Below are 118,645 nucleotides of genomic sequence, written 5' to 3' on the forward strand. Positions count from 1 at the left end.
TGTTGATACCTTATACTCGTATATATCAAATATGTTTCAATTTTTTAAATAATGAGTATATAATAAGAGACATAAAATATAATGCAAGTAAGACTTGGTGTTCTAAATTTTAGAATACAAAATGTCATATAGAAAATGTCTATGATTACATACAAGTGCATAAAATACCCCAAATACAGGATTAGATGTTAAAATAAAATTTAAAGTAAAATAGTCAAGACTCTCATAAAGCATGACAGATTTTACTGAAGAGTTACCTAGGGAGATAACACATTTTGGCGACATATGTTAGGTTGTGTACAAAGGACCAACATTTACAATAAAATACAACTCTCTTAAAAATAAGCTATGCCAGATTCTCCCATGAGACTTCTAAAGATTCTGTTACTGATTTTTCATACTGGTTGACAAAATTTTTAAATTAAAAAATAAAGACTTTTAAAATGTGATTTTCAATTGGGTCATTACAAATTTGCATGACAGCAAAGACAGGATTTACAGTTTCAATGATTTTCACATACTGATTAAAGTCATAGTAATGTCAGATAGTGGAACATGTTGACTACAAAATAATTAATTCCTACAATGTGATTTTTTCTTGAAAATAAATGTAGAATAATTTAGATGCAGCTAGTTTGCTGCTTCAAAATCTGGGTCTGTAACTTCTTGTGAGTTTTTCTCTATGTTCACCAATTTCTTTTAATCTAACTTCTGGGACACTTCCCGAAGTGATCTAGTCTAAGAATATAATTAGAATGGGCTGGTAAATCTGAAAAAAAAATGAAGATCATATATCAGACTTCAGTAGAGGAACGCTATATAAAATATTCCCAACAGTAATTCAGATTTGACCATTTTCATAGAATTTGGTGAACTTAGCCTGCATTTGGCCTGAATTTGATCTATTGACCAAGAAGTAAACTGAATCAGAATGGGCGATATGTATTTGAAGGTACAAGGAAAGAATATAGCTCCAATTTCTTATTAAGTTAAACTTGAAACTAAAGATCACTGATTCGTAGACAATGCTCAATTTCCCTTATGCCATGAGGCCTGAGTTAGAACATAATATCTGGCATCTTGAATGGATTTAACAAAGGCAATCGTAACCCAAATTCAATTGCAAACCAAGGCTTATTCAAATCAATTTCACCATGATAATCATTCAGAGAAAGATTGAGATCTTTAAATGACCATAATATACGGAAGATTGAGTGATTATTCATTAATAGTGAGGTCATAATGGTATTTCAAAAGAATGGTGAAACATAACTTGAAGAGTTCACCATTCTTTGGAAACCCTCAAGGAGCTGGAATCTCTAAATGACATTAATAAGTAGACAGAGAAGCAAGGTATTTCTAGGTGAGTGTGGAATCATGGCAGCCAAAAGAAGAAAATATTTTGAGAAGATAGGTTAAGTTGAGGACTGATAATTGTTCTTTGGTTTAAAGGATATGGATATTGTTGACCTCAGTAAGAATGGTTTTGCGAAGTGATCAGGGTGTGTGAAAGCCAGGTTAGAAAATGATGATATAAAGGTGGAGAAATGGAAATGGCTTTGAACTCTGTCTCTACCACTGATATTTAGACATTTGATCACTTAGCTGCCATTTTCTTATCTCTCCCATGAGGATAGGAATTCATATTCACTACACCTATAGGGAATATTAAAGAGCACACTTAGCACGTTGATTTGACATGCTTAGAAATCAACTTTCAGATTTAGAAACATACACTTCACCCAAGATGTACCTGCTTTATTTAACAAGTGTGATTTTACCAGGTTTGTCCTGCATTGTCAAGGATGGGGATTAACATGCATTCCTACCTCACCAGTCACCCAGTAAATCTTATTCTTGAAGGTATTGTGAGGATACTTATAAAATGACATAATGAATTCTTGATACAGTGTCTATAGCATCCCTGAATCTAAGGATCTCTCAGAAAGAAGAGAGTGGTAGGTTTTTTGGGTTTTTGTTTTTGTCTTGTTTTATTTTTACAATAATACATCTTTAAAAAAATATTTAAATGTCATGGTGAGACACTTGAGATTGACATGAGTTGCTGATGCAATCAATATGGTACATAGAAAATAAATATTTCCTCTGAATTCAAAATTAGTGAAGCAGCAGATTCCTGGACAAGCCGTAATTTCCCCCTTTAAAGCTTAGGAAAGCTGCCATATGAAATATTACTTTTAAGTTTGGTCCAGGATACACTACAGGCTAAATCAGTGTCTTAAAAGCAGTGAGGTTTTGAGCAAGTCTCAAGATAGGCCTGAGGACAGGTAACGTAAGGTGCACGATACAAAGGTGTTTTACAATATGATAGATAAGGACCTTAAAGGGGGAAAAGGTGCAGATCAAGCAAGTCCTGAAGTTGTACACCTTACACTACCACGGAGTTGCAATATCATCAAAATCAGGAGGTGGTTATGGTGTTCTGAGGACATCTGTTAACACCTGCAAGGCGAGGCCAGGGCCAATCCGGTACAGTTCTCAGCAAGCTGCTACTGTGAAATAAATGCATAGTGGTAATATCTGTACACAAATGGGGAAAAGCCATTTGTTAGAAAGAACAGGTTTTTTATAGGTATGTTGTTTAATTTGTTTTTTTTGTATGTGTGCGTGTTTATCCTTAGACATACCAAAATCCATTATAATAAAAGTGATTATTTTATTTGAAAAAACAAAGACAAAAAAAGCAAATATACAAATCAATTGGATGGACAGCTAATAAAAGTAAAACAAATAGCCTTTAGTGACTTTTTTGACCATATAGAATATATTGTTATTGTAGAACATAGGAATGTTGCTGGCAAAGAAGAGTTATAAAAGATTTGATTGACATCTTCAAAGTTACAAAGAGGGTAATAAAATCTTGTCAGGCTCTCCTTTTAGTTTTGTGCAGTAACATGAAAATCAAAGTGTCATTTGAAATTAATGGCTGACAAATTTGGATATAATAAAAAAAATTACTATCGCTGTGGTCAATGTGAAGCAGGCTGCAGGACTGATGAAGGTCACAGAGGCCAATTCTATAGTCAGTTCCGAGAAAGGCTTGGTAATTTTATGGCCACTAATAATGTTTGTGGATTTCACGCAAGCTAAGCTGATGAAGAGGGTAGTCAAAGCCACGCTGCAGTGTTTAAAATAGCTGCCCCCCATATGTTATAGGAATCATTTCATTTTCACCTTGCACCATTAACTCAGATAAAAAGATTACTTTCTCTATCTGGGAGATTCTAACCTAGGTACTATGGTGCCTACAGTCACCATATGACTTCATTAATGGCATTAATAGAGATCCTTCACATTTGTATAGTGATTAACAGTTTTCAAAATACTTTATATCCAATTATCCACTTACTTTTCATGATATTTCAAAATAATGATAATCCCATGGGATATTATTTTTCTTACTTTTTTGTTTATTTTTTAACATGAGTATAATCCATGCCAGACATTTCCTAAAACTCAACTAAAGTCCTTCACTATTGATAGCTGTAAAACCAGAGCACAGGGTTAAGGAGGCCAAGTAATCTCCCTGATCTTGACCTCAGTGATCTCAGTTTTCTCATCGTAAAATGGAGACGATGAACCGTAAGGTACATCCAGCTTTAATATTACAGAAAGCTATGAGTCTAGGTTACCTTTAAGGCCTTCTTTATTTTAATATTAAATCCTTCCAGCCCAAAAGCTTAGTAACCTTCTGCCATCCTTGTAATGCTGAGGAAAACGTGCATGCACTGTTAGAAGTTGATGTGCCCATTTTCCCACTAATGTGTTTTACCCATTAGGAGGCAGATTGTCAATCTGATGAAGATTCAAATCTGTTTTCTTTTTCTTTTTTTCTTCTTTTTTTTACTGGATGCTATTCTCTGTTAAAATAAAATCTCATATGGTAAGCTGATATATTAATGTCATGTTTAAATTTCACAGTAACATGAACTTAAGTGTGTAAGTGTGCAACTTAAATATTTTCAAAAATTAAAATGGATTTCTACTGGAGCCTCCATTTTGTTTGAGGCAGAAATAGTTATCAATTTACTTTCAGACAAACTCAGTCACTTTTATTATTTTTCTCAGTCATCTTAATTTAAATGTGATCAAATTCATGATAACCCTGTTGCCCCTTCTCCCTGTGGTATATTCTAAGTTTACAAGTTAGCTCATACAAATGCCGCATCAACCTTACTCTTGATCTTGATTTGTCTTGTTTTTCTGAAATGCAACTACTTATAATACTGGGTTACATTTCCTGGCTTGCTAGCATCATTTTGATGTAATGGTGTCCTTATCTGACTCCCTACTGGATTATTCACTCTTGGTCTCTGCTGTAACATTCTCTCATACCATCCAAAGAGCCCCTGTATGTCAGCTGGCTTTCTCTCTTCCTCAGCTAATTACTGCACTGGACTCCCAGGGACCATGGGAAATTTGCATATTTAGCCACTCCAGAGCTTCGAAATCCAAGGAACTCTCTCTGGTACTCCAATTGTTCAACATGTCATACTATCAATTCTTATAACATGATGTCTTCAAAGGAGTAATTTTCCATGAGCCTTGCATGAGCCTTTCATGAGCCTCTGTTTCACCAGAGATAGAGGTTCAAATATTTTCTCATGGGGAAATCCAAACTTAAAGGATTCCCTACGTCACCAGATCTTAGACAGGGTTCCCATGTTATTTCCAACTTTATATTCTCTCCAAATTCTTATTGCCTTTTCTATAGCCCAGAGAGTTCTTTTTTCCTCCTTCTAGGACAGGAGAGATGGCTAGCCAAGTGCTTTTGCAAATACAAGGTTTATGCTAGGACCTAGGACCTTGGAAATTCAATGTCAGGTATTATTTTTTTTTCTTTGCATTTCAGCTGTGGCCTCACTTTTCTGGACAATGGAGGCCAAATTGAGTTTAAACAGGGATGAGGGTGAGGCAGCTCTCAGAGAGAAACAGGAAGGGAGCCAAGTTAAAACAAATAAAGAGAGAAAAGTACAGAAAGATAAAGTAAGATATATTCAGATCCACCGACTGTCTCTTGTTCCCTTTTTCTCGCAGCAACCACTAAAATTTCCCAGAAACCCTAGGAATCCTTGGAGCACAGTTTGAAAACTACCAAGATGTATTCAGAAGTTGGGTTTAGTACTGGCTCTACCGTTAACTAGCTGCATGACTTTGAAAAGGACAATTAATCTCCCCTGTGCTCTGCTTACCACATTTTTTAAATATCAAGGAAACGTTTTTAAAAAAAGGTGTAATTAGACCTCCTATGCCTAATTCACAGGCTAGTGCAAGAGAAACAGCAGTAGTAGATGTAAGGTGCTACTATAGTCAAACACTGTAGTCAAGAGAAATATATACGTATGCATATACACATGCACACAATAAACATATACTCACAAAAAAAGAGAGGAGTAATCTCTCTCTCCATCTGTCTCTCATAGAGAGAGAGAGAGAGAGAGAGAGAGAGAGAGAGAGAGACAGAGATGTATATATATATACATAAAGCATCAGAGACAGGGAAAGAGACAGAGAGAGTAGGTTTTGTTTGTTTGTTTCACTCTGACTGGTACTTTCAAGACCTGAGCACTTTGCTAATGAATATTTTCCCTCTAAAGAGCTGTCTTAGAATGAAATTTTGATGTGCTTTTGGAAAGCTTAAAGCATTCATTGCCACAGCTTGCTCTGTATGGTCTTCTCAATCATACCTCATGTGTCCAACCCCAATAAAACCTCAAATTCAAAACCTTTTCCTCTTCCCCTTCTCCAGCAAAAGTCACCATTCAATCAGGATCTTAACCTCTGCTGCTCCATTCCTAATAATGTCTGTTATCTTAGTAAGGATCATCTAGAGGCGATGATCCAACTTAGATTAGTAACTATACTCATGTAAATTGAACTCTAATTGTGGGTATTAATTATTGTGTAAAGGTATTTGAAAAAGTTAATGATGGCAGTAGGGGTAGGAGAAGCAGGGTAGATAGGCAGGGAAAATGTCATAAATCACACCAAATTTTTAGTATGTCACAAATCACAGTAAATTTTATTAAATTGAACTTAGCCTTTAAATACTAAAAAATATTTTGAGCTAGAAAGCAAATACTATTAGTTATCTTGAATATTCATTAAGGGTTAATATATGGTTCATAAATCAGTGTGTGTGTATGTGTGTGTGTAAGAGAAAAAAATTGCTCACACATTGGCATGGGGGAAGATAAATATGATGTTTTTTTCCCCATCAAAATTTGATTTTCTCAATTCAGACAGATTTTACAAACGTTTACTAGAACAAGGGAAATGAGTGATAGAACATGCAAGACATGAAGTGAAGGAGAGTATTTTGAGCAACAAAGTGCAAAGCATTCTGAAACATGCCATTGTTTTGCTATTTGAATTATTTCTTGCTTCTGTTGTTTCAAGTCCCATGCACAGATTAGGAATGTCCCCAGCCTACAACTTCCTATTGCTTTATGTTTAGACAGGTTGAAGCATTATTGAACAGAGATATAGGCCTTTGAACATATTTCTTGGCTGGCTCCATATTCAGTTAGCTTTGCTATGCCTTTCAAAAACAGGATTAGAGTTAAGACTCATATAAAATGTCTTTTGTGATAGAAGGTTAAAAAAAATCTAGTCAAAATCTTGCCACGTTCTTCCCCACCAAAGAAATCTCATCCCTCATACAAAAATCTGCATATCAGGATTCCGGGTGGGTGGGGAATAAGTAAAAATAATGGCAATTGGGGAAAAAAAAAAACCTTCTCATCTGCAGCAGCAGCTGGGGATGGGTATTAGTACTAAGTACCATTTAGATGCTTTAAAGCTGATGAAAATGAATGAAACTAAACAGCTTACTGGGATGAGGAGATTGGTTGAGCTCTTCGTTCAAAAGAAACATTTCAATAAATTGCTGAATATATTTCAAGGTTGCTGTCACCATTTTGTGTTCTCCAAATGTCAGTTATTTGAAGTAGATATCAGAAGTGGTAGCTTCCAAAACCTTTTTTTTTTTTTTTCCAGAAAAGACTTCAGTTACCAGTAATGAAGACCTGAGTTCCACTGCATGGAACTTGTCAATAGAATTCAGAATAAGGATCACATTCTCTGAAGTGGTAGCTATGAATACTTAAGTTCACAACTATTGAGTTTATTTGGTGAAGCAAAAGTCTGTTAAATTGCTGACATCATTGTTCTACACTGACTGATAATGTCATTAAAAAAAAAAAAATGAAGCACAAATAATTGTGATCTCCCTCCTCCCTCCATGGGGATGTACATTACAGGAAAATGGAGAGAGAATATTGCCCTTATCTAATAAAATGTTCATATACCCAATATTTGGCATACTGCTTTCATATACAAAGGAATGATAGGACTTAATTTAACTAAAGCAATATGATTCAATATGATTCATCAAGAACATGTCCAAATTCTGTTTCTGTAGCATAATGTGAAGTAACTGAAGAGTAAAAGTATCTGACCCTTGATTAAATAGTCATATAAGACTTCAGCCACATTCCTTCTAGCTTAACTCTGTGTGAACAGATTCTCAGCATGCTTAAATTTAGCATGAAACAAGTCACTGGGACAGCTGAGTGGGAATTACTAAATGGAGATAACAGTCTTTTGCTTTTTCAAGGTCACTAAATCAAATCTCAGCCAGGGAAGCAGGGACTGTGGGTCATTACCATTTTGGGGCTACTTAGGAGCCAAAGTGAAATGAGTCAGTGGTCTGTCTTCTACTCCTAGTGAACTTCGTCTAATCTCCCCAGATCACCAACATAATTAGCATTAATTCGAGGTCTGGCTGCCGGTCTGAGGAAAGTGGTCAATGCCATTTTTACAGGAGAGGCCAATCCATTAAAAGTCAAATTCTACTTCTTAATTGCAGAAATGACTTCATCAGGACCAAGTTGTGACACTTTTGCCTTAATAAGCAAAGGTCCTCAATCCTCAGTACCTTCAAATACCTATCAAAAACAAAAATTGATTTTTACATTTCATCTTTTAAAATATGTTTACTACAAAGATTTCTCTTTCTAGTTTCTTTCTTTAAAATTCTAATTAAATACCCCACTAATATATGAAGATTCAAAGCAATCCAGCCTGTCAAAGAGTTAAGTTATGGCATGCTATCCAAATTAGCAATTAACATTATTTTAGTTTTGTAAGCCTTACATTTTAGCTTTAATTATAATAACTTCTGTAGAAACTGTCATAATTTAAAGAAAATCAAACATTACTTGACTACAACTTGAATATAAAAATTCTTCTGTGAGATATCTTCATAAAAACTTTTAAGGTGCTACACTACACCAAAAGAGCTAGTTGAAATGTTAAAGAATGGACTAAGGCAGTCAGCTGTAATTTGGATTAACAATGCAAACAGCTAGTTTGACATTTTCATAACACTTATGAATTTTCGTATAGCGTCAGGGATTAGAAACAGGCAAACTAGTCAGCAAAAGTAGTATGTGCACATGCATGTGTCTTTTCACATGTATGCATATGTGTATATGACAGAAGAGAGAGAAAGAGAGCAGGTGCAGGAGTAGAGGGAGTTGAACAATGTAGTATTTTTTAAATAAATGTTTTAGTGTTTTAGTTTGGAAATTTTTAGATGTATAGAAAAATTGCGAAGAATTTTATAGATTCTGTATCTTTACTCTATGTCCCCATTTTAGAAAATGCTACATACACAATTTGTCAAAAGTAAGAAATTAACATTGGTCCATTACAATTACCCAAAATCCATGCTTTATTCAGTTTCCTTTGTTACTACCTAATGTATTTCTTATTCCAAAATATTACTCAGGATACCACATTTTACTGGGTCATTATGTCTCCTTAATCTCCTTTGATCTGTGACAGTTTCTTCAGTCTTTCCTTATTTATCATGACCCTGATGGTTTTGAGGAGTACTAATATTTTGTAGAATATCCCTTAATTTGGATTTGTCTGATTTATTTTTTAAGATTAGGCTGGTGTTAATGGGTTTTGAGGAAGAGTACCCTGGAGGTGAAATGTCCTCATCCTGTCATATTTAGGAGTAACCAGACAAATTATCCATGTGAATTATCATTGGTGATGTTAACTTTGAGCACTTGGTTACATCATATTTCTCCACTGTAGTTACTAATTTTGCCTTTTCCATATTCTACTCTGGAAATGAGTCACTAATTTCAGTCCACCTCAGTGATGATGGTGGCTGGGGAGAAGGTTTAAGCTCCACCTTCTTGATGAATGGAGTATCTAGATTCCAAATCTATATTATTTGGAATTCTCCTGTAGGGAAGATTTGTCTCTTCTTCCCTATTTATTTATTCAATAATTCATTTATATCAGTTCAGACTCCTCTATATTTATTTATGCGTTGGTTTATAATCCAATACTACTTTATTTTGTTGCTCAAATTGTTCCAGTTTTAACCAATGGGAGCTATTTCAGGTTGGTTCCTGTGTCCTTTTGACATGCTCCCATGCTTTTGGATTTTGAAGACTTCCTTATTTTTGAGCGCTGTAAGATTCTTCAGGTTCATCAATATATTCCTTCATCCAGCTCTAGAATCAGCCGTTTATTCAAGGATCCCTGGTTCCATTTTTTAGAGCATGTTATTTAGAAGAACTGGGCACTTGGGTTCACTGCTGTTAGCAACATATTGTTTTAAAAATTTTATATTTGACGACTACTGTATGTGGTATGAGCCCTTTGAATCCCATACTCCCCACCCTTCTTTGCTGGATTTTTACCAGACAACTTCATGCATTTTTTGAAAATTAGGCTTTCATTCCTACAAAGAGATTTTAGTGATACATAAAATCTATGAGGGCATATATGCAGTCCCCTTTTATTACTTCATTTATTATCTGAGAGGTATATCTATTATTATCTATATTATCTATGAGAAAAATAAAACCCATTATGTTATTAGCACATTCATTAACAGACGCAAGTGAAAATGAATTGTGATACATTCATTTATATATTACCTATAATGTACTTTAAACATGTTAGTGTTAAACAGTGTTTTATATATATAGTGTGTGTGCGATTTAGCTTATATTTACATTTTTGTTGGGTGTTTTCAATATACCAAATCAATTACAGAAGAATCATTAATTAGGATAAAGGATATTAGGAATAATTGTGTTTTCTTCCAAAGTTTATTGAGATATAATTGAAAAATAAAGTTGTATATATTTAAGGTGTATAATATAATTTTTAGTATACATATACATTGTGAAAAGATTACCACATCAAGCTAATCAACATATCCATTGTTTCACATTGTTATCATTTTATTTTTGTGGTGAGTACACTTGAATCTAATTTCTTAACAAATTTCAAGTATACATTATTATTAATTATAATCACCATTATGTACGTTAAGTCTCCAGAACTTATTCATCTTATGATTGAAAGTTTGTACCCCTTGACAGCATCTCGTAATTTCCCCCACCCCTGAGCATCTGGGAGCCACCATTCTACTCTCTGTTACTATGATTTTAACTTTTATAGATTTCATAGATAAGTAAGATCATGCAGTACTTGTCTTTCTGTGTCTGGCTTATTTCACTTAGGAGAATGTCCTCCAGGTTTATCCATTATGTCACAAATGGCAGGATTTCCTATTTTCTTTTTTATAAGACTGAGAGTATTTCGTTACATATATATATACATATATATCATACTCCCTAATCCACTCATCTGTCGACAGCACTTAGGTTGTTTCCATAATATGACTACTGTAAGTAATAAAGCAAAAAAAAAAGGGGGTTTGAATTTTTAAATTTCAAGTTCCAATTATTCATTGCTTGAATATAGGAAAATAAATTGACTTGTATTTTGCCCTTGCATCCTACAACCTTGATATACCTCTTTTTAGTTCCTGAAGTTTCTTTTTACATAGATAGACAAGTTAAACGTGTCACTTGTAAATAGTTTTATCTCCTCCTTTCCAATCTATACATATTATTATCTTATTGTGCTACCTAAGACTTCCAGTAAAATGTTGAATTAGAAAATAGTGAGAGAAGACATCCTTCCCTTTCCCAGTCTCAGGGGCAATCCAGTCCGTCACCATTAAATATGATATGAGCTGTTGGTTCTTTAGAGTTGTCCTTTATCAAACTGAAGAAGTTTCTTCTTATGTCCTGTTTGCTGAAAGTTTTTACCCTGAATAGGTGTTGGATTTTGTCAAACGCTTTCTCTGCATCTGTTGATAGGACCACATGGCTTTTCTTCTTCAGTCAATTGATTATCGAATGTTGAACCAGTCTAGCATATCTGGGATAAATCCCACTTGGTCTTTTTATGCATTGCTTGATTCAATTTGTTAATGATTTGTTGAGGATTTTTGCCTCTATGTTTATGAGTGATACTGGTCTGTAATTTTCCTTGCTTGTAATGTTTTTTTCTGGTTTTGGTAATGCTGAATAGTGTAATGCTGGCCTCAAGGTATGACTTAGGATGTACACACTCTGGTTCTATCTCTGGAAGTAATTGTAGAGAATTGGAATTGCTTCTTCCTTAAATGTTTAGTAATTTCAAGAGCGAGATAATCTGACCCTAGCATTTTCTTTTTTTGAAATGTTATTAGTCATTGATTAAATTCCTTTAACAGATACAGAACCATGCAGGATATATATTTCTTCTGGAGATTTGGGTAGTTTGTGTCTTCAAAGGAATTGGTCTATTTCATGGAAGGAATCAAATTTGTGAACATGGGGTTGTTCATAGTATTTCTTTATTACACTCTTTATGTTCTTGGGGTGAGTAGTTATGTCTTCTCTTTCATACCTTATATTGATTATTTTTATTATCTCTGTTTTTCTCAGCATGATTAGAGGATTATTAATTACATTGCTCTTACCAAAGAACAAACTTTTGGTTTCACCGATTTTCTATATTTTTCCTGCTTTCAGTTTTACTGATTTAAGTACAAATTTATGTTATTTCTTTTCTTCTCATTGTCCAGGTTCAAATTATTTTTTTCACTAATTTCTTAATGTTGAAGGATATATTACTGATTTTATATTTCTCTTATTTTCTACTATGTGCATATAATACTACACATTTCTATGAAAACATTGTTTTCCTGCATCTCACAAATTTTGATATATATTTTAGTTTCATTCTCATTTACTTCAAAATATTTTTAAATTTCTCTTTCTCTGACCCATGGGCTACTTAGGAGTGTGCTGTCTAATTTTCAAACATTTAGGGACTTTATGCTATCTTTATGCTATTAATTTCTAGTTTATATTGTGGTCTTAAAAATACTCTTTGTGATATACACTTTAAAAAATTTGTTACAGTGTGTCTTATGAACCAGAATGGAGTCTATTCTGGTGAATGTTCCATGAGTGGTCAAGAAGAATGTGTATTCTGCTGTTGTTGGGTAGAGTATAATACAAATATCAAGTAGATCAAGTTGATTAATAGTGTTGTTAAGGTCATCAAACGTATCACAGATTTTCTGCTGGCCTGCTCTATCAATTACTTAAAGAGAGCTATCAAAGTCACCAAGTGTAATAGTGGATTTGTCTTTATCTTCTTTCTGATTTATCATTTTTGCCTCATGTATTTTGATATTCTGTTGTTTGGTGCATACATGTTCAGAATTGTATGGAAAATTGACCCCTTATCCTTCTTCATCACTGATAATATTCCTTGTTGGAAAATCTAGACGTTTTCTGAAATTAATATAGCTACTCCAGTTTTTTTAAAATAGTGTTAACATGACATTATATTCTCCATCACTATACTTCTAGGTTATCTATGATTTTACACTTAATGAGACTTTTCAGTAAAAGACGTATAATTGGATTTGTTTTTGTATACACACTGACACTCTGCTTCACTTCATATATTTAGATTATTCACATTCAAAATGACTATAGATATGGTTGGATTAATATATACCATGTTGGTAACTGTTTCCTATGCATTATATTTGTTCTTTGTTTCTTTTTCCGCCTACTTTGATTGTAACTGAGCATTTAATATTATTTCATCTCCTCTCTTCATGTTTCAATTATGCTTCTTTTTAAAGTTTTTGTATTGATTGTTCTAGAGTTTACAATAAACATATTAATAGATTTTATTTTATAGCAGTTTTAGGTTCACAAGAAAATTTAGCAGAAGATACAAAGATGTCCATATGCTTCCTGTCCCCCACATATGCATAGCCTCCCCCATTATCAACATTCTTTACCAAGTGGTACATTTGTTACAGTTGATGAACCTGCATTGACAAAACATTTTCACCCACGTGCTTAGTTTACATTAGTGCTCATTTCTGATGTTGCACATTCTATGGGTTTTGACAAATGTATAATGACATATCCACTGTTATAGTATCATGTATCATTCAGAGTAGTTTCACTACCCTGAAAGTTCTGTTCTCCACCTACTCATCCCTCGCTTCCCCTAACCCCTGTCAACCACTGATGTCCTTACTGTCTCCATAGTTTTGCCTTTGTAAAAATGTCATATAGTTAGAATCATACAGTATGTAGCCTTTCAGACCGAATTCTTTCACCTAGTAACATGCACATAAGTTTCTGCTGTGTATGTGTGTGTTTTTAATGACTTGATAGTTCATTTCTGTTTGGTACTGAATAAAATTCCATTGTGTATATGTACTACAGTTTATTTAGCCATTCACCTACTGAGAAACATCTTGGTTGTTTCTAAGACTTTGACAATTATAAATAAAGCTGCTATACGCATCCATGTGCAGTTTATTAGGTGGAAATAAGTTTTGAACTCCTTTGGGCAAATACCAAGGAGTGTTATTGCTGAATCATATGTGTCAATCTGTTGGGATGCTATAACAGAGTACCATAGATGGAGTGGCTTATAAACAACAGAAATTTATTTCTTACAATTCTATTATGACAAACATTTATGTCTTCTTTACCACTTTATCATTTTATAAGACTCCACTTTATGACCCTGGTAACTTCTTTCTCTGAAGTTTCTGCTCTATTTGAAATTATTACACCTACTCCCACATTCTTTTGATCAGTGTTACCATGATACATTTTCACTATCTATTTATTTTTAATCTATATGTGCTTTATTTCTTTTAAACAAGAGGTATTGCATCTTGCTTTATGATCCACTCTGGTAATCTCTTTTAATTGGTATATTTAGATCATTGTTGTTTAAAGTAAATACTGATGTAGTTAGACTTCTATCTACCATATTTGTTACTCTTTTCTATTTGTTGCATTTTTTCTTTGTTCTAATTTTGCTTTTCTTTTTCTGCCTCTTGTATTTGTAATTAGGCACATCATTTCATATTCTCTCCTTTCTTAGCATATCAGTTTTAGTTTTTTGTTTTCTTTTTACCTCTCTTATTGGTTGCCCTAGAGTTTGCAATGTATATTTACAACTAAGCCAAATACAATTTGAAATAGCACTATACTGCTTCACAGGTAGTACAGGTAACTTACAATAACAAAAATAAATGCTGACTACTCTCTCCCTTCCCTTGTACCATTGTCATCATTCATCTCATTTATATATAAACATCTATAAGTATATATATATTAAAAATGCTTTGCTGATATTACTAAATTAATTGAAAAAGTTGTTATCAACTAGGTCAATTAAGAACAAAAAAATAAAACTTTTTATTTTACCCTCACATATTCCTTCTATGATGATATTGCTTTTTTTCTGTAGATTCAAGTTTCTTTTTTTCTTTATTGAAGTATAAACTTACAATATTATATTAGTTTCAGATGTACCACATAGTGATTCGGTATTTTTAAACATTACAAAATGATCTCCGTGATAAGTCTAGTTACCATCTGCCACCATACAAAGTTATTATAATTATTATATATTTCTTATGTTGTACATTACATCATTGTGACTTATTTATTTTATAACTGGATGTTTGTACCTCTTAATACACTTCACCTATTTCACCCAAACCCCCACTACCCTTTCCTCTGTCAACAACCACTATGTCCTCTGTACCTATGAGGTAGTTTCTGTTTTGTTGTTTCTTCATTTGCTTGCTATTTAGATTGCACATATAAATGAAATCATACGTCATTTGTCTTTCTCTGTCTGATTTATTTCACTTACAATAATACCCTCAAGGTCCATTCATGTTTTCACAAATGGCAAGATATCATTATGTTTTACTGCTGAGATGTGGCATATATATATATATATATATATATATATATATATCCATTCATCTATCGACAGACACTTAGGATACTTCCACATCTTGGCTATTATAAGTAATGCTTCAACGAACAATGGGACACATATCTCTTTTTCAATTTAGTGTTTTCATTTTCTTTGCAAAAATACTCAGAAGTGGAATTGCTGGGTCATGTTAGTTCTACTTTTAATTTTCTGATTCTCCCATACTGGCTGTATCAATTTACATTCTCACCAATAAAGCATCAAGGTTCTCTTTTCTACACATACTCATCAGCACTTATTAAGTCTTGTCATTTTTATAATAGCCATTCTGGTAAGTGTGAGATCATAACTCATTATGATTTTGATTTGCATTTTCCTAATGATTAGTGGTGTTGAGCATCTTTTTATATGCCTGTGGGCCATCTGTATGTCATCCTTGAAAAATGTCTATTCAGGTCTTCTGTCCATTTTTTATTTGTGTTGCTTGGGTTTTTCTTTATGTTGAGTTGTGTGAGCTATTTATATATTTGGATATTAGCTCCTTATTGGTCATGTTATTTTCATATGTTTTCTCCCATTCAGTAGGTTCTTTTTCATTTTCTTGATGGTTTCCTTTGATGTGATAAAGCTTTTAAGTTTAACTAGGTCCCATTTATTTTTTTTCTTTTGTTTCCTTTGCCTTAGGAGGCAGATCCAAAAAAAAATTGCTACAATTTATATCAAAGAGAGTTATGCCTATGTTTTCATCAACAATTTTATGGTTTCTGGTCTTACATTTAGGTCTTTAAACCATTTTGAAGTTATTTTTATATGGTATGAGAAAATGTTCCAATTTACTGTTTTATGTGTAACTGTCAAGTTTTCCCAGCACCATTTATTGAAGTGTATTTTCCCCATTGTGTATACTTGCCTTCTGTGTCATGGATTAATTGAACATAAATGCATTGATTTATGTGTCTATTTTGTACAACCACCATACTGTTTTGATTACTGTAGCTTTGGAGTATAGTCTGAAGTCAGGGATTGTGATGCCTCCAGCTCTGTTCTCCTTCCTCAAGATTGTTCAGATTATTCAGGCTTTTTTGTGTTTCCATACAAATTTTATAATTATTTGTTCGACTTATGTAAAAAATATCATTGGTATGTTGATAGGGATTGTTTGAATTTGAATTGCCTTGGGTAGTATGGTCATTTTAACAATATTACTGCTTCCAATCCATTAACATATTATATCTTTCCACTTGTTTGTATTGTCTTCAATTTCAGTCATCAGTGTCTTATAGTTTTCTGAGTACAGATCTTTCACTTCCTTAGATAGATTTATTCCTTGATATATTATTCTTTTTGATGTGATTATAAATGGACTTGTTTCCTTAATTCCTCTTTATGATAGTTCATTGTTAGTGTACAGAAGTGAAATTGATTTTTGTATATTAATGTTGTATCCTGAAACATTAATGAATTCATTGATGAGCTCTAGTAGTTTTTGGTTGGCATATTTAGACTTTTCTATGTATATTTAGATGACTGTTATTTCTTTTTCCTCTCCAATTACTGTGGCTAGGTCTCCCAATAGTACATTGAATAAAAATGGTGAAAGTGGGCATCCTTGTCTTGTTCCTGATCTTAGAGGAAATATTTTTACCTTTTCACCATTGAGTATGATGTTAGCTATGGGCTTATATATGGTCTTTATTTTGATGATGTATGTTCCCTCAATACCTGCTTTTTGGAGAGTTTTTATGATAAATGGATATTGAATATGTCAAAAGATTTTGCTACATTTACTGAGATGATCATATGATTTTTATTCTTTAATTTGTTAATGTGATGTATCACATTGATTGATTTGTGGATATTGAACCATTCCTACACCCTTCAGTTAAATCCCACTTGATCATGGCTTATGATTATTTTATTGTATTTTTAGATTTGGTTTGCTAAAATTTTGTTGAGGATTTTTGCATCTATGTTCATCAGTGATATTGGCTTGCAATTTTTTAGCGTGATATTTTTGTCTGTTTTTAGTATCAGGATGATGCTAGTCTTGTAGAATGAGTTTGAAAGTGTTCCTTCCTATGCAATTTTTTGTAATAATTTGAGAAGGAAAGTTGTTAACTCTCCTCTAAATATTTGGTAGAATTTGCCTGTGAAGTCATCTGGTCCTGGACTTTGGTTTCTTGGAAGTATATTTTTTTAATGATTCAAATTTATTACCAGCAATTGATCTGTTCACATTTTCTATTTCTTACTGAGTCAGTCTTGGAAGATTGTACATTTCTAGGAATTTGTCCATTTCTTCTTGGTTGTCCGTTTCTTTCCCATACAGTTGTTTGTAGTAATATCTTATGATTATTTGTATTCTATGTTGTCAGTTGTAACTTCTCCTTTTCCATTTCTGATTTTATTGATGTGGACTCTCTCTTTTTTTCTTGATGAGTCTGGCTAATTGTTTATCATTTTTGTTTATCTTTTCAAAACACAAGCTCTTAGTTTCATTGAGCCTTTATATTGTATTCTTAGTCTCTATTTCATTTATTTCTGCTCTGACTTTTGTTTTCCTTCTACTGACTTTGGGTTTTGTTTGTTCTTCTATTGCTGCTTCATTAAGCTATAAGGTTAAGTTGTTTATTTGATATCTTTCTTAGTTCCAGAGGTAGGATCATATTATTATAAACTTTGCTCTTAGAACTATTTTGCTGCATCCCATAAATTTTGGATCACTGTGTTTTCATTTTAATTTGTCTCCAGATTTTTTTATTTCCTCTTTGATTTTTCCATTGATTCATTGATTGTTTAGTAACATGTTATTTAGCATCCACATTTGTGGGGTTTTTTTACAGTTTTTTTTCTTTTAGTTGATTTCTAGTCTCATAGTGTTTTCAGAAATTATTTGGAATTCGCAGATACTAACTACTATATATAAAATAGATAAACAACAAGGTCTTACTGTATAGCACAAGGAACTACATTCAATATACCAAAATAGCCTATAATGAAAACTAATATGAAAAGAATATATATGTATACATATATATATAGGTATCACTATGTCTCATATATATGTATGCATAGAATCACTATGCTGTACACTAGAAATTAACATTGTAAACTGACTATACTTCAATTAAAAAGAAAAGAAATGATGCTTGATATGATTTCAGTTTTCTTAAATTTACTGATTCTTGTGTTGGGCCTAGCATGTAATCTATTCTGGAGAATATTCCATGTGTACTTAAAAACAATGTGCATTCTACTGCTTTTGGATGGAATTATATATATATAAAAGTCCATCTGATCTAATGTGTCATATAAGGGTAGTGTTTCTTTATTGACGTCCTGTCTCAATGATGTGTTCCTTGATGTAAGTGGGGTGGGAAAGTCCCCTATTATTATTGTGTTACTGTCAATTTCTACCTTTATGTCTTTTAATACTTGCTTTATATATTTAAGTACTCCTATGTTGGTTGCATATATATTTACAATTGTTCTTCTAGACTTGATCCCTTGGTCACTATGTAATATAATATCCTTCTCTGCCTCTTGTTACAATCTTTGTTTTAAAGTGTATTTCATCTGATGTAAGTATTGCTACCCTGGCTTTCTTTTCATTTCCATTAGCTTGGAATACCTCTTCCATCTCCTCACTTTCAGTCTGTATGTGTCTTTAGATGTGAAGTCTCTTATAGGCAGTGTATATATGGATCATGTTTTGTATCCATTCAGCCACTTTGTCCTTTAAATGGACCATTTAGTCCATTTATACTTAAAGTAATTATTGATAGGTATGTGCTTATTACAATCTTTTATTGTTCTCCAGTTGTTTTTGCAGTTATTTTGTTTCTTCTTCTTTTGTTCTCTTCCCTTCTGATTTGATCTTTAGCATTATGTTCAGATTCCTTTCTTTTTTGTGTGTCTGTATCTATTATAGATTTTTGGTTTGTGGTCTTCATGAGGTTTATATACAGCAATCTATATATAGCAATCTCTCTCTCTATATATATACATGATTAAAGTTAAGTTACTGATCTCTTAACTTCAAATGCATTTTAACAACCTTGGATTTTTACTCTGCTCCCCTTGTTGTTGTTTTGTACTGTTTTGTTTCAAAAATCACATTAATTTTATTTTCTTGTTGTAAAAGTAAAAAATGCACATCTTATAAAATATGAAAATTTGTGAAAATGTCAAGAACTGTATACCCATAATCTCTCTACCCAAGTATAAGTATTAGCGGCTAATGCTTTTTTTTTTTTGACCTCTTTATTGTTGTAGGGTATGGCAATTAATCTTTTTATTGAGATTCCAATTAGCTTTCTGCTCTTACAATGTTTTACCTAAATCTTCCTTTATTTTATTTATTTTAAACATTTTTTATTGAGTTATAGTCATTGTACAATGTTGTGTCAAATTCCAGTGTAGAGCATAATTTTTCAGTTATACATTAACATACACATATTCATTGTCACATTTTTTTTTTTGCTGTGAGCTACCACAAGATCTTGTATATATTTCCATGTGCTATACAGTATAATCTTGTTTACCTATTCTACATATGCATGTCAGTATCTACAAATTTTGAACTCTTAGTCTGTCCCTTACCATCCCCCTCCCCCTTGGCAACCACAAGTTTGTATTCTATGTCTATGAGTCTATTTCTGTTTTGTATTTATGTTCTTATTTTATTTTTATTTTTTTAGATTCCACATATGAGCAATCTCATATGGTATTTTTCTTTCTCTTTCTGGCTTACTTCACTTAGAATGACATTCTCCAGGAGCATCCATGTTGCTGCAAATGGTGTTATGTTGTCAGTTTTTATGGCTAGATAGTATTCCATTGTATAAATATACCACCTCTTCTTTATCCAGTCATCTGTTGATGGACATTTAGGCTGTTTCCATGTCTTGGCTATTGTAAATAGTGCTGCTATGAACAATGGGGTGCAGGTGTCATTTTGAAGTAGGGTTCCTTCTGGATATATGCCCAGGAGCAGGATTCCTGGGTCATATGATAAGTCTATTCCTAGTCTTCTGAGGAATCTCCATAGTGTTTTCCACAGTGGCTGCACCAAACTGCATTCCCACCAGCAGTGTAGGAGGGTTCCCCTTTCTCCACAGCTTCTCCAGCAGTTGTCATTTGTGGACTTTTGAATGATGGCCATTCTGACTCATGTGAGGTGATACCTCATTGTAGTTTTGATTTGCATTTCTCTGATAATTAGTGATATAGAGCATTTTTTCATGTGCCTATTGATCATTTATATTTCTTCCTTGGAGAATTGCTTGTTTAGGTCTTCTGCCCATTTTTGGATTGGGTTGTTTGTTTTTTTCTTATTAAGTCATATGAGTCACTTCTATATTCTGGAGATCAAACCTTTGTCAGTTTCATTTGCAAAGATTTTCTCCTGTTCTGTAGGTTGTCATTTTATTTATGGTTTCCTTTGTTGTGCAGAAGCTTCTAAGTTTCATTAGGTCACATTTGTTTATTCTTGCTTTTATTTCTATTGCTTGGGTAGACCATGATTACTGTTTTTGATGTCATATTTTACATACATTTGTTTTTTGCATTTCTTAACTGATTATCATGCATATAGGTGATTTTACTATATTTGTCTTTTAACCTTCCTACTAGCTTTGTACATTGGTTGATTTACTACATTAACTGTACATTTGCCTTTACTAATGAGCTTTTTCCTTTTGTAATTTTCATGTTTCTTATTGTGACCTTTTATTTTCTGCTTAGAAAAATTCCTTTATCATTCTTGTAAAACTGGTATGTTGCTGGTGAACTCTTTCAGCTTCTGCTAGTCTGTAAAACTTTCGATCTCTCCATCAAATCTGAATGAGAGCCTTGAGGTTAGAATATTTTCATTGTAAGTCATTCCCTTTCATCACTTTAAATATATCTTGCTATTTCTTCCTGACCTACATAGTTTCTGTTTAAAAATTAGCTGATATTTTCCCTGTATATAACTTGTTGTTTTTAGTATTCTTTCTTTATCTTGAATTTTTGCCATTTTAATTACAATGTGTATTGGTATGGTCCTCTTTGGTTTGATCTCGTTTGGAACTCTCTGTTCTTCCTGGACCTTAATGGCTGTTTCTATTCCAAAGTTAGGGAATTTTTCATATATTATTTCTTCAAATACATACTCTGCCACTTTCTTTTTCTATTCTTCTTCTGTGACCCCTATAATGGGAATGCTATTACTCTTAATGTTGTCCTAGAGGTCTCTTAAACTGTTCTCATTTCTTTTTATTCTATAGTCTTTTTTTGTTGTTATTCACCTTCAGTGATTTCCATTTCTGCCTTCCTCCTTATTTATCCATTCCTCTGTATGTTTAATCTATGTTGATTCTTTTTTGTGTATTTTTCATTTCAGTTATTGTATTTTCATCTCTGTTTGGTTATTCTCTGTCTTTTTAACTCTTTCTTAAAAACTCCAAACTTCTCACTATGTTCATCTATTCTTCTCCTGAGTTCTTTGTTCATTATTATGCACCCTTTATCAGTAGATTGCCTATCTCCACTTCATTTAGTTCTTCTGGTGTTTTATCTTGTTCCTTTGTCTGGTACATGTTCCTATATTGCCTCATTTGGTCCAATTTGCTGTTTTTATTTCTATGTACCTAGTAGGTTGGTTACCTTTCTGGACTTTGGAAATGTGGCTTTTTGTAGGAGATGTTCTATGTGTCCCAACAGCACACTCCCCTTTGTTTATCAGAATTTTATGCTCTAGGTGTACTACCCAAGTGGGCTGTGTGGGTCCTTCTGTTGCAGATGGTTGACTACTATTGGTGCTCTGGTAGGAGTGGCTGGCCTCTAATCCGTTTGTTTCCAGGACCTACTTTGTGTGAAGGCTGATGGCCACTGGTTGGTGGGACCAGTCATGAGGTGACTGGCTGTGGAATCTTGGCAGGTTCTGGGCTAGTGTTGACTCATTGGTGGGCAGAACCTGATTCTGTTGAGTGTGTGGTTTTAGGGCTGGGGTTCCCAGATATAGTGGGCAGGATTAGTGTCCAGGAGATCCTGGGGATGGAGCCCACACACTGGTAGGTGAAGCAAGCTCCTGGGCCTAGTGCCAGACCACTGGAAGCAGAACCTTATCCAGAGGCCTCTAAGTGCAGGAGCCAGCAGTCCCTGGGCTGGTGTTGAACTGCTGGTGGGTGGGTCTGGTTCTTGATGCAGCTGGCTCTAGAGTCTAGAGGGTCCTCAAACTTATGTCAGCCTGCTAGTGAGTGGGGCAAGATCCTGGGGTAGCTAGCTGAGGGGCTCAAGATGTCTCAGAGTTGGTGCTGTCCTGCTAATGAGTGGGATGGGTCTTGCTGCTGTGAGGCTGCTGCTTTCTTGAGGCTGGTGTCCACCTAAAGTGGGCATGACCATGGTCCATGGTATTCTGGGGCTGATGCCTGCCCACTGGTGGGAGAAGTTGTGCCCCAGGGTTTCTGACTGCAGAGTCCTAAGGGTCCTAGGGCTAATGACTGCTCCCTGGTTTGTGGGGCTTTGTCCTGGGCTGTTTGGCGAACACAGCCTTATTCAGGGTGGCTGTGGTCTCAGGGGTCTTAAGGCAGCCTGTCTGCTGGTAGAGGGGCTGTGTCCCTGCCCTACTAGTTGCTTGGCCTGAGGCTTCCCAGTTCTGGTGCCTACAGGCTCGTGGGTGAGGGCAGGACTGGGTCCTGAGGCTAACAAGCTAGAGGTAGGATTCAAAAATGTCTTTTGTGAGCACTTGTGTCCATATGGTAGAATGAACTTCCAAAAATGACCGCTGGCGGTGTCTGTGTCCCCAGGGTGAACTCCAGTTGCCTCCTACCTCACCAGGAGACTCCAAGATCAGTAGATGGTTAGACTCAGGATCCCTTCAAATTACTGCTTCTGCCCTGGGTCCCTGAGCATGTAAGATTTTGTATGTACCCTTTAAGGGTGGTAATTTTGGGTGTGCCCATGAGAGGAGGTGAGCCCAGGGTCTTCCTACTCCATCGTCTTTGTCTAATCACTCTCTTCTGCATTATTAATTCAAATATTTCTTTTGCTAAATCTTCCCTTGTTTCTTGTATCCCAGTTATATATACTTAATACTCTAATTATAGCTTTTACAATTGTCTCAAAACCCTTGGATTCCTGTTCTGCTTTTTTCACACTTTTTTTCTTTGCATTTCAGTTTAGGATGTATTTTCAAACTCATCAATACTTTCTTCAACTGTGTTGATTCTTCTAATAAGCCATATAAAGCATTTTTCATTTCTGTTACTTTTTTTAAAAATTATTATTTCTATCATTTACTTTTGATTATTTCTAGAGTTTACCAACCTCTGCCTGCATTACCTATCCATTTCAGCTTCTTGTTGACTTTTTCCATTTGAGCCTTTAACATATTAATCACAGTTATTTTAAATCTCCTCTCTGATAATTCCATCATCTATGCCATACTTGCGTGTTATCCTAATGATTATTTTCTTCACAATATATTTTTCTTACCTTTTGTCATGCCTTGCAATTTTTTATTGAAAGCTGGACATGATATCACAGATACCAAGTTGAATAGGTTTTTAGTATAAAAGGATATGTTAATCCACTAGGAAGTGGACTGTGTTTAATGTTTGTTGTAGCCATAATGTGCTGGAGACTTCAAATTCTTCAAATGTCCTTGGCTTTTGTCTCTTTTTCCCTTTGGGATTCCCTCAGTATTTCTTCTCAAACAAACACTCTGTTTTACAGCTCTTTCAGTTTAATCCCTTGCAATTATATTGGAGTACTGTTAATGTGATGATAAGATGTAGGGTAGAGAAGCATTCTATAACCTTGTGATTAAATCTCAGCTTTTAAAGAACCTGTGTATTGGGACTGTAAATTTCACAAGTCTTTCTCTAGTGAGTATTGCTTTTTTCCCTTGGCCTGTATATTTGTCCATTGAAATAACATTTCTTTTTTTTTTTTTGAAGTATAGTTGATTTACTGTATTATAATAGTTTCAGGTGTACAGAATAGTGATTGAGTATTTTTGCAGGTCATACCCCATTATAAGTTATTACAAGATAATAGCTATAATTCCCTATGCTATACAGTATAGCCTTGTTGCTTATCTGTTTTGTACACAGTAGTTTGTATCTGCTAATCCCATACCCTTAATTTGTCCCTCTGTCCTTCCGTCTCCCCTGTGGTAACCACAAGTTTATTTTCTACATCTATGAGTCTATTTCTGTTTTGCATATGCATTCATTTGTATTACTTTTTACATTCCACATGTAAGTGATATCATACAATATTTGTCTTTCTCTATCTGACTTATTTCAGTAAGCATAATATTCTCTAGGTCCATCCATGTTGCTAGAAATCGCAGAATTTTATTCATTTTTATGCCTGGGTAATATTGCATTATATATGTATATATAAATATATATCACATCTTTATCCATTTGTTTGATTCATCTGTTGATGGGCACTTAGGATGCATCCATGTCTTCTTGACTATTATAAATAATGCTGCTATGAATATTGGGGGCATGTTTCTTTTTAAATAAGTTCTATGTTTTTTTCCATGTATATACCCAATAGTGGAATTTCTGGATCATATGGTATTTCTAGTTTTAGTTTTTTGAGGAACCCTCCATACTGCTTTCCATAGTAGCTGCTCTAATTTTCATTCCCACCAACAGTGTGTAAGGGTTCCCTTTTCTCCACATCCTTTACAACATTTTTTATTTGTAGGCTGCTTGATGATAGGTATTCTGACAGGTATGAGGTGATATCCTATTGTAGTTTTGACTTGCATTCCTCTAATAATTAGCCATGTTGAGCGTCTTTTCAGGTGCCTATTAACCATCCATATGTCTTCTTTGGAGAAATGTCTATACAGTTTTTCTGCCCATTTTCTGATTGGGTTGTTTGTATTTTAGTTATTGAGTGGTATGAGTTATTTATATATTTTGGATATTAACCCTTTGTTGGTCACATAATTTACAAATGTTTTCTCTTTTTCTGTAGGTTGTCTTTTCATTTTGTTGATGGTTTCTTTTGCTGTGTGAAAGCTTTTAAGTTTAATAGGTATAATCTGTTTAATTTTGCTTTTATGTATTTTGCCTTAAGAAACAGATACAAAACAATATTGCTACCATTTATGTTGAAGAGTGCTCTGTCTATGCTTTTCTAGGAGTTTTGTGGTTTCAGGTCTGCATTTAGGTCTTTAAACCACTTTGAATTTATTTTTATATATGGTGTGAGGGAATGTTCTCATCTCATTTTTTTACATGTACCTATCCAGTTTTCCCAGCACCACTTGCTGTAGACTATCTTTTCTCCATTGTATATTCTTGCCTTCTTTGCTGTAGATTAATTGACCAAGGTACATGGGTATATTTCTGGGCTCAATATTTGGCTCCAATGATCTATGTATCTATTTTTTTTTTTGACCAGGGCCATGCTGTTTTGATTATTGTAGTTTTGTAGTATAGTCTGAAGCCTCAGCAGATTATACCTCCAGTTTTGTGTTTTTTTTCCCTCAAGATTCTTCAACAATTCCAGGTCTTTTGTTGTTCCATATGAATTTTAGGATTACGTGTTCTAGTCCTCTGAAAAATAACATGGCTATTTTAATAGGGATTGCTTTGAGTATTTGGTCATTTTAACAATATTAATTCTTCCAATCCAAAAGCACAGGATATCTTTCCATTTATTTGTATCATCTTCAACTTCCTTCATCAGTGTTTTATAGTTTTTAGAGTATAGTTTTTCCACCTCCTTGTTTAAGTTTATTCCTAATTATTTCATTCTTTTTGTTGCAATTTTAAACAAGATTGCTTTTTTCACTTTCTCTTTCTGATATTTCAGTGTTAGTGTGTAGAAACAGAACAGATGTCTGTATATTAATCTTTTATCTTGCAACCTTGCCAAATTCATTTATTAGTTATAATAGTTTTGGGGTGGAGACTTTAGGGTTTCCTATATAAAATATCATCTTCAAATAGTGACAATTTTATGATTATCTTTCCAATTCAGTTATTTTTTTATTTTTCCTCTCTGATTACTGTGACTAGAACCTCCAATCCTATGTTAAATTGAAGTGGCAGGAGTGGGCATACTTGCCTTGTTCCTGAATTTAGTGAGATGGCTTTCAGCTTTTCACCATTGTGTAGGATGCTGGCTATGGATTTGTCATAAATGACCTTTATTATGCTGAGATATCCTTCATCTGTAACCACTTTGATTAGAGTTTCTATCATGAATAGATGTTGAATTTTGTCAAATGCTTTTTCTGCATCCATTGAGATTATTATATGATTTATATTCTTTTTTAATGTGGTGAATCACATTGATTTCTGAATGTTGAACCATTTTTGTGATGCTGGAATAAATCTAACTTGATCATGGTATATTATCCTTTTTATATATTGTTAGATTCAGTTTGCTAATGAGTATTTTTGCATCTATATTCATCAAATGATATTGGTCTGTAGTTTCTTCTATTGTAGTGTTTTTGTCTGGTTTTGGCATAAGGGTAATGGTGGCCTAGTAGAATGGTTTTGGGAGTGTTCCCTCTTCTTCAATTTTCTGGAATAGTTTGAGATGGATGAATATTAGTTCTTCTTTATATGTTTGGTGGAATTCCTCTGTGAAGTTGTTCAGTCCTGGACTTTTGTTTGCTGGGAATTATGTTGTTGTTGCTACAATTTCAATTTTACTTTAGTGATTGTTTGTTTCTTCTTGACTCAGTCTTGCATGATTGTATGTTTCTAGAATTTGTCTATTTATTCTAGGTTGGCATATAACTTTTCATAGTATTCATTTATGATTTTTGTATTTCTGTGGTATCAGTTGTTATTTCTCATCTTTCATTTCTTTGTTTTTTGGCGGGAGGAGTTGTTTATTTATTTGGGTCCTTTCTCTTTTCTTCTTTGTGAGCCTGGTTAAAGATGCATCAATTTTGTTTCTCTTTATTAAAAAAAAAGCTCTTGATTTCATTGATGTTTGCTATTTTTTAATCTTTGTTTCCTTTCTGATCTTTATCACATCCTTCCTTCTGCTGACTTTGGGCATTGTTCTTTTTCTAATTCTTTTAAGTGGTAGATTAGGTTGTTTGAGATTTTTCTTGTTTCTTGAGGCAAGCCTGTGTTATTATAAACTTTGCTCTTAGAATGCATTGGCTGCATCCTATAGACTTTGGAATGTTGTGTTTCCATTTTCATTTGTTTCAAGTTATTTCTGACCTCCTCTTTGACTTCATCATTGACCCATTGTTTTTTTAGTAGTATATTGTTTAGTCTCCACATGTTTGTTCCTTTCCCTATTTTTTTCCTGTAGTTGATTTCTAGTTTCATACATTTGTGCTTGATAAAAATGCTTGGTATAACGTCTATCCTCTTAAATTTCTTGGGGCTTGTTTTGTGGTCTAGTGTATGATCTATCCCAGAGAACTTTCCATGTGCTCTTAAAGAGAATGTGTATTCTGCTGTTTTGGATTAATAGCCTTTAGATATATATAATCCAACTGGTCTATTGTGTCATTTAAAACCACTGTTGTTTTATTGATTTCCTGTCTTGATAATCTATCCATTGATGTCATTACAGTGTTAAAGTCCTCTACTATTATTGTATTATTGTCAATTTCTCCTTGTCTGTCTGTTACTAATTGCTTTATGTATTTTGGTGCTCCTGTATTAGGTGCATATGTGTTAATGAGTGTAATATTTTCTTTTTGTATTGATCTTTTTATTGTTATATAATGCCCTTCTTTGTCTTTTGTTTAAAAGTCTGTCTTGTCTGATATATGTATTGTTACTCCCACTTTCTTATCTTTTCCATTTGCATGAAACATCTTTTTCTATGCCCTTACTTTCAGTCTGTGTGTGTCTTTAACCTTGAAGTGAGTTTCTTATAGGCAGCACATTGAAGAGTCTTGATTTCTTATTCAAACAGCCATCCTATGTATTTTTATCAGAGTGTTTATTACCTTGATATTTAAAGTAATTGTTGATAAGTATGTACTTATTGCCCTTTCTACCTTGTTTTCCAGCTGTTTTTGTAGTTCTTTTCTGTTTATTTCTATTTTTTTGTTTTTCCTGTCATTTTCGTTAGTAGTATGCTAGGGTTCCTTTCTTCTGTTTTTTTGTATATCTGTTGTAAGTTTTTTATTTGTGGTTACCCTGGGATTCATATATGTTGACCCATAATTACATCTACTTGTTAAACTGGTAGTCACTTAAATTCAAGCACATTTTAAAAGATCTATATTTTTTACTCCTCTACCCAACATTTTGTGTTTTTGATGTCATATTTTACATTTCTGTGCTTATCCCTTAACTGTTTTTTGTACTTACAATTGCTTTTATAATTTTTGGTCTTTTAATCTACATACTGGTTTATTTAAGTAATCTTCAATCCTTACTATATATCTGCCTTTTCTAGTGGAATTTTCCCTTTCTTATAGATCCTTACTTCTTTAACATTTAGAGAAAACCCTTCAACATTTCTTTTAGGATACTTTCAGTATTTATGAATTCTTTCAGTTTTTGCTTGTCTAAGAAGTTCTCTCTCCTTCTATTCTAAATTGTAATCTTTTTGTTTAGATTATTTTAGATTGCAATTTTTTTTCCTTTAAGCACTTTGAATATATCATGCCACTCCCTTCTGGCCTGAAAATCTTCTGTAGAGAAATCAGCTGATAGTCTTACAGGGATTCACTTTCATATGACTTTTTTTTTTCTCTTGATGCTTTTGTAGTCCTTTATTTGCCTTTAAATTTTTCCATTTTAATTATGATGTGTCTTGGTTTTGTTCAGTTTGGGTTCATCTTGTTTGGCATCTTCTGTGCTTCCTGCACCAGGATATCTGTTTCTTTCTTCAGGTATGAGACAATTTCAGCCATAATTTCTTCAAATACATTTTTGATCCCCTTCTCTCTCTCTTCTCCTTCTAGAACCCTTATAATGCAAATGTTTATGCTTAATGTTATCCCAAAGATCTCATTGATTGTTTCCATTTTCTCATTTGTCTTTATTTCTGCTGTTCTGATTGGGCAATTTCATTATTCTAGCTTCCTGATAACTTCCAGATAACATCCTTCTGTATCGCTGGATCTGATATTCGTTTCTTCTAGAGTATTTTTTATTTCAGATATTGAATTACTATTTTTGATTGAGTCTTTCTATACTTTCTAGTTCCTTGTTAAAATTATTGGTATTTACAACCATTATTTCCCCTAATTCATTTGGCACTTTTATTACCAATTTTTAAAGTTTTTATCTAGTAAACCATTTATTTATGTTTATTTTTTCAGGGTTTTATTCTTAGTCTTTCAATAGAAGGTAGTTCCTCTGCCTATTAATTTTGCTTAACTTTCTCTGACTCTATCAATTTAGGTAAAATAGTTACGTATTTTGATCTTGAAGGGGTATTCTCATGTAGGAGCATCCCTACACAGACTATGTGTACCCAATGTTATTGGCGGGAAGGCAGGATTTGATATAGTCACTAGTCACATCTTTCCTCAAAATATGTTGGCTGCTATCACCTTGGTGGGGGATGGAGCTGCATATAGAGGAGCTAGAGTCTGCATGGTATGTGAGGCAGGAGTTCCTCTCTGCTCAAAGGCTATCACCACCTGTCAGGGATGAAATCTAATCCTAAATTGCTGTATCATAAGCCCTGATGTTTGGGCTCAAGCTGTCTCTGTTCTTTGTGTGTGTGTGTGTGTGTGTGTGTGTATGTTTTCTTCTCCCTGCACCAGGACCTTTCCCCAAAAGAGGTGAGTGCTCAGTCAAGTGGGGCCCATGCATTTACAGAGGTCCAGTGCTCGGCCTGTGTAGGCATTTGCAGCTCTACTGGGATGCACCTCTTCCCTGTTTATGGCTGCCTCAAATCCAGGGCTGCACTGTGGCATGGAGTGAATGGGGCCGAAGAATTTGCTTGGATTGGACTGGAGCACACAGCAAGGTGGTCATGAGAAACCTAGAAGTCATGCTGCTGTCTGATGTCTGTGCTGCTTCTGTGGTGCTATTTAAGTAAGTGCCAACAACGGGCACTGCTGCCCCACCCGGGCTCAGCCCTGGGCCCGGGTCACCTTTCCATCCCAAGGTCAAGTATTTTCTCAGTGACTGGCCACTCTAGATCCAGTGCTGCACTGTGGTGTGGACTGAGTTGGGTGGAGAATTCACTCAGCTTGGGCTGAGGAATGCAGTAAAGTGGTTATTTAGCCCATTTTAAAAGTGTCTTTATTTTGACCATTTTATTTTATATATATATATATATATATATATATATATATATATATATATATATATAAATATGTATTACTAAAGTATAATCAGTTTATAATGTTGTGTCAATTTCTGGAACTTATTCATTTTTATTATTTTTCTAACTAAATATTTTTCAAGGAGGGAGGCAATTAGGTTTACTTATTTATTTACTTTCTAAGTGGAGGCACTGGGGATTGAACCCAGGACCTTGTGCATGTTAGGCTTGCACTCCACAACTGAGCTATACCTTCCCCTTGACCATTTTATTTTTAATTTCAAATAAATTTTTCTTTTTCCCTCATCTCTCCTTTTTTGGAGTATCAGTCTTTGTTTTTTATCCTCTTGAATCTCCTAGATTTCAGTATACACACTTACTTGCTTTTTGCCTTTTTATTTCTAAAATCAATGTGCACCTCTTTATGGACTGGATTTTGTCCGCAGAAAATCCATAGCTGAAGTCTTAATTCTCAGTGTTACTGTATTTTGAGATAAGGACTACAGAAGGTAATTCATGTTAAATAAGGTCGTAAGTGTGGGGCCCTGATACAATAGAATTAATGTCCTAATGAGAAGAGATACCAGAGAACTCACCCTTCTTCTCTTTCCTTCACATGAGGACACAGCAAGAAAGTGGCTGTCTGCAAGACAGGAAGACAATCCTCACCAAAACTCAACCATGCTGGAGCCTTGGTCTCAGACTTCCAAACTCCAGAACAATGAGAAAACAAATTTTTGTTGTTTAAACCACCCAGTTTATGGTAATTTGATATAGCAGCCTGAGCTGACTAATACATACTTTTAACCAATTTGTACATATTTTTCTTTAAAAACTGATTTGGGGATACATCTTAAATTCTTTTCAGAATCAAGAAAATATGTTATTTATACATTTGAAGTTATTTTTTGTTCCTTGATTCTTTTTCTCTTTATTTTTCCAGGAGCAATTTTTCTGCTTGTAATATTGAACCTCCCATTCAATGCTATTGGTTTTAATCAAAACCCTGGTGACTTTTTTTTCACATGTATAAATGAAGGTCTATATTATTCAATATAAGTTGCTATGGTCAGTAGTTACGGTCAACTTCTTAATAGACCTTCATAAAAAGGCTTTGCAGTAACAAATCTATGAAGGACAGAAATTGCTGAAAATTTCATTTCTCTTTAGACTGTGTAAGCAGAGGAGAGCCAGAACAGTTGAGGATACTTAGTGGAAAGAAGGCATTCATCCTTTTTGCTATGCAGAAACCTTTAAATTATTGTAGTCACCTCACTCTTCCTCTACCACTTGTTAAATTCTTGCTGTTGCTGAAACATCTCTTGAATCTATCATTAATGTCTGCTCCTTCTGCTACTATGTGCATTCTACTTCATCTTTCCCCTTGAATACTACAATTTGAGTCATATCACTCACTCATTTGAATCCTTTCAATGGCTTCCTGTTGCTCTTAAGAAAAAAAAACCTTAACAACATACAAAGTCCTGTGCGATCTAACTCCAACTAGGCTTAATTTCTCTACATTCTCTTTTGCTCTCCTTGCTGCAGCCAAACTACCTTACTTTCTATCTTTTGTACTAGCCAAGCTTTCTCCCATCACTTGACTTTTCAACATGCTGCCTACTTTACCATCCACATTCTTTCATCTTTATCTTTACTTATCTTTATGACCTCAGCTCAAATATCACTTCCTCATAAAAGACTTTTCCTAACTTCCTAAGGAAGTAAAATTTTTTCCTAGCTCTCTCTTAAACCAACCACCTTTGAGTCATAGACATATATATGATTTTTTTAATCAATATCTGTATCCCCCAACAAACAGAACATTTCATAAGGACAGATAATGTGTCTTGTTTCAATCAGCATATTACTCCTGGCATCTAGCAAAAAGTCTGCTCATAGTAGGAATTCAATATTTTATAATGTATTTTATAAAATAATATACAAATGGAGAAATGAATTGAATACTGTATCATATTTTGTACCTATAATAATTGCCATTTTTGTTTGGGTTTTTCTTGTTTGTTTGTTTCTACTTATCCATTAGTGATGCCCAAAGTACCTTGGATTTTGCTCTGCTTCTTTCTCTGGTCTGATCTTTGCAGGTTCACTTATTTTCTCTGATCTGGAAGATTGAGTTTTACTTTTTCAGCAGCCCACTTTAAAAACCTCTTTGGATTGCAGATTTTTTTTCATCACCATACCTAAACACGGTTTTGAGTTAGCAAATATCCTCTATTTATAGAATGACTAGGGACAACAATTGAGTCATAATAACTGGCTAGTGTACAGACAAGAACCAAACTGAAGGATAAGAATATTGAATGGCAGATATAAAAAGACTGGATATACAATTCTTTAGCATGAATCATGCTAATTATATGTACTCATGAATGGGACAGGATTGTTGGGGAATTAGCAAAAGCAAAGGCAGCATGAGGGCACTGGAAAACATAGAAATAAAGAAAAGAGAGGGGCTCCAGAATGCATAAAAAATACACAAGGGTGCCAAGGCAAAAATCTGTCAATTGCACAATTTACCCAAGGGCTAGATCAGGAATAGAGATATTATATTAACTCATTCTTGAAGTGCAGTGCCTCAAAAATATAATCTTATCATTCCTAAGTTTAACACTTAATATTAAAGAATTAAAAACCATCATGTTTCTATTAATAATAGTAGGCTTGACCCAATTGTGTAATCAAGAACTTTACTAGGTTACTAAAAGTACAACATGTATGAGTATGATACTAAGATCCAAGGAATTAGTCACAAGCCAAGTGACTCAAATCTCTCTATATAGTCTCAGTTAGGAAAATACTATTTAACGTTACCTGCCATACCTGACATGTACATTTTATTTTGAATTTTATATTCTGTAGTAATAGGTACTTTTGACACTCTTGCTGCCCAAATTATTTTTAACAGCTCAACTGCTGAAGTTATGTTATAGCCTAGAGGTCCTTAATTTCAACATGATCATTCTCCCCTTAAGTCTTCCTTTTTTTTTTTTACAAGTTTAATGAAACACATTTTTAATTAGCAACACACTAATGAATAAATATAAACAGATATATGCTCCAATGTACAACCTTAGTGAAGGAACCTATAAGCTTAAATATAAAAATTTAAACCTTCATATGAAAGTCAAATATTATGAATAAATAGATATCAAACACTCACTGTAAACAACATTATCAAAATTAAAGCCAAACAGAGTTATTTCTTAAAAAGTGATTTCAGAGGCTCACAATTTAGGAGCTCATTTTCTAATCAACTTTAATTATTCCTTTAGATAGAAGAAAGTGATTTTCTTAAACTTGTGAGCATAGTAGCAAAAAAAAGTACTGTGTAAAGTGACATTAGCCAAGAACTACCATCCCTCAATACATGAAGTATATTTCAGCAATAACACAGGGTAAACTCATATCACGTTTGGTTAATAAAAAGTGCACAAAATTTCAAGTTAGAATAAATTGTGTTAAATTTGTGATTCCATGACTAATTAGCTGTGTGATTTGGAGATATGAACTTTCTCTTAACCTTACTTTTCCTCTCTTTAAGATGAAGAAAATGAAACTTTTCTCTATAGGTTTTTGAGCGGGATAATTGAATTCAAGAATAAATGATTACTGTTTGAAACTATAAAGTATTATACTGATAAGCTGTTGTTTTATTTTATTTTCTGTTTTTTGGTAGATTTTTCCATTCTTATTCCCCCAAATATTTACACTTATAACATAGATTTCAAGTATGGAAATTGGTCCCAAGAGTCTAAGACATTATATATTCTTGCGGTTGCTCTTCAAAATAGTGGGCTCTAACCATTTTTTCTTTTATTATTTTTAGCTTTTTATATTGAAATAATTTTAGACTTATAAAGAAGTACCAAAGATAATACAAAGAGCTTTTGTATACCCTTCATCCAAATTCCCCTCACATTAGCATCTTACATATCTATAGTACAATTATCAAAACTAAGAAATGTGAACAATACTATTAAATAAATGACAGATTTTATTTAGATTTCACTATTTTTTCCACTAATTTTTTTTCTGTTACAAAATGCAATCTAGGATCTCACACTGCATTTCATGGTCATGTCCCCTTAATTTCCTCCAATCTATGATAGTTTTCCAATTTTCTGTTTTCTTTCATGATCTTGACATTTTGAAGAGTCTTGGTCAGTGCCACTCAATAATTTTTATTGTAAGGTTTCAAAACATCAGAATTCATTGGTTCCCAATTTCAGTCAGGTGTGCCTAAGCTTTTCTCTATGTTGACATGTCTCTTCCTGTTTCTAAGGTACCAACTATGAATAAGCCTCAAATATTTGTTCTTTCTGGATGTCACCACTTATCTAGCCAGCAGCAATATAAAAAACAAAACAATAATCTCTTCCTTCCCATATGTGTCCTTTTTTCCAAATCTATGTATTTTTCAACATTTAAAAAAAAAACCCAAACCAGTATTTATATTGTGTATGCTAAAAAATACTATATTTTCAATTTTATCTAAATATGATCTTTTTTGAAAAAGGAATACAAATACAAATAAGGTTATAGAGGTCTAGAATTCTAGCTTACTATTGGCTATTTGTAATGCCACAATAGTTTAGTGCTATCTAAAAAACAAACAAAAACCCATTTTCATCTCCTCACATTGCTTACAAGAGTGTGCTCCCTGGATTCTGGATTTTGGTAGTAAGTCTGAAAAAAAGGAGGGATGCTTTAAAATCAGATAATTACAAGTTGTGCAGTCTTGGGCAACTAATTTATTCTTAGCCTCAGTTATCATAATACTTACAGTACTTCCAAATTAACATGGGATGTAGCAACAAGTAAAATACTATGCTTAAAATAAAATGGAATCAAGCTTTTCTCTGCTTAGAAAGGAGCATTAAGTGAATTCCTGAGTTACACAGATAAGTTCTCAACTCAAGGTGTGGTGTTCTGAAACTGAGTCATACAGGTTTATGAGCTATGATTGTTAAATTTTTAGGAATTTGCAAGCTGGTTTTTCAATCATTAATAGCTTGAACATGTCTCCACAGTGGAAGCACTTACACTAGAAAATACTACAAATTAGAGCTCTTTTCTCCCCAAATAGAGGGCCAGTTTACCAGCACGCCACTGTATAAGCCTGGGTAACTCAATCATATGGAACCCATAAAGCCTGGTATGGATTAAGCTTTTGAGCTGTCCATCTAACAGTTTAATAGTAATCAGAAAAAAAATGGAACAGTTGGGTGACAAGTAAAAACAATGATGGTTCATAAGTCCACCTCATTCACACGGTAACAGCAATATGTGCAGATATATGGCAAGATTATGCAGTCTGACTTTTCAACTCTCTGATGTTAACTAAGCAATTTCAGGAAAACCTGCATTTATAACTAATAAAAGAAGCACTAAAAATGTATGAAGCTATCTTCTTTATGTAAATCCATGAAAAACATAAAATGTACAGAATAAGGTATGATTAGAAGTGTAGAAAAGTGCAAAATGTTAGTTGCCCTAATTTTTCTGTAAGATAAATTTTAATTTTGTCAACTTTGATTTTAATAGATTTTAAAATTGAATTTCACCAAAATGATACTGAAATTATATTTTTAAATAAAATCTTGTTTGTTCCTACAATATAAATTTAGTACCACGCTCATTATGGAAAATTCAGAATATACAGAAAAGTAGAAAGAAAATAAATCACCCAAACTTCACCCATAAAGATAACCACTGTTAGTGTTTCAGTTTGTTTCCTTCAAAAGTTTGCTTTATTTTTTCTTTCATTTTGAACTTATATTTCTCTTTCTGCTATTTGCATTAAATATGCTTATGATTATATGATACATAGCATATACACATATGCATTCATGTACAGATTATTTTGAAATGCACTCATATTACAAAAGCAGTAGATTCTTAATGTTGAAAACACAAAAAAGAAAAGTACATTTAAAAAGAAGTATATTAAAGAAAATGCATTTTAAAATGACAAATACAACCTAAATTATGTTAATTACATTAAAATAATTTTAGGAAAATGCACCAAAGTGTTAACAGTGTTTGTTTCTGGGTAGTGGTTATTTTTAGTCTTTTAAAAATGCATAGCATAAAATTCATTAACATAATTGAGACTAAATTGTATATACAGATATTTAAGCATAGTAAACATGAATATTCACAGGTATTTGCAGAAGAATGGTAAGAGGAGGCATGTTACAGATAACACTGACCAATTGCAAATTATTCTTATTGCCAAATTTTAAAGTCATTTAATATGAATTTCTACAATGCAGAGAGTCACTTCTTAAGTATTTTGACACTGAAAATGTTTACTATATTACTATGCAATTTTACTTTTGTGGAGTATTTAAAAACAAATTTCTTGTTTAAAAATTTTCGTAACAGAATGCAAGTGTAGTGATCACTGTTAATAAATATTAGAGTATAATACTATGTACTTGCTGTTTTCAGTGGTCAAACAGATTCTAAGTGCTTTGTGGGTGAATATTTTAGTTTAAGCAACTCACTTTCCAAGAAGATGCAAAAATCAATTCAGGTCACAAATGAATCCTGAAAATCCCAAATGCCATGCTTGGTTTAAGGCAAAGGCTACTCAACTCTCTTGGCAGGGTTGTGGCCAACTAAACACATCATGCTGCATATCCTATGTTCCTTGGTCACCTTCTGTAGTGGGCAGAATTCTATGATGGCCCCCAAAGATCCCTGTCACCAGGTATACACACACCTTCTCAGTGAAACACCAATCTATGTACTGTTGTAAAGGGATTTTGCATACATAATTAAGATCCACATCAATTGACTTTAAGATAGGGAAATTATCCAGGTGGGTCTAAACCTAATTGCATTAAACCCATTAAAAACAAAGAATATTCTCCAGCTGATGACAGAAGAGGGTGCACTCTGGTTTGTTGGGAATAAAGCAAACATCAACGTGGTCATCTGCCTATGGGGGCCACATGACAAGGTACTCTGGGAGTCTTCTAGGAACTTAGAGTTGTTCCTGCTGACAGCTAGAAGAAAAACAGTAGCCTCAGTTCTACAATCACAAGGCACTGAATTCTGCCAACCAATGACCTTGGGATAGAGCTCTGAGCCAAGATGAGATCTGCAGCCCCAGATGATACCTTGATTTCATGCTGGTGAGACCCTAAACAGACTATTCACCCATGTCTTGCCCAGACTTCTTACCTGTAGAAACTGTGAGATAAAAAATAACTCATATGGTTCTAAGCTGATAAATTTGTGGTATTTTGTTACATAGCAATGGGAAACATACTAATTTAAGATGTAAGGCATTCCAGTTACTTATCTTCTCCCATATCATTTTCTCTAAAATGCTCTGATTCCATTTTTTGATCAAAATTTACAATCCTCTCTTCTCTTTCTGACATTTACACCATGTTCTCTGGAGACCAGATCTATGGTTGACATACATCTTTATGTTTTAAATATCTTCACTGAAATGTTTTTGCTGTCTTTGCCTTAACTTAAACAGGCTCTTATCCATAGGCACATTTTCCCTATAACTTTATCAAGAGGAGGGTACTTATTCCTCCATACACTGTGAACCTTAAGGTTAAGAGTTGAGAATAATAGCAATGATAGAGAATTTTACTGAATGTTTATTATGTGCCAATTACTGTTCTAAGGACTTTGTGCTAGCAAATGTTATCTACTTAATACCAAATATCAGTTCTTTCAGTGTTCCAAACTAATAGAACCTCAGTATTGTTAGGAAAACAAAGTTCTTAACTGAAAACTGTATTTCCCAGCCTCCCTTGCAGATAGGTGGCCATGTGACAAAATTCTGGTCAATGAGATATAAGAGAAAATTGGGTTGGACCTCCTTGGAAAACTCTTTAGAAACTAAGAGGATCCCTCTCAATTTTTTGTTTTCTGCATGCCTTTCTCCTTTCTTCCTGGCTGAAACTTAGTTGCATTGCCTTTTTGACAGAAGTTTTGGAGGAAAGGAACCATCTTCAAACCACAGAGACTAGCTTCACTTCCAAAGATGAGTAGACCCCAAAAGCAGGTGGAGATGGAAAACACTGATGGCAGCCTGGAATTACCACACCAGCCATGAATTGCATACCAACAGGTATCTATTCATGTCAGAAAAGGAAACAGATGGAAAAAATACTGTTTGGCTATTTCTTTAAATCAGGTTTTCTGTTACTTCTAGCTGGATTTTTTCCTAACTAATACAGCATACTTTACGTTAAGTAATTAAATAAACAAACACAACAATACTGTAAGTTGAGTAAAATTACTATTCCCATTTTAGAAACAGACACACAGAGTATATGTAAATTCTCCAGTGTTACACAGCCATGGAAGGAGCCATCATTTGAACCTAGGCAATTTGGTTTCAGATTCCACACTCTTAACACCAATATCATACTGTCTTCCACAGTAACACTTCCAAATCAGTATCTTTCCACCATCATGGAAATGCATGCTCTATTGAGGCTTATGCAGTTAAGTTATATTGACCTACAAATAACCACATTACTGACATATTCAGCTCCTAAGAACTTACCCAAATTTATTGAAGCCTTTGACATATGTTTTAAAATCTTTGTCTCCAACCCAGGTCTTACCATATACTGCATGACTTCTTTGAAATCTTTATCTTCAAAGTACTTCACTACCCTATTTTAGCCAAACATTCACCAAATCTAGTGGGTATATTGTGCACCTAGTAGCTTTTACAATGGCATTGCCTCTGAAATCCTAAACTCAGATATTCCATTGTATGACTACAGTGCTTTCATGTATTCTCTCATTCAGTCACTCCCAATATATCTGTTCCTCTAACTCAGGTCACTCAAATCTACAATACTCCCATCTGTCAACCCATCCATTCTCTTCTAATTTATTTTCATATTCCATCTAGATTTTTCTACTTACCTTTAAATCACTCCTGTGCCAATATATTCAACTCCATTGCTTATATCCCTTTGTCCTGGTATAATTCATCTCCTTCAATCTTCTCACTGTCTACTATATATAGGCTGCTGATCAGGAACAGAGAAAAGTACAAACTGTTAAGGAGAACCAGTATAAATCCATAGTGTACGTTTATCTTAGAATTTTCCTTCTCCATAATGTATCTTTCAAACTCTTTTCATTTTTCTCAAAATTCCAACTTTTTCATTACCTTATCACTTTTACCAGATGCATTTCTTTCTATATCATAGAGAAAATTGAATACACCAAACAAGAATTTCCTAAATTTTCTTCTACAAGAGCTATTTATGTATGCCATTCTGAAATAGTTTATGTACAATTTCAGCCATTTGCCAAGCTAAAGGATTTTAATTGGACCCTTAGAAATCTTCTCCACTTACTTTCCCTTAAATATTCCTGTTCTCTAAGGTAGTGAAATTTTAGTTCAGTTCCCAGTGTCTTTTTTTGAAATTTACTAAAATTTTGTTATATTAAGGAAATACACTTCTTTGTTTATAGTATATGTTTGAGCTTGTTGCCTTACTTTAGTATAAATTATTTTTTCTTGTTTATTGTTGGTTTCCTTTGTTTATTTCTGTGGAATTTATAATTTAGAGGTGGAGAGCATGCTTCTACATTATCTTTACTATCTTTAAATTTCTCAGGTCTTTTAATTTTTTTAATCAGGAGGGATTTCTTTCATTATTACAGTTGTGATCAAACATTTTCATTTTCCTTGTAATAGATCTCATAATTTTCCTTTCATATTTACATACCACTAGCATCACATTTATATCTTTGTTATTAAGGATTACATTCTCAATATCATTAATTTAATTTCCACATACTTAATTATAACTTTCATAGCCTCCAGCACGGCTCTCATTGCTCATTTATTTTCCGTAGTTTTTCTGTCGTCCATCCTCTTCTCATCTTAATCAGTTGTCTATTCATTTCAGACTGTTCTCTTTTTTTTAACTTTTTACTCCATCTCAGAGGCCCTGAATGTGTTTTATTTTGACAGAGATAGTAACAATGTTCTACATTTTCTAGTTGTTTTAAGAACTTATTTACCATACTCATTTTTCAGCCTCCAAATCTTTGGGATAGTGAAGAATTTCTTCACAGTCTCCAGGTTGTTTTTGTCATTGTTGTTATGCTGCTTTCTTTTCTACTATTTCTCAAACAAAGCTACTATTATATAGTCCCAGTGCCAGGCATCACATGGCTGTACTTTCATTCCACTTAACACTGAGAAAATTCCTCTCTTAAACCTACATTTGGAAATAAATTATGTTTAGCTCCTGGTACAATTTCAGTCTTTCACTTAAGATTCATATAATGTACTAGGGGAAAAAAAAGATATTTTTTCCTATCCCTATAGACTGAGTCTCTGGTAATCTAAAATAAAATGGCTATAGTGCAAAGCACAATCACTAATTCACAGCTTTCATCAGGCTTTTCTTGTTGTTGTGTCCTTCCTACTCCTACCTCCAACACTATTTTTTTGGGAAGAAACATCTGAGATTCTAAGATTCAAGGTTTCAGAATTTACTCTTCTACTAACTGCTCAGTTTTGTTTTGTTTTTTAAGTTTCAGTTTGTGAATACAGGTACACAGAAAACATAACAGCAAACAAAAATGTAGCTTCCTCAAAGACAGTGTGTATTAAAGCAGTGGTATGCAATAGATACAGACTTTATGTAGCTAACAGAATGATCTTTCTGAAAATTGTTTTCATCATGTTGTGCCCTATTCAAATACTTACACAAGATAAAATCTAATTCCCTTAGCTTGACATACAAAGGTCACCTGAATAAGAATAGTCTATTTCCATCTCAGCACCTTTATTCATACTGCTCTTCTCTTTCTTTCCTCTCTCTCTAACTCTTAATTTTTAAGTCAAATTACAAACCTATCATTGTTGGCAGGACTCTATCTTTTTAAAAATTAGTAACACTTAGTTTCCACATTCTATGATTGTAGAAAGTAAGCTCCATGAAAGCAGGGACAGTGCTTAACTTTTTTTTCCTTTTTATTCCATCTTATTTTACAGAGCCTACAAAAAGCTGTGTCTTATGCTCTTTTTTTAATCTCAAAAGCATGATATGAGCCATATACAGTTATCAACAAATGATTGTTTAATATATAGATATTTATTGACTAAATGAATGCCTCTGTTATCATCTCTGAAACTTTTCATATTACATTCTTACATTCTTATGAAAATGAACTTATAGCCTCTATTCATTTTTTTTTTTACTTTCTATAAAGATAGATCATCATCACATTTCAAGTGGCAATTTCTTTCTATAATTAACAAAGTGTTACAAGAAAGATACATTTATAATTCTATGTGCCTGTTGGAATTCATAAGTAATTCTCTTGTATTGAAAAGTGGACAGGAAAGTAAATGTTTTAATTTTTATAAGGAAAAGATGTAAGGTGTATTATGCACTTTAGAATATCTGAAAATTGCTCAGGTATGAGGTTTTGATTTTGTAATGTTTATACTTTTGATTTTAAATAGTTTAGGGAACACTGTAACATATTCTATAAACTGGAGAGCTCCCCAAACATGGATTTTAATCTGATCTCTGTTACTAACAGAATATGTGACCACAGGCAAGTCAGGGAACTTCCACAAGCTCAGATTCATCATTTATAAAGTGCATGTTCCCACCAATCTCGGAGGGTTTACGAGGATCAAATGAAATAATAAATGTCAAATAACTTTGTAAAACTATTAAACATTATTTAAATATAAGAGATCATTATCATTACAAATAAATGGTTAAAAGAAAAAATCTCAGTAAAATAAAATGAGAATCTCTGCAAAGATGTGATACCAGCTGTCGTGTAATACCTTTTAGAAACCCTTAGTGGCAAGAAATGGCAAGCTAATTAATATGCCAGATAAAATATAGGGTGTCCAGCTAAATTTGAATTTTGGATTACAAAAAAACGTATTTTTTGTTTAAGTGAATTATATACATGGACTCTTGCTCCCAAAACATATTAAAGAATATGCTAAATATTTGTCATTTAGCAATGTGATTACTGAGAAATAATAACAAACGTTATTTTTTTCAAACACTTATTACTGACATTTAAGAAGGAGAATGTAGGGAAGTTTAACATAGAGTAAAATTGGGGGAAAATGATACATTCTATAGTACAGCAGATGTTAGCATTCCATTATTTTGTTTTAATTCGTGTGGATTCATAGAATATCAAACATATCTATCTTCAAGTAAAATAACATAGTCACCTCCTAAAGTTTAATATAAGTGATTTCTGGCTCATGCAGTATTTTACATTATTCAATAGGGCAAATAATGTGAGTAGAATGTGAAGATCTGTGGTGGTTTTACATTTTGGAACTAATAATGGTGCTGAGAGTAAATGGGTTATTCCAAAGGAACTAATATAATCCAAGTAATCTTATTGAAGGAAACAGAGGAAATGATTGACAAACGACTAAAACAGACTAAAGTCAAACATAAAGGCACAGCAATGGGTTTAATTAATCAACTATAAACATTGTTTTAGGGGAAAAAATGACATGAAAAACTGTTGGACAATACTGGTAAAATTATTTGTGTATATGAAGGCATTAAGTGATTTTTTTCACCTTTTATCAGCACTATCTCCTTAACTCATAAATTTCATTTTTAAATCCCTTTTGTCAAGTTAGCCTGTGTCCTGTCAAACATGATATGCTTTTTTTTTTCATATGCACACTACCTTGACAAGATTTCAATTTCCATTTCAAGGCACAGATTTAGGGAAAAAAAATCTTGGTCTTTGATACAATTTACAAACTTGACTCTGAACTTAAAATTTACTTCACTCTTCAAAAGTCAAAACTTGAATGAAGAAATAAATGAAAATAGTCACCTAACATTCAAAGGTCTTAAATCTTCTGTCTAGAATTTGTGAATCATAAAGGCTAATATTTCCATGTTTTTACAGATTGTGTCATTTATTTTCTACATTGTTTCAAAAAGTCTTGGCAGGCTCTCCACTATGTCTCATATATACATATAATCCAGGAAGACAGTGCAACTCCGATTTAACTATGTCAAGTTTATATACCGCTGCTTCTATGTCCTGCAGGAGAGGATTTCTAAACATCCCTATATAGATACTATTTCTGGAAATGATGGTTTCTTCTGCCAGTTTTTGGTTCTACTCTTACTACCTATCTGTCCTTTGCTAAATTACTTAATATCTCTGAGCCTTCATTTCCTCATAAGTAAAATAGGTCCCTGTGGAGAATCAGTGTCTCCATGTCTCAATATTCCCTCAGGAGAAAGATGATTGGCTCTGGACTAAGCAATGTAGTACTAGTTTCTTCAGCATAGTTCCAGGTCAGTATGTCTAGAAAGCTATCAATCATCTGGAATATTTGACTCAAATACCTCAGTCTTACTGACTTCTTAAATCCATGCCCAGTGCTCACAGCTTCCTTAGATCATCTTTGGTCTTACTGGTAGAAGTTTTCTACTAAATAAATTAAAATAGGACACCGTTTTAATGTTTGAAGCATCAAACTAAAATCAACATATTAATATTTCATCGAACCCACTATCACATATACAATATATGTGAAATTGCATATGTATATGTATATCGCATATACATTTATACTATATATATATAAAATGTCCATACAATTGCAATAATTTCTTTTACTTAAAGAACTGAAAATTTGATAGTATATTGAGAAAGATGATGATAGTTTCCCTAAGAAATATTGATTGCATTAAGAATCTAATATATATATATATATTATACATATATATATATATATTAGATACATATATGTATATATCAGATTCTTAATAATATATATAAGCTATTATGGATGCATTCACTTATACATGAATGAGAGCTGAATTTCTTCCTACAGAGGCCACTTGCATTTTTTTCAGGTTTTAGTACTGAAAAACAAATTCAAAATCTCAAGCCAAGATCTCTTTCCAAAAACCAAATGTTCCATATTTTGAATTGCCTTTTATATTTTTGTTAAATCGGTGATTTGAGATGAAGATAAACCTCAAACTAAGTTTATTACTTAGCTCATTACATTCTAGCCTATTAAAATTAAATCTACAAGTGCACACAGTAAGGCACATACTTTCTTTGTGCAGGTGACAGATGACCTACATTGCAATTAAAAACTGTTAACATGTCACCTACCCAGCCCTGTGCCACTCATGTGTGTCACTGACAGATGAGGAGGGTGAGCAGCCCCCCTCTGGCCTTACATTACTCACACATGGCATCAACAGACACAGAGCGCAAGGCAAGCAGCCCTGTGCCTCAAGCCCCATGTCAGTTGCATGACACCAACAGATATGGAGAGCGAGCAGTTTCACTGCCCTGAACTGCTCACATGACCCCACCAGAGACAATGGGTGCATACAGCACACAAGAGGGAGTCCCCTTGAGTGCCGGGCTCAGGGCAACAGGGAAGAATGTGTTTCTGGAACCCATGGGACTGAAATAAGGGGAGAGAGATTTGAGAGGCAACTGAAAACTAAGGCAAAGTTAAATAATAAGCTTTATCTCCCATACAGGGCCACTCCTTTAAGACACAGAGAGATAGCTGTTTTGCATAATACACAGAAACAAACACAGAGAGTTAAGCAAAATGAGGAACAAAGGAACATTTTCCAAATGAAAGAACTATATAAAGAGGGGAAAAGCTCTAATTAAATGGAGATAAGTAATGTACATGATAAAGAGATCAAAGTAATGGTCATAAAGAGGCTCATTGATCTTGGAAGAACAATGTATGAACACAGTGAAAATTTCAACAATGAAATGGAAAATATAAGAAAGTTCCAAACAGAACACAAAGAGATGTAGAATATAATAACTGAATTGAAAAATACATTAGAAGGAATCAACAGCAGACTAAATGTTACAGAAAAACAGGTAAGTGATCTGAAAGATAGGATATTGTAAATCACTCAAACAACAGCAAAAAGAAAAAGCGAATTTTAAAAAATGAGGATAGTTTAATGGACCTGAGGACAACATCAAGCATACTAACATTTGCATTATTAGACTCCCAGAAGGAGAAGAGAGAAAGGGGCAGAAAACTTACTTGAAAAGCTAATGGCTAAAAGCCTCCCAAACCTGGGGAAAGAAACAGATGTCTAGGTTCAGGAAACAAAGAGAGTCCCAAACAAGATGAACCTAAAGAAACACAGCAAGACACATTTTAATTAAGATATCAAAACTTAAAAATAAAAGGAGATTCTTAAAAGCAGCAAGAGAAAACCAACTAATTACCTAGTTACCTACAAGGGAACCCCCATAATTATATCAGCTGTTTTTTCAGCAGAATCTTTGCAGGCCAGAAAGGAGTGGAATGATATATTCAAAGTGCTGAAAGGGAAAAAAAAAAAAAAAAACCCAGCTAAGAATACTCTACTTGGCAAGGTTATAATTCAGAATTGAATGAGACATCAACAGCTAAAGGAGTCTTTACAATAAATGTTAAAGAATTTGTAGGCTGAAAAGAAAAGGTTAAAACTAGAAATAAGAACATATATGAAAGAAAAACAATCACAATAATAGCACATATATAGTAAAGGCAGTAGATCAACCACTTATAAATCTAGTATGAAGGTTAACAGACAAAAGTAGTAAAATTAACTATAACTACAATTAGTTAAGAGATACATAAAATAATAAACATATAAAATATAATGTCAAAAATATAAAAGGTGGAGGAAGGGAGTGAAAAATGTAGAGTTTTTAGAATGCATTTAAGTTCATACAAACTTAAAATGGACTGCTATAAATATAGACTATTATATGTGAACCCCATGATAACACATGGTAAAAACCTACAGTAGCTACATGAAAGATAAAGAGAAAGAATCTAAATATAACACTAAAAAAAATCAAACATCAAGGGAAAAGAGCAAGAGAAGATAAAAGGAACAGAGCAGAGCTACAAAAACATCCAGAAAACAATGAACAAAATGGCAATAAGTACAAACCTATCAATAATTACTTTAAATGTAAATAGACTAAATTCTCCAATCAAAAGACATAGAGTGGCTGAATTAATTTACAAAACAAGATACATTAATATGCTGCCTACATGAGACTCACTTCAGATCTAAACACGTACATAGGCCAGAGGTAAAGAGATGGAAAAAAGATATTACATGCAAATGGAAACAAAAAGAAAGCTGAGGTGGCAATACTCATATCAGACAAAACAGATTTTAAAACAAAAATTGTAAAAAAGATAAAGAAGAGCATTGCATAATGATAAAAGGGTCAATTCAACAAGAGGATATAACATTGGTAAATATTTATCCATCCAACATAACAGTACCTGAATATACAAAGCAAACACTAACAGACATACAGAGACATACTCAGTAATAAAAACTAGTAGGGAACTCAATATTCCACTTATATCAATGGATAGATCATCCAAATAGAAAATCAATAAGGATACAGTGGCCTTAAATGACACATTAGATCAGATGATCTATAATATAGAACAATCCATACAAAACTAGAAGAATACATATTCTTTTCAAATGCACATGGAATATTCTACAGAATAGACTGCATGTTAGGACACATAAAAAATTCTCAGTAAACTTAAAAAGATTAAATTCATATTAAACATCTTTTCCATGACAGTGATATGACTATCATTTTCATTTTGCAAGGTTTCCGGTGCCATCAAAGTAGTCATACTTTTCTGCAAATATTATAATTATCATTTACTCCATAATGATTGGCACTGTATTAGTTAATTTTCTAACAGTTCACCCTCCACATGTATCTTATTCCAATTAACAATAAGTGAAAACTTAAGTAGATATGATGCTCCTGCATATGAGAGGATGCTGTCTCATTTACCACCACCAATGGGAATTTTACTTTATTCAGAAGAGTGGAAAAAAGAAATCCAAAACCTTATCCTAAAGGTCTGTCTTTAGAAAACACATCCCCACTGTATTACTTAATCATCCTCAAGGACTCTGGAGCTCATCATGGGAGGGAGGAAGGAGAGGAAAGATTTTGTCTGTCTCCTTTCCTTTTCCTGTTTCCCATTGGCTAAAATTTATCCCACATGGAGTTAGTTTACCTGTAGTTCCAAATGGCATCATACACCACCACCAGTGCTTACTCAGGAGGCCAAATCTCAGTAAAATCAGGATGTGTAGTGATCAGCCTGACCATATAACAGCAGTTGAAAGAAAGTCCTTCTGGTAAATGACTTAACAGCCCCAGGTTGCCAAATCATGTAGGTCTAAATAAAATTGACTAGCCACTGTACCACTGCATCAGCTGGCTGAGGTTGCAGGAGATTAATACAATGAAGGTGATGAATTTCATTCAACTCAATGTAATCCAACACATATTCAGCAAATAAGCAAACAAACAAAAAATGTATATAAGTAGAAGTTAGAAAGAAAATCCTGAGAAAATAAGTTAAAAATATATAAATTATTGCACAATTTATTGAAATCCCTGAGATGAGGGATTACAGAGAAGAGTTCAACAGTGCCACAACAGTAAAAACAAATAATTTTGTTGCAATAAAAGGTATGCCTTTGTTCTTGCTTTTTCTGCAATCCAAGACAAATATATCTCTTGGGGAGGAATGGAATTCTTTTAGGCAAAGAAAACAAACACTACACACCCATAAATAGTACTGTTTATAACTATTCAAATCTCTCTATCTAAAAAAAAGCATAATTTCATACAAGAATGCAATTTTCAGATGCAATTTGATAAGTATGCAAAGCACATGATTTCTGATAAGATTTATACATGAGGAAATACAAACAAATCATAGTAAGGGAAATGAACAGCTGTCTTGCCAGTCCTACTGATGCAAATTAAAATAAAGGTACCATAACAAATTTGTTCTAAAAAAGGTTAATCAACATATATAAATAAAAATGGATAGTGTTAAGGCTATAGGAAAATAAATAGTGTTATATTGAGGTTTACACTACAAATTAGATTAACTTTCTAGATAGAAATATATTAAATTGTTCCAGAAACCATCAAACCATTTCTATAGTATGATGGAGCCATTAAAATAAGCCAAAATGATACAATAGCTCAAACATAATAAAAATAAAATGGTTAGCAGCCCTCCTGAAAATTGTCATTCTGGATGCAGACTCTTTCAGTCTTTATCCTCCACCATCTTCAATCCATGGCTTCTAAGTCACCATGCTCATTTGCATTCAAGCAACAGAAGGGGAAAGAGCACTAGGGATCATATGTAGGAGGTTTTAAATGACCTAGAAGTGAAATTCTGGTATCTGCAATTCTTAATCCTGTTATCTGCAATTCAACCACATGACCACACTTGACTGGGAAGGATGCTGAGGAATATACTCTAGCTTGTGTACTTAGAAAGACAAAATTAAAAGTGGATTTGGTGAACAACTAGCCAGTCTCTGCCACACACTGATTTTTTATATTTTCCCACCACAATCTATGCCAAGAAAATAATCCAGAAAGGTATAAAAAGTATTGTTACAAATGTGTACATGGCAATGCTATTTAATAATAGAAAGTGCCAGAGTTTACTCTTCCCTCACTATCATATAAATTCCATGACAGCAGGATTTTCGTAGGCCTGGTTTACTGTAATACTCTGCATCTGTACCAATGCCTAGAATCTAGTATGTTTTCAATGGAAATTTTCATCATAGTATGTAGCTCATTAGTTCTTAAAACTAAGGTTTGAATACGGAAAGAACTAGTAAATTGATAATAGACATCACATAGTAAAAAACCAAAACAAAACAAAAATTAAAACTAAACAAAACAAAAGCCAAGTTGGATTAATTCAATCTTATACTTTTAAACTAAATCCCATTGAACCTACACTAGTGTGTGAATGGCACACAGAGCTTGGTAGGGGAGATTGTAGTTGCATTCAAATTAAACATTGAGACCAAGCAAGTACAGGATAATCTTCAAAATAAATTGATTGATTATAAGCAAATATTTATAGACTTCTAATGGTGTTATAGAATATATTAAAGAAACAGCTCTTGCCAAGAAGGAGTCTGTCATGCAAATGATTCAAAGAAACTTAACATCTGGGTAACAAAATCTACTTGATATATATTTTAGCCAACCTGTTAGATCTGGAAATTATTGCTGCAATATATGGGATTATTAATGAGACCCTCCCTTTTACAGTTGCTAGGTATCACAAGAAATTAAGGAGAAAGAAATGTCATTCCTTGGGCTATTCAAATGTACGAGTAGGGCTGATTCATCTTAATATACGTCATTTTGTAGAATAGTGTAAAGTTCACACATGGCCCTATAACCTAGGCTGTCTCTTCAAAGTAGCTAGAATGTGATTGGATTATAAAAGTATCTTTTCTTCATCATTGGTTTTGATAAGGCTAAATCTATTGCCGTCATATTCTTTCCCGGAGGCCTAATTTGAAATCCTGTACTTTGTTAACCAAGTTACTTTACTTTTTACATACAAGGAGATTTTAAGTGCAATTTGTTTATTTATAATATTGTAAAAGAGATATTCAATATTAATACCTACATATTTAACCTAGAATAGATAGATAAAAATAGAAAGATACATAAATGTACAAGTTGAGAGAGAAAGAGAGTGAGAACGAGAGAGATCATATTATTCAACAAAATTGAAAGTAGGAATTGGTGATTAATATTAAAGTTTCTTAAAATGTGAAAATGAACACACAGAAACTAATACATCTATACCTTAAACATATTAATGTACATCCCTTCACCAATCTTTTATTTAGAGACAAGGCTGGGAGGCTTTTTTTTTTCCTAATGGAATAAAAAATAAATATGATTTTGAATCAATATGAGTGTAGAATTTTTTATTGTTTTTTGAAACTTTTTTAAACCAAGTTTTGGTGATCCTTATCTTTGATCATTCTAAAAGATGCAAATCTTTTCATAGTTACAACTCATAGTTCATACTCCTATTTTATTGGTCTCTATAATATTAATTTAAAGCAGGTAATTAAAATAAATAGAAATAGTTAAGTAATTTTGCGGAAAATGCCACCTCACTCTTGTAAAACATGCAATGTTGGGAACATGCATAAATAGGGGATTTATTGTCCTCTGTGAACAAATGAATATGCCTTACAGAATGGATTGCAAGTGCTGACTAATCTAACAAAGAGGTTAAGGGTAGTTAGCTGAAATGGTCTTTCATATATGATTCCTATAGAAAATGAAGATAGAAGAAAATGTTAAAACCAGCCATAATTTTAACTGTTTACATTTTACTGAATTTCATTGTAGTCCTTTTTCTGCACTTATATAGTTTTATTTATTTTGGTTTACAAATTTGGACTATGACTGGTAACTACTCAAATTTATTAAACAAAATTTTCTAGGTAAATACAAAATATTTCATGTATTTTTAAAAATTCTAGCAACAACATTGTGTTAGTAATATTGCTATCCTCATTTTAAAGTTGAAGAAACTAATGCATGGACAGGTTAAATTACTTAGCTAGGGTCACAGTCTGTAAAGGAGTGAACACCAGAATTGCTCCCAGAAAGTGCTAAATTTTAGCTTTCTTGTTTTCACAGAAAAATATATTATGAACATTCTCTTTTTGCTAAATATATTTCTACTCTGTATTCATCATATAGAATTTAATTTAGATCCCATTTCCCATTGGTAGATAATTAAATTATTTGTAATTTTCACTAATATAAAAATATCACAGGGCTTTATGGCAAAGTTGATAAAGTGCAAAGATGAAATTACATATGAAAAAAGAAAATCAAAAATTCATGATTAGGCTTGGAAACAAAAAAATTATTTTTCTGGGCCAGTAACAAAACAAAAATATTGAGTGTTAAGTGGGGCTGAAGCCGAAGACTTGATTAGCTCCAAGTCTGCATGTTCCAATGGCAGCTGAGTGTTCAGTTCCTGTAAGTTATGAAGGCTAAAAGTGCTCCATTCAAGACTTAGTAAGTATCTACGCCAAGTTCATGCCTTGAAGTGACGGGTTATAATGGATCTCTCTTGCTTTTACAAGTAAGTTGAAAAATGTTGGCAACTGCTACCTGAAAAGTATACATAATAAATGTATACATCGACTAAGTATGTTTTTTCCCATGATGCTGGGAAAGTGCGACAATGCTGAATGTAATAATGTAGTAAACAACATTAGCAAATGAAATGAGAAAATTATATATTTATATCAAGAAATTTTTAAAAAGCATTTTATAAAATTCAACACACCTTCCTGCTGAAAACTTTTATTAAGCCATAACAAGAAAGGAACTTAACCTGGTAAATGGGATATGGTAATGTTCGTCATGAATAATATCTATAATATACAAGGAAACATGTTGTTATGCTGAATTATGTCCCTTCAAAAGTCACATGTTGAAATCCCAACCTCCAATATCTCAGAATGTGACCTGATTTGGAAATAAGATCATTGCAAGTTTAATTAGGTAAGATGAGGTCATTAGGGTGGGCCTGAATCGAATATGTCTGGTGTCCTTATAAAAAGAGGAAATTTAGAGATTTCCAGTCAAGATGACAGAATGGCAGGACCACGAACTTGCCTCTCCTCAAGACTACAGTGAAACCACAACTGACTGCTAAACAACCATCAGGAAAAAGACTGGAACCTAGCAAAAAAGATCTTCTTCAACTGGAAACATAAAGAGGGAACCACAGCAGGATGGTAGGAGGGGCTGTGACTGTGATATAATCAGACCCCATACTCCTCGGTTGGGCGACCCACAAGCTGCAGAATAGTTAAGTCATAGAGGCCCTCCCACAGGAGTGAGAGCTCTAAGCCCCACGTCAGGCTCCCCAGCCTGGGGTTCCAGCATTGGGAGGAGGAGGAGACCCCAGGACATCTGGTTTTGAAGACCAGTGGGTCTTAGCTCCAGGAGCCCCACGTGACTGGGAGAAACAGAGACTTCATTCACTTGGGAAGTATACACAGAGTCTTGTATGTGCCAGGTCCAAGAGCAAAGGCAGTGATTTCATAGGAACCTGGATCAGACCTACCTGCTGGTTTGGAAAGTCTCCTGGGGACATAAGGGGACAGCTGTGGCTCACCCAGGGGACATAAAAGCTGGTGGCAGACATTCTAGGAGTGTTAATGTGCATGAGCTTTCCTGGAGGCTGAACCCTTGATTGGATCATTAGCACCAAGACCTAGCCCCACCCAACAGCCTAAAAGGAAGCCTCAGGCCAAACAATATACTGGGTGGGAACACAGCCCCACCCATCAGCAGACTTCCTAAGCCACAAATGTCTCTTGACAGGGTCTTACCCCCCACAGGTCCAGGACCAAGCTTCACCCAACTGTGAGCAGGCACTGGCTCCTCCTGCCAGAAACCCTGCATAAGCCTCTAGTTCAGCCTCATCCAACAGGAGCAGATACCAGAAATAAGAAAACAACAATCCCAAAGCCTGTGGAAGGAATCCACAAACATAGGCCAGATTCTACACTGGGACTGGCTGGACTCTGGCACTTGGGTGACTGCTGGGACACATAGGACATCTCCCAGAGAGGGCCACCTCTCCAAGGTCAAGAAACATAACTAACCTACCTAAAAATACAAATAGAAAGATAGACAATATGAGGCAGCAGAGGAATATCTCCCAGGCCAAGGCACAAGATAAAACCCCAGAAGAAGAAATAAGTGATGAAGAGATAGGCAATTTATCTGAGAAAGAGTTTAAAGTAATGATGGCCAAGATGTTCAGAAAACTCAAGAGGAGTATAGATGCACAGAGAGAAGTTTTTAGCAAAGAGTTGGAAAATATAAAGAATATCCAGAGTTGAAGAATAAAATCACTGAAATGAATAATACACTAGAAGGAACCAAGAATAGACTAAATGAGACAGAAGAACAGATCAATGAGCTAGATGACAGAGTAGTGGAAATCACTACTTCAGAACAGAAAAAAAGAAAAAGAACAAAAAGAAATGAGGATAGCTTAAGAGAACTCTGGGACAATATGAAGCACACTAATATTCGCATTATAGGGGTCCAGAAAGAGAAGAGAGAGAGAAAGGACCTGAGAAAATTTTTGGAGAGATAATCACTGAAAACTTCCCCAATTTGGGAAAGGAAACAGTCATCCAAGTCCAGGAAGCACAGAGTTCCACACAGGATCAACCCAAAGAGGAACACACCAAGGCACATAGAAACCAAACTGACAAAAATTAAGGATATTAATTATTTTATTTAATTTAAATATGTAATTAATTAAATATTATGAAAATTAGCAAGAGAAAAGTAACAAGTAACATACAAAGGAACTCCCATAAGTTTATCAGCTGATTTTTCAGCAGAAACTCTACAGGCCAGAAGGGAGTGGCATGATATATTTAAAGTAATGAAAAGGGAAAAACTTAAAACCAAGGATACTTTATCCAGCAAGGCTGTCATTCAGATTTGATGGGGAAATCAAAAGCTTCACAGATAAACAAAAGCTAAAAGTATTCAGCACCACCAAACCAGCATTACAACAAATGTTAAAGGAACTTCTCTAGTAATCAAACCATAAGAAAAGAGAACGAAAAGAAGAGGGAAAAAAAAAAATACCTACAAAAGATTGCTTTGGCAGTTCGGGGTCTTTTATGGTTCCATATAAATTTTGAAATTGTTTGTTCTAGTTCTATAAAGAATGTTGCGAGTATGTTGACAAGGGTTGCATTGGATCAGATTGCTTTGGGTAGTATAGCCATTTTGATAATGTTGATTCTTCCAATCCAGGAGCCCAAGATATATTTCTATTTCCTTGTATCATCTTCAATTTCCTCTATCAATGTTTTACAGTTTTCAGAGTATAGGTAACCTCCTTGGTTAAATTTATTTGTAGGTATTTTGTTGTTTTTGATGCAGCGTAAATGTTTATGCCAGTTATAAAATTATGGTTTTTGAAGTGTAAAAGAAAAAGTGAATGAAGGGCCACAGATGGCAAAATATCCTCCTTTCTTATGGGTGGGTTGTATTCCATTGCATATATATGCTGCATCTTCTTTATCCATTCATCTATTGATGTGCACTTAGGATGCTTCCATATCTTGGCAATTATAAATAATGTTGCTATTAATAGTGGGGTGTATGTATCTTTTTGAATAAATTCTTATTTTGTGGTTGGCTTTTTAAAAAATAAAAGGGGAAATTTGGACACAATGACACGCAAAGAGGGAAGATGACACAAACAGAAACAGGGAGAAGATGACCATCTACAAGCCAAGGCAAGAGGCCCAGAACAGATCCTTCCCTCATAGCCCTTGGAAGGAATTAAACTTGCCAATGCCTCAGTCTCCAAAAGTATGAGACAATACGTTTCTGTTGTTTAGCCATCCAGTTAGTGTTATTTTGTTGCAGGCATCCCTAGAAAACTAATACACATGCATAAAAATATTTATTGCATTGCTGTTTATAAGAGCAAAAATTTAGCATCTATAAAGTCTATTAAAATAATTTAAAATTAATTGTAGTATATTCATACTTTGGAATACTACACAGCAGGTAAAGTAAATGACCTAGAGCTGCATATTTGAAAATGGATATATTTTTAAAACACAGTACTGAGTAAAAAGTAAAGAACACATTAATTATTAGATCGACATCATTTATATAAAGCAAGGAAACATGCAAAACATAACACAAACAAATGAAAACAAATAGGAATGATAAACAACAAATTCCAGATAGTGGCTTTTCTCTAAAGAGAGAAGAAGGGGAATCATATCATAAAGGACAAATACAGAATGAAAATTACCTTAATTTTTATTATATTAAAATGTGGAATTGCTAATACTTATTAAACTAATTATTTATTTTACATCTGCTCATTTATTTTTTCTCTGTACTTTAAACCATGAACAGTATATCATATAAAATTTTTCTCATATTAATCCTTAGAATTCATTTCTAGAAATAAAATAGCTGTGTTGAAGCTTATTTAAGATTATTTTTAGGGCTTTGGTATACATTTTCATATTGCTCTCCTTAAATCTATACCAATTTATGCTTCCAATAGCAGTATATAGGAATGAAGGTTTCATATACTTTTAACCATAATAGTATTATCATTATTTTTAGATTTCATAATTTGATGAAAATGGGAAAATTTTTTTTAATTTATATTTTACATTACTTTGATTACTAATAAGATTCAATATGTGCTTTAAGAGAGGCCACGTATATTTTTTGTGAGTTGCCAGTATATATCATTTGCTCATCACTTAATCAACTTTATTGACATTTGATTTAAGTTTAAGAAATTGTCACATTTCAGCTTACAGTTCAATGAGTTTTGACAAATGTATTCACCCATGTAACCATCACCAAAGTCAAAATATAGAACGTGTCTATTGTCCAGTAAGTTCCTTCATTCTGCTTTGCATTTATTTCCCCACCCTCACTCCAGGCAATTATTGATCTTATTTCTATTGCAATTGTTTAATTTTTCCTCTACTTGAACTTTCTGTAATGGAAACATACCATACATGCTCTCTTGCATCTGGCTTTTTTTTCTCTCAGTCTAATGTACCAATTTTTAAAATGTATGTGTTTATTTTTGTATTGATTTGTAAATGTTCTTCACAGTCTAAAGTAGTAAGCTTTTGCATATTTTATATGTTACAAAATTTCTACAAATTTTCTCTTGCCTTTTTACATTTATTCAAGATTATTTTAAGTATGTAGATCTCTGTACTATACATCTAATAGACTTAATATTTTCTTTTAAAGATTCTTTTTGTAGGATGTGCATATATATCCTTCAAACCCAGAATTTAGGCAATATTGATATAATATTTTTCTAGTAAAGTGACCCTAAATAATGAACATATGTAATGACTTCATTTATTGAACAATCCATCCTTTACTAAGGTATGTGTGTGTGTGTGTGGGAGGGGGGGATTGCTTGCAAGTGTGTGGGCACCTGGATGTACAAATGGAACTACAGTACTCTGCCCTCATCTGTGAGGAATACATCCCAAGACTCCTAGTGGATGCTTGAAACTGTAGATAGTACCAAGCCCTATATATACCCTGTTTTTTCGATGATAAGGTTTAATATATAAATTGGGCACAGTAAGAGAATGTCTGAATTGCCAGCATCACTACTCTTGCACTTTGGGATCATTATTAATTAAAATAAAGGCTACTTGAACACAAGCACTATGACACCATGGCAGTTGATCTGATAACGAAGAAGGCTACTAAATGTAGAAGGGGCAGTTAGCATCTATAGGGTGGGTACACTGGACAAAGGGATGATTCACATTTCAGGTGGGACAAAGTGGCAAGTAGGGAGATTTCATCATGCTATTCAGAACACCCATGCAATTTAAAATTTATAAATTGTTTATTTCTGGAATTCCCATTTGATATTTTTGGACCACAGTTGACCGTGGGTAACTGAAACTGCAGACAACAAAACCTCAGATAAGGGAGGACAACCATACTCCTCTTTTCCAAAGTGAGATTTTAGATCATTTATGCAGGATTTGCAATGGAGGTGTCTGAAAACCAACTGCGTTGCCTTCAGCTTTTCACCTAATTGTATAAAGGGTTATGTCATTGTTTAAAGTATTAAGTCAGTAAAGCTAGAAAAGCTGGAAATCAGAGGACTTCAGAATTCCGTCAGTGTACAAAGGAGTTGGTAGGAAGAATGACTCTGGTGCACAGTGTCCTACTGTATATGAATGATGCTTCCTGTAGTTTTTTGAAGAGTTGGCCCTGGGTAAGGGATACTTTTTTCTCACTTTAAGGTAAGTGAGACAGTTTTTAACTATACCACTCAGAACGTTTTATAAGCATCCTCCATCTCTTAGGGAAGCACAGGGGACTGATGCCTGATTCATACCGGCGAAATCTGAGGAGTGAAAAATTGGCTGAAAAGCCTGTGGCACCAGAATAGAGGTTTGTAAATTGAGAAGTAATAATACTCCCACAAATGACAAATCAAAAGTTAGTGAACAAGACAGGAAATATATATGAAAAGACCCCACTAACAAGGTGCCCAGATGCCATTTCAATATAGTACCAATCATAAAGACATATCCTGCACCTTCATCTCTGCTGCTTGAAGACTTATTTAAACATTAGAGATGTCGGAAATCACAGTTAGTAAACTGTGAGAGAAGCATTAGGAACTCAAAACATGGGAATAAGGAAGAACCAATTGTGTCTCTATATTAGTAAGATTAAGCCAAATTGTATTTAAAAATCCCCAAATCTCAGTGGATTGACACAAAGTTCATTTCTCACTCACACAGTCTGATGCAGATGTTGCTAATTTGGATGTTCTGGTCAGCTCTCCTCCAGGCAAGGATCATAGGAATCTGGAGACCTTCTACCTTTTCACTCTGCCATCTCAAAGTCCTTTGCTTCCAGGCTTAGAAATGGAATATATCGCTTTTACCCACATTTCATTGGCCAGCACTCAGATGATTCTACCTGGACGAAAGGGGGCATGGGATTGAGAAATGCAACTTACTGAGTGCAAAGGAGTAAGTTGAAATGGTGTGTGAGCATATGGCATCATCACTACAGGAACCCCATTTCCTGCTGCAGCTACTAGATGAGTGAGGGGAGAAATTTCAGCTTCAAATGAAGTTTGGAATTTAGGTAATTATCCTGGATTGGACATACAAATTAACTGAGAATTTTGATGACAGCAACTAAGATAAGAAGGCTTATCCTTGGAGAATGATGGCAAAAAGTTTGTCCTAGCCTGAGATTTCAAGTAGAGGACAGAGAAGACTCAGCTCCATAAAATATATATGAAGGAACAGTGGTGATGAAATAACAACCTTGATTTCTTTTATAACCATTGAATCCTGCTCTTTCAAATACTATGTGTGTGTATATGTGTGCATGCACGTGTATGAGTGTGTGTGTAGTACTCACCCTATAGCAGTATCACACTGTTTTAATTACTATAACTTGTTACTACATTTTAATAGGGAACAGTGAACATTCTCCATCATAAATATATTTTTATAAAATGTTCATAACTACTCCCATCTAGTTATTCTTCTAACAGAAATTTAGAATCATTTTTTTCAATTTGAAAATAAATCCTATTGAGTGTTTCATTAAAATCATACTTATTGTATTAATTTAGAAATAACTGGCATTTTTATAATTCTACCTTATAATATATATGTATTTTTATTTATTCAAGCCCTTTTGTTGTTCAGTTACTATTTTATTCATTTAATACTGAACATTTTCAATTAAATAAATTCTTAGTTATTTTGTAATTTTTGTTGTTACAAAGGAAGATGGTTTCAGTTGTTCTCTGAAATACAGGAACACTATCTTTGTGTATTCATTGTGCAAATCACAATTTAATTGTGCTCTCATTAGTTTTCAAGTTTTTATTTGATTCCCTGGATGTTTTAATCATATTCTAAATAATCAATGTTTTGTTAATTTTTATTTTTATCATAGTTCTTTAGAAGAGTGCTATTTCACCTTCAGTTTTGGAATTTATTTGTTTGTTTACTTAAATTTACATTATTAAATTCTGGTCTTATTGCACTGTGGTCAAAGAATGTGGCCTCAAAAATATCTGCTTCCAAAATTGATGTATTCCTAACATGCAACTTAAACATAATCAATGTTTGTAATATTTCATTAAAAACTTTAAAAAAGTAACTATCAAAGATGGTGATTGGAATAGAAACATAGATTTTTAGACCTTCCTAAATTCCAACATAAAAACAAACAGAAACAAATATCAATGCCAAATATCCATGGGCAATATTACAACTAAACTATACAACGTGTTCCTCTCCAGCCCTGAAGTAGAGGTGAGTGAGAAGAAACCTACCAATAATCATGACATCTGAATATTATCAGCATCTGTGTGGGAAGAAGCAGAAGGAAATAAAAAGGCTTCCAACAAACTTGAGGATAAGAGGATTCAAACACAGCCTATAGGTATTCACTGAAAAGTGCAGTGGGCCATTTTGAAAATAGAAATTTAAATTGCCAGGTGTTTGCTCACTCCAATAAGGATTAAGTGCAAGTATCCCAGTGTAAATTCTGAGAGGCTACAGTAATCTAATCCCATGTGTTCTCAAAAAGATATGATACTGCTCTGCCACATCTCCCTTCCATGGCAGGGCTATCAAGTAGGGGAGAATTGCTGGAAAAAAATGAAAATTCTGCCAGAAAATGATAACTGGTATGATGTTTTCTTTATCTTTATCCATATATTATTATTTTATTGGAAATTTAAAGTCCATCTTTCAAGGACTGCTATCCATTGTTATTAAAACATTTTAACTTAATCATTTGAATCACAGTGGAAATAGAATTTAAGGTCATGAGGTGCTAAAAAGTAGAAGTCCTTGGACAACTGTTTTAATTAATAAATAATCAACACTTTCATAAATGGCCAGTTGTTCCTTGAATGATGATTATGGCTTATTTTTAATGGATTAAATATTATATACATTCATACATCATCTGAAAATGTTTTTTATTATAAATTTGAAAACAAATAGTTATTTCTAGATCTATGAAAAGTTGAAATTCCAAACTAGCTCAGTACAAATTGTCACAATTAGAGGGATTTGAGTAAATGTGTTTATTCTGAAATATCAGCCCTTGAAAGAAAACAAATTTAGAACATTTGCTTATAAATTACAAAGAATTAATGTTATATAAGTGAGTTAGGTTAAATAAACCATATGAAATTGGTGATTTGACAACAAAAATTTTATCTTGTTGAACCCAAATAAAATAGAATAAAATGTGAATTATGTTGAAGAAGAAAGGCGAATATTCCTAACTTATTCAGAAATTACGAATGGTAGATAGGAAGTTTGCAGAATTACCATATTACACGTAGCATATTATCACATACACCCTTTTAAAACAAATTAACATTTTAAAGCATAAGTAAAGAGTCTTCTTGGGGAAATTAGGAGAATAGAGAAACCTTCTTTCTCGAGTTAATAACTGATAGAATTAGTTGTATATGGGATTTTCATTTTGTGTAATCTGTATCTTAAATAAAAGAGATATTTAGAAGTTAACTTGAATTCTAAAAAAATTGATGGGTTAAACTACCTAAAATTTCAAAACAATAAATTTGACAAATCTCTAAAATTGGACACCCAGACAACTGTACATTAATACTGCTCTATCCCACTTTTCTGGGTAATTATATATAGATGTTAAGAGAAACCATTCATGTCCAATTCCAACTGAATATTTTCAGAAAATAAAATATGAAATATATTTTAGTTTATATAATTTTGAAATCATTTTCTTTAAGGCACATTTTTATCTCTGAAAATTCCTTGCAGTCTGGCCAAAGAGTTGACAACATGAAGGAAGAGAACACTGGACTGTCATCATTAAAAAAAAAAAAAGTCTATCTTTTTTTAAAACAGTGAAATCACTCCAAAGTTACACCAAGCTGTGGACTTAATGGTAGAAAACTGTCTTACTCTTATTCCGGGGAATGTTACCATGCAATTTGAAAAGATTTTGAAGTCTATAATTTGCTATTGCCATTAATGATTCTAAGTCTAGAAGATGATTTCAGAAAGGAAACAAGGCTCTGAAATTCTTAAACCACTCAACTGATACACACCTTCAAATGTATATCCTCTCAGCAATACTGAAAACTTGTCTTCAGCTCCCAAGAAAGAGCCAGGTAATTGGTAGGTGTAGTACTTAACTATCACTCCAGCTGCCTAAAACTGGGCTATCTTAAAAGAAAAATAAAGCACTTATATATAAATGTCAAATTGTTTTCCCCTCCTATCTTATTAAAGACAATCAGCCCAGACATCAGACTAATAGCTCAGCTTGGCAGAATCTAAAGATTAAGAAAGTCAGGGTTTTGTTTTGTTTTGTTTTGAAAATTCTCAAAGAGAGGGAAATTCTCAATGACAGTCAAGGACAATGAGGAAAACTTTTTTGCCACTGAAATGCAAAATTCTAAAGAAGGAACTTTTCCTTTCCATAGTCATTTCTCAAGGACAAAAAAAAAAAGCACTAATGAACATCAGCAGAATTTTTTTTCACATGTAGCAATTTCACATAAATTGAATTATATAATTATCCATTAAAAACAAGTCAGAGGTAACTAGCTGAATTCTAATAAAATTTTCATAAACTTACAGTTATTATTTATAATTAGTGTTCATAACTGCATCTATACTCATATATTGAATAAATGGAACCCCAAACATTTTCAAGAGTCTAACTTTTGAGAATTGTCATAGGAAAGTTAAAACTCAACATTTATTTCCACAAAATAAAAATATAGATTGAATCAACTTGGCCAACAAAGCAAATAACAACTGTTCTTTCTACCTCCACAAGGAAGTCATTGAAATGACAACTGTGCCAATGATGAGGTCACAGTGACAGTTACAAAACTCAGAGTAAGACCCCATATAAATAGAACCATCAAGTAAGACATTTGACATTAGATAAGAACTTGATATAACACAAAGCATTCTTAAATAGAATATAAACTGAGTATGTTTTAAACGATTAAACACAAAAATGTTTAGAAATCACAAGTAAAGAAAGAGTAAGAAGAAAAAAGCAGAAAAGCAAAAAAATCACAAAAGCAAAAAAGATTTTTTTTTCAAATAGCCAAATCATAAAAGTGTGAGGAATCCAGAGAGGGGCCCAATAGTAAATTTATTCAAATTATTTATCTTTGCCATTCAAAATGACTATCGCTCTTGTTTTCTAATGACGATAGCTCATAGCAATTTATAGTAAAAAGCTTCAAATGTTAGTGTCCATAAGAATTATCTGAGGTAGTAAGGCCTTACCCTCAGAGAGTCTGATCAGTAGGTCTGGTTTGAGGCTGTAAAATATATATTTTTAGCCAGTATCACAAATATTCTGGTGGGGCAGTCTATAGTCCTTGACACTGTCACAAATGAGACAGATTAGAGAGGTCTGAGAGGAGCAGAAAATTGTGCCTTCCTTGTAATTCCTAGAATCCACAGTAATTAGCTGTGAAATTGCTCTCAGGAAACATAAAAGGAAGACTTACTTAAAGGTATTAATAACAGATAGCTGAAATGCCAGCTATAGAAAACCTTTCAAATTCAAAATCGTATTGGCAATTCTTAAATAGATTAAAAAAAATTGTAAGTAGTTTCTTAGAAAAACTTAGATTGGGGATGATAAAACAGAAAACGTGAAGAGTGGTAAAGAGAAAGGAGGTTTATGAAGCCAGGAACAGTTCTACCAATAGAATAGATGCCAATCTGAATTTAAAAAAAAAAATTCTAATAATTAAGGAACAGAGCCACTGTAATATTTCTTCAAGAAAAAAAATGTAAAAATTTTATGGTGTTAGTAGGCTGCATTTATATCTAGGCCCCAAATAAAAATCTAGTTGCAGAATTCTCTAGATCCAATAGATATCTCTTCAGAGAGTTCCAAAGTGAGAAATTCCTTCTCAAAAGTATCTGGTTACCAATTGAGTAGTAAGTGGTATGTTGGGAAATTTTAACCACTTGCCAGACATTCAAAGTGGTCAGTTATCAATGACAATCCTTAGAATGAGCAGTGGTATTAACTTAAAGTAATATTATTGAGAGAGTGAATCTTTTAAACAATAGTAGGTACTAATTACTCTTATTTTTCTTTGTCCTCAAATGTGAAAATATAAAAATATTTTAAATTAAATATGATAAACTAATTGCATTTTGTGAGATGTGAGAGATTAAATAGGGTAGTATTACTAGGCTATATGACACAGACGAGAAAAAAGTTGTTTGATAAACAGCATACAGTACCTTCACTTTGGACCAAGATGAAATAATAGGAAGCAGACTTCAGCCTGAAACAACTAAAAAATGGACAAAATATAAAATGATGTTTTTCAAGACACTGGATATCAGTTATCAAAGGGCAGCGATTTATGAGAAATAAAGTGAGCCTTATAGTCACCCCAGCTTACAGCTAGATTCTAGGCCATGGCTCAAAAAAGGGGGTATCCAGGCAGAACCCAGTGGACTCCCTAAGTTATGGAGACAGAACTAATTTTCTAGGGAGACCAAGGCATCTAGAGCTTTTGAAGCCAAGTACCAGAGAGGACACAGGCACAGAGAGAGAACCCCAAAGGACTACAGAGAATTCCCTCTCAAGACTTCATCTGATTATTTACCAAAGCATGTATGGAAACTATTCAAGGCTGGGAGTGGGAACTGAGAAGTAATAACTGTCTGATGCTCACACAAGGGCAAGAATAGTGCCTGCTCCCACCACAGTCTGGAAAACCTCATGATTCATATAACATTGGATGGAGTATCAGAAGCATCTTGCAACTTTACTGCATTTTAGAACAATGCTGAAAGATATTTATAGACATATAAACATATTTACCATCTAACAAAGTAAGAACTCACAATGTCTGGAATCCACTAAAAATTACCAGACTTGCATGACATAGAAGGTATACAAATGTCCTATAAATACATGAAAAGATACTCAACATTTTCTGCCATTAGAGAAATGCAAATAAAAGTCACAATGAGAGCCTACTTTTCACATATCAGAATGGCTAAGAGTAAAGAGCTTGACCATACTAAATATTAGTGAGGATATAAAAAATCTGGAAATCCTGTTCATTGTTTGTGGGAATTAAAATGGCACAGAAATTTTGAAAAACACTTTGGAAGTTTCTTTAAAAGTTAAACATGAACCTACCATAAAATTCATCCATTACACACCTATGTATTTAGCCAAGCAAAATGAAAGCATATGTCCATATGAAGACTTGGACACAAATGTTCCAGCAGCTTTATTTATAATAGTCCAAAACTGTAACCCACGCCAATATCCATCAACAGGTGAATCGTTAAGCAAATTGTGATACAATGGAACATGAAAAAAAGTTAAACAAAAACATAACGTTACCATATAACCCAACGATTCCACTACAAACTATATACCCAACAGAGTTGAAAACAGGTTTACTAACAAATAGTTGTACAGGAATATTCATAGTAGCACTTTGCATAAAAGCATAATAGTGGAAATAATCTATCCATCAATGAATGAATGGGCAATTATAGTATATACATGCAATGGAATAATATTTAGTCATAAAGAGCGATGAATTACTGACACGTTACAATGTGGATGAACTTTAAAAACATGCTAATTGAAAGAAGCCAGACACAACAGAATACACATTGTATGATTCCATTTATATGGAAATATCCAGATTAGATAAATCTATAAAGACAAGACAGATAGGTAGTTGCCAGAGGCTGGGGGAGTTGAGAATAGGGAGTAACTGCTTAATGGGTTATGGGGTTTTCTTTTGGGGTGATGAAAGTGATTTGGAATTAAAGTGCTTGCATAACATTATGAGTGTGCTAAACGCCACTAAATTGTTCACTTTAAAATGGTTTATTTTATGTTATATGAACTTTGCCTCAATAAAAAATAAGAGAGACAGTTATCCATATCTAGTCATTTATGATGGAATATCTCTGGGATAATATATAAAGGACTAGAATCAGCATGTGCCTCTCAGTATCAAATGGCTGAGGGTCAGAGGAGGAAAGGGGTTACATGCTTGAATTCTTCACCATATGCATCTGTTATCTTTATTAAAAACATTAAAGTAATTTTTTTTAACATTTTTATTGATTTTAATCATTTTACAATGTTGTGTCAAATTCCAGTGTAGAGCACAATTTTTCAGTTATACATGAACATACACATATTCATTGTCACATTTTTTCCTCTGTGAGCTACCACAAGATCTTGTGTATATTTCCCTGTGCTATACAGTATAATCTTGTTTATCTATTCTACAATTTTGAAATCCCATCTATCCCTTCCCACCCTCCGCCCCTTGGCAACCACAAGTTTGTATTCTATGTCTATAAGTCTGTTTCTGTTTTGTATTTATGCTTTGTTTTTTTCAAAAACATTAAAGTAATTTTTTAATAAGTAAAGATTTGAGTACTCTAAAAGTCATAGCAGCAACATTTGCTGATAAACTTCGCCTTGGGATCAAGGAAAGGAGAGTAAGAGAAAGCAAAAGACCATTTCTAGCAATAGTGAGAAGGTGGAGGGAAGGATATGGTTAAACAGACAAAGGAAGTTTAGGGAATGAGAATAGAACGGAAATATGTTTGTTGGCTACCATGAAGTGTAGGAATGGGAGGAAAGTTAAGATCACTTCACCCTACATCTTTTGCTGCAGCAGGGCCACGACCCAATTACGCAAAACAAAATACAAACAAAAACAATAACAGTACCTCCCTCACAGAGCAAATGGAGTATAAAAGATTAATTTTAGCAAATATTTTTGTGCAACTACTAGAAACAAGGCAATATGGACCATTAAATAAAACGATCAGCAGTATCATGCTGAAGTAATAATTTATATCGGAGGTGTTCGCTGGAATCAGGAGATAGCAGTTGTATTTCCAAAGTCAACGCTCTTTAAATTCATCTTATAGGCTAATCTTGCAGTTTCACAGGGGTGCAGTGACATCTAGCATTGCAAAGTGATCTGGTGCCAAAAAGAGTGTGTATGCTAAAATTTGCCATCCAAATAGTATTGATAGTGCACCATGGAAATGCATTTCTTAAGGGAACATCAGTGGGACTGGCTCTTTTTGTAAGGCAAACATTCTTTTATAATGGGTCCCCTGCCTCATGTACCTAATTAGAGTGTAGCGCTTCTGTTCAAAGGGAGTTCACTAATTCTCCATGATTAAAAACTTTTTTTAACTATGTGCATATTTCTACTGTGCAGTATCAGCAGAAGCTTACCCTGTTTCCAAAAATAACCATCCTACACCTATAAACTTGAAAAACTGCAGCACACACCCAGAGTAATGATAAATTGTTCAACCACACTGTTTGGTAAGAAAAGGCTGTGTTGGACTTGAGCAAATTAAACCACCTTAAATTAAATGGAGGAAAACCTACCAATGACCGAGATTGTGAAAGGGCAAGAGATTTCAGAACTAGATGAAGAAAAAACAAAAACCAATTGGATTTTTTTCAAAAACATTCATTTTCAGCTTGGATAACATCCATTTAAAGATTTTTTCCCTACAAATTAATAGTATAAAAATCCTAGGCTGTGATAACTCTTAATTCAGAGTTATTTTGTGTTTGCTAAATGGAATGTGACAGGGATCTGAAACAGTGCTATATTATAGAAAATAATTAGTTGAGAACTAACTTGATAATTTTACCACTGAGAAGAGTGAACTGAAATCAACCTTCACTTTAATTATGTGTAAGAAAGAAGTATAATTACCTGCATTGATAGTAATCAGGAAAAATGAACATACATTTCTCTGTTATCTGGTAGATAGCAAGCTAGCTTGTTTAATCTGTTCACTTCTCATATAGTAAAGATAACAAATTACTGTAATGCCATCAAAATCTCACCCTACAGTTAAATGTTAGGAAAGATAATAAACATTTTTTCTAATGTAATAGTATATTTTTTCTCTGTTAGTATTCAGTCTAACCAGGCAAATTTGCAGATTTTCCTTTTGAGAATTCTTCCCAGGATATTAAGATAACAGCATCACGGCAAAGTAACAAATTCCTGGAGACTTCAATCTAGGAACAAAAGCATTAGAGCTCTTATAGTAATACTATGTTTTTTCCAACATGATTTAAATGCATTCACTTTTTAATGCTGAAGGAATAGGACTTCTCTGGATTTTAGATATCCATATCATAAACATTCGGATTGTACCTAAACATTCAATGTCAATATTGCATTCACAGAAATTTGGGTCGGCCCAGTCAGCTGCAGCCTGCATACACAGCGGCAGAGTTGGCAGGCCCCCAGGGCTCTCAGCTGCTCCTATCACAGGCTGGTCTGTTGAGCCGGTCTGTTGAGCTGCAAGTTAAAGCCAAGTTGCTGAGCCCCTGATACTTCAAGCTGAAAAAATCCTACACTGCTTTGTGAAACAACTGGAAATTTGGATATTCAAATGAGGTAGGGAAAATGTATGCAAGTGAAACTGCAGGAGACCTTTCTGAGAGTTGAATATTTCCATCGTCAAGCCACTGGTGCAAATTTCATCGCGTTTATCTAAAGTGCTGGGGCGGGTTGCCATATTCAATAAGTTCACATTTCATCTGCAAGCTTGTTCTTTAACTCAGGGCAGCCAAGAGCATGATGTCTAGTTGGGCAGTAAAGATGCCAAGGAACAGGCTTCTTTGCTTCCTACCACAGCAACATTTTTTGGATGTACTAAAATCATACTGTTTTCATTTAATATTTTTCATCCATGTCCCTAAATCCCCCTAGATTATGAGAGGTGACAAATCCATAGTTTCAGAAGAGCTAGTCTGAGGTGATGTGCTGCCTTGTATTATGTCATTCTTCATAATTCGTCCTAATTTGCCTTGTATAACAAGTACTATACAAAATACAGCTGTACCACATGATTAAAATACCTGAGACTTAAAGTCACTGACAGAAATGGGTTGGCACTTAAGACTCCATCCGGTTTTCATAGCAATTAAGTGAATTGACAGCTGGATTAATCCACTTCCCAATTAGGACCAAAAGGATTGTCAAGGGGGGAAAATAGAGACTCTCCAAATCTTCTGGGGGTAAGGAAAGAGCTTTCCATTCTTGATACAATCTCCTATCTGTGGCATTTAAAACGAAGTGTGCGAAGAGGGAAAAAAAAGAGACTATTAAAACAATGAATGGTATGAGAAAACAAAAGGAAGCAGAATGGTAATGCAGGTGGCTAGAATCAGTAAAAACCACAGTGGATAATATTCTCTGACTGAATGTGTTATAACCACATACAACCTTAAAAGAGATGATAGGGAAGATTACTGCTTTAATCATGGAAATGTGGAATTTCTTAATGACTACTTGGAGGAAGGGGAAGTGTTTATTGTCACACCAGGCAAATCTAAACAAAAAGGGAAGCTAGAAAGAAAAACTCAGGAATCTAAAATTATGCACCATTTTCCCCTCTGGGTGGTAGAAAAAAAAATCCCATAGATAGTAATAAGGACTAAAATCACAGAAGTTCAGGAAACTAGGAACTTGTCAAAGTAGCAGATAAATATTCAGAAAGGCCATTCAGTCAGATAGAATTTTTTTAGATTCAGGCTGGAAGCAAAGACATTTAACGATGAAGCAGGCAGAGGTGAAATCAACTCTCTAGATATGCACAAAAGATCATATATTTCCCACAGTACCAGGCAGAATGAGTGGTTCGAGAAAGAAAAAGTTGGCTGGAGAGGAATCTGAGTATGGAGAGTATATAGAGTGACTCTACTTTTTATTTTATGACTTTTATTCTGATCCAGAGAAATGTGTTAGAGCAGCAGCTGGTGGTCTTGGGAAAAATAGGAAGGAGGAACAAACGTAAATGTTAACACACAACTCTTTCGTTGGCAGGTCATATTGAGATATTGCAAGTGCAAAGACCACGAAACAAATTAGTGTGTCTAAGGTTCAAGTTCATATGCCTTCCTATGTAGCCCTTTCTCTATAACTCATTCTCTACTGCTTACACTTTTCCCTTCTTAATTCTGAGGCTTGTTCCCCAATGTATAATATTAATCACTATCTCATATTAAATTGATACTCTACCAATAGAGATAGATGAATGGGCTAATGAATTATTTGGAGAAAAGCCAAATAAAAAAGCATAATAAAATAAGCAGGCTTAGAATATCATATGTAAACCAGATAGAGAATAAAGCCAAATATGCCTGCTGGATTCTAGACAGGAATCCATGTTTCAAATGAAATGTGACAGTTTACATATAGGATGGTATCACAAATGACTCCAAACCTAAACACAAAAAATATTAAAGTAGTGAATTGCATTCACTCCTGCAAAATCAGGGTGTCAAAAGCATAATTAATTATGAGAAAATGTGAAATTAATAGTAACATTGATTTTACATTTGAAGATTCAAGAGAGCCTTTTTTGCACCTGGATTTGCGCCAACAGCAAGGTGAAAAAAATTGTCTCTGTCACAGGAATGTGATAAAGAAAAATAAAAATGATTGTGCTTTATATAAAAGCCTATACATTATACATAAAACTATTACTGATAATGAAAGTTCATTAATAATATTAATAGGTTACTTACACTACAGATTGCTTTTAACAAATATAATTAGAGAAGGGAAAGAGTTGTTTCTGTGTCTTATAAACTTTCCTTTTTTATTACATTTTATTTTAAAATATAAAATAGTTCTTTATTAAGGGAGCTATAGTTTAGGGTTAGTTGTGTCTCCTATGTGTGAATTTTGTTTTAGCTTTATTGAGATATAATTGAAATAATACATTGTGTAAGTTTAAGGTGTACAACCTGTTGATTTGATATACTTATGTATTGCAAAATGATTACGACCATAGCATTAGCTAACACTTCCATCATGTCACATAATTACCATTTATTTTGGGGGTGAGAAAATTTAAGATCTACTCTTGTATAAACTTTTTATTTTGAAATTTTTCCAAAATTACTGAAATAGTATCAAGGATAATACAGAGAACACCCACATATATTTTACCTAGATTTTCCAAATTTTAAATTTTTGCTTCATGTACACTCTCTCTCCCACCCTCTGTTATCTATCTATCTATCTATTTATCTATCCACCCATCTATCTATCCATCTACCCATTGATCTAGGTTCTGCATCCACAACCAGAATAATACATAATGCTCTCTCTTCATCATCTCAGTGTGTCACAACTGGAGGCATACAATGACAATGTGTGATTTATTGATGATGTTCATTTTGGTCACCTGGTCAAGGTGTTGTCAGGTTTTTTCTTCGTATAGTTAAGTAGCTATTCCCATGCAACTAACAATCTCTATTTGTAAAGACACTTTGAGTTCATGTCATTACCTTGCTCCTCATCAGTCTCTCACCCTTCTTCCCCAGATTTCACAACACTGATAATTCTTGTCTGAACCAGTCTTTATGATGATGGTTATACAATGGCAATTTTCCCCCCAACACCACCACTTTCTTCTTATTTACTAGTAAGCATTCTGTAAGAAAGTACTTCCTCACCCATCTTAATATGTGTTTATTAATCATGTACCTCTTTATGATCTGCGTGAACTCATGGATTCTTCATCTTTAATAAAATAAATCAGTAAGTTACATTACATCACTCTTCTTTATTTTGATGCTCTAATTGTCTTAGACTTGACCATTAGGAACCCGTTCAAACTATAATTTGGATATTCCCCCATTATTATTTTCACACTTTCTTTACTTTCTGGCACAAGATGTTCCAGGCTCATTTTGTGCTTTACCTACCTCAATCCAGACATCAGACGTTTCCTACTAGTGTGGATTAATATTTGGAAACCAAGATCTGGATGCTATGTGGCATAGCATTACTTTTAGTTCCTTTCAGCTGACAGAGCTAGAAAGTTGTAAGTTTGTACAGCTATTTCCTATTCCAGTATATCCCCATACAGTTCTTGCCTTCTTATATTCCATAATTATATCTCCGTTCTTCCATAATGAAAACTCAAGCTCACCCTCCAAAAAAAGTACACATTTACATATTTCCTTGATCCTACAATACATATAAACTCTTTTCAGAATATCAGTCTAATATCTATCTATCTAACTATATCTATCACCTATCTACCTATCAAAAGATTTCCAAGAATTCTTTGCAATTCCATTTGAAGTTATTTTATCCTCCTAGATTGAAAGTGTATAGTCAAATTACTATTTTAAATGTTGCAAAGATTAGGGTTTTTTTTCCCTTAAATTTGATTATGTTATTCTTTTGAAATACAACTGGTACATTTGTTTCTACCTGCATTAGTTTTAGAGAGTTTTCCCCACACTCTAGCTTATTTAATTTTATCCTTTGTACATATAGAGCATCACAATGATTATCACTTCCTCCCCATTCCTTCCACACTGTCTAATCCCCACATACATGATTTGGAGGCAACAAATTTCATTGATTCTGATTTATCCATTTATGTTCCATTTTGAAGATATATGAATGTTTTCAATTTCACCTTTTTTTTCCTAAAAAAAAAAAAATAGCATGCTATTCACAAAGACAGAGGCTTTTAACCTACTTTGTTATAAGCTTTCTTTAAGCTATATTAGTGATGATACTCAATGTGATATAATTTTTGGATTTATCTGTGGTACACACTATAAGATGAGGTTAAATACATTGTTTAAGCATACATTTTGGTACCTATGATGATGTCAAAATGCAAAAGGAAGAGTGGAAAAGTTAGATCTTGGCAGCATTTGGCTTTCCTTATTTAGATGTTTGCTGTTGTTGATCTGTTCTAATCAGTAGATAAGCTAAAGGTATTACCTCCAGTGATCAGATGTCCTCATTGTTACAGTAGATTTACTAGATACTCTGCTATTACAACAAAATCATACATATACTGTATTTTATCACAACTATATAGAAAACTTATGACTCAATTGTAAACTGATATACACAGACAGATATATAGATATAACACCCTCTGAAAATTACAGTAGAGCAATTGAATTGAAATTATGGGCTCTTATTTTAGAACCAAAGGAATCTCAAACTATCTTCACAGTGGTTCTTAGCATGTTTTGAAGTAACAGACAACTTTAAAAATCTCTTTAAAATTCTTGAGTCACAACTAGAAAAAAAAAGTACGTATATCATACAAAAATTTGCTCTATTGGTGTCCTTTATCATTATTATTAACTGGTGTGCATTTCTTCAGAACTTGTGTTTAAGTCTGGCTGGGGGATCCCGGGATGACAGGGAGCAGGCAAGAATGAGCTCATTCCTAGGTTGCCCAAAGGGGAATGACAAAGTGGAACATTTCCTTTCCTTGAAATGATCTGTTTTCCAAGTCTCTGTCTGTGGCTCTCGAATTGAAACTCCTGTTGGAAAGTGGATGTAACCAAGATTGAGGGGGAGAATGCCAATTTGAAGCTATATATACAGAGAGATTTAGTAAGCATTTACAAAGGAATTCATTTGTTTGTAATACTTAAGAAAAAGGAAATATTGAGACTCTAAATTCAAAAAGTGCTCATTTTTACACAGCCAATATCTTTTCTTTCACAGCTTTAAATCCTTAAGTTGCTTTATGTTGTATTAGGGTAAAGTTTAATTCTTAGGATGGCATACAATGCCTTGCTACAAGATGCTGCCTACTGAAGCAACTTCATCTCCTGCCACTAACCTAAAAACATTCCATACTTAAACACATACTAAAAATTTTAAGTTCTTTAAATACAGCATGATCTCAATGCCTCCAAGTCATTGTAACTGCTTTCCCTGGAACATAACTTCTCCCTTAGCTATGCCCCCAATTCTAACTCTTCCTTTAAGTGTCAAATAATATTTTATTACCACCAGGAATATTTCCCTGAGTTTCTGTTTCCATACTTGTAAAATTGAATTTAAGTGTGTCTATCCAAAATAGATGCCCTCAGTAGATATGCAATAGAAGTTAATTTATCTTCTCTCACTTCTCTTCTCTCTTTCTCCTTCCAGATTGTATATTCCTGTAGGGCAAGGATTATCTTTTTTTGTCTCTCTATCCTCAAGGTCTTGCTCATATTAAATGCTCAATAAATATTTACTGAATTAAATGATGCAAAGGCATACTTAATAATTATAAATTATTTTGCAATAAAGTTGTACACATGTGACTGTACTCCCTGGACGTCAACTAGACGAGCTTAAATGAATTTAATGAAATATACAATGAAATGTGAGATATGGAGATTCCTTTCTGCAGAGATATTACAAAATACTCATTTAGGTCTGGAAAATAAATAGACTTCAAAGAGAAAGTGAACAGGGCAGACAGGTAATTATTTGCTTCTCAGGAGCATGACAAAAATCAAGTGTCCAAAATCACAAAAGTGAGTTCTTCCAACAAACACTTTTCAAGGAATATTTGAAGATGATGTCTTATTTTAGAATTTTTTTATTATTAAACATATTTTAACATTTAATTTTATAATATTTTCAGATTTACAAAACATGCAAAATGGTACAAACATCCCTGATATTATCTCCACCCAGCTTCCCCAGGTTTTACCATCTTACATAGCCATAATACATTTATCAAAATCAAGAAATTATACTGATACAATACTTTTAACTAATCTACAGACCTTATTTAAATATCGTCAATTGGGCCACTGATGTCGTTTTCATGTTCCAGGATCCAACCCAGTATCCCACATTGCATTCAGTTGTCATGTATTTTTAGTATCCTCCAATATGGGACAATTTCTCATTTTGTGTTTCATTGCTATATTAATTTGCTACACTGTCGTTTATATAAAGTACCACAGATTGCGTGGCTTATACAAGAGAAATCTTTTCTCACAGTTCTGGAGCATTGAAGTCTGAGATCAAGTTGTTGGCAGAGTTGATTTCTTCTGAGCTGTTTCTTCTAGGTTTGTAGTTGACCATCCTCCTCCAGTGCCTTCACACAGTCTTCCCCCCATGTCCCCTCAGTGTCCTAATCTCTTATTTTAAGGACACCAGTCATACTAAATTAAAGCCCACTCATAAAATTTAATTTAACTTTAATTACTTCTTTAAAGGCCCTATCTCCAAAAACAGTCATATTCTGAGGTACTGGGATTAGAACTTCAACATATGAACTTTGAGGGGGGAGTGGTGATCACAATTCAACCCATAACAATGACTTTGACATTTTTGAAGAATACTAACAATTTAGTTTGTAAAATATTCCTCAATTTGGGTTCTTCTGGTGTTTCTTCATGTTTATAATCAGGTTATGCATTTTTGACAGTAATACTCCGGAAGTCAAGACTGTCTCCTTTTCGGTGCATCATATCACAGGGTATATGATACTGATGTGTCATATTATGGTTATTTTAACTTTGATTACTTTGTTAAGGTGGCATCTGTTAGGTTTCTCCATTGTAAAGTTACTATCTTTCTCTTTGTAATTGATGACTATCTTGTAGGGATATAGTATGCAGATATTCTTCATCATTATAATTTTGTGTGCTAATTTCAGCATCCACTGATGATTGCTGTTTATGCAATTATTACATACCAAATGACAATTTTCTAGTTCCATCATTCATTTTGCATTTAACAATTGGAATACTATATTAAGAAAAAAGCCTCCTTTTCTTTCCCATTTATTTCTATTACATTATTCACATTTATCAATATGACTTACTTATTTTATTCTACAGGTTATATTCCATTGCTATAATTATTCATTTTGTTTCATAAATGGTTTCAACATTGGGCATTAGAAGATCTCTCAAATGGGCTCCTCTGTCCTTTCAACAAGCTCCCAATAATTTTTGAGCATTTCCTTACTTTCTTATACAACAAAATGTTCTAGGCTCATTTGGTACTTTCGGTGACTCAATCCTGCAATCAGCTATTTCTCCAAGGAGCCCTGTTTCCTTGTAGTAAATAATTTTATTTAAAATCTAAGACACCCAGCACTACTATCTGCAAAGAAAAGCCCACACATCCCTGTAGCAACTGGTATATAAGGGACTTTGGCAAAGTGACCAATTTAATTAACAGTACTACTCTTCTATTTCTGAAATATTTCTTTTTCATTAGAACAAAATTTGAAATAATATTGAAGGATCCAACCATTTTGGACTAATGTTGTCAATCATATTGTTTCTTCTTCCAAAACTATAGAAACATGTAAGTCTCTAATCAGCAAAGAATACCTGTACCATTCAAAAGTTATTTTTTCCCGCAAAGGGAATTGTCTGTCTCATCTAAAATAGATTTACTTTTGTGTGCACAATATATAGTTTAAGGATTTTGAATAAGGAGTAATAATACAGCCTAGCATGTCTCATTACTTACTTTGTCACCTGCAGGATTCTCTACATTTTTTTCTTTATAAGAACTAATCCCCAAACCCCTTCACAGCTCTTTTTACAAGGCATGTTGAGTTTTGCATTACCACAACAAAAGAAAGCCTTGTGAGAAAAAAAAAAAGGAAAAAAAAGGAAGCAGAGAAAAGAAAATGTTTACAGAGGAAACAAATTCCCTCTCCTTCATTGTGGTTTTCTGTGTATAATTTTAGTTTGGCAATCACAATATCATCTATTAATTTCTTGATGAATAAAACGTGTCACTCATAAACACTTCCAAAAGTGCCCTGATAGTTGTCAGGAAAGTATTTGCCAGCGATTCAAATAAAGACAGATTACTTGGAGAGCAAAAGCAATCTGGCTTTCAGTACCAGCATCTGGCCACTTACTAATATCTTTATCTTCCTGAAATCTCAAGAAGATTAGAGTTTTCCTGAAGTGGAGTCTCAGGTGTTCATTTTTGTAGCCTAGCCCAGATTCCAGCCCTTCATTCCCCAGCCCAGGAAGCACTCTCCAGAGAAGAGTGTTTTCTGTGTTCATCACAGAGCTCATTGGGCATTCTCAGAAGTAGATGCCTTTTCAACCAAGCATAAACTTCTAATTTTATGTTAAATTTAACCTGTCTTCCTTTCGATAAAAGAATAAAAGACATTATTTTGAGCAACACTATATATAGTATGTGGCCTCCATACAGGCTGCAAAAGAATTTCTCTAATGCCTTAATTAATGTGTTTTTCATGCAGAATGTGTATAAAGAAATCACCATGTTTCTCCTTCATCCAGCACATAGAATACTGCAGTGTTTGGACTCAGTTTGATTGCATCTGAAATATAAACTTCATTTTTAAAAAGTTGTTGAGAGCTCTTAGAAGGTCCTCAATTGTTCTCAATTTCATTTCCCTCTTTTTTTTCCCCTCAAATTTAACAGAGTATGTTTTCCCAGACAAGACATTTAGGAATGATGGAGGAGGATAGGAAGGAGTGAGCTATGGTCTTTGGCTTCTTTGGAATTTGATTTTTAACTTTTTTATTCTCATCTTTCTCTTTGTGACCCTGGAGTTTTGCTTCTATCAGTATCTCTTTCTCTCACAGATGGCTTCCTTAATATACGCACACCTCTCTAGTGGCTGGCCAAATCTTCTGTAACTGTTCATATATTTTCAAAAGTTACACAGATTATAAAAGTCAATAAGTACATAAATGAAGAGAATGAAAATATGGACTGAACTTTTTCTTTGTATTCGGCATGTCTATTATTTAGACTTTAGTACATTTCATTATGACTGAGCTTGCAACCAGTGTTATTTTGTATAGTTAGTATTTATCTTTCTTAAAATGCTGTGGAATATATGAGTAGTAGTTGAGATTGTGTTGGTTGACCAACCAGACATGCTTTTTAAAAAATAATACAATAGAACTTTGCACTAGATTTGGAAGAATGGGAGGAATTCAATTACTTGTCCCTTCTCCCTCAGCCTGTAAGGGTCAAATCTTAAAAGTAATTAGGAACCTCCAGTAGTGTAGTACAAATGTTTGAGATGTCAACTGAAATAAATGCACAGCCTAAAAGTTGAGAGTTATGTTTTATTTGGCGGACATTTCTAAAGACTCGAACCCCTTCAAGCACGGGATGACAGCCTCTCAGATCTCTCTGAGGGACTGCTCTGAAGAGGTAGGGGAGGAGAGAGGATATGGAGGAGTTTTACAACAAAGACCAGGTAGTTGGAACATTAAAAGGTCACTTGTTAACTGAAGAAAACCAGACATTTCAAGTTAAAGAATTTAACACTTTTCTATGTATGGGAGGAAGCAAACATTTGGGCTCATTGAATTCATTCCTTTGACAAGCACCTAGCTATCTAGGGCCAGTATTCTGTCCTCTCTTATTCTGAGTCCCCTCAGGGTGCACCATTGTGAGTGGCTGCAGAGGCCAGGCTGCAGGCTTGTCTTCATGGGTTGGGGGGAAGGGCAGCAGCTGATGGGGGGAAGGGCAGCAGCTGATGACTTGATGGCTTCAGCATTCTTTGTTAACTGATGTGGTTTGCAGTATTTTTCGTTCACAGAGGCAATAGTGCCAAATGCAAGAAACTCTTTGCTTAGAAGCCCTCAGAGAAAGTTGGAAACAGGGGTGAGGTCATGAATACAGACTGTGGGAAGCTGTTTCTTACCAGATAGTCTCTGTTTCACAGGAAAAAAAAAAGGGACAGGTACCAATGTCCCATCAAGAAGGCTAACTGCTCAATATGGCAGAAAATAAACAGGGGTTTTCTTTAGGTTAGATCTCTGCTAGAGTTAGTCACTTTTATAGTAAACCCTCTGTAATTGCTGTAGTTTGCATTAGAATTTATGGAGCAGTTCATAACTTAAAACTATTGCATATTTATCCCTCACATGTATCTCTTCTAAAGGACACCCCACTGGGGTATCCTTGCCTCTTAATATTTAAAAATATAAAATACACCTACAGCCAATGCAAAATATTAAGTTTTGGCAATTACCTGTGTAATTAGAGCTAAAAAATAATTAGAAAGAAATGCCCCTTATGATTGCTGCTCATTAATAATACTTCTCCAAATAGGCAACAGCTTATGCTTAACATACCTTTGCAAAAACAAAACATAAACAAACAAACAAAACCCTTCAACTTACAAAGGATGAAGAAAACTGCTAAGTTACTAAGCTCACCTCATTTACAAAAACACTCCTTATTGAGTTTCTTTCCTTCTTTCTTTCCTTCCTTCTTTTTCTTTCTCTTCCTTTCTTTCTTTCTTTCTTTCTTTCTTTCTTTCTTTCTTTCTTTCTTTCTTTCTTTCTTTCTTTCTTTCTTTCTTTCTTTCTTTCTTTTTCTTTTCTTTTCTTTTCTTTCTTTCTCTCTCTCTATTTTTCTGTCGATTTTTCCCCAGGTGAATAACTGCTTATAAAAACATGAAGCTAATAATGAAGGAAACAAAAAATAATAGCAGATAACATAAGTGCATACTTGCATGAGTAAATTACCTAAGTCCCAAAGAGCTGGAGCAGCAAGAAAAGGTACAGTTTAGGACTGTGGAAGAGGGTAATTGTCTCATCTGTCTAAGGGCTGAAGGCTTGAAAGAGAATACCAAATCAACTACCACTCATGCTGTTACTCCAGGATTTTCACTAATAATGTGGTTCTCTGCCCTTTCTTTCTGTAGCACCTGATTTGAATTTCTTGTTTTCTAACTCAATATTTCTCTTTCCTTAGTGGAATGCCGTTGGTGGTGGTGTTTATTGAGGGCATAGTGTTATTTAACCATTTTAATCCTTTCCATTTTATAAAAATTACTGAAAGTCTGCGAAAGCTCAATGGGCATTGGAAGCATATAAATAACTGAAGTCAATTCCTTACAAGCAAAGTAGCCTATACTGCAAAAACTAAAATTAAAATTAAAAATAAAAAACATCTTAATTCCAAAAAGTATTATTTCCCACGCCTTCAATCGCTCTTATCTCTGTTTACCATTTTGGATGCATCCTTCATTTTGTGCATGTGTATGTGTATGTGTGCACGTGTGTGCTTGTGTGTGTGAGAGAGTGAAATAAGTATGCACGATTCAATATAAATATGCAAATAATATGTGAGGGAAAATCTATGCATTGACATATTAAAATAGGGAGGTAGGCTGTTCTCCATGTTTCCAAAGTGCAGCAATTTGTCACAGAGCACATAATCAGATGGGAACAGTGTTGACTATGGATTATTATAACGCAGTCTAAAGATCACAGAAGTCAAGAAGTGCACGGAGGCATAGAATTTGACTCTGATGGACTTTCTAATTTCCATCTATTCTCTTTAGCTTTTTTCTCAAACAAAAATGCTTTCATGTTTAATCAAATTTCTGACGAACTTAAATATCAATATAAATAATAATTTTTGGAAGAGCAATACATGAAGAGGACTTACACGGCCTTCTGTCACAAGGTCTCAAAACCTGAGACAATATAAAAGGAGCACTAATTTAGTAAATTATATAAATATCCAAATAAAAGACAAATTATAAAAAGGAACTCAGATCTTCCAGTTTTATGAATAGAATTATTTCCTGTATCGTCACACCTGAGGACTTTTTCGTAAGGGCTAATGTTTAATCCACTATGCATTTTTAAATGTCTCCATACAGGAGACATCTTCTTTTTCACCATCAATTAGAAATATGGAATCTTTACCTAGCATTATACCCATTCTAGCCTCATTCCTTTTTTTTTTTTTTTGCCTCTGTGCCTTAGTATATATGGTTATATATTTTTTCTATTTAATTTTTATTTTTTTCCAGTTTTATTGAGATATAACTGACATACAGCACTGTATAAGTTTAATGTGTACAGCATAACAGTTTGACTTACATACATCATCAAATTATCACAATAAATATAGTGAATGGACATTCATCATCTCATAGACACAAAACAATACGAAAAGAAAAAAAATTTTTCCTCGTGATGATAACACTTAGGATTTACTCTTTTAAAAACTTTCCTATATAACATACAGCAGTGTTAATTATATTTATCAAGTTGTACATTAAACCCCTAGTACTTATTTATCTTATAACTGCAAGTTTGTACCTTTTGACTGCCTTCATCCAATTCCCCCTCCCCCTACCTCCTACCTCTGCTAATCACACATCTAATCTCTCTTCCTATGAGTTTGTTTTTTGTTTGTTTTTGAAGTATAATTGACCTATAAAACTATGCTGGTTCATGGTGCACAACTCAGTGATATATTTCTATATGTTACAAAATGAATACCACAGTAAGTCTAGTTACCATACAAATCTATTGCATTATTATTGACTATGTTCCCCACACTATAGATTTCATACTCATGACTCATTTATTTTGTGACAAAGTTTCTACTTCTTCATCTCCCTCACCTATTTTTTTATCTCTTCACCCTTCTCGCCTTTGGCAAACACCCACCTTGTTTGTTTTCTGTATCTATGATTGTTTCAGTTTTATTACGTTAATTTATTTATTTTTTAGTTTTCAGATATAAGTGAAATTTTATGGCATTTGTCTTTTTCTGTATGGTTTATTTCACTTAGTGTAATACCCCCTAGGTCCATCCATGTTGTTGCAAGTGGCAAGATTTAATTCTTTTTATGGCTGACTAATATTCCATTTCTACATCTCCTTTAACCATTCATTTATCAATGGACATTTTGGTTGCTTCTATATTTTGATAATTGTAAAGAATGCTGCGGTGAACATAAGAGTACATATAACTTTTTGAATTAGGGTTTTTGTTTTCTTCAGATAAGTACCCAAGAGTGGAATTGCTGGGTCATATGGTAGTTCTATTTTTAATTTTTTAAGAAGCCTCCATACTGTTTTCTTTAGTGGTTGTGCCTACCAACCACTAAACCAACATTCCCACCAACAATGCACAAGGGTTCCTTTTTGTCCGCATCCTTGCCAACACTTACTATTTGTTATCTTTTTGGTAATAGCCATTCTGACAGGTGTAAGGTGATAGCTCATCGTGGTTTTGATTTGCATTTCCCTGATGATTAGTGACACTGAGCCTTAGTAATATCTTGAAGCCTCCTTAACTGCTTTTATTTTTCCCTTCTTTATGGTTCTATATCTTTCACAGATGTGATGGAAACACCATGTTCTGATTTTTTATGGCTACTGTTATTAGTAAGTAATCCTACAAAATTGTGTATTATTAACAGAGGTACTTTATTATAGAGGTGAAAAGCCCAGACTCCAGAATCAGACTGCCTGGGTTTGAGTTCTGGCTCTGCCACTCATCTTGCTATGTCTCAATTCTCCCATCTGAAAAATGAGGTCAATTATAACACATAAAGAATCCTTAGAAGCATACTTAACACATGCATGATCACTACATATTAACATTTTATTATTATCTCCAGAGTGCAACAAAGGACATGGGGTTTCTCAAAGGAAAGCAGTTATTATATATGTATGTAATATAAAATATATATGACATAAATAAGATTATTGAATTTTAATAAAATCATCTGTAGACTATTTATATAACTGTCATTTTCAACTACTTCTTTTTAAAAAACATCCCTTAAACTACCTTGAAGGCAGTATGGTAAAAGAGAAAGAACACAATTTTTATTTAGAAAACCTATATTCAAATCCCAGCTCTAACATTTACTTGCTATGAAACTATATGCAAGTTTCTTAGTCTCTTTTAGCCTCACTGTCTTCATTTGTAAACTAAGGATAATAATAGTACCAAGCTCATAAGATTGTTGTGAGATAAATAACACGTTGGAAAAACTTAATAATAGACATTTGCATGTTGAATGCTCAAAAATGTGAAGAGCTCTGTAGTTAGACTTCCTGGATGAGACTAGATTTAAAACCGTGGACTCTGAGTAAACACATTGCCCTTCATAACGTGGATGGGCCTCATTCAATCAGTTGAAGGCCTGAATAGAAGAAACAAAATCAAACCTACCTAGAGCAAGAGAGAATTCTCCAGCAGCCTGTCTTTGGACTTTATCTGCACCATTGCTCTCCTGGGTCTCAAGCTTGCCGGCTCACAGTGCAGATTTGGACAAGCCAGCCATCATAACTGCCTGAGCCAATTCCTTATAATAAATCTCTTTCTATTAATATGCACATCCTATTGGTTCTGTTTCTCTGGAGAATCCTCACTAATACAATATCCCAGCTCTGCAACTTACCACCTCTGTCATTTTATACAAGCTACTTAATCACTCTGAGCCTCATTTCTTCATCTACAAAATGGAAATAACAATACCTACCTCCCTTAATTGTTATGAGAATCAAGCAAGTTAAAGTCTAGAAAGTGCTTAACAGATTATTTGGAACCTAGGAACCACTCAGGATATGAGCTTCACTGAATACCTGAAAACAGGAGGCACTATTACCCTAGATTAGGATGTGGATGTTTTCAGTTCTTTATTTTGTTCAAGAATTAAAAGAGCAAAATGCATTGGTTTCCAGTATAAATTCTTTCAGAAAGATAAAGTAGGTCCCAAAGATTAAAATTTGGAGTATGGGGAAAATTTTCACTATTTTCTCAGATATAGCAGGGCCCCATCATGTGTAGACAGTGTAACCTTAGGGAACAATATTATCTTAGGGAACTGGAGCCATGAGAAAGCTGTACCAAAATATGCTGCATCTTGTCCTAACTTGTATGGTCCCCTGCTTCGGACAAGTTTTTGTATCTTAATTTTGAGGATCACTGTATTCTGAGATACCATTCACGGGGTTCTTTTTCCCTCATGAAAAAGTACCCATGATACTTGTTAAGTTTATTATTTTAAAAAAGAGCATATAAACAAAACAAAACAAAACAAAAGAGGATGGTTTCCTGCTTTGGTAGAACCAGTTTTGATATCATGGAAATTAAAAAATCATATAGCATATTATTTCTCCAATGAACCAAGACCTTCATAGCCAAAAATATCCAGACTCTAACACACAGGGAGGCAAAGAGAAAATACTGATGTTTCTCTGCATTAACAGTGAGTGGTCATTGCAGGCTGAATGCTTACCTTGATCAAAGCTCAGGGTGGAGTGGTGGATCATCAGTGGAGCTGGCTGCCAAAGTGAAGAGAGGGGCACACTGTGCATTGGATTTGGGGAGCTTGGCTCTTCACTGAAGAAATATTGGCTGAAGAACAAGAAGGATGAGGAGCTCCCAACCATAGGGTGTGGGAGGGTGGTCAAGGACCTGCTGTGTGGCACTCAGCTCTTGACCTCACCTTTGGCTTTTTGCTTTGAGCAGAACCTCTGTGTCAGAAACACTGCATAGTCCTTGGATTCAGCCATACAGATCCTGAGCCCCATTGTCTAAGTCCTGGAATATGGAGAACTCAAATCTGGAACTACTTATGTGTGGTCCTTTGGCGTCTTCCCAACCAATTTGTAATGACTCTAAAAACACTATATAGATTAAACACAAGTACTTGTTTACTGCACTGTTACTCTGTGCTACAAATTGGACTATGTTCTCCATTTCACCCTATTTCATTTCCAGAACACCTCTGTGAGGTAGGTACTATATTTACCCCAATGTGGAAATGGACTTTTTAAAATTATGCACTTTGCCCAAGTATACAAACGCCCTTGCTTTAATCCAGTAGTTTTCAAATTTCACTGCAATCAAAAATCACTGATTTTTTTCTTCAGAAATATAAACAAACAGGTCTAATCCCTAAAAATTTCAGTTAAATTTGTGATGGGGCTAAGGCATCAATCATAAAACGAAAATGAAAACAAACTTCCCCAAATTATTCTAATGTTCAGTCAAAGTTGAGAAGTTCTGTTCTAAGCCATTGTAATAGATCAGTGTTTTCCAAAATTTCTTTAAAATCCTCAGTAAGAGACTTATTTTACATTGTAACTCAGTAGATAGACAGATATAAACCTGAAACAAAATTTCCACAAAACGGTATTTATGCTTGCAAGCATTTGCTTATTTTCTATCCTAGTCTAGTGTAAAACATCTTTCATTGCTGATTGCAACCTAATCAATTGATTTTACAACTCATTGGTTGGTTGCCAGAGTTTGAAAATCATTGTGCTTTACATTGCTTAATAAAAATGTGCTTTATTTTGCTAAACTTCCCTGCTGTATATTCTAGTTGAGCCTCCCTCTTCATGTGGAAGACCATTCATTCCTTGAGTGCCGGGAGACCATTCTATTTACTCCCTTCCTGGCATCCTCTGCTCATTTTCCATCCTCTTCTTACAGCAGGTTACCTATGAATGGCAACTGGCTCTGTCACACTTTCTTCAAGTATATAATTTTTAGAATAAATAATGTATGACTCAAGAGAAAATGACCTTTTTAAGTCCAAGCAATAGCAACAAGTCCATAAATTGTATTTCATTCATTCACATTCAAATTGCTGTATAACAAATTACCACACATTTAGTGGCTTAAAACAACAGTTTCCATGGGTTGGGGTCCAGGAACAGGTTAGTTAGATCATCTTCTCAGGGTCTTAGCAGGATGAAAGCTGTGATTTCATCTGGGGCTCAGGTTCCTTCTCCAGTCTCACTGGTTGTTGACAGAGTTCAGTTCTTTGGTGCTGTGGCTGTAGACCTCATGATGGCTGGCTTCTTTAAGGTCAGCAGGAGAACTCTCTTTTCAGGAATGGTTCAGTCCCTTTTTAAAGAGCCAGTCTGATCAGGCCACATCCACTTAGGATGATCTCCTTTGTAATTAACTAAAAGTCAACTGGTTAGTAACCTATTTGTGAGAGTGATATCCCATTCACAGTTTCTGCCCATACTCAACATAGTGTGTGTACATCAAAGTCTTAAGAATTCATCCTACCACAGCAAACATCTCTTTTTTACAAGATCTGTCCTGGTTTTTGCACTGAAAGTTCCACATCTCCAGGGAAGACCCTTGGCCACAGGTAAACTGGTACAGTTGGTCACCTTACCTGTGGACAGCGAAGTCTCTCAGCTTGTACCCTTTCTGTTTCATTCCTAATGAAAGTTCAATTACAGGGAAACTGGGTATGGAATTTGTTCCTGTTCTCCTCTGATACAATTTTTGTAAAGAGAGATTATCAGGTAACGTGCCTATGGTCAGGTGCCTCAGAGTCAGCATCATAGAAACACTTGACCAAAAATGTGTATTTTGCTTGTGGCATATCCCACCTATTGCAGACACCAAACAATGTTCACAAATGGAACATGATAAAGAGGAAAGGAATATCACATTTTTACGGTTCCTTTTGAATGCACTATGTGTGTCAATTAATAAATGCAGTATCACCTCAATGGTGTGATGGAAAACCCTAAGTGTAGGCAACAATGGCTAAAGTCAGCAGTACTTTCAGATCAATGCCACTAATTAACATAAATTTTATCTCCCTCAAAATTTGTTTTACATACTCCTACTTACATTCAGCAAACGTTGTAATAATAAAATAATACAAGAATTTTAAAATATAAACGTGGTACTGACTACACTATTGAATTGCGGTTTATTACCACTTTTACTGTCTTCTTGCCTCCCTTTTGAGTATTTTGAGGCAAATAAAATCAAAGGGAAAAAGTGACTTTCTGATTAAAAGCAAACCTGAATTTTGTATTTCATTATGCACTTTGCTTTCTTCCCATGATTAGAAAATTATTCTCCTAAACGAAAAACTGAAACCAAGACAATTGTTTCCTATTAATTTATTTCTATATAGATTATTTTACATCATTTAAAATAGAATGCAAAATCCACAGGAAAAAATCTAGAATATTTCCTCCCACAGTAGAACACAAGTTTTTAGCTTCTATAGGATATTAGTTCCCAGGCATTCTTGGCATTGAAATGTGATACTTTGTATTGCTTTTGTCTATTTGGAAGGATAGATCAATGGCCATTGTTCTTTTTATTATTTGATTCTAGCTTGAACTTCTCTGTCTCTTTCATCTGCCTTGGAACAAATTCAGTTGCATAAAAAGACAGTCCTTGGGCACCCACTTATTATAAATGACTTCTCATTCTACTTTATATGGGTTTTACCGTCAGCTCATGAAAAATCTTCAGAATATTAACATACTTAAACAAGTCCACTCAAAATGACATTTGACTTTTCACTTAAATTTCAGATGCTTTTCTTTTCCATATGAATATTCACTGCCCATATCTCCCCTCATTTTTTTCCCAAAAGTCTACTTCAGTGTGTAGGTGACAATCATTTGTTACTTCATGCCAAATATTTCTAATATAATGAGTTTATGTGAAGATTTTTAGTTCTTGTTTTGTTTTTTCCTGTGGAAAAAGAATCTCTTGAGCTTCCTGGATTGACCAGGAATCAAAAATCAGAAGACAGTATGTCAGGGTCCTGATGCCTTGCCATCATAAGTGAGGAGGCCATTTCACCACCCCAAACCTGGGAAATCTCTTTTATCGCTTTCACTTTTTCAGACGTTAAAATTGATTTATTTGAAGAAGCACTTAGAAGGAAAGAGGGCAAAGATTTAGTACACATCATGGGATTCTGCACTATATGCCTCACTGTATCTTAGTAAAACATATTTTGACATAATTGGTGGTTCTGGAATCCTTCCCAGAAGCATAGAAGTGCCTACAATGGGGAGTAAAACTGAAATGCCAATGCTAAACCTAGACACTTATTTCAGACTTTTAATCCCACCATATGCAAATGTCTTTCCAGGCCTTAAAAATAAAGAAAAAAATGCTTCATTCAGAATGTTTAAGTATATCAAAGAGCACTGTTTCATGGCTACTGCCAATGTTCACTGTTAAATACAGGGCACCTCAAAGGAAACACAGACTACTTAGAAACAGAATATTCATCAAGTTATAATGGTTGATAATTATATTGCTACACTCCCAAGTTGTTTCCCAAAGAAAATGCAAAGCAGCACTTATATGTTGGCATCATATCACCACCAACTGGCCAAAAGTATTTACTAGGAATGTTTACTAGGAAGAAAAATCAACTTTTAAACAAACAGGAATAGACAGTAAACATTCAGTACTTGATAAATTCATGGAGAAGCCAAATAATCTTGAAGTTACCTTTGTTTTTGGCAATTGAGATTGAATTTCAACACCCTCAAATCTCAGGAATGCTGGCAGCTGAGATTCTGCTAACATTTGAAAGTAAATCCACCATTTGTCAATCTAATCTTTTAGCTTTGACGAATTTTGAACAATTGTTTCACTAAGTTTGTTCACTCCTTTATGAACCCTGTCCAAATAAACTATTTTATGTATTCACTTGGTGACATTAACTGAACATCCCAGCATGTTAAAGAATCTTCTGCTTTCTGGTGATTGATTAAAGTTTATTTAGAGAACATCTAGATATAGGGGTATTTTTCTCTACCATCCAATCCGGATAATATATATAGACCAACATAGCTAATTTTATTTGGCAGTGAGAAATTCTAACACTTGGTTTCCCAGAGAAACTATCAACTTATAAAATGGAAAACCTTATTGAAGTTATTAACCCAAAGCACTTAGGGTTTACAAATAACATATAACATTCTTAAAGATTTGTTCTAACAATATTCAGGAGCCTGGAGTATTATTTATCCAGAAATGATGTGTTTTTAGTTCTTATGAAGCCCTCAGGTTCACCTTCTCACCTACAGCATGCATCTTGGAGATATTACTTCTTGTCTATATGTGATGAAAGATGATTGCACTCTATCCTATAGCTATGTATATGGAAAACTATACTTCTTTCCACAGTGATGATCCTTGTAGCTTTGTTTAGATGATTATGCCAGCTCTTTCCTCTTAGGATTGCTTCATTCCCAATACAATTATTTGGCTCTGGGCAAGGGAAATGAGGCTTCTGAGTGGTTAACTCTTTAGTATAGATGGTCATGTACAAATTGCATATCCTATTTAGTTGGCTGTACCTTTATTTGACTTTATCTATTTTCTGTTCTTGTTCTCTAGTAAGGAAACATGGTTTCTAATAGCAATCAGATTTAGCCCTTTATCTCAGTTCTGGCTTCCACTACTCTGGATTGTTTGCAAGACCATAACAATCTACAAACTAAATTCCTAGTCTCAAGTATCTTTGCCCTCAAATCCACTCTCCGTGTCATTGCCAAACTTATCTCTTTCAAGCACCGCCTACAACTTTGGATACTTTATGCCTACCTTCCCACAAAGATATCCTGTTGTTTACTGGATCAAATCCAAACTCATCATTTGACAGTTCAAACCACATAATATAACACTCACTGTCCCTAACCATTGATAACGACCTTCAGTTCTGCTTAGGTCACTCCTCTTGTCATCAAATTCCCACTCTCCGCAAAAGTCATGACACATTTATATGATTCAGCTATTCATTGAACATTCTTGCCTCCTTTGTTGTGGATTAAATGACCATAATTGTGAGGTTTATATCTGGACTCTCTCTTCTATTCCATTAATCTATGTGTCTGTTTTGATTCCTGTAGCTTTCACATATAGTCTGAAGTCAGGAAGGATGATACCTCCAGCTTTGTACTTTTTTCTCAAGATTGCTTTGGCAATTCAGGATTTTTCAGTATTTCATATGAATTTTAGGGTTATTTGTTCTAGTTCTGTGAAAAATGTCCTGGGTAATTTGATAGGGATCATACTGAATCTGTAGATTGTTTGGGGCAGTATGGCCATTTTAACAATATTGAGTCTTCCAATCCAAGAGCATGGGATATCTTTCCATCTGCTTGTATCCTCTTCCATTTCATTCATAAGTATCTTATAGTTTTCTAAGTACAGGTTGTTTACTTCCTTATGTAGGTTTATTCCTAGGTATTTTATTCTTTTTGATCAGATGGTAAATGGGATTGTTTCCTTAATTTCTGTTTCTGATAGTTTGCTGTTAGTGTAAAGAAATGCAACAGATTTTCGTATATTAATTTTGTATCCTGTTACCTTTATTGAATTCATTGATGAGCTCTAGTAGTTTTCTGGTGGCATCTTAAGGATTTTCTATGTCATGTCATCTGCAAACAGTGCCAGTTTTATTTCTTCCTTTCCAATTTGGATTCCTTTTATTTCTTTTTGTTGTCTGATTGCATTGGCTAGGACTTCCAATACTATTTTGAATAAAAATGGTGAGAGTGAGCATCCTTGTCTTGTTCCTGATCTTAGAGGAAATGCTTTCAGCTTTTCACCACTAAGTATGATGTTAGCTGTAGGTTTCTCACATTTGGTCTTTATTATGTTGAGGTATGTTCCTCTGTGCCTACTTTCTTGAGGGTTTTATCATAAATGGATGTTGGCTTTTATCAAAGGCTTTTTCTGCAACTATAGAGATAATTGTATGTTTTTATTATTCAGTTTTTAATGTCCTATATAACATTGATTAATTTGTGGATATTAAAAAATCCTTGCATCCCTGCGATAAATCCCACTTGATCATAGTGAATGATCCCTGTAATGACACTCTTCGATAGACGTAATAGCAATATTTGTTTCAATCTGTCTTCTAAAGCAAAGGGAAGAAAAGCAAAAATAAACAAATGGGACCTAATTAAACATAAAAGTTTTGCACAACCAAGAAAGCATTGAAAAAAAGAGAGACAACCTACTTAATGGGAGAAAATATTTGCAAATGATATGACCAATAAGGGGTCAATATACAAAGTATATAAACAGTTCATACAATTCAATGTCAAAAAACCCTGAATGAAAAATGGTGAAACCATCGTACACTGTTAGTAAGAATGTAAATTGGTGCAGCCACTGTGGAAAACAGTATGGAGGTTTCTCAAAATTTTAAAATAGAACTACCATATGATCTAGTAATTCCACTCTTGGGTATACATCTAAAAAAACAAAAACAAAAACACTAATTCAAAAAGATATGTACATCCCAATGTTCATAGAAGCATTATTTACAATTGCCAAGATATGGAAGCAACCTAGACATTCATCAACAGACGAATGGATAAAGAAGATGTGGCATATACACAGGCACACTCGCGCGCGCGCGCACACACACACACACAATGGAATACTACTCAGCCATTTAAAAAGAATGAAATTTTGCCATTTGAAACAACATGGATGGACTTGGAGGGTATTATACTAAGTGACGCAAGTCAGACAGAGAAAGACAAGTACTGTATAATATTACTTTTATGTGGGATCTAAAAAATAAAATGAACTAGTGAATATAACAAAAAATAAACAAACTCACAGATAATAGAGAACAAAGTAGTAGTTACCAGCGGGAAGAGGGCAGTGGTTAGGGGCTTAAGAGGTACAAACTATTATGTATAAAATAAGCTATAAGGATATATTGTACAACATAGAAGATATAGCCAATATTTTATAACTATAAGTGGAATATAACCCTTAAAATTGTGAGTCACTGTATTGTACACCTGTAACTTATATAATATTTTACATCAACTATACTTCAATAAAAAATAAATAGAAAAATAAAAAAGTCAACAAGATGCTTACTTCACTTTTTTAAATTCAATGTGTAGTACATATTTTTACTACTTTTCTTGCTATTTTTTGTTGGTTTGTTCATATGTATATTTGCTTATATTCCATCTTCTTTCATCACTTGGAATATACACTGTGAGAATTCAAGACCCTTATCCATTTTATTTAATGTTGAATATCTAGGGACAGGGACATAGTAGCTGCTCAATAAATTTTTGTAGAAGAAATAGATGAATAAAGTGGACACTGGCCACATTGATTCACCTGGAATAAAAACTAGAAGTCTGTTTACTGACTCTCAGTAAACAAAAGTTTTAAAAACAATTCTTATGAAATTAATTCTTCATGCTTGATTTTTCTGTGTATCAATGCAAAACTGATGCATATACACAATGTGAATATCAAAGAATAATACTGTAAAAATACCTTTTGATCCCTTAAAGGAATGGATACTTTGGAGCTTTTGCAAGTTGAGGGAAAATTACAATGGAGATCTGATAAGCTTCTAATAATTTATGGGCAAAAATATAGTGGAGATGCCAATGTACAACTTCATGAACTTTGATAAACATTTGCCAAAATTTATTGAATGCACACATGTGATTACTTACACAAATTTTAGCATGCAAGTATATCATCTAAGTTATTTTGTGGTGGATATCACTAAATGAGACTTGGTAAACCAGGTTAAGAATTTTGTATTTTATTTTAAGTGCTATTGGAAGTCAAATTTTTAAGCAGAGGGGTCATATAATTTGATTTATAGCCTTAAAATATCATTCTGGCTGCAAGGGCAAGGAATTGGTAGCTAGGTACTTAAGACTATTGAAGTATATCAGGATAGGTAATAACTTAGAGCAAAGTGATAGCAATTGAACTGGAAAGAAGTAAACTAATATGGGATATATTTTAAAGTTAAATTCATTTCAGTTAGCTTCCATCTGAGAGAGTAGTGAGGAAATACAAGGAATGAAAGATGATTCTTACGCTTGGGACTTGAGAAGCTGGATGGTACCCAGGATGTGATTCTCACCTATATATACATGGTGCACTCCATCACTTCACTTTGGTCTTTAGTCTTATGTCACCTGATCAGAGAGGCTTTCCCTGACCTCCCTATCCAAAATAGCAGTTTCCATCACTCTTTATCCACGATCCTACTTTATTTTCCATCTTAGCACTTATAATCTGACATTTTATTTTTTATTGGTTGATGTCTCCACTAGAATACATAGTCCATAAAATCATGAATGTTGTTTGTATTGTTCACTGTTTATCTATTGTCTAAAATGACATCTGGCATAATAGATGTTCAATAAATATTTGCTGAATAGATAAATTTTCTGAGTATGGAGAATATTGATGAAAGTACAGGTTGAAAAAATCAAAATTTTCATTATTTTAAGATTGAGATATTTATTACACATCCAAGTAGACATGATGAGTAGGCAGGTGGATACCCAAGTCTACAGATCAGGAAGCGCTAAATGATAAAAATATAACTTCAATTGTGATCAGCATATTGATCATATTTAAAGTGGTTGAACTGCATGATGTCATGGTGCTATATTGGGGCTTTGCATTTTGCTCTTGCCCTCTTGGAATGCTGTCTTGAAACTGCCACATGAAGAAGTTGATCCAGCCTATTGGAGGATGACAGACAGCATGGAAGAGGACATAGAGGCCCCAAACAACAGCTAGCACCCACTGCAAAATTTGTAAGTGACACCATCTTGAACTTTACAACCATTACAGTTGCCACATAACTGTAACTATTCAAGTGAGAGCAGAGGAAAACAATAAAAAGTCAGATCACAGATTCATGAGTAATAATAATTCAGTGTGTTTTTAAGACACTAAGATTTAGAATAGCTTGCTACACAACAATAGCTAACTGAAGCAGTCACTGAGGGTGAGACTGAAGAAAAATAAGGCAATTAGATGAAGGAATTGGAGAAAAAAATGGAGAGACATATTTTGACATCTATATTTGGGAGGTAGAATGAATCAAATAGTAATGTAATGGATTTGGGTGGTAAATGAGAAGAAGCCCTAAGGAACTTCAATATTTCATGATTTGCTAGAGAAATAAGTACTAACAAGGAGATTTTAAAGAAGTGGCCAAGGGGATAAGAGGAACAGCAGGAAAATAAAATGTCATGGAAAGAAATGCAATATTTCACATAAAGAGTGATAAATTGTATTAAAAACTTCTGATAGATGAAAAATATGAGCATACTTAACTGTTCACTATATTTAGTGAGATCACATAAACAAAAATGAATGTAATTTATTATTGAAATTATTAGTTGAATGGATATATAAATCATTCCAAAAGTTTAAACCCTACATTGTACAAGCATCATTGATAATTGATTTAATATGTTGTTGGACATTTTCATGTTAAAAGTATAGTCATTGTACCCTTTACCAGTAATATCTTATTGAAAAACTGTTTCTAGAAGAAAATAATATTGCACTCAAATCATTTTATCTTGAAGGTTTTTATAGGAAAAATCTACAGCTTTCAACATTATATTCAGTTAGGAAAGAAATCTGGTACTCAAGAAGGTTAGAGTTACATTTGCCATTGTTGAAATGATTTTAATCTGCCAAACATCCCTCTAAAAATTCTCTCATGAGAAGTTACCTTAATTCCAAGAATTTCCCCTTTTAAGCTAAAATATATTACCTCAGTATCTTTCTTCAGAAATGGACAAAAGAAAGCTCAGTTCTTTTTTAAAAATGTACTTGTAAATAATATATTACATACATTTTAGAAATTTATGATGAATTGAAAGAGTATAGAAAATTAAACACCACTTTTAAACTAAGATACTTATAAAAAGAAATTGTAAACATTCTGGATATATGCCTTTGATGATTTTACACAGTTCACTTGTATGAACATTAATAGAATGCTATATTTGAGACTAACCTACAAATATGCTGCTTCCCATAACTGTTCACATTTGAGCTTTGCTCTGTGCTTCATTTCTATTTACCTACTCCTACTATTTTGGTATTTAATTCTCTGAAGTATACATGAAGATAGAAATGTATGGACCTTTTAATTTACTAAATTACTGTACTTAGCCTTACTATATAAGTGAGGCTATTGATGCAAAGAAACTTATTGATGTAGTAGAGACATTTTCCCCTTGTATGTACTGAGCATTTGCAACTACTCCAAATTAAAATTAAACAGAAAAACGAACACACAAAGAAATTATTGAGTCCCAACACTGCATCCGCTTCAACATTGCACCTCTAAGCCCAGTTTCCACTATGTTTTCAAGTCCAATGAGAAGTGTATGGAATGGTTTATAGTTAAAAATGGTGAAGTTAACTTGGCATTTTCTCCTTTTCAGCTCATAAATCACTATAAACAAGGGGAGAGTGAGAAACAGAAAAAAAAAAAAAAAGCTTCATCAGCAATGAAACTAGAGGTACATCAAACTCTGAATGACAAAACAAGAGAAAGACTGCCAAAAGATTGGTGGTCAAGTAGAATTGAGGGGCTACAAGGAGACAGAATGCCTGTGGCTCAGTAAAACCTGGCAAGTAAGTGGTATAGCCTGAAATACAGAACCAGTGATGACTTGTCTGCTACAACAGAAAAACTGTTCAAGGGTAATAGTTGAAGCTTTCTTGGACCTCACTAAACATAAAATCTTGGTAAGCTGTGGAAATGAGGCTGAATCAGAAATAATATATACTTGTAACATTTACAGAAAATTAACTATCAATGGGTCAAGGACAAAATAAAGACTTCACCTGTCCTAATTCTAGTATTCTGAGTCTGGAAAATCACACTTTTACATAGTCTTTTGACATTAGGAGAATATCTGATAGTTTAGATGCTCTTTTTCCTCCCTTCCTCACAAGCTTCCTAAATAGAGCCATTCCAGGAAGAATGCAATGCGTAAAGAGTTGAATAAAGAAATTAGATTTCAGTTTCAACTCTGGCCCATGAATTACTTACAAGTTGTTATTCTTGTTCCTACAACAAGAAAACTCTGACCACACTGAAAAAATTTGAGAGAGGGTATAGAGAAAAGGGAACCCCCTACACTGTTGGTGGGAATGTAGTTTGGTGCAGCCATTATGCAAAACAGTATGGAGATTACTCAAAAAAAAACTATAATTAGACTCTCCATATGATCCAGCAATTCCACTCCTGGTCATATATCCAGAGGGAACTCTAATTCAAAAAGATACATGCACCCCAATATACAACAGCCAAGACATGGAAGCAACCGAAATGTTCATTGACAGATGACTGGATAAAGAAGCTGTGGTATATTTATACAATGGAATACTACTCAGCCATAAAAAATAATAAAATAATGCCATTTGCAGCAACATGGATGGACCTAGAAATTGTCATTCTAAATGAAGTAAGCCAGAAAGAGAAAGAAAAATACCATATGACATCACTCACATGTGGAATCTAAACAAAGAAAAAAAGAGGACTCTAATTAACTTATCTACAAAACAGAAACAGACTTGCAGACATGGTAAACAATATTTTGGTTATCAAGGGAAAGGGGTGGGAAGGGATAAATTTGGGAGTTTGAGATTTGCAAATGTTAGCCAGTATATATAAAAATAGATTAAAAAAACAAATTTCCTCTGTATAACACAGGGAACTATATTCAATATCTTGTAATAACCTTTAATGAAAAAGAATATGAACACGAATATATATACGTATATGCATGACTGGAACATTGTGCTGTACACCATGAATTGACACATTGTAACTGACTATATGTCAATTAAAAAAAGGGGGAGAAGAAGTCATTCAACTAAATAGTTTAAGACAAATAATCCAAAATTTTTTTAATATTTGGGAAAAGATTTAGATAGGCACTTTACAAAAGAATATATATAAATAACCTATAAGCACATAAAAAGTTATAGAATATCATTAGTTTTCATAGAAATGCAAATTAAAACTAAAATGAGATACAGTTACACACCTACTGTTAAACTTAAAAAGCCTTATAATACCAACTGTTGACAAAGATGGAGAGCAACAGGAACTCACATATACTGCTGATGGTAATGTAAAATGGTACAACCATTGTGTAAATCTGCTTAGCTGTTACTTATAAAGTAAAATAAATGCTGTATAAGTTGGCAATTCTATCCAGGAAAAATGAAACGGCAGTGCACAAAATCACTTGCACCAATTTGTTCAGAGCAACCATATTTATAGTAGTCAAAATTATTTGGAAACAACTAAATATCCATCAGTTGATAATAGAAAACAACCTGTGGTATATCCATACAATGGAAAACTGTTTAGCAATAAAAGGAATAAATACACAATATATGCAACAATGTGAAAGAATCTCAAAATGTATTTTTAGAATGAAAGCATTCAGAAATAAAGGAGTGCACACTGTGACTCCATTTATATGAAATTCCAGAATAAGAAAAATATTCGATAATGACAGAAAGTTGATCAGTGTTTCCACAGGTAGGGTGTAATGTGGGTTGTCTACAAAGGGGTATGATGGAACTTTGTTGAGTGATGGAAGCATTCTAATGCCTCCTTGTGGGGCTGATTAAACAGGCATCCACATTTGTCATAACTCATCAATCTCTGCTCTTGGGTGCATTTTATTGCATATAAATGACTATTCAATAAATTTGATTTTAAGTGCAATAAATAGTATTATGCTATAAGAGATATATTAATGCTAGTCACTGTTTGGAATTTAGATTCTGATGTAAACAAATAAATTCTGAACAGACACTTTTTTAGGCTACTGGGGAAAGTTTAACAGTCCCTGATTAGTTGAGGATATCAAGAAATTATCATTAATAGTGTTAAAAATGATCATTTCATTGAGGTATTGCTTAAAAACAAATTCCTTATCTATTATAAATATATTTTGCAGATTTTTAAATAATGTTTTACAACATCTGAGATTTGTTTTAAAAGTATGCTGAGGGGGGGGGTAGTAAGTGGACATATAAATGACAGAAGATTGGTTATATGTAGATAATGGTGAAGCAGGGCAATAGATACAGGGAGTGGGGGCTCATAGTAATATAATTTTTACTTTTATAAGCATTCACAATTTCCATTATTAATGTTTTAAAATGATCAAATAGCATTATAGTATAATTCCATAATTTATGTGTGTGTGTGTGTAGAAAACATACTTCATAAATATATTTGTCAATTGTGATTATTTTTGGATGTTAGAAAATCAGACTATTGCAGTTGTTTTTCATTTTGACTTCTGTATGTTCAAGGTTTTTCTACAGTGAAACTTATTACTCATGTAATGAAATACATATGAATAATTACTAAATTTACTAAAAAGCAATTGATTACCATCAAATTAAAATTATATGTTTCTGTATTCAGAAAATGAGCCAACAAAACTTCATTTTGCTGGCAGACGTGTTTTGAACATATTCTTGGGACTGTTACTCTTCTTGACTTCTCTTCAGAAGATTGTGTCAACTGTGATAGCATTCAGCTTTTCTGCATCTTTACCAACTCTATCCTGCACTTGCTTTTACATCACTTTTCCTTGACTAGTTTGAAATGCCAATCTTCTGAATCCTCAGATCACTTCATTTAAACTTCTATTATGGTTTTGACTTCTAAAAAGATTGACATTTAACTTCCTACACAATATAACTCAAACCAGCTTTTCAAAACTTATGAAGAATTATACACCATAGTGTAGTGAGGAGAAGCATCATGTGGTCAAAGTGCACATGCTTAACAAAGACAGATGGATGAAAATCACAACCTTGACATCAGTAGAGGGTATTTGAACAAATTATTCACCTCCACTGGGCCTCAATTATCCTCATTTTAAAAATAGAAAACGTGTTACCTCACACGACTGGGATAAAAAAATAAAAGAAAGCATGGGAGGTTTTAAAACCTAATAGTGTTGCAGAAAAATGTGTTACACCTCGGTGTTACAGCTCAGTTGTAACAGCAACCTGGATCCAGGCGAGACACCAAGCAGCACTGAGAGAGTTGGAGAACTCAGGTTTATTCCGTCAGCGGGTCCAGAGGAGTTAACACTTCAAGGTCTGGACCCCATCTGTAGGTTTACACAAGCCTTTTATAGGCTGCCAGTTTTACACTTTGCAGCATCATATGCAAGTAAAGTACAACAGAAGTTGACCAACCAGGAGCAAGCTTTGTAGAAATAGCCCAATCAGGAGTGAGCTCCATGCAAATGAAGTACTACAAATGGACCAATCAGAAGTTAGGGAAGTGGACCAATCAGAAGTGAGAGTAATAACCAATCAGAAATGAGAGTAATAACCAATCAGGAGTGAAGGAAATAACCAATCAGAAGTGAGCTCAGGGAACCAGTAGAATTTTAGGTGTAAGTTAGCCGCTTTAGACGCAAAAAGTGAGATAAAGCCTCTGGGCCAGGGAACCCGACGGTGCTAAGAGGAGAGCAGCGGCCCTGCCTAGGGGTCCTGCCGGTCTTTTTATGGGGCTTCCCGCCTCAATAGGTATTCAATAAATATTGGTTCTCTTTTCCTCTAGCCCCATACATAACACTTTTGTGCCATTCAAAACTTTACTAAACTCATTGTTCTTAGGAAAACACCTCTGAACTTTAACAAGTCTAAATGAACTGATCTGATAATCTGAGGCTTTTCAAACTAGTCAATGAAAAGAGATGAAAAGGCAAGTAGGATAAGACAGTAAAGATAACAAAATTTTCAGTTGAAATGCTTTGATTCTGTTTATGTCTACCTGCAAGATTATACATCCTTCCAAGCCCAACGTAAATACTACTACTTCCATGGAGCCGTTCTGATTCTGAAATTAAGTGTGTTTTCTCTCTTCTTTTAATTCTGCTTAAAATCACATGCCTTTCTTTTGACATATGGTTTGCCTCATTCATTATTTTTGTTTTTATTCAAAAAAGTTACTGTTTTGAAAAAAAGGCAATAAGCATGGGCACAAGATAAACAAAGATAAATATGTGTGCTGTGTGTATCTACATTGCTTAAGAAAGAAAATATGTGAACAATATAGAATGAAGGAGTTGGATTAGTTCTGATGTATCAGAGAATGACTGGCTAAAGATAGGAAAACAGTGTATTTAAATAGAAAACATCAAATTTAAAATTGATTTATCTCCTAGCTTCAGAGGCAATACTCAATTCTACATCAACTTTGAGGATAGTTATTGGTATTACTACGATACAGGTTCTCAAATAAATGTATTAATGTAGAATATGCAGAATGATCAACTTCAGTCATTAGCAGTGGATGGCCATATACTTATTTCCATGCACACTAGCTGAATAACAAGATGACAGAATCCATCTCCCAAGATTCTGTCAGACAGACTTATATGTTTCTTCCTTCTAAATCAGATCCCACAAAGTTACAAATACAACTTAGGAGATACTGGTATAGATATCAAAAAGAGATGAATGAGTTTCTCCTTTCAAATGGGATGGAATAGTTCACAGCAGGCCAACAATATCACTGGAAGCAACCAGAAAAGATAAAGTGTTTAAGGCATCAGAGGTCTACAGAAGCAATAAGGACCCGAAGAAATAGCATCTCACAAAGGAGAAAAACTTTTAGAAGCCAAGAATCTGCAGCTGCCTCTTCTCTGAGGAAATCTGAAAACTGGGTATGGGCCAGAATTGAAAAATCTGGGTGTGGCTAAGGCAGAGTGTTACTTCTTGGGAAAAAGAAACTAGCATACTGGTGATCCCATGGGGCTAGAGTGACAAAATTAGACAATTTAGGTTCTTTCTCAAAATTGGAGAGTTGAGCAGAGGTTAATTAAAGAGGCCACACAATGCAGAGGAGGCCTTTTTAGAACTGACACCCTGGGCTTTCTTGAGACCATAACAGCCATACTCCAGAAGTAAAGAACACACCACAGAACAAGGGCTATACCAGGGATAAAAGAACAAAACTGAAACACAGACTAGCAAAGCGATAAAATAAGCTTTAGCATGATTAAGGTGATCCTCTGGTCATTTAACTACATTCTGGGGCAAAATATAACACTTTAGAGAGAAAAATTTACATAATCAAGATCCATCTCAACATTTAAGGAATAATGTATAGCATATGGTAAAAAAAAAAAAACAGACATGTAGAAAGTCAGTAATGAAGAAATACAATACTCTATAAAAGGAGACCCATACATGATCCAAATATTAGAGCTAGCAGAAGGACCTGAAAATACTATAATTAATATGATAAAGAAAATATAAGAAAAGGTGGAAATAATCAGAAGAGATGTAGCATTTCAAAAGAAAATCAGAATCTGCAGAAATGTATCAAATGAACATTATGTTACCTCAAAAGACAGTATATAAATCTCAAAACTCACTAGTTGTTGTAACATCATATAGAACACAAGACACAAGATTAATAAATTTGAAGAAATAATAAGAGAAATAATCCAAAGTGAACACAAAGAGATAAAAAGAAAACACAGATCCAAGAGTAAGAAAATACTTGAGACACAATCAAAAGGTCTAACATACTTTTAATCAGAATCCTAGATGAGAAGAAAATGAATGGAATAGAACCAATGTATGAAAAATTAATAACTTTAAAATCTTTAAATCTAACAAAAATATCTCAATCTATAGATTCAAAAACTCAGCAAACAATAAATAGGATAATGTATTGAAAATGTAAACAAATAATTTTGTAGTTAATATAATATTATTCAGCAAAGATGAAATAAAGAAATTTGCAGATATTTAAAGTTGAATTTATTCATCACCAGCGTATCTACACTACTAAAAGAAAAAAAAAAAAAACTCAAGATGAAGAAAAACAATCCTAATTGAACAAGTTACCATAAAAAGGAAGAAGAGCCCCAGAAAAGATAAATATATTGCTAAATGAAAATCCATTTAAAACACAATGATGATGTCTAATTAGATTTGAAACACATGTAACAAATAAATTATATAACAAAACATAAGGGTTGGAGGAAGTAAATGGAGTTAAACTATTGTTAATAGATGCATATTTAGTCCCTTAGGTAACTATTTATTAATAATAAAAGAGGCATAATTAAAATCTAACACAACAACAACAAAAAAAGAGCACTTGATTAATACAAAAGAAACCAGAAAACAGGAGTAAAGAAACACAGACCAGAAGAGCCAATTTAAAAAAAAAGCGAGATGGTAAATTTTAACTATATTATTAATTACATACAATTTGAGTTGCCTAATTTCTCATCTTAAAAGATAAAGATTGCTATAATGAATTAAGGAAAAACTATATATGCAATTTTCAATCAACATCTTTTAAATATAATAGTAGTTAAAGGGTAAAAGTACAAAGATGGGAAAATACATAAACAAAAATTATTCAAAAAAGCTACTGTGGCCTCTGATAGCTTGGAAAGTATACTGTAGGAAATAAGTATTATGAGAAATAATGGAAGACATTTCATAAAAATAGTAACAGAAACAGTGCAATAAGAAAATATAAAAACCAAAAGTTGCTTGTATCTAATAACATAGCTTCGAAATATATAAAGCAGAAATTGACAGAAGTAAGAGACAAATCCAAAATCATAACTGGAAATTTTAAAACCCCTCTCTTGAAATTGAGTAGTATAAGGAAACAAAAGTAAATATGAATATAGAAACATTAAATAAGAACAATTGATTTAACTGAAATATCTGCACTGCTATATCCAGCATCTACAAAATGCTCTTTTTTTCCCAAATACACAAGGGGGGCATACACCATAATAGAACACACCCTTGGATATGAATTAAGTCTCAAAAACTGCAAAGAGAAGAGTGATGTCAACAAGACTAGCAAACTCCAGGCTCACATTTCCTTATAGAAACATTTGAAAAGCAACTATAATGACTTTATATAGGAGCTCTAAAAAACAATCAAATGTCTGCAGCAACCAACAGAATTCCCAATCAAGAAAAAGTCACATTCAACGGTAAGAAATTCCATGGCATTTTTACTCACCCTTGCCTCGCACTCTCACTAGCACAGCTCAGCACAGCCTGAGGGAAGCAGGAGGCCAGGTCCTAGTTCCTTCCCTCAAACTGGAGGAAGGCGAGAGGACTTCACTTGCAACATTCAAACCAGTCTGGAAAATGAATGAAGGATTGATCTCTGTTTCACCTAATTCAGAGTTTAGGTAGGGAAAAGCAGTTTAGCACAGATTTCAGGCTAGGAAAAGCCATGGGGAGCAGAGTGGATTGCACGTGGGTACTGATCATGAAAGCTGCAGGGGAACTATGGACCTGAAGACTCCTGCTGCAAAGAGATTATAAGAAAGTACAATAGAAAATCTAAGGCTCTGAGAAGAGGCAGGAGTAAAACTCCTTGGGAAAATAAGATATTTAAAAGCAGCCATGTATAAGGGAGGGATCAAAAACAAAAACAAAAACAAAAACAAAAACAAAAACACGCATGTACACAGGCCCAGGCAAGATGCATGCGAAGAAAAGGCCTGAGTAAACCTTAAGCCTTCATACCAGGCTGATCTCAAAGCACAGAACATACTCTGTTAACTAGTAAAGGTCTTCCTTGGCAGAGATCCCGTCTTCAGAGACTCAGAGAGATGGCTACTTTTATTTTTAACATAAAATCACAAGGCATAAAAAGAAACAGGAAAACATAGTCTATTAAAAGAAAGAAAAAATGGCAGAAAATGTCCCTGAAGAAACAGGCATCAAAAATAACAGACAAATAATTTAAAATAACCATCTTAAAAATGCTCAGAGAGTTGAAGAAAACATGGACAAAGAACTAAAGGAAATCAGGAAAAGAAATCTGAACAAAACCGTAAATATCAACAAAGAGGTAGAACTCATAGCAAGAAACAGAACAGAAATTCTGGAGCCTAAAAATAAAAGAACTGAATTGAAAGTTCACTAGAGAGGTTCAACAACAGAATTGAAAAGACAGAAGTGTCAGCCAACTTTTTTATTGAGGTATATTCGACATACATTATTATGTTAGTTTCATGTGTACAAAAAAATGATTCTACATATGCAAACATTGCACCATGATCACCACGATAAGTCTAGATACCATCTGTTACCATACAAAATTAATACAATATTATTGATTGTATTCCTCATGATGTACATTTCATCCCAATTACTTATTTATTTTATGACTGGAAGTTTGTATGTCTTGATATCCTTCATCCACTACACCTTCTCTAGCCTTCCTCCCCCTTGGCAACATCCTGTTCTCTGTATCTATGAATATGTGTTTTGTTTTGTTCATGTGTTTGTTTTGGTTTTTAGACTCTGTATATAAGTGAAATCACACTGTATGTGTCTTTCTCTGTCTGACTTATTTCACTTAGTATAATACCCTATAGATTCCTTCAGGTTGTTGCAAATAGCAAGATACACACACACACACACTCACACACATATATATCTCACATCTTCTTTATCCATTCATTTATCTATAGACACTTAGTTTTTATATCTTGGCTATTGTAAATAATGCTACAATGAACATAGTAGTGCATATATCTTTTCAAATTAATGTTTTTATTTACTTCATACAGATACCCAGAAGTGGAATTACTGGTTCATATTGTAGCTCTATTTTTAACTTTTTTAGGAATCTCCATACTGTTTTCGACATTGGCTGCCCCTGGTTACATTCCCATGAGAGTTCCCTTTTTTTCCACATTCTTGCTAGCATTTGTTATTTCTTGTCTTTTAGATAATAGCCATTCTAACAGGTGTGAAATGATATCCCACTGATATGATTTGCATTTCCCTGATGATTTATGATGATGAGCGTCTTTTCGTGTGTCTGTTGGCCATTTGAATATCTTCTTTGGAAAAATGTCTATTCACGTCCTCTGGCTATTTTTTAATGAGATTTGTTTGGTTTTCCTTATTGAGTTATATGATTTCTTTAAATATTTTGTATATTTACTCTTTATTATATCTTCTCCAATGTAGTAGGTTGCCTTTTCATTTTGTTGATGGTTTCCTTCACTGTGCAGAATTTTTTAGTTTAATATAGTCCCATTTGTTTATTTGTGCTTTTGTAGCCTCACCCTTGGAGTCAGTTCCAGAAAAACATCACTAAGACTGATGTCAAGGAGCTTGCCAACTATGTCTTCATCTAGGAGTTTGATGATTTCAGATCTTATGTTCAAGTCTTTAATCCATTTTATGTTAATTGTTGTATATGGTGTAATATACTGATCCAATTTTATTCTTTTGCATGTATCTGTCCAGGTTTTTCAGCACCATTTATTAAGGAGGCTGCCTTTTCTTTATTGAGTATCATTAGCTCCCTTGTCAAATATTAGTTGACCAAATATGTCTGGGTTTATTTTGGAGCCTTCAAATCTGTTCGGTTGGTCTGTGTGTCTGATTTTATGCTGGTACCACACTGTTTTCACAACTATAGGCTTGACGTGTAGTTTGAAATCAGGAAGTGTGATGCCTCCCACTTTGTTCTGCTTTCTCAAGATTTGACTATCTGGGTCTTTTGTAGTTTCATATAAATTTTAGAATTTTTTTTTACTATTTCTGTGAAAAATGTCTTTGTAATTTTGATAGAGATTGCATTGAATTTATAGATGGTTTTGGGTATATGGACATTTTAACAATATTTATTCTTCTAATCCATGAGCATGGAATATCTTTGCACTTATTTGTGTCTTAAATATCTTTCATCAGTGTCTTACAGCTTTGTGTACAAGTTTTTCACCTCCTTGGCTAAATTTATTCCTAGGTATTTTATACTTTTTGATAGTGTAATTGCAAAAGGGATTGTTTTAATTTCTCTTTCTGATAGTTAATTATTAGTGCATGGAAACACAACAGATTTCTGTATATATATTTTGTATCCTGCAATTGTAATGAATTCATTTATTGGTTCTAATAGAATTTTGGTGGTCTTTAGGGTTTTCTATATATAATATCATATTACCTGCAATTAGTGATAATTTTACTTCTTCCTTTCAATTTGTATGCCTTTTATTTCTTTTTCTTGCTTAATTGATGTAACTGGACTTCCAATACTATATTGAGTAAAAGTGAAGAGAGTGGGCATCCTTGTCTTGTTCCTGATACTATATTAAAAGATTTCAGATTTTCACTGTTGAGTATTATATTAGCAGTGAGTTTGTCATATATGGGCTTTATTATGCTAAAGTACATTTCCACTATACCCACTTTGTGGAGTTTTTTTTTTTTTTATCATGAATGGATGTTGAGTTTTGTCAAATGCCTTTTCTGCATCTATTATGATGATCATACAATTTTTATCTTTCATTTTATTAATGTAACATAGCATGTTGATTAATTTGTGATGTTGAAACATTCTTGCCTTCATGGAATAAATCCCATTTGATCATTGTGTGTGATCCTTTTAATGTATTGTTGAATTTGGTTTGCTATTATTTTGTTGAGGAATTTTCAATTATATTCATCAGAAATATTGTCAGCCAACTTTTATAAAGGACATTTGAAATAACCAATTCTAAGTATCAAAAATAATAAAGAGAACAAAGAAAAGTGAACAGAGGCTAAGGACTCTATGAGAAACCATCAAGCAGATGAATATAATCATTATGAGAGTCTCAGAAGAAAAAATGAGAGAGAAAAAAGTAGAAGATACTTGAAGGAATAGTGAAATATTCCCAAATTTGAAGAAAGACATCAATCTGAAAATCCAAGGAGCTCAATGAAGTTTAAACAGGATAAATCAAAGACATCTACATCAAGGTACATTATAATTGAAATTTTGAAAGACAAAGAGAGAAACTTGAAAGCAGCAAAAAAAAAAAAGTGACTGGTCATGTACAAATCTTCAGTAAGATTAGCAGTGGATTTTTCAGCAGAAAACTTGGAGGCCACAGGCAGTGGGATAATAAATTTAATGGCTGAAAGAATAAACTGTCAGATAAGAATTGTGTATTTGGCATGGTAATTAGGCAAAAAAATTAAAAAATAAAAAACATACAAATGGTAAAGAAAGTTGTAAAATTTTCTCTTGCAGATGATGTGATTTATGTAAATAGAAAATCCTAAAGAGTCCACCAAAAATGTGTTAGAACTATCAAACAAATTAGGCTAACTTACACAATAGAAATCAACACACAATAATTATTTTTTATACATTAACAATGACTAATTCAAAAAGGAAATTAAGAAAACCATTTCATTTACAATAGCATCAAAAAGAAAAAAATGCTTGGTAATAAATTTAACTACAGAGATAAAAGATTTCTCCTCTGAAAATTGTAAAACATCATTGACATAAAGGTACAAGTAAATCAAAAGAAATTTCATTTCCATAGATTGTCTAATTTAATATTATTAAGATGTTAATACTTCTTAAAATGATCTGCAGATTCAATGTGATTCCTGTTAAAATACCAATGATATTTTTTACAGTAATATAACAATCCATCCTAAATTTCATATGAATTCTCAAGAGACCCTAAATAATCAAAATGATGTTGAAAGATAACAAAGATGCAGGTTTCACACTTTCTCTTTTTCAATATTACTACAAACTACAGTAATAAAAAATAGTGATACCGGCATAAAAACAGATATGTAAAACCAGTTGAAGAGAGAACCCAAAATACACCCTCACATGTACTCTCAACTGATTTTCATCCAGAGTTCCTAGACTATTCAATAGGGAAATGGTCTTTTCAACAAATTGTGTGGGGAAAACTGAATATCCACATGCAAAAGAATGGAGTTAGACCCTTATAATATACCATATGCACAAAAAAACTTAAGATTGATCAAAGATCTACATGTAAGAGTTAAAAGTATAAAGCACCTAGAGGTAAGTAAAGGTGAAAACCTTTGTGATATCAGACTTTGCAATGATTTCTTGTAGAGTACATCAAAAGCACAGGGCAACAATAACAAAAAATAGACAAGTTGGACTTCATCAAAATTAAAAACTCTTGCATATCAAAAACCATTATCAACAGAGTGAAAAGGCAACTCACAGAATGATTTTTAAAATACCTGTAAATCATATATCTGATAAGTGACTGATATTCAGTATATATAAATGGCCCTTCCCACTCAACAGCAACAACAACAGAAATCCAACTAACCCAAAATCAAAAATGAGCAAAGGACTTTAATTGACATTTTTCAAAAGAAGACATACAGATAACAAATAGGCACATGAAAAAACTGTCAACATCACTAGTCATCAGAGAGATGCAAATCAAAACCATAATGAGATACTGCTTTGTACCTGTTAAGATGGCTGTTATTTTAAAAAAGCAAAAGCAAAAGAAACAGAACATAACAAATATTGGTCAGGATACAAAACTTGGAACCATTGCGCATTACTGGTGGCTGTGTAAAATGATGTAGCCATACAAAACAGTATGATGGTTCCTCAAAAAACTGTACAGAATTAATGTACAAATTAGCAATTCTTCTAGGTGTATATCCAGAACAAATCAGGGATTTGAACAAATATTTGTATACCTATGTTCACAGTAGCATTATTCACAATAGCCTAAAAATGGAAACAATTTAATATCCATCAATGGATAAATGGGTAAACAAATTATGGTATAACCATATAGTGGAATATTATTTACCCTTTAAAAGGAGAGAAATTCTGATGCTTGCAACAATATGAATGGACCCTGAAGACATTAAGCTAAACAAAATAAGCCAGACACAAAAAGACAAATACTGTATGATTCCACTTATATAAGGTGCATCGTAAAGTCAAATTCATAGACAGAAAGTACAATGTTGTTACCAGGGGTTGAGGAGAGGGGGATATGGGGAATTCTTCCTGCTTGATGGGTACAGAGTTTCAGTTATAAAAAAAATTTCTGTAAATGGATAGTTGTGCAACAATTTGACTATAATTAATGCCATCAAACTGTATATTTAAACTAGTTAAATGGTTAATTTTATGTTATGTTAAATTACCACAGTAGAAATAATTGCAAAGATTTGATATGACACAAAGTGTGACAGAGTATGATTAAATAGGCATTCAATAACAAAAATATAACTAAAAAATATCCAAATGCACAGAAACTAAGTAACATAACTCTAAATAACTCATACATCAATGGATAAATCAGTGTACGTTTAAAAAATAAACTGAATGATTATGAAAATTTGACTAATCACAATGTATGAGATGCAACAAAACTGAGGGATTATTCACAAATGACAAATGCTGGAGAGGTTGTGGAGAAAGGGGAACCCTCCTGCACTGCTGGTGGGAATGCAGTTTGGTGCAGCCACTGTGGAAAACAGTATGGAGATTCCTCAAAAGACTAGGAATAGACTTACCATATGACCCAGGAATCCCACTCCTGGGCATATATCCAGAAGGAACCCTACTTCAGGATGACACCTGCACCCCAATGTTCATAGCAGCACTATTTACAATAGCCAAAACATGGAAACAGCCTAAATGTCCATCAACAGGTGACTGGATAAAGAAGAGGTGTTATATTTATAAAATGGAATACTACTCAGCCATAAAAACTGACAACATAATGCCATTTGCAGCAACATGGATGCTCCTGGAGAATGTCATTCTAAGTGAAGTAAGCCAGAAAGAGAAAGAAAAATACCATATGAGATCACTCATATGTGGAATCGAAAAAACAAAAACAAAAACAAACAAACAAAGCATAAATACAAAACAGAAATAGACTCATAGACATAGAATACAAACTTGTGGTTGCTAAGGGGGCAGAGGGTGGGAAGGGATAGACGGGATTTCAAAATTGTAGAATAGATAAACAAGATTATACTGTATAGCACAGGGAAATATACACAAGATCTGATGGTAGCTCACAGAGAAAAAAATGTGGCAATGAATATATATATGTTCATGTATAACTGAAAAATTGTGCTCTACACTGGAATTTGACACAACATTGTAAAATGATTATAAATCAATAAAAAATGTTAAAAAAAACTGAGGGATTATTTATAGTTTTAAATTCATATATTGGAAAAGAGAAAGAAGTTAAAAGCCATTGATCTCAGTTTCAAACTCCAAAGGGTAGGAAAAGTGCAGCAAATAAAACTTAAGGAAAATAGAGGAAAAGGAAATGTAAACTTAAAAGCAGAAACAGAAAAAAGATACAATGGAGAAAGTTCAACACAGTCACACATTTGTTCTTTAATAACATAATAAAAGTAACAAATACATAGTAAGACTTAATCAAAAAATAGAGAAAGCACAAATTACCAATGTAGGAAATAAAAGAGGAATCATCTTCAAAACCCTTCACACATTAAAGGATAATAAGAGCATATTAGAAATAACTTTATACCAATAAAGTCAACACATAAGGTGAAATGGACAAATTCCTTGAAAGACATAATTTGCTAAAATGATATAAAAGAAATAAAAATATGAATTGTAAGATGATTTATTAAAGAAAATAAGTCTATAAGTAAAAACTTTCTGATGAAAAAAATTCTAATGCTGTATGGTTTCACTGGAGAATTCTTGAAAGTACTTAAGAATAACACCAATCTTACACAAATTCTTCTAGAGAACAGAAAATAAATGGAAACATTTTCAAAATGTTTATATAAGCCTAGCATAACCATAATACTAAAACCTGATGAGGACAATGCAAGAAAGGAATATCATAGGCCATATTAAACTTAGATGCAAAATTCTTCAACAAAATATTAACAATTATAATCTAGTGATATATAAAAAGCATAATGTATCATGACCAAGTAGAGTTTATTCCAGGAATGCAAGGTTGGTTTAACATTTGGAAAGCAATCAGTATAATTCTCCACATTAACATACTAAAGGGGAAAAACATGGTCATCTCAAAAGAGGCAGACAAAGTATTTAACACTGAACACCCATTTATGGTAAAACTCAGAAAACTAGGAAAAGAAGAGAGCTTCTTTAATGTGGTAGACAATGCCAACTAAAATTTATAGAAAATAATAATTTTAATGGTGAAATACAGAACACTTACCCCCTGAGGTTACAACTACTCAAGGATGTTCATCATTACCATTTCTATTTATTGTTTAATGGAAGTTCTAACAAATTAGATATGACATTGGAAAAAAGCAATCATTCACATAAGAGTTGTCAATGAACATATAAAAACCTGAAAAAAAGAAACTCTTAGAATTAATAAAAGGATTTAACAAAGTCAGTGCACACCAGACCAAATCAATATCATTTTTCTATATATTGGCAAGAAAAATTTTTAAATTGTACTTTAAATATAATACCATTTAAAGTACCATTAAAATATTAATTACCTAGGAAACAATTCTAAAGAAAGATAATGCAAGATATCTATGTCAAAAATACAATATATCACTGAGAAAAACCAATAACAACCTGAGTAAATGTGTGGTCATGGATTAGTGTACTTCGTATTAAGATGTCAGTTCTCTAAGAGTTGATCTATAGATTCAAAGCAAAACCAATAAAAATTCCAGCAGGCTTTTTGTTGAGTACAATGAACTGATTTTAAAATTTATACAGAATTGCAAATGCCAGAGAATAGTCAAGCCAACCTGGAAGAAAAACAAAGCTATAGGGCTTATACTGTCAGAATCATCACCTCTAATAGAAATTAAGAAAGTATGATACTGACACAAGAATAGACAAATAGACTAATGGACCATACAGGAAGGTCCAGAAATAGATAATACCTTTGCCAATTGCCTGGTATATGATGAAACTGAAACTACATAACACAGTAAAAAGTATGGATTTTCAGTAAATTATACTGGGTCAATTTGCTGTCCAATGTGGGGAAAATGAATTTTTGATCCTATATATCATCATAAATGAAAAAAAATCAAATAAACAGAAGATCTAAATATTACAGATAATGGAACTTTAACAGGACAATATATAAGAACACAGTTGGACTTGGCACATATTTTCATATAGAAACCTAAAATTATCAATCATAAAGGGAAAATTGATAAATTTGACTATATTATGATTTAGGACTTCTCTTCATTAAAAAATAAATACTAATAAAAGATTGAAAAGGTAACCTACAAAGTAGGATAAGATATTCCAAAAAAATATATAAATCCTCTCCAAAAAAGATTGATATCGAGAATATATAAAAAATTATTTCAACTAAATAGAAAAAGACAACACAATTTTAATGGGCAAGAGACTTAAACAAGTACCTTACAAAAATGATATCCAAATTTGTAATAGGTGTTGAGCTTCATTTTTCAAGACAAATTCAAATAAAACCAAAACTTGATGACTCTATGTACCTTGCACAATGGTTAAATTGAAAAAGACAATAATTGGTGCTTCTATGAACATTGTCATTTCTTTCATTTGGTGTAAATATATAATTTACATGTTAGATATATAGTGAGTAGTAGAATTGCTGTTTCGAAAAGTTTGTACATGTTCACTTTAGGATAAACCACCAAAATGTTTTCCAAAATGTTTGTACCAAGTTACCTTCCCATGAGAGCAGTTTATAAGAGTTCCAGTAGCTCTTGAGTCTTGTCTTTATAAACATCATTCATAACCAGCCAAAAATAAATAAATTGTGGTATTTTCACAAAATGGAATGCTATATAAAGCAAGGATAATGAGAAAATTACAAGTACATACAACAATATAGTTGAATCTTACAAACATAATATTGCATAAAATAATCTAGGCACAAAAGAATACATAATGTTTTATTTCATTTGTATAAAGTTTAAATAATATATGGTGTTAGAAACCAGATTAGTGCTTACCCTTGATGGTGGGCGGGGAGAGGTGCATAGTGACAGGAAGCATAAATTTTGGTAGATAAAAAGAAGGGTGGGAAAGGTTAGACTGCTGCTAGCAGAAAGTGAGCACATGATCACAGGCTTTGGGGTCATATCAAAGTGAATTTTAATCTTCAATCTGTTACTAACTGATTGACCCTAAGCAAATTAACTAAATCTCAAATATTCAGGTTCTTCAGCTATAAACACAGGGATGACAATTCTTTCTTTACATGGATTTTGTGAATATTAGAGAAAATTTATGAAAAGAACTTAATTTCACGGTTGGCATGTGATAACTTTGCAACAAATGTTTAAAAAGTTACTATTTTGGATAATGGGAATTAATATGTCACACACAGCACAGTAGGATAAATGTTGCCCTGACTAGAGTGAATGGTTTGTGTTACACAGGAAAGAAGTACCTGGATAGATAAACTCGCGGTTATGGTGTAAAGGAGGAGATTAAATTTGACATTTTCAGCACAAAGAAGCCATTGTAGATTCTTAAGTATAAAAGCAACAAAGTTCATTGTTGTGTTTTGAGACAAGGTTGCTCCTGCAATGAATATACAGAGGGGATCGGAAAGCAGGCAGTGGCTACTGGAGTTTGAGTTTAAAAAAAGAAACTTTTGTAGAAATCGAGGTTAAAGATGATTAGTCCTAAAACCAGAATTATGGCAAGTGAAATACAGTGATGAGACACAAGTATATATTTAGCAGAAGAATCCCCAGCATTTCTTGAAAGATTACATGGAAAGAACAAAAGAGATGAAAAATTTCAAATTGAGTCTGGGGTTCTTAGCTTTGTTGTATTATTTATAAAAAGGTAGAAAATAGTAGGTAATTTTGGAAAAGATGCTAATTTCATTTTCAGGCATATAGAATTTGATATGATTACCCTAGAGTGGGTTTTCTATAAGCAGTCAACAGAAGAATTTTCACACATACCTCCTTTGTATATGTGTTTGCCTTTTTTTTTTTTTTTTTTTTCAGTTTTGCCTTCTGCCAAGCTCTTGCTATTATTTTCCAAGCCTTTTACTCCAGGGTTCCTTGCTGAAGATTACTTGGAAGGGCAGGCTGTATACTGAATGGCTTTTTAGGTTTTGAAATGATATCTGAATTAATGTGAGAGAAGAGGCCCCAAAGGCTGCTTATTTTGTCCCATCCAGCCAGCTCCTGCAGAGCAGGTTTTAACGTTAACTCCACAGGATGTGTCATCAAGACTTGCAGTTTCCTCTGCCATATATTTCACATTCAACTTGAGTAAAGGAAGCTACTTCCAACACTAGATTTCACAGTCTAATACCACAATCATGAATATTCTCTGCATCAATCAATAAAAAGGTAGACTTCATTTAAGATTCACTTATAGAGACTGACTCTAAGAAATATAATGCAATAATGTGTGATGAGCTAAAATGGATTTTGTCAGATATTCTCACATGGTACAGGCATTCTTGGTGAAAATACTGAGTTTCAGGAGACACTGAGAATGCTTCTCTTCTTCCTTTCTCTCTCTCTCTCTCTCTCTCTCTCTCAATCAGGACAAAGTTAAATTTCCCTTAAGAGTGCCACCAAAACAATAGGGTTGATTGATACCAGGAATCCATCCAGTTTCTCTTACAATGATGTGGAAGAAAGTTAAAACACAAAGATAGCTACTTCCAGTTGAAAAAGTCCAACCAACCCATGGAATGAGATTCCCTATTGGAAAAAAAAAACAGATTGAACCACTATTGACACTCAAGGAGAGCCTTATCTCTTGCAATATATACATAGTAGAGGGTCTATACATACTCATGCACCACTTGGGATTTTGACTAGTCAGTTGAGCATGCTTATTTCTCAGTAAGAATTAGCATACCTAGTCATTTTAATCATCTTGGGAGGAATTTTCTTTCCCTTGCCTCTTAGTGAGATTTTCCACTCTATTGGTGCACTGAAAACAATCCTCTCCGATCTGAAATCTCTTACCAAGTCCATCACCATCACTAGAGACCACTCATCCTCTGCAGCCCAAAACTACATTTTCCCCTTTGAGGCCCAAATCTCTCTACCAAATTACGTTAAATTGTTGATTTCTTCCCTTTACTATAAATAACTGCTTCCTACATTGGATACTTAATGTTGAAATAATTTTTAAAAAATGAGATAGGATACTATTCCACTTTCTTTCAGAAGTCATGAAACTATTTTTTCTCTCTACACATTTTCTTTTGATAAGTCTGTGCTTGTGGCAAAACCATCCTGCTTTCTTTTCATTGAAATTGCTAATCCAACATTTATGTGTTTTCTTGCTTTAGTATGGGTACTTATCTGTGATAAAATAACGAAAACTTGGAAGACTAGGAAATGATTCTAGAACTTTACACCTGGATGAGAAATACTCCTTTGTACCAACTCAGGCAGTGGTGCTGAAAACCCAATTCATCTTCCAATGCACAGCATTCAAAGTGAATGATAGCTATACTTCTGAAACTCACACAAGCATACAGGTGGCCACATGCCTCCGCTAATGGATGGATAATAGCTGTGGGTAGCAGTACTCAAAGTCTAGGTAAGCGAGAGGCAAGATTGAAGTTATCAAGTGGAGAGTAGAGCTACAGTCACTGTACTGGAGTTTGGTAATAGGATTTGGGACAGAAGGATACAAACCAAAGCAAAGGTGAGACCTAGATCCTGGTGTACAAGGCAGTTTACAAAGCCAAATCATGCAAACATAAGTATAAGAACTAAATTATATACTTAAAAGAAAGTGGTCACAGTGGAAGAATTTCACCTGCAGTAGGAGTAACCTGACACTAAGTCTCGGAGTACTGTATAATAGCTCCTTATATACATTGTTTCTGCATAATATTGGTCTTAGAGAAGCTGATGGGGGTCAAAATAGGAGAAGGCTAACTTTCTAAGACAGGGGTTAGCAAACTTTTTCTGTGAAATATCAGAAAGAAATATTTTATACTTCAGGGCCATACAGTTGCATCTATTCAGCTCTGCTATTGTGGTACAAAAATAGCCAGAGACTAAATCAATGGTTGTAACTTCATTCCAAAAAAAAAAAAAAAAATGCTCAAAAAACAGGTAGCAGGCCAAATTTTGCCAACAGGCTGTAGTTTGTTAATGCCTATTTTTAGGTGGATATTTAATGGTCTCCAATAAAGGGAGAATAAGCTTAACAAAAGCAGGACAAAGGCCTAGCCAAACACATCTCTTGTTTTAAGCAGTGAATGGTTTTGGACCACCGTCTGCCTTCTTTTCTTTCAATCACATACTTTCCTAAATATATTGAAGGACTATGCTCAAATAACTCTTTTGAGCCTTCCTAGTTCAATTGGTCTGTTCATATGTAAGGCTTAGGATGGTATGATTATAATGATAAAATCACAATGATAAAAAATAATTGAATGTAATAAACAAAAAAAGTTACCAGAGTGCAATGACATTTTACCTTTTGTCTGAATATACCTGACTTTCTTTACTTTCATGACTGCAGCATAGGGAAATCCTTCCTCAAAAATACTGCACAAGCTTCGCCTGTAAATTCTTTACAACATAGCTATTACCCAGTCCTTTCTGGTGACTGTGTAAGTAGAACAATGTTCCCAAAGAAAATTAAGGCTTCTTCTTATTTTGAAGCCTTGAGTAATGCAGGTCAGAAGATATAGGTCAGTAAAGGAGAAGCAGAAACTTAGAATTCTCATAATGTACCAAGTTGTTTTCTGAATAATTTATTTGGCTGAAATCATGTGGTGACCTTTAGGCTGCAAAATATAGATCATATGACCCAACTGTACTATCTTCTGGTTCAGCTTAAATGTAGAAAATCCTGACTAATATAGTGCACAATGATTAAAAAAATACTGAACTTCCCAGAGGAAAACATAATAATATGCTTTCTGGCTGAAAATATGCATTTTCTATTTTCTTAACATTATCCAGATCGTGCAACAAAGTCAACTCATGCTATTGTATTTACTACTCAGTTGTATTTACTTTCTATTTGGAGTCAAGACCTTTGATGAGGTAGACTTACAATAACAAGAATTCATTCCAGGCTTTAAGTGATACTGGTGCTTGTGGGAGAAATCCACTAGGAGTTGACAGGGTTGATAGTAGCATTTCAACCAAACTGCAGGTATGGTACTCAGTAAAGCTGCCAGCTTTTGAACTTAAAGTGTATTTGTGGGCAGAAAAATAACTTATAAAAATGGCATCCTGGGGCTCCATATTTATTCTCTTTCAATGATTTCCAGATCAAATTTGCTCAGTTTACAAGTTAAAAGAGGATTTTCTTCCTAGCTCTCTGCCCCAGAAAATTCCCATTAGGATAAAAACAAAGTTATATTTGCTCAACCTCTGACACTATCACTTGGTATGACATTTCTGCAATCCAAGCTTTAGATCAGATCATGTTGAAGCATAAACCCAAAGCTGCATCAGTTTTACCAACTTCTCTACCATTTCTAATGCATTTGCATTTTAAATTACATCAGTTAAGAATCCAAATTCTCCAATTTGATATCATAAATCATTTGTTCCATAACTCCTAAGACATGGGGGAATTGTCATTCAGACTGGATTCTTAGACATAACTATATTTCTAGGTAGCTCTTAAGCTGTACACCACACATTGCAGTAATAGCTACCAAAGATTCAGTTAATAGTGTTCTAGCTGGACATGGTGGTTGCAACTTTTCAAGAAGCCTATCTAAAATATACTAGATCAGAGTGATTAATAGCATTGAATCACAGTATGTTGGCTATAAAAAAGAGAACAGAGAAATATACTGGTTAGTGAAATTTGGTGAGTTCAAAGTGAAAAAGTACATGTGATTCTTTCAACTTGTTGTTGATCTTAGCAGTACTGGGCTATCTTCAAAAATATATAAAGATTGGCAATAAAATAAAATATCTCTGAACATGAAATTTTAGAACACAGATTCAGCCATTTCATAGAAAAAGCTGACTGACAATCCCAAAAAACAAAATCTCATAATAAAATAAGGACTATATGGAGTATAGTTACTTAATATTGTAACTAGTATATTAGTTTCTATTGCTGTGTAACAAATTACCACAAACTTAGCACCTTAGAACAATACTCATTTATTTATTAGCTCATAATTCTTTAGCTCTGCCTGAATGCTCCGCTCAAGGTCTCACAAGGCTAAAGTCAAGGTGACGGTTGAGCTGAGGTCTTATCTGGAGCCTCCAAGGAAAACTTCTCTTCCAATCTAATTCTTACCATTCGCAGAATTCAGTTCTTTCTGGTTATAGGACCTAGGTCACCATTTCTTTGCTGGCTGTAGGCTAGGGGCCACTCTCAGCTACTAAATGCCACACATATTCCTTGTAAAATGTTCCCCTCCATATTCAAGCTTAGCAAGATGTTAAATCCTCATGCTTCAAATCTCTGCTATCCTCTTCTACAACTAGACAGAGAAAACACTGCTTTTAAAGAGTTCATGTGATTAGACCAGCCTCACTCGGGTAAATTTCCCATCTCAAGGTCAATTGTGCCTTACAGCATAACTTAGTCACAGGAGTAAGATCCATAATATTCATAGTCCTAGATATTGTATAGGATATGTACATGTGAGGTGTGTGGAAAATTTTGGAAGCCATCTTAGAATTCTGCCCATCACACTTAGGAATATTAAACTCATATTTAATTAATTTAATAAATAGTTTTTAAACACCTACTATGTGTTGAGCACTGTTCTATTTGAGTTCTTACTTCCAACCAGAGATTAAGATTTACTTTATATTATAATCTGCCACAATATATTAGAGAGGTTTAGAGTACAACTCTGGGATAAAACAGACCAGAGTTGAATTCCACTTACACCACTTACTGGCTGCATAATCTTGGGTAAGTTAATTAATTTCTCTGAGCTTCAATTTCTTCATCCAAAAAATGGGAATAGTGCTGGTATCTATTTCATAGGATTGTTATGAGGATTAAGTGAGATAATGTCTAATAAGTATTCACACAACCCTGATATATATCAATCACTCAATAAAGGATAGTAAAAAGTGTTACACAACTTTTTGAAACACATATGACAGTATGACAAGGAGGCTTGAGAGTTTTCTTCTTTGCAAGCTCCAGTGATGGATACTTTATATTCTCCCACTTTTCCTTTCACTATATAACTCCTCCTGAAGATATGTTGATATTTGTGTCCATGGTAACACCTTCAGGCAGCAGTTACTGTAATGCACATCAAGCTTACGATTAACTGAAGCCAATAATGCTGACCTTTTATCTGGAAAGGATGGCAGCTCTGTGGTGATCTCAGTTCAGCTTTTCTTCAGCTAAATGGTCTCTGAAGGATCATTCTTCCTCTTAATATAATAGAAGTTAGAAAACACACATACATGCATATGCTCACTCTGTTCATCATAATTGTACCTCAGGATCAAAGAAGCTTCAATGAGAATCTAACCACAAGACCAAAAAACCCAATGTTCTTCCTTTTAGCTGACAGATTAGAAAAGTTTTAAAAAGATTCACCAATGACTGCTTTCTACCACGAAGCAGAAACTTCATGGGAAAAAATATAAATCTAACTAAATTTTCATTTGACCAATTATAGGGAAACGTACAAACAGCAAAGATATGCAGATAAATTTGTAGAGCTTTTACAAATGTAGAAACATTAGTAGAACTAATGTAGTCTAATTTTAAAGTCATACTTCTTTACCATCTTTATACAGACAAGTGAATAACCAAATGCCATATTTAAAATTTTTGAACTAAACTTTTCCATATGGGTTCTAGAGAAAAACAGGTGCTGGAGAAGCTATGAAGGATGATCCTTCATCTATGTCCAGAAATTTAATAATGCAGGATATTGATCATCTCATTCAGAAATTGAAATTAAGAAAATATGGATTATGCTATCCTCATTTTCATGGTAATTTTGTTTAGGGCTGGGGTTATATAGTAAAAGAGTGTTTACAGCTTATATTTGGTGGTATCAGGGCCTATTACAGTCTTAAATTGGTGGTTGAATTTATTTATAACAAGGAGCTATTCCAATTAACACTTTCCAATCCCTTTGAAGAGTGTTTGTTGCCCAGAGGGATTCAAAGCTGGCAAAAGCCTATCAAAGGGGATGTACCATACAATGGCATTAAAATATCTATGTGTGTGTATATATATACACATAGACAGTCAACTCCATATCTGGGCCATTAAATTAAGGATTTGGTGAATAACAATAGCACTGGAAACTATTTTTTTTTAGTTACCCTCTATGCTCTGAAGCAGTTCTAGGCAGTCCCTACCCAGTGGGTTGGCAATCTAATTAAGCACCTAATTTTGAAAATTGAGCCCTTGATGTTATCCCTTAGTAATCAGATGGCTGACTGCAAGATGGGAGTGGGAGGAGGTAGGAATGACAACTAAAAAAACCTTTATAGAAGTTACTTGATAGAAGTCACCTTGATCATAGAATATCGCAAAAATCAGATAACATTGTGAACTTAACGTTGACCTTTGGGAGTGGTCAGGACTCTAAAAATGTGTCATTTTAAGTAAATACAGATAATTTGAGAAACATCATAGGTTTCCACTGTAGCATAGGTGGGCTAGGAAGAGAGAATTTTGTTATCCATTAGTGCTTTTCCTCAAAAATTTCTGCTTCTCCCTCTGGA

The 118,645-nt window shown here is 33.7% G+C and overlaps 1 long non-coding RNA gene across 2 annotated transcripts; it reads right to left on the minus strand.

Annotated features, from left to right (window-relative positions):
* Nucleotides 1-36,304: 36,304 nt before the first annotated feature.
* Nucleotides 36,305-101,811, minus strand: LOC116662096. Of its 2 annotated transcripts, none has more exons than XR_004318081.1 (3): nucleotides 101,205-101,811; nucleotides 39,340-39,443; nucleotides 36,305-37,439 (listed from the first exon to the last, which is right to left on the minus strand). It is a non-coding gene; the product is annotated as an uncharacterized LOC116662096 (long non-coding RNA). The 2 variants fall into 2 exon arrangements; XR_004318080.1 differs by lacking the exon at nucleotides 36,305-37,439 and adding an exon at nucleotides 38,161-38,531 and having other exon boundaries at nucleotides 39,340-39,446.
* Nucleotides 101,812-118,645: the final 16,834 nt, after the last annotated feature.

The sequence above is a fragment of the Camelus ferus genome, chromosome X (genome assembly GCF_009834535.1).
Source record: "Camelus ferus isolate YT-003-E chromosome X, BCGSAC_Cfer_1.0, whole genome shotgun sequence".
Taxonomy (NCBI): Eukaryota; Metazoa; Chordata; class Mammalia; order Artiodactyla; family Camelidae; genus Camelus; species Camelus ferus.